General features: G+C 50.3%; 4 protein-coding genes, 1 long non-coding RNA gene and 2 pseudogenes across 37 annotated transcripts; 5 read left to right on the top strand and 2 right to left on the bottom strand.

Moving 5' to 3' along the window:
- The first annotated feature begins 44496 nt into the window (after positions 1-44496).
- LOC100273548 (uncharacterized) lies at positions 44497-74103 on the top strand. Of its 2 annotated transcripts, none has more exons than XM_008683230.3 (22): positions 44497-44882; positions 44970-45176; positions 46231-46320; positions 46421-46498; positions 46592-46686; positions 46791-46866; positions 46956-47042; positions 47254-47335; positions 47953-48047; positions 48136-48171; positions 49155-49223; positions 71461-71529; positions 71863-71916; positions 72092-72166; positions 72351-72443; positions 72535-72638; positions 72733-72781; positions 72853-72939; positions 73030-73135; positions 73261-73348; positions 73442-73535; positions 73621-74090. In XM_008683230.3, exons 1-22 carry the CDS (start codon positions 44739-44741, stop codon positions 73702-73704), a joined length of 1962 nt encoding a protein of 653 aa, XP_008681452.1. In that variant the 5' UTR covers positions 44497-44738; the 3' UTR covers positions 73705-74090. The 2 variants fall into 2 exon arrangements, with proteins under 2 accessions (XP_008681452.1, NP_001141438.1); NM_001147966.1 differs by having other exon boundaries at positions 44612-44882; positions 46598-46686; positions 73621-74103.
- LOC100277472 (uncharacterized) lies at positions 73731-77543 on the top strand. 2 transcript variants are annotated; one of them, XM_035967925.1, is made up of 7 exons: positions 73731-74091; positions 74171-74648; positions 75810-75863; positions 75982-76062; positions 76762-76831; positions 76932-77020; positions 77122-77543. In XM_035967925.1, the coding sequence occupies exons 2-7, from the start codon at positions 74484-74486 to the stop codon at positions 77254-77256; spliced, it is 594 nt and encodes a 197-aa protein (XP_035823818.1). In that variant the 5' UTR covers positions 73731-74091; positions 74171-74483; the 3' UTR covers positions 77257-77543. The 2 variants fall into 2 exon arrangements, with proteins under 2 accessions (XP_035823818.1, NP_001144493.2); NM_001151021.2 differs by lacking the exon at positions 73731-74091 and having other exon boundaries at positions 74274-74648; positions 77122-77509.
- Positions 77544-79467: 1924 nt separating this feature from the next.
- LOC100275160 (Myb family transcription factor PHL6) lies at positions 79468-82202 on the top strand. Of its 3 annotated transcripts, none has more exons than XM_020553194.3 (8): positions 79468-79632; positions 79710-80578; positions 80728-80938; positions 81041-81117; positions 81219-81258; positions 81383-81452; positions 81556-81625; positions 81768-82190. In XM_020553194.3, the coding sequence occupies exons 2-8, from the start codon at positions 79955-79957 to the stop codon at positions 81981-81983; spliced, it is 1308 nt and encodes a 435-aa protein (XP_020408783.1). In that variant the 5' UTR covers positions 79468-79632; positions 79710-79954; the 3' UTR covers positions 81984-82190. The 3 variants fall into 3 exon arrangements, with proteins under 3 accessions (XP_020408783.1, XP_008681602.1, NP_001142789.2); XM_008683380.4 differs by having other exon boundaries at positions 79474-79632; positions 79923-80578; positions 81547-81625; positions 81768-82202; NM_001149317.2 differs by having other exon boundaries at positions 79479-79632; positions 81547-81625; positions 81768-82202.
- Positions 82199-101682, bottom strand: LOC100285751 (vacuolar cation/proton exchanger 2). The gene is made up of 13 exons (NM_001367255.1): positions 101648-101682; positions 101508-101586; positions 84659-84877; positions 84504-84571; positions 84384-84412; positions 84069-84265; positions 83721-83930; positions 83482-83634; positions 83254-83370; positions 83107-83160; positions 82876-82992; positions 82689-82785; positions 82199-82556 (listed from the first exon to the last, which is right to left on the bottom strand). The coding sequence occupies exons 2-13, from the start codon at positions 101568-101570 to the stop codon at positions 82549-82551; spliced, it is 1332 nt and encodes a 443-aa protein (NP_001354184.1). The 5' UTR covers positions 101571-101586; positions 101648-101682; the 3' UTR covers positions 82199-82548.
- A 632-nt stretch (positions 101683-102314) lies between these two features.
- On the bottom strand, positions 102315-103942 carry LOC100500709 (o-methyltransferase pseudogene; annotated as a pseudogene). The gene is made up of 4 exons (NR_159810.1): positions 103868-103942; positions 103205-103640; positions 102823-103095; positions 102315-102691 (listed from the first exon to the last, which is right to left on the bottom strand). The product of NR_159810.1 is annotated as an o-methyltransferase pseudogene (transcript).
- Positions 103943-127458: 23516 nt separating this feature from the next.
- On the top strand, positions 127459-128349 carry LOC109939719 (uncharacterized GPI-anchored protein At3g06035-like; annotated as a pseudogene).
- A 1297-nt stretch (positions 128350-129646) lies between these two features.
- LOC109939934 (uncharacterized) lies at positions 129647-140046 on the top strand. Of its 28 annotated transcripts, none has more exons than XR_004849482.1 (8): positions 129648-130077; positions 130248-130309; positions 130526-131120; positions 131200-131251; positions 131334-133446; positions 133642-133773; positions 136360-138535; positions 139083-140046. It is a non-coding gene; the product is annotated as an uncharacterized lncRNA (long non-coding RNA). The 28 variants fall into 28 exon arrangements; XR_004849478.1 differs by having other exon boundaries at positions 131190-131251; XR_004849480.1 differs by having other exon boundaries at positions 131190-131251; positions 131319-133446.
- Positions 140047-142271: the final 2225 nt, after the last annotated feature.

The following is a 142271-nucleotide window of genomic DNA, read 5'->3' as shown; positions in this document are numbered from 1 at the left end:
GCCCTTAACAAAGTTAGACAATTTCTTAGGGGCATTAAGCTTGACATTGCTTTCCTGTTGGAAACCAATGCCATCCTTAATGCCAGGGTGTCTCCCACCATAGAGCATGCTTCTAGCAAATTTAATTTTTTTTCATTTTTTAATTTCATGCTCATTAATTTTTGTAGTTAATTGAGCTATATGGTCATTTTGTTGTTTAATTAAAGCAAGGTGATCATGAATAGCTTCTACATTAACATCTCTACATCTAGTACAAATAGTAACATGATCAACAATAGATGTAGAGGGTTTGCAAACATTTAATTCATCTATCTTAGCATGTAATATGGCATTTTCATTTCTAAGATAGGAAATAGAATCATTGCAAACATTTAAATCTTTAGCCTTGGAAATTAAACTATCATTTTCAGTTCTAAGGCTAGAAAGTAATTCATTCAATTTATCAATCTTAGCATTCAAACTAGCATTTTCATTTCTAAGATTGGTAATTGAATCATGGCAAATGCTAAGCTCCTTAATCAAGTTTTCATTTTTCTCTATTTCCTGAGCATAAGCATTTTTTACTTTAACATGCTTTTTGTTTTCTTTAATAAGGAATTCCTCTTGGCTATCCAATAGTTCATCCTTCTCATGAATGACACCTATCAATTCATTTAATTTTTCTTTTTGTTGCATGTTAAGGTTGGCAAAAAGTGTAAGCAAGTCATCTTCATCTTCACTAGACCTACCCTCATCACTAGATGTAGTATATTTGAGGATGGTTCTAGATTGTACCTTCTTCTTTTTGCCATCCTTTGCCATGAAACATTTGTGGCTAACATTGGGGAAGAGATGTCCCTTGTTGACGGCGATGTTGGCGGCATCCTCGTCGGAAGAGGAGTCGATGGAGCTCTCATCGGAGTTCCATTCCCGACACACGTGGGCATCGCCGCCCTTTTTCTTGTAGTACCTCTTCTTCTCCTTCTTCTTTCCCCTCTTGTCATCGCCCCTGTCACTATCACTAGACATAGGACATTTAGTAATGAAATGATCGGGCTTACCACATTTGTAGCACACCCTTTTGGAGCGGGGTTTGTAATCCTCCCCCCTCCTTTGCTTGAGGATTTGACAGAAGCTCTTGATGATGAGCGTCATCTCCTCGTTGTCGATCTTGGAGGCGTCGATGGGGAGCCTACTTGATGTAGACTCTTCCTTCTTTTCTTCTGTCGCTTTAAATGCGACGGGTTGCACCTCGGGTGTGGAGGTGCCACCTTGCTCCAAGCCAACGATGTGTTTGGAGCCTTTGATCATTAGTTCAAAGCTCACAAACTTTCCTATCACTTCCTCGGAAGACAATTTATATCTAGGATCCCCATGTATTAATTGAACTTGAGTAGGATTGTGAAAAACAAGAGATCTTAGAATAACCTTGACCATCTCATGGTCATCCCATTTAGTGCTCCCGAGGTTGCGCACTTGATTGACCAAGGTCTTGAGCCGGTTGTACATTGCTTGTGGCTCCTCTCCTTGGTTGAGGACGAATCGACCGAGCTCCCCCTCGATCGCCTCCCGCTTGGTGATCTTGGTCACCTCATCTCCTTCGTGCGCGGTCTTTAGGACATCCCAAATCTCCTTGGCACTTTTTAGCCCTTGCACCTTATTATACTCCTCTCGACACAAGGAGGTGAGGAGTATAGTAGTTGCTTGGGAGTCAAAGTGTCGTATTTGGGCGGCCTCGTCCGAATCATAATCTTCGTCCCCCACATTTGGTATCTGCGCTCCAAACTCAACAATGTCCCATATACTTGCGTGGAGTGAGGTTAGGTGATGCCTCATTTTGTCACTCCACATAGAATAATCTTCACCATCAAAACATGGTGGCTTGCCTAATGGAACGGAAAGTAATGGAGTGCGCTTAGAAATACGGGAATAACGAAGTGGCATCTTACTATACTTCTTGCGCTCATGGCGCTTAGAAGTGACGGACACCACGTAGGAGCCGGATGTGGAGGGCCACGAATAATCGGTCTTGTAGTAGACCACTTTCTTCTTCTTCTTGTCACCACTCCGATGTGACTTGATGCGGGGAGGGGAATCCTCCTTGCCTTTAGCGCCGGACTCCCTTGATGGAGCCTTCCCGTGGCTTGTGGCCTTCTCGCCGATTTCCATCTCCCTCTTGGCGGATCCTCCCGACATCACTTCGAGTGGTTAGACTCTAAATGAAGTACTGGGCTCTGATACCAATTGAAAGTTGTCTAGAGGGGAGGTGAATAGGCAGAATCTAAAAATTATAAACTTAAGCACACACTACAAGCCGGGGTTGGCGTTAGAATTAAATTCGAGTCCAAAAGAGAGGGAAAACAAATCAACCAAGAAGTAAAGCAGATGAACACGACGATTTGTTTTACCGAGGTTCGGTTCTAAAGAACCTAGTCCCCGTTGAGGTGGTCACAAAGACTGGGTCTCTTTCAACCCTTTCCCTCTCTCAAACGGTCACCTAGACCGAGTGAGCTTTCTCCTTAATCAAATGGGTCACTTAGACCCCGCAAGGACCACCACACACTTGGTATCTCTTGCTTTGATTATAAGTCACTTTGAACAAGAATGAGGAAGGAAGAAAGCGATCCAAGCAACAAGAGCGCAAAGAACACGAACAAACTCTCTCTCAAGTCACTAGGTGAGTGAAATGTATTTGGGACTTGGAGAGGCTTTGATTCTATTGAAAATGTGTCTTGGGGTGAATGCACTAGCTCTTGTATTGAATGTGAAGTGCTGGAAACTTGGATGCTTGGAGTGGTGATGGTTGGGGGGTATTTATAGCCCTCAACCACCACATAGTCGTTGGAGATGGCTGCTGTCGATGGACGCACCAGACAGTCCGGTGCGCCACCGGACACTGTTTGGTGCGCCAGCCACGTCACCCAACCGTTAAGGTTCGGGAGCTTCAGACCGTTGGAGGCTTTGTCTTCTAGTGGCACCGGACAGTCTGGTGCCACACCGGACAGGTATTGTTCACTGTCTGATGCGCCTCTAACGACTGCTCTGACTTATGCGTGCACTGTTCGTGCACTGTAGCTTTGCGTCCACGCTTTTGCAGTCGACCGTTGCGCTGGATAGCCATTACTCCGCTGGTGCACCGGACAGTCCGGTGGCACACCGGACAGTCCGGTGAATTATAGCGGAGCGCGCCCTGGGAAACCCGAGAATGGAGAGTTGGATGTTGTACGGTCCTGGTGCACCGGACACTGTCCGGTGTGCCAGACCAGGGCACACTCGGTTTCATTCTCCTTTGAATTTGATCCCTAACTTCAATGTTTTATTGGTTTGTGTTGAACCTTTATGCACCTGTAGAACATGTATTCTAGAGCAAACTAGTTAGTCCAATATTTGTGTTGGGCATTCAACCACCAAAATTATTTATAGGAAAAGGTTAAACCCTATTTCCCTTTCAGGGATCTTCGCTTTTCTCGTAGGAGGAGAACATTCTTTTCCCCTCTGTTATGTGGTTTGTGCATTCGCTATCAATTATCCAACTTGAACCCCCGGATGCATAAACCTGCAAAATAATTTAGACCTTGTTCTTAGGTACCCAAATAGTCTTTGGTCCTTTCACGTTAGAAACAAGCACCTTGGGTACCCAAACACAAGTCTTTGAACTCTTGTGTTTGCCCCCAACATATTTGGCAACTACTTTGCCTTATTTGTTAGTAAGCACATATGATGCATCAAAAGTTTTAAATGAAACATTATGCTCATTTGGTGCAACATGAGTTTTCTTTTTAGGCATTTTAACATGTGTAGAATTCCTAGAGCTAGAAGCCTCATTTTTATACATAAATTCATGGTGGGAAACATTATGAGGTTTTCTAGCATGAATTCTTCTAATCTTATGTTCGGGATAATTTGCAGGATATAAAATGTAACCCTCATTATCCTGAACCATGGGAGCTTTGCCCTTTACAAAGTTAGACAATCTTTTAGGGGCATTAAGCTTGACATTGCTTCCCTGTTAGAAACCAATACCATCATCAATGCTAGGGCGTCTCCCATTATAGAGCATGCTTCTAGCAAATTTAAACTTTTCATTTTCAATTTCATGGTCATTGATTTTAGCAGTTAATTTGGCTATATGATCATTTTGTTGTTTAATCATGGCGAGGTGATCATTTATAGCATCAATATTAACATCTCTACATCTAGTACAAATAGTAACATGTTCGACAATAGATGTAGATGGTTTGCAAGTTTTAAATTCCTCGATCTTAGCATGTAATATGGCATTCTCATTCTTAAGACAAGAAATAGAATCATTGCAAACATTCAATTCTTTAATCTTAGAAATCAAACTATCATTTTCAGTTCTAAGACTAGAAATTGTATCATTGCAAATTTTCAATTCATCAATCTTAACATTTAGACTAGCATTTTCATTTCTAAGACTAATAGTTGAATCATGGCAAATACTAAGCTCCTTAGTCAAGTTTTCACATTTTTCTATCTCCTGAGCATAAGCATTTTTTACTTTAACATATTTTTTGTTTTCTTTAATAAGAAATTCCTCTTGGCTATCCAAAAGTTCATCCTTCTCATGAATATCCCATATTAATTCATTTAATTTTTCCTTTTGTTCCATGTTCAGGTTGGCAAAAAGAGTAAGTAAATCATCTTCATCATCGCTAGAACTACCCTCATCACTATATGTTGTATATTTGGGGGTGGTTCTAGATTTTACCTTCTTCTTTTTGCCGTCTTTTGCCATGAAACACATGTGGCCGACGTTGGGGACGAGGAGGCCCTTGTTGACGGCGATGTTGGCGGCACCCTCGTCGGAGGAGGAGTCGGTGGAGCTCTCGTCGGAGTCCCATTCCCGATATACGTGGGCATCGCCACCCTTTCTCTTGTGGTACCTCTTCTTTTCCTTCTTCTTCCCCTTCTTGTCGTCATCCCTGTCACTTTCACTAGACATAGGACATTTAGCAATAAAATGACCGGGCTTACCACATTTGTAGCACACCCTTTTGGAGCGAGGATTGTAGTCCTTGCCCCTCCTATGCTTGAGGATTTGGTGGAAGCTTTTGATGATGAGCGTCATTTCCTCGTTGTCAAGCTTGGAGGCGTCGATGAGAAGCCTACTTGATGTAGACTCCTCTTTCTTCTCTTCTGTCGCTTTGAATGCGACGGGTTGCACCTCGGGTGTGGAGGTGGCGCCTTGCTGCAAGTTGACGATGTGTTTGGAGTCTTTGATCATTAGCTCAAAGCTCACAAACTTGCCTATCACTTTCTCGGGAGACATTAATTTGTATATAGAATGCCCACGAATTAATTGTACTTGAGTAGGATTGCAAAAAACAAGGGATCTTAGAATAACCTTGACCATTTCATGGTCACCCCATTTGGTGCTCTCGAGGTTGCGCATTTGGTTGACCATTGTTTTGAGCCGGTTGTACATGGCTTGCGGCTCCTCTCCTTTGTTGAGGACGAATCGACCGAGCTCCCCCTCGATCGTCTCACGCTTGGTAATCTTGGTCACCTCGTCCCCTTCGTGCGCGGTCTTGAGCACGTCCCAAATTTCTTTGGCGCTCTTTAACCCTTGCACCTTGTTATACTACTCTCGACACAAGGAGACGAGGAGTATAGTTGTGGCTTGGGAGTTAAAGTGCCTAATTTGGGCGACCTCGTCCAAGTCGTAGCCTTCGTCCCCCCACATTAGGTACCTGTGCTCCAAATTCAACAATATCCCAAATGCTTGCGTGAGTGAGGTTAGATGATGCCATTTTATCACTCCACATACAATAATCCTCACCATCAAAATATGGTGATTTGCCTAAGGGAACGAAAAGTAGAGGAGCGCGCTTAGGAATACGGGGATAGCAAAGGGGCATCTTACTATACTTCTTGCGCTCATGGCGCTTAGAAATAGTGGACGACGAGTCGGAGCCGAATGTGGAGGGCGACGATGAGTCGGTCTCGTAGTAGACCACTTTCTTCATCTTCTTCTTCTTGTCGCCTCTCCGATAGGACTTGATGGAGGAAGAGGATTCCTCCTTATGCTTGTGGTCGGACTCCCTTGAGAGGGTTCTCCCCAAGCTTGCGGGTTTGTCGCCGGTCACGATCTCCCTCTTGGCGTGATCTCCTGACATCACTTCGAGTTGTTAGACTCTAATGAAGCACTGGCTCTGATACCAAATGGAAGTCACCTAGAGGGGGTGAATAAGCGTAATATGAAATTTATAACTTAAAACACAAACTACAAGTCAGGGTTAGCGTTAGAACTTAAATCAAGTCCGGGAGAGAGGGGAAAACAAATTAACCAAGAAATAAAGCGAGTGAACACGATGATTTGTTTTTACCGAGGTTCGGTTCTAAAAAACCTAGTCCCCGTTGAGGTGGTCACAAAGACTGGGTCTCTTTCAACCCTTTCCCTCTCTCAAACAGTCACGTAGACCGAGTGAGCTTTCTCCTTAATCAAACGGGTCACTTAGACCCCGCAAGGACCACTTGAAAGGGAAATGTGCCCTTGGGCCATTTCTAAGTATTTTGGTGATTTAGTGTCCAACACAAGTGCCTAAGTGTAAAATGGTGGACAAAGTACAAATCAAGTATAAAGGTATGTTCTCAGACTTAGTACATTGTTTTAGAGACTAATGTATTGTGTCTAAGTGCTGGAAACAGGAAAAATCAAGTTGAAATTAAAGATGGCTTTGTTCAGCCAAAGTCAGCTCTGTCTGGGTGCACCGGACTGTCCGGTGGTGCACCGGACAGTGTCCGGTGCGTCAGGCTGGCTCAGGCGAACTTGCTGCTCTCGGGAAGAGATTAACGGCGTACGGCTATAATTCACCGGACTGTCCAGTGTGCACCGGACTGTCCGGTGAGCCAACAGTCGGCCGGGCCAACGGTCGGCCACGCGATCCGCGCGAGACACGTGGCTGAGCCAACGGTCGGGAGGGGGCACCGGACTGACCGGTGTGCACCAGACAGTGTCCGGTGCGCCAATGGCTCCAAAGCGCCAACGGTCGGCTTCGCCAAAGAAGGAAAGAAATCCGCACCGGACAGTGTCCGGTGGTGCACCGGACTGTCCGGTGCGCCAGGCGACAGAAGGCAAGAATTGCCTTCCTGGAATGCTCTCAACGGCTCCTAGCTGCCTTGGGGCTATAAAAGGGACCCCTAGGCGCATGGAGGAACACACCAAGCATTCTCTAAGCATTCCTAAGCACCAAGACTTCGATTCCGCGCATTTGATTCTTTGTGATAGCAAATAGAGCTCCATTTGAGTTGTGAACTCGCTGAGTTGTGTTGTGAGCTCTTGTTGCAACTTGTGTGCGTGTTGGTACTCTGATTTCGTGTCTTGTGTGCGTTGCTCATCCCTCCCTTACTCCGTGCTTCTTTGTGAACTTCAAAGTGTAAGGGCGAGAGGCTCCAAGTTGTGGAGATTCCTCGCAAACGGGATATAGTAAAGCAAAGCAAAACACCGTGGTATTCAAGTGGGTCTTTGGACCGCTTGAGAGGGGTTGATTGCAACCCTCGTCCGTTGGGACGCCACAACGTGGAGTAGGCAAGTGTTGAACTTGGTCGAACCACGGGATAAACCACTGTGTCTATCTGTGATTGATCTTCTTGTGGTTATCGTGTCTTGCAAAGACTCTTCTCTAGCCACTTGGCTTTATTGTGCTAACTCCTAACTAAGTTTTGTGGCATTAAAGTTTAAGTTTTACAGGATCACCTATTCACCCCCCTCTAGGTGCTCTCAATTGGTATCAGAGCCATTCTCTTCAAGAAAGGGACTAACCGCCCGAAGAGATGGATCCTAGGGGCAAGGGGATGGTGGTCAATGATAAGGAGAAGGAGTCCTTCGTCAATGATCCAAAAGATGACAAGCCTACTGACTCAGGCTCAAGCCACAAAAGAAAAGACGGGAAGAAGAAGAAAACAAGGCGCATCAAGCAGATCATCTACTACGACGACAGCGACGAGTCCTCTTCTTCCCAAAAGGACGACGACAACTACGAGAAAAAAGAAAACGGTCAATTCAAACTTTTCTTTTGATTATTCTCGTATTCCGCAAAGTACAAATGCTCATTTACTCTCCATTCCACTTGGTAAACCTCCTCAGTTTGATGGAGAGGACTACGGATTTTGGAGTCACAAAATGCGTAGTCACTTGTTCTCTCTTCATCCAAGCATATGGGAGATAGTAGAGAGTGGAATGCAATTTGATAGTAGTGATAGTCCCATGTTTATCAATGAGCAAATTCACAAAAATGCACAAGCTACTACTGTTCTTCTAGCATCTTTGTGCAGGGATGAATACCATAAGGTGAGCGGCCTGGATAACGCCAAGAAGATTTGGGACACCCTCAAGATCTCACATGAGGGGAATGACGTCACCATGCTCACCAAGATGGAGTTGGTGGAGGGCGAACTCGGGAGATTCGCGATGATTAGGGGCGAGGAGCCAACCCAAACATACAACCGGCTCAAGACCCTCGTCAACAAAATAAGGAGCTATGGAAGCACGCGATGGACGGACCACGACGTCGTCCGCCTAATGTTAAGGTCTTTTACTGTCCTTGATCCGCATCTTATGAACAATATTCGTGAAAAACCTAGGTACACCAAGATGACACCCAGGGAGATACTTGGAAAATTCGTGAGCGGGCGAATGATGATCAAGGAGGCTAGATATGTTGATGATGCTTTGAATGGTCCAATCCACGAGCCTCAAACCGTTGCTCTCAAAGCAACGAGGAGCAAGGAGGCGCTACCTAGCAAGGTGGCACAAGTTGAGGCGGTTGGACTCAATGAGGAAGAGATGGCCCTCATCATTAAGCGTTTCAAGACGGCGCTAAGGGGTCGCAAGGAGCATCCAAACAAGACCAAGACGAAGGGGAAGCACTCATGCTTCAAATGTGGTAAGATTGGTCATTTTATCGCTAACTATCCCGATAATGATAGTGACCAGGAACAAAGGAGCAAGAGGGAAAAGAAGAAGGCTTACAAGAAGACTAAGGGCGAGGCACACCTTGGAAAGGAGTGGGACTCGGATTGTTCATCGTCCGACTCGGACAACGAAGGACTCGCCGCCACCGCCTTCAACAAAGCGTCCCTCTTCCCAAATGAGCATCACACCTGCCTCATGGCAAAGGAGAAGAAGGTAAACTCTAGAAAATCCAATTATGCTTCTTCTAGTGAGGATGAGTCTAGTGATGATGATGAAATACACTATGCTAGTTTATTCAAGGGACTAGATAGAACTAAGATTGATAAAATAAATGAATTGATTGATGCTTTGAATGATAAAAATAGATTGTTAGAAAAGCAAGAGGATCTCTTATATGATGAGCATGATAAGTTTGTAGAGGCACAAAAATCCCTTGAGTTAGAAATTAAAAGGAATGAGATGCTTTCTTGTGAATTATCTACATGTCATGACTCTATTTCTAGCTTAAAAAGCATAAATGATGATTTGGTTGCTAAGTTAGAAATAGCCAATAAATCAACATCTTGTGTAGAACATGTTGCAATTTGCAATAGGTGTAAAGATTTTAATGTTGATGCTTGTAGTGAACACCTAGTTTGCATCTCTAAATTAAATGATGAAGTGGCTAGTCTTAATGCCCAACTTAAGACTAGCAAGAGTGATTTTGATAAACTAAAATTTGCTAGGGATGCCTACACGGTTGGTAGACACCCCTCAATTAAGGATGGGCTTGGCTTCAAGAGGGAAGCCAAGAACTTGACAAGCCATAAGGCTCCCATCTCCATCAAGGAGAAAGGGAAGGCCCCTATGGCAAATAGTGTGCAAAAGAACCATGCTTTCTTATACCATGATAGGAGATATTCTAGGAATGTTCATCATGATAGAAGTTGCAATGATATTGTTTCACATGCTTATGATTCAACTGCAATGTTTGCTTCAAGTTCTTCTATGATGTATGATAGAAGTGTGGCTAAGAAAAATCATGTGCCTAGAAGAATTACTCATGTGCCTAGGAAAAACAAATAGTGAACCTTCTACAATTTATCATGCGTTAAATGCTTCCTTTGCTATTTGTAGAAAGGATAAGAAGGTAGTTGCTAGAAAATTAGGGGCAAAATGCAAGGGAGATAAAACTTGCATTTGGGTCCCTAAAGCTATTTGTACTAACCTTGTAGGACCCAACATGAGTTGGGTACTGTCGGGGACCATAATTAGGGGTACCCTCAAGGCTCCTAATTCTCAGCTGGTAACCCCCATCAACATAAAGCTGCAAAGGCCTGATGGGTGCGATTAAGTTAGGGATCAGTCCATTCGACGGACTCGATCACGCCTCTGAAAGGGAAATGTGCCTTTGGGCCATTTCTAAGTATTTTGGTGATTGAGTGCAAACACAAGTGCTTAAATGTGAAAATATGCCCAAGGATGATCAAAGTGCAAATCACAAGTTAAAGTATGTTTCTAAGCCTTAGTACATTGGTTTTGTGTACTAATATATTTGTCTAAGTGTTAGAAACAGATAGAAGAAGAGAAGAGAAGACTTGGCTGTGTACAGCCAAGGGGCTGCTTCGGTCTGGGGCACCGGACTGTCCGGTGGTGCACCGGACAGTGTCCGGTGGTGCACCGGACAGTGTCCGGTGCGCCAGGCTGCCTCGGCCGAAGAGGCCGCTCTCGGGTTTTTCTCCGGCGACTTCGGCTAAAATTCACCGGACTGTCCGGTGTGCACCGGACTGTCCGGTGAGCCAACGGTCGGCCGGGCCAACGGTCGGCCGCGCGATCGGCGCGCGACACGTGGCCGAGCCAACGGTCGGAAGGAAGCACCGGACTGTCCGGTGTGCACCGGACTGTCCGGTGCGCCAGATCTGCAACGGTCGGCAACGGTCGGCTTCGCCATTTAAGGAAACAAATCGGGCACCGGACAGTGTCCGGTGTGCACCGGACTGTCCGGTGCGCCACGAGACAGAAGGCAAAGATGGCTTTCCAGATTTGTTCCCAACGGCTCCTAGCTGCCTTGGGGCTATAAAAGGGACCCCTAGGCGCATGGAGGAGTACACCAAGCATTCCTTGAGCACTCTTGATCACTCACACATCAATCTCGCGCACTTGTTCGACATTCTAGTGATTTGAGCTCCGTTCTAGTGTGCTAGTCTTTTGAGCTCAAGTCTGGGTCTTGTGTGTGCGTATTCGCTGTGATCTTTGTGTCGTGTGTGAGTTGCTAATCCCTCCCTTGCTCTGTGATTCTCTGTGAACATCTTTTGTAAGGGCGAGAGGCTCCAAGTTGTGGAGATTCCTCGCAAACGGGATTGAGAAAAGAAAAGCAAGAACACCGTGGTATTCAAGTTGATCATTGGATCACTTGAGAGGAGTTGAGTGCAACTCTCGTCCGTTGGGACGCCACAACGTGGAGTAGGCAAGTTTTGTACTTGGCCGAACCACGGGATAACCACTGTGTCATCTCTGTGATTGGATTCTTGTGGTTATTGTGTTTTGACTCCTCTCTAGCCACTTGGCATAAACTGTGCTAACACCTAATCAAGTTTTGTGGCTATAAGTTAAGTTTTTACAGGATCACCTATTCACCCCCCCCCCTCTAGGTGCTCTCAATTGGTATCAGAGCCGTTCTCTTCAAGAAAGGGACTAACTGCCCGAAGAGATGGATCCTAAGGGGAAGGGAATTGTGATCAACGACAAGGAGAAGGAGTCCTTCGTCAACGAGCCAAGGGATGACAAGTCCAATGACTCGGGCTCGGGCCACAAGCGAAGAGATGGGAAGAAGAAGAAGACAAGACGCATCAAGGAGATCGTCTACTACGACAGCGATGAGTCCTCTTCTTCCCAAAAGGACGACGACTACGACAAACAAAGGAAACCGGTTAATTCTAACTTTTCTTTTGACTACTCTCGTATTCCGCATAGTTCAAATTCACATTTGCTTTCCATTCCACTCGGCAAGCCCCCACACTTTGATGGGGAGGACTACGGATTTTGGAGCCACAAAATGCGTAGTCACCTATTCTCTCTCCATCCTAGCATATGGGAGATTGTAGATAGTGGAATGCACTTTAATAGTTCGGATAGTCCTATATTCATTAATGAGCAAATCCATAAGAATGCACAAGCTACTACTGTTCTTCTAGCCTCATTGTGCAGGGATGAATATAATAAAGTGAGTGGCTTGGATAACGCCAAGCAAATCTGGGATACCCTCAAGATCTCTCATGAGGGAAATGACGCTACCTTGCTCACCAAAATGGAGTTGGTGGAGGGCGAGCTTGGACGGTTCGCGATGATAAGGGGCGAGGAGCCAACTCAAACATACAACCGGCTCAAGACCCTTGTCAACAAAATAAGGAGCTACGGAAGCACGCGATGGACGGACCACGACGTCGTCCGACTAATGCTCAGGTCCTTTACCGTTCTTGATCCTCATTTGGTGAATAATATTCGTGAGAATCCCAGGTACACCAAAATGTCGCCCGAAGAAGTACTAGGAAAATTCGTCAGCGGGCGAATGATGATCAAGGAGGCAAGGTATGTGGACGACGCCTTGAATGGACCGATCAACGAGCCGCAACCTTTTGCTCTCAAAGCCACAGGGAACAAGGAGGCGCTACCCAGCAAGGTGGCGCAAATTGAGGCGGCCGGTTTTAATGAAGAAGAAATGGCCCTCATTATCAAGAGATTCAAGACGGTGCTAAAGGGTCGCAATGGACAGCCGAGCAAGACTAAGACCAAGGGGAAGCGATCATGCTTCAAATGCGGTAAGGTTGGTCATTTTATTGCTAACTGTCCTGATAATGATAGTGACCAGGAAAAGGGGAACAAGAGGGAAAAGAAGAAGCATTACAAGAAGGCAAAGGGCGAGGCGCATCTAGGCAAGGAGTGGGACTCGGATTGCTCCTCGTCCGACTCCGACAATGAAGGACTCGCCGCCACCGCCTTCAACAAATCAACCCTCTTCCCCAACGAGCGTCACACATGCCTTATGGCAAGAGAGAAGAAGGTATGTACTCGCAACTCTACCTATGCTTCTTCAAGTGAGGACGAATCTAGTGATGAGGATGAAGTAGATTATTCATGTTTGTTCAAGGGCTTAGATAGATCTAAGATAGACAAAATTAATGAATTAATTGATGCCTTGAATGAAAAGAATATACTTTTAGAAAAGCAAGAGGATTTGTTGTATGAAGAGCATGATAAATTTGTTGAGGCACAAAAATCCTATGCTTTAGAAGTTAAGAGAAATGAAATGCTTTCTTTTGAACTATCTACTTGTCATGAAACCATTTCTACTTTGAAAGGTGTCAACAATGATTTAAATGCTAAATTAGAAGTAGCAAACAAATCCAATTCTTGTGTAGAACATGTTGAAATTTGTACTAGGTGTAAAGACTTTGACATTAATGCTTGTAGTGAACACCTAGTTTCAATTTCCAAGCTTAATGATGAACTGGCTAGTCTTAATGCTCAACTTAAGACTAGCAAGAATGATTTCGATAAGCTAAAATTTGCAAGGGATGCCTACACAATTGGTAGACACCCCTCAATTAAGGATGGACTTGGCTTCAAGAGAGAAGCTAAGAACTTAACAAGCCATAAGGCTCCCATTCCCGCCAAGGAGAAAGGGAAGGCCCCTATGGCTACTAGTGCTAAAAGGAACCATGCATTTTTGTATCATGATAGAAGACAAACTAGAAATGTAAGTCATGATGCTTATGATTCATATGTTTATGATTCTCATGCCATGTTTGCTCCTAGTTCCTCTTATGTGTATGATAGAAATGTTACTAGGAGAAATGTTGTTCCTAAAAGAAATGCTATTCATCATGTGCCTAGAAGGAATGTTATTCATGCTCCTAGGAAAATAGCAAATGAACCTTCTACAATTTATTGTGCTTTGAATGCTTCATTTGCAATTTGTAGAAAGGATAGAAAAGTAATTGCTAGGAAGTTAGGGGCAAAATGCAAAGGTGATAAAACTTGCATTTGGGTCCCTAAGGAAATTGTGACTAACCTTGTAGGACCCAACAAGAGTTGGGTACCTAAGTCCCAAGCCTAAATTTGCCTTGCAGGTTTATGCATCCGGGGGTTCAAGCTGGATTATCGACAGCGGATGCACAAACCATATGACGGGGGAAAAGAAGATGTTCACCTCCTACGTCAAAAATAAGGATTCCCAAGATTCAATTGTATTCGGTGATGGGAATCAAGGCAAGGTAAAAGGGTTAGGTAAAATTGCGATTTCTAATGAGCATTCTATCTCTAATGTATTTTTAGTAGAGAGTCTTGGATATAATTTGCTATCTGTTAGTCAATTATGTCATATGGGGTATAACTGTCTATTTACAAACGTAGATGTGTCTGTCTTTAGAAGGAGTGATGGTTCACTAGCTTTTAAGGGTGTATTAGACGGCAAACTTTATTTAGTTGATTTTGCAAAAGAAGAGGCCGGTCTAGATGCATGCTTAATAGCTAAGACTAGCATGGGCTGGCTGTGGCATCGCCGCTTAGCACATGTGGGGATGAAGAACCTTCACAAGCTTCTAAAGGGAAAACACGTGATAGGTTTGACTAACGTTCAATTCGAAAAAGATAGACCTTGTGCAGCTTGTCAAGCAGGGAAACAGGTGGGAGGAGCACATCACAGCAAGAATGTGATGACCACTTCAAGACCCCTGGAGCTGCTGCATATGGACCTCTTCGGACCCGTCGCCTATCTAAGCATAGGGGGAAGTAAGTATGGTTTAGTTATTGTTGATGATTTTTCCCGCTTCACTTGGGTGTTCTTTTTGCAGGATAAGTCTGAAACCCAAGGGACCCTCAAGCGCTTCCTCAGGAGAGCTCAAAATGAGTTTGAGCTCAAAGTGAAAAAGATAAGGAGCGACAACGGGTCCGAGTTCAAGAACCTTCAAGTGGAGGAGTTCCTTGAAGAGGAAGGGATCAAGCACGAGTTCTCCGCTCCCTACACACCACAGCAAAATGGTGTGGTAGAGAGGAAGAACAGGACGCTCATTGACATGGCGAGGACGATGCTAGGAGAGTTCAAGACCCCCGAGTGCTTTTGGACGGAAGCCGTGAACACTGCTTGCCACGCCATCAACAGGGTCTACCTTCATCGCCTCCTCAAGAAGACGTCGTATGAGCTTCTAACCGGTAACAAACCCAATGTATCTTACTTTCGTGTATTTGGGAGCAAGTGCTACATTCTAGTGAAGAAAGGTAGAAATTCTAAGTTTGCTCCCAAAGCTGTAGAAGGGTTTTTGTTAGGTTATGACTCAAATACAAAGGCGTATAGAGTCTTCAACAAATCATCGGGTTTGGTTGAAGTCTCTAGCGACGTTGTATTTGATGAGACTAATGGCTCTCCAAGAGAGCAAGTTGTTGATTGTGATGATGTAGATGAAGAAGATGTTCCAACGGCCGCTATACGGACCATGGCGATTGGAGAAGTACGGCCACATGAACAAGATGAACGAGATCAACCTTCTTCCTCAACTATGGTGCATCCCCCAACCAAAGATGACGAACAGGTACCTCAAGTGGAGGCGCTTGATCAAGGGGGAGCACAAGATAACGTAATGGAGGAAGAAGCGCAACCGGCACCTCCAACCCAAGTTCGAGCGATGATTCAAAGGGATCATCCCGTCGACCAAATTCTGGGTGACATTAGCAAGGGAGTAACTACTCGATCTCGATTAGTTAATTTTTGTGAGCATTACTCCTTTGTCTCTTCTATTGAGCCTTTCAGGGTAGAAGAGGCCTTGCTAGATCCAGACTGGGTGTTGGCCATGCAAGAGGAGTTAAACAACTTCAAGCGCAATGAAGTTTGGACACTGGTGCCTCGTCCGAAGCAAAATGTTGTGGGAACCAAGTGGGTGTTCCGCAACAAACAGGACGAGCACGGGGTGGTGACGAGGAACAAGGCTCGACTTGTGGCAAAAGGTTATGCCCAAGTCGCAGGTTTGGATTTCGAGGAGACCTTTGCTCCTGTGGCTAGGCTAGAGTCAATTCGAATCTTGCTAGCATATGCCGCTCACCATTCTTTCAGGTTGTTCCAAATGGATGTGAAGAGCGCGTTCCTTAATGGGCCAATAAAGGAGGAGGTGTACGTGGAGCAACCCCCTGGCTTTGAGGATGAAAGGTACCCTGACCATGTGTGTAAGCTCTCTAAGGCGCTCTATGGACTTAAGCAAGCCCCAAGAGCATGGTATGAATGCCTTAGAGACTTTTTACTTGCTAATGCTTTCAAGGTTCGGAAAGCCGATCCAACTCTCTTTACAAAGACATGTGATGGTGATTTGTTTGTGTGCCAAATTTATGTCGATGACATAATATTTGGTTCTACTAACCAAAAGTCTTGTGAAGAGTTTAGCAGGGTGATGACGCAGAAATTCGAGATGTCGATGATGGGCGAGTTGAACTACTTCCTTGGGTTCCAAGTGAAGCAACTCAAGGAAGGCACCTTCATCTCCCAAACGAAGTACACGCAAGATCTGCTAAAGCGGTTTGGGATGAAGGACGCCAAGCCCGCAAAGACGCCAATGGGGACCGACGGACACACCGACCTCAACAAAGGAGGTAAGTCCGTTGATCAAAAAGCATACCGGTCAATGATAGGTTCTTTGCTTTACTTATGTGCTAGTAGACCGGATATTATGCTTAGCGTGTGCATGTGTGCTAGATTTCAATCCGATCCTAAGGAGTGTCACTTAGTGGCGGTGAAGCGAATTCTTAGATATTTGGTTGCTACGCCTTGCTTCGGGCTCTGGTATCCAAAAGGGTCTACCTTTGACTTAGTTGGATACTCAGACTCCGACTATGCTGGATGTAAGGTCGATAGGAAGAGTACATCGGGGACGTGCCAATTCCTAGGAAGGTCCCTGGTGTCATGGAACTCTAAGAAACAAACATCCGTTGCCCTATCCACCGCTGAGGCCGAGTACGTTGCCGCAGGTCAGTGTTGCGCGCAACTACTTTGGATGAGGCAAACTCTCCGGGACTTTGGCTACAATCTGAGCAAAGTCCCACTCCTATGTGACAATGAGAGTGCTATCCGCATGGCGGAGAATCCTGTTGAGCACAGCCGCACAAAGCACATAGACATCCGGCATCACTTTTTGAGAGACCACCAGCAAAAGGGAGATATCGAAGTGTTTCATGTTAGCACCGAGAACCAGCTAGCCGATATCTTCACTAAGCCTCTAGATGAGAAGACCTTTTGCAGGTTGCGTAGTGAGCTAAATGTCTTAGATTCGCGGAACCTGGATTGAATTGTAGCATACATGTAGTTATGCTTTTGATCATGTTCCTTTTTTGCATTATGTTGCTTATTATGGTGCTCAAGTTGTACAAACACTCCCTGGACCTCACAAGTCCGTTGCAAAGTGATGCACATGTTTAGGGGGAGATGTGTTACAACTTGACCCTTTGAGACTAACCTTGTGCTTGAGTTTGATAATTTAGTCTCGAAGGAGGATTGAAAGGGAAAAGGTGGACTTGGACCATGAAAGACTTCCACTGCACTCCGATGAGAGGGTAACTAATTCCAAGTTCATCTCATGAAATCTTATTGCCATTTGCTCTTAATTGAAGACTTTGGTGAGGCAATGAGGTTAAAAGGCCAAGATTGATCCCGTTTTGGTGCTTGATGCCAAAGGGGGAGAAAATAAAGGCCAAAGCGATAAATGGATCAGCTACCACTTGAGAGATTTTGAAAATAGTAGAATAGAGTTTTTGTTGTGTCAAAAGCTTTTATTGTCTCTCTTGTCAAAAGTTGGCTTCTAGTGGGGAGAAGTATTGATTATGGGAAATAGGGGGAGTTTTTGAAATCTTTGATCAATCTCTTTTGGAATGACTCTCTTTATACTTCAACATGTGTGTTTGACTTAGAGATAGAGATTTGAGTTTGATTTGCAAAAACAAACCAAGTGGTGGCAAAGGATGATCCATATATGCCAAAATTGAATAAAACCAATTTGAGTTTTTATTTAAAGTGATTTTGCACTTGTTCTAGTTGCTTTATATTGTGTTGGCATAAATCACCAAAAAGGGGGAGATTGAAAGGGAAATGTGCCTTTGGGCCATTTCTAAGTATTTTGGTGATTGAGTGCAAACACAAGTGCTTAAATGTGAAAATATGCCCAAGGATGATCAAAGTGCAAATCACAAGTTAAAGTATGTTTCTAAGCCTTAGTACATTGGTTTTGTGTACTAATATATTTGTCTAAGTGTTAGAAACAGATAGAAGAAGAGAAGAGAAGACTTGGCTGTGTACAGCCAAGGGGCTGCTTCGGTCTGGGGCACCGGACTGTCCGGTGGTGCACCGGACAGTGTCCGGTGGTGCACCGGACAGTGTCCGGTGCGCCAGGCTGCCTCGGCCGAAGAGGCCGCTCTCGGGTTTTTCTCCGGCGACTTCGGCTAAAATTCACCAGACTGTCCGGTGTGCACCGGACTGTCCGGTGAGCCAACGGTCGGCCGGGCCAACGGTCGGCCGCGCGATCGGCGCGCGACACGTGGCCGAGCCAACGGTCGGAAGGAAGCACCGGACTGTCCGGTGTGCACCGGACTGTCCGGTGCGCCAGATCTGCAACGGTCGGCTTCGCCATTTAAGGAAACAAATCGGGCACCGGACAGTGTCCGGTGTGCACCGGACTATCCGGTGCGCCACGAGACAGAAGGCAAAGATGGCTTTCCAGATTTGTTCCCAACGGCTCCTAGCTGCCTTGGGGCTATAAAATGGACCCCTAGGCGCATGGAGGAGTACACCAAGCATTCCTTGAGCACTCTTGATCACTCACACATCAATCTCGCGCACTTGTTCGACATTCTAGTGATTTGAGCTCCGTTCTAGTGTGCTAGTCTTTTGAGCTCAAGTCTGGGTCTTGTGTGTGCGTATTCGCTGTGATCTTTGTGTCGTGTGTGAGTTGCTAATCCCTCCCTTGCTCTGTGATTCTCTGTGAACATCTTTTGTAAGGGCGAGAGGCTCCAAGTTGTGGAGATTCCTCGCAAACGGGATTGAGAAAAGAAAAGCAAGAACACCGTGGTATTCAAGTTGATCATTGGATCACTTGAGAGGAGTTGAGTGCAACTCTCGTCCGTTGGGACGCCACAACGTGGAGTAGGCAAGTTTTGTACTTGGCCGAACCACGGGATAACCACTGTGTCATCTCTGTGATTGGATTCTTGTGGTTATTGTGTTTTGACTCCTCTCTAGCCACTTGGCATAAACTGTGCTAACACCTAATCAAGTTTTGTGGCTACAAGTTAAGTTTTTACAGGATCACCTATTCACCCCCCCCCCCCCCTCTAGGTGCTCTCAGCCTCGCCCGAGCCTAGCCTCGGACAAGGGCAGCCGACCCCGGAGGATTTCCGTCTCGCCCGAGGCCCCCCTCCAGTGGCGAACATATTTCCGGCTCGCCCGAGGCCCTGCCTTCGCTAAGAAGCAACCCTGACTAAATCGCCGCACCGACCGACCAAATCGCAGGAGCATTTAATGCAAAGGTGGCCTGAGACCTTTATACTGACGCGCGCCCCCCAGTCGGCAGAGCCGAAGTGACCACCGTCACTTCGCCGCTCCACTGACCGGCCTGACAGAAGGACAGCGCCGCCTGCGCCACTCCAACTGCGGTGCCACTTGACAGAGTGAGACTGACAGGCAGTCAGGCCCTGCCAAAGGCACCATAGGAAGCTCCGCTTCGCCCGACCCAGGGCTCGGACTCGGGCTAAGTCCCGGAAGACGGCGAACTCCGCTCCGCCCGACCCAGGGCTCGGACTCGGGCTAAGTCCCGGAAGACGGCGAACTCCGCTCCGCTCGACCCAGGGCTCGGACTCGGGCTCAGCCCCAGAAGACGACGAACTCCGCTCCGCCCGACCCAGGGCTCGGACTTGGGCTCAGCCCTAGAAGATGACGAACTCCGCCTCGCCCGACCTAGGGGCTCGGACTCGACCTCGACCACGGAAGACAGACTCGACCTCGGCTTCGGAGGAGCTTCCACATCGCCCAACCTAGGGCGCAGACCAGCCACATCAACAGGAGGCGCCATCATCACCCTACCCCGAGCTGACTCGGGCCGCAGGGAACAAGACCGGCGTCCCATCTGGCTCGCTCCGCCAGATAGGCAATGATGGCGCCCCGCATACTCTGTGACGACGGCGGCTCTCAGCCCCCTTACGGAAGCAAGAGGACGTCGGCAAGGACTCAACCGCTCCGACAGCTGTCCCTCCGCCAGGCTCCATCGCTCCTCCGACGGCCACGACATCACACCAGCTGGGTGCCAAAATCTCTCCGGCTGCCACAACGGCATGTACTTAGGGCGCTAGCTCTCCTCCGCTAGACACGTAGCACTCTGCTACACCCCCCATTGTACACCTGGATCCTCTCCTTACGCCTATAAAAGGAAGGACCAGGGCCCTCTTAGAGAGGGTTGGCCGCGCGGGGACGAGGACGAGACAGACGCTCGCTTGAAGCCGCTCGCTCCCTCTCCCGCGTGGACGCTTGTAACCCCCTACTGCAAGCGCACCCGACCTGGGCGCGGGACGAACACGAAGGCCGCGGGATTCCCACCTCTCTCACGCCGGTCTCCGGCCGCCTCGCTTTCCCCCCTTCACGCTCGCCCTCGCGCTCGACCCATCTGGGCTGGGGCACGCGGCGACATTCACTCGTCGGCTCAGGGACCCCCCGGTCTCGAAACGCCGGCAGTTGGCGCGCTAGGTAGGGGCCTACTGCGTGTTGACGAACAGCTTCCCGTCAAGCTCCAGATGGGCAGTCTCCAGCAACCTCTCCAACCCGGGACGGTGCTCCGTTTCGGGAGTCTTGAGTTCATGTCCCTCGACGGCAGCTACGACATGATACTCCTTCCACCGCCGCGCGACAACGACAATGGTGGCCGACAGCCTGCCCGCTGGCGGCGGAATCGACGACGTCTTCCCCGCGTGGTGGAAGAACAACCTTCGAGCTCATCCCGCCCTCTTCCCCGCCGACGGAGGGGAAGGCGGGGCAACCAAGGCCAAGCAGGAGGCAGCGTCTCGTCGGCTGTCGAGCGAGTCGATAGTGCCGGCACCCCAACGGGGGGCGCACCGGGTATCGACTTTGCGCTTGAGACGAAGACGAGCGTCGTCTCCCCGTGACACGCCAATCCCGAGCAAGCGGACGATGCCAGCACGCTCGCAAAAAGCTTGCTGGACGTCACCCTCGTACCTGAGACGACGGTGCAGTCAGTCCCCGACGTGACTTTATCGCCGCTCGTCGACCAAGAGGTACCGACCGATTCCCATCCCACGTCATTTGGATTCAGCCTCAACCCGCCTAGCGACCCCGCTTTGGCGGGCGCTCTCGTAGAGGCGAGTCCAAACCCACTGGGGTTTCGTATGCGGTCACCTTGGGACCGGCTGACGGACGTCTCGACCTACGGGCCCTCTGGGTCCGAGGAAGATGACGAGCCCAGCTTCTGTTGGGATTTCTCTGGACTTGGCAACCCCAGTGCCATGCGGGACTTCATGACCGCATGTGACTACTGCCTCTCCGACTGTTCCGACGGTAGCCGTAGCCTCGGCGACGAGGACTGCGGCCCAAGTCGCGAATGCTTCCACGTCAATCTAGGGGGTCCCTCCGAAGGCAACCATCTCGGCATGCCGGAGGACGGTGATCTCCCTAGGCCGGTGCCTCGCGTTGACATCCCACGGGAGCTAGCTGTGGTCCCCGTGCAGGCGGGGGGCCATGACCCACAGCTCGAGCAAATCCGCGGGGTGCAGGCCAGGCTCGACGAGGGAGCAGGAGCGCTTGAGCCGATCCGCCGGGACGTCGGGCAGGCATGGGCGGGCCAACCCCCGGCCGGAGAAATACGTCATCTACCCCAGGGCTTCCAGCACCGCATCGCCGACGACGTCAGGGTCAAGCCGCCACCCGCATCTAGTGGGGTCGGCCAGAACCTGGCAGCATCTGCCATGCTTCTCCGCACGATGCCGGAGCCGTCAACCACCGAGGGGCGGCGAATCCAGGGAGAGCTCAAGAATCTCCTGGAAGGCGCCGCGGTCCGACGGGCCGAGAGCTCTGCCTCCCGAAGGCAGGGGTACCCCTCGGAACCTCATGCCGCGACTTCCCGATTCATGCGGGAAGCCTCGGTCTACACCGGGCGCACGCGCAACACCGCGCTTGCGGCCCTGGGTCGCCTCGGCAACGAGCACCATCACCGTGACCGTCGGGCCCACCTCGACGAGAGGGGCGCCGAGGCTACCACCCCAGGCGCGGGGGACGCTATGACAGCAGGGAGGATCGGAGTCCCTCGCCCGAACCACCCGGTCCGCAGGCCTTCAGTCGGGCCATCCGACGGGCGCCGTTCCCGACCCGGTTCCAACCCCCGACTACTATCACAAAGTACTCGGGGGAAACGAGACCGGAACTGTGGCTCGCGGACTACCGTCTGGCCTGCCAACTGGGTGGAACGGACGATGACAACCTCATCATCCGCAACCTCCCCCTGTTCCTCTCCGACATCGCTCGCGCCTGGTTGGAGCACCTGCCTCCGGGGCAGATCTCCAACTGGGATGACCTAGTCCAAGCTTTCGCCGGCAATTTCCAGGGCACGTACGTGCGCCCCGGGAACTCCTGGGACCTCCGAAGCTGCCGACAGCAGCCGGGAGAGTCTCTCCGGGACTACATCCGGCGATTCTCGAAGCAGCGCACCGAGCTGCCCAACATCACCGACTCGGATGTAATCGGCGCGTTCCTCGCTGGCACCACCTGCCGCGACCTGGTGAGCAAGCTGGGTCGCAAGACCCCCACCAGGGCGAGCGAGCTGATGGACATCGCTACCAAGTTCGCCTTCGGCCAGGAGGCGGTCGAGGCTATCTTCCGAAAGGACAAGCAGCCCTAGGGTCGCCCATCGGAGGATGCCCCTGAGGCGTCAACTCAGCGCGGCGCCAAGAAGAAGGGCAAGAAGAAGTCGCAAGCGAAACGCGACGCCGCAGACACGGACCTTGTCGCCGCCGCCGAGTACAAGAACCCTCGGAAGCCCCCCGGAGGTGCCAACCTCTTCAACAAGATGCTCAAGGAGCTGTGCCCCTATCACCAGGGGCCCGTCAAGCACACCCTTGAGGAGTGCGTCATGTTTCGGCGCCACTTCCACATGGCCGGGCCACCCGCGGAGGGTGGCAGGGCCCGCAACGACGACAAGAAGGAAGATCACCAGGCAGGAGAGTTCCCCGAGGTCCGCGACTGCTTCATGATCTACGGTGGGCAAGCGGCGAATGCCTCGGCTCGGCACCGCAAGCAAGAGCGCCGGGAGGTCTGCTCGTTGAAGGTGGCGGCGCCAGTCTACCTAGACTGGTCCGATAAGCCCATCACCTTCGACCAAGGCGACCACCCCGACCATGTGTCGAGCCCGGGGAAATACCCGCTCGTCGTCGACCCCGTCATCGGCGACGTCAGGCTCACCAAGGTCCTCATGGACGGAGGCAGCAGCCTCAACATCATCTACGCCGAGACCCTCGGGCTCCTGCGTGTCGATCTGTCCTCCATCCGAGCAGGCGCTGCGCCCTTCCACGGGATCATTCCCGGGAAGCGCGTCCAGCCCCTCGGACAACTCGACCTTCCCGTCTGCTTTGGAGCACCCTCCAACTTCCGAAGGGAGACCCTGACGTTCGAGGTGGTCGGGTTCCAAGGAACCTACCACGCGGTGCTGGGAAGACCGTGCTACGCGAAGTTCATGGCCGTCCCCAACTACACCTACCTGAAGCTCAAGATGTCGGGCCCCAACGGGGTCATCACCATTGGCCCCACGTACAAACACGCGTTCGAATGCGACGTGGAGTGCGTGGAGTACGCTGAGGCCCTCGCCGAGTCCGAGGCCCTCATCGCCGACCTAGAGAGCCTCTCGAAGGAGGTGCCAGACGTGAAGCGTCATGCCGGCAACTTTGAGCCAGCGGAGACGGTTAAGTCCGTCCCCCTCGGCCCCAGCGGCAACGCCTCCAAGCAGATCCAGATCGGCTCCGGGCTCGATCCCAAATAGGAAGCAGTGCTCGTCGACTTTCACCGCGCGAACGCCGACGTCTTCGCATGGAGTCCCTCGGACATGCCCGGCATACCGAGGGATGTCGCCGAGCACTCGCTGGACATCCGAGCCGGAGCCCGACCCGTCAAGCAGCCTCTGCGCCGATTCGACGAGGAGAAGCGCAGAGCCATAGGCGAGGAGATCCACAAGCTAATGGCGGCAGGGTTCATCAAAGAGGTATTCCATCCCGAATGGCTTGCCAACCCTGTGCTTGTGAGAAAGAAAGGGGGGAAATGGCGGATGTGTGTAGACTACACTGGTCTCAACAAAGCATGTCCGAAGGTTCCCTACCCTCTGCCTCGCATCGATCAAATCGTGGATTCCACTGCTGGGTGCGAAACCCTGTCTTTCCTCAATGCCTACTCAGGGTATCATCAAATCAGGATGAAAGAGTCCGACCAGCTCGCGACTTCTTTCATCACACCCTTCGGCATGTACTGCTATGTCACCATGTCGTTCGGCTTGAGGAATGCAGGCGCGACGTACCAGCGGTGCATGAACCATGTGTTCGGCAAACACATTGGCCGCACGGTCGAGGCCTACGTCGACGACATCGTAGTCAAGACGAGGAAAGCCTCTGGCCTCCTTTCCGACCTTGAAGTGACATTCCGATGTCTCAAGGCGAAAGGCGTCAAGCTCAATCCCGAGAAGTGTGTCTTCGGGGTGCCCCGAGGCATGCTCTTGGGGTTCATCGTCTCCGAGCGGGGCATCGAAGCCAACCCGGAGAAGATCGCAGCCATCACCAGCATGGGGCCCATCAAGGACTTGAAAGGCGTACAGAGGGTCATGGGATGTCTCGCGGCTCTGAGCCGCTTCATCTCACGCCTCGGCGAAAGAGGTCTACCTCTGTACCGCCTCTTGAGGAAGGCCAAGTGCTTCACTTGGACCCCTGAGGCTGAGGGAGCCCTCGGGAACCTGAAGGCGCTCCTCACAAAGGCGCCTATCTTGGTGCCCCCAGCTGCCGGAGAAGCCCTCTTGGTCTACGTCGCCGCGACCACTCAGGTGGTTAGCGCCGCGATTGTGGTCGAGAGGCAAGAAGAGGGGCATGCATTGCCCGTTCAGAGGTCAGTTTACTTCGTCAGCGAGGTACTGTCCGAAACCAAGATCCGCTACCCACAAGTTCAGAAGCTGCTGTATGCGGTGATCCTGACACGGCGGAAGTTGCGACACTACTTCGAGTCTCATCCGGTAACTGTGGTGTCATCCTTCCCCCTGGGGGAAATCATCCAGTGTCGGGAGGCCTCGGGTAGGATTGCAAAGTGGGCGGTGGAAATCATGGGCGAGGCGATCTCGTTTGCTCCTCGGAAGGCCATCAAGTCCCAGGTCTTGGCGGACTTCGTGGCCGAATGGGTCGACACCCAGCTACCGACGGCTCCGATCCAACCGGAGCTCTGGACCATGTTTTTCGATGGGTCGTTGATGAAGACGGGAGCCGGCGCAGGCCTACTCTTCATCTCGCCCCTCGGGAAGCACATACGCTATGTGCTACGCCTCCATTTCCCGGCGTCCAACAATGTGGCTGAGTACGAAGCTCTGGTCAACGGATTGTGGATCGCCATCGAGCTAGGGGTCCGACGCCTCGACGCTCGCGGTGACTCGCAGCTCGTCATCGACCAAGTCATGAAGAACTCCCACTGTCGCGACCCGAAGATGGAGGCCTACTGTGATGAGGTTCGGCGCTTGGAAGACAAGTTCTACGGGCTCGAGCTCAACCACATCGCTCGGCGCTACAACGAGACTGCGGACGAGCTGGCTAAAATAGCCTCGGGGCGAACAACGGTTCCCCCGGACGTCTTCTCCCGGGATCTGCATCAACCCTCTGTCAAGATCGACGACATGCCCGAGCCTGAGTCACCCTCGGCCCAGCCTGAGGTACCCTCGGCCCAGCCCGAGGCACCCTCGGCACAGCCCGAGGCACCCTCGGTTCAGCCCGAGGTACCCTCGGCCCCCGAGGGCGAGACGCTGCACGTCAAGGGGGAGCGAAGCGGGGTCACGCCTGATCAAAACTGGCAGACCCCGTACCTGCAATATCTCCACCGAGGAGAGCTACCCCTCGACCGAGCCGAGGTTCGGCGGGTGGCGCGGCGGGCCAAGTCGTTCGTCTTGATGGGCGATGAGAAGGAGCTCTACCACCGCAGCCCCTCTGGCATCCTCCAGCGGTGCATCTCCATCGCCGAAGGTCAGGAACTCCTGCGAGAGATACACTCGGGGGCTTGCGGCCATCACGCAGCGCCTCGAGCCCTTGTCGGGAATGCTTTCCAACAAGGCTTCTACCGGCCCACCGCGGTGGCCGACGCTACCAGAATTGTCCGCACCTGCGAAGGGTGTCAATTCTACGCAAGGCAGACCCACCTGCCCGCTCAGGCTCTACAGACGATACCCATCACCTGGCCTTTTGCTGTGTGGGGTCTGGATCTCGTTGGCCCTTTGCAGAAGGCACCCGGGGGCTACACGCACCTGCTGGTCGCCATCGACAAATTCTCCAAGTGGATCGAGGTCCGACCCCTGAACAACATCAGGTCCGAGCAGGCGGTGGCATTCTTCACCAACATCATCCATCGTTTCGGGGTCCTGAACTCCATCATCACCGACAACGGCACCCAGTTCACCGGCAGAAAGTTCCTGGACTTCTGCGAGGATCACCACATCCGGGTGGACTGGGCTGCCGTGGCTCATCCCATGACGAATGGGCAGGTAGAGCGTGCCAACGGCATGATTCTACAAGGGCTCAAGCCTCGGATCTACAATGACCTCAACAAGTTCGGCAAGCGATGGATGAAGGAACTCCCCTCGGTGGTCTAGAGCCTGAAGACAACGCCGAGCAGAGCCACGGGCTTCACGCCGTTCTTCCTAGTCTACGGGGCCGAGGCCGTCTTGCCCACAGACCTGGAATACGGCTCCCCGAGGACGAGGGCCTACAGCGACCAAAGCAACCAAGCTAGCCGAGAAGACTCGCTGGACCAGCTGGAGGAGGCTCGGGACAAGGCCTTACTACACTCGGCGCGGCACCAGCAGTCCCTGCGACGCTACCACGCCCGAGGGGTCCGGCCCCGAGACCTCCAGGTGGGCGACCTGGTGCTTTGGCTGCGACAAGACGCCCGAGGGCGGCACAAGCTCACGCCCCCCCTGGGAGGGGCCATTCGTCATCACCAAAGTTCTGAAGCCTGGAACGTACAAGCTGGCCAACAGTCAAGGCGAGGTCTACGGTAATGCTTGGAACATCCAACAGCTACGTCGCTTCTACCCTTAAGATGTTTTCAAGTTGTTCATATACCTCGCACCCACGCAAAATTTAGTCATCAAGGAAGGGTCGGCCTCGCCTCGGCAAAGCCCGACCCTCCCTCGGGGGCTAAAAGGGGGGGAACCCCCTCTGCGTCGAAATTTTCCTCGAAGAAAGATCTTTTCTGTCAGAATGTCTTTCGTGCTTTTTGACTACTTCGAAAGTGGATCCTGAAAACGATGGAGTACACGTAAGCAGCCAAGGCTGACCGAGCCGAGGGACTCCTACGCCTCTGGGATACAGATACCTCACTCATCACCTTCTGCGATAAGTAACTCACGTTCGGATAAGTGATTCCGCGGACCGAACAAGTCTTCACGTTCGGAAGCTCTTCTGCCGAAGCGATCCTTCGAGCCTTCTCGACTGCGTCGGTGACAGAGCCCCATGGACGGGTAAGAGTGCGCGTAAGCGGCAAGGCCGACCGAGCCGAGGGACTCCTACGCCTCCGGGATACGGATACCTCACTCATCACCTTCCGCGAGAAGCAACTCTCGCTCGCACAAACATCTCTGTTACCGACAAAAAAGTCCAGATACTCGAAACAAGAGGAAAAGAGACGCAGCTTTACAACACAGCGAGGGTGTGTTTTGCCCTCGGCGGCCGCAGGAAACACACGCTACAAGACAATCCGATCCTGCAGGCTCAGGTCTTGACGCTGGAAGGGAGCAGCAGCACCCTCGGCATCGACGACACCTTCGGCGAGATCTGACCTAGCCTCGGACGGCGACGCGGTCCGAGGATCTCCACTCTGAAGGACGACGTCATCGCCACGCTCGGGCAATTGCTGCCAGGGTTTTCTCCGGGAATCCGGCCCGAGCAGGCGGCTCGGCCGGTCACCCCGGGGCCTCGGCCAGCCGTCCTCCAAGGACGTCAGCCCGACCCAAGGCCTCGGCTGGTCAACTCCGGCGTTGGTCCCGCTAACGGACGACCCGGCTAGGCTCCGGCCAACCAGGTTTTCTTTTCGAGCCAACTCTGCCTCTGTTCATGCTGACACCGCTACCCCTGGCCTCGGCTCGTCGAAGATCGGCCGAGGGGTTCCTTTAACTAAGCTAGAGAAGCCTCGGACAACAAGGCCGACCGAGCTGAGGGACTCCTACGCCTCCGGGATACGGATACCTCACTCGTCACCTTTACACGGGGTGACTCACGCTTGGTGAAGCGGTTCAGACAACCAACAGGCGAGTCTTAGTGCTCGAAAATGAGGAAAAAACACGGCTTCGCGCCAAAATTACATACATGTTCAGGCCTCGATAGCCACAATGAACAAACACACTGGCATTCAAAGTGCCATTACAAACGGAACTCCGGTTCCACCTCCGCAGGTACGAACAACCCCAATCGATGGGGGGGCCTGCGGAGCAACAGAAGACCGACGAATGGCGCGTCGTCGCCCGCTCCAGCAGCGGCGACGACGACGACTTCTGCTCTGGGGGGCCGAACAGTGGCAGCGATGACCTCAGGGCAGATGCTGCTGCCAGGAGGCCCCCGCCCATGCCCAAACTCGTGAGGCAAGGACGGGCAAAAGGCCGTAGAGTTGGAGGTCGGTCCGTGGGCGGCCCTGGCTATCTCGTCGGCGGAAGAACCTCTTCCAGCTGCTGTGGCAGACGCCGGCGCCGGGAGCGGCTCCGAAGCCACTCGCGTCCGAGAGCCAGGCACGCGGCAGCTGCCGGTGCCACGGACAACAACCGCCCTTCCCCCCGATCACTGAGGGAAGGAGCGGGCCGCCGCCCACGTAGGGGCCGGCCCCAACTTGGCACACTCCCCTCCCCAGCACTGGTGATGAAAATCCTTGAGGCTGAGGGAGGGGCAGAGGCCGCAGCCCGGCTCGCTTACCCCCACCATCAAGCTGGAGGTCACCGTCTTGGGTGACCGCCGGCGGAGGGGTGCAGCCGGACTGCATGATGAAAATCCTTGAAGCCGAACGATGGCTGAAAGGTATCAACTCCCACGGAGTTGCGTTCCTCCAACGATGAGGCGAAAAGACGGCGGGTATCCCCCATCTGGGGGCTTGGAAGGTGGAAAGATACAATGCATAAGGGAGCACGGAGACATGGTCGCCTTCTAAGGGGGTCACCCTCCTTTTAAAGCCGACTCCCCTTACTTGCGTCCCCAGCCGTCGCGGGCTGAGTCTTCTCCAACACGCTCCAAGGTCCTCCTCCTACGGTGCGGGGGCTGGGTCCCACACGTCATGCAAGCCGGCTCAGAGCAGAAGAAGCCAAACCGCCGTGCGCGGTGCGTACAACCGCCCAGTGGTTACAAGCGACCCTCCACTTTTGCCCAGACCAGCGGGCGAAAGGGCGGGCAGCCATGCAGGCGGCATGCAACCGCGCCAAGTGGGCGCACTTCTCCGACTCCCAACACGCCCGGCATGGGGGCCCAGGCCCACATGTCATGCAACCAGCGTGCCGAATGCTTCGTGCATGCAACTGCACTGCCACTTGCGCCACCACCGCGCCTACTCGACTGCGGAACCAATACCGCGACTCGAGGCGACCCAGCGCGCGACCCAGTAGCGCCAGCCTGGCGTGACGGTCAATGCAGCCAAAAATGGGCCGGCAGTAATGACGGTGGCAGGCGGGCAGGAGCAGCGGTCACGTCGTCAGCCAAGCTCACGTCCCATCCGGGGGCAGCGAGAGAACCCTCTCTCACGGCGTGAAGACAACGCGCCCGTGTTCCGTTCCTCGAACGGCTCGCGCACGCGCAACGGCCGCCCCGCCAACCACTCGCCCCGTCGCATTAACTCCGCGGCGGGACAGGCGGCGCCTCTGGCAGGAGAAGCGGGTGACGCTTCGCCTTCGCCGTAATGACCGCGTCAGTAAAGGTACGCCGCGTCGTTCGATTTTGTATCCTTTTCCTTTTTTCCTCTTTCTCTCTCTTGCAACAGGGATCGGGAAAGGGGATACCCCGAAAAGGATCCTTCCCCGTGAAGGAACCAGGCTCTGAGCTTCCCTATTGATCAGAGGTTCGAAGGCTGGCCCCTCGGAAGGGTTCGACAGCCGCCTCAGATCACGTGGGCCCTACACCCACTACTGGTCAGAGGTTCGAAGGCCGGCCCCCGGAAGGGTTCAACGACCGCCTCGGGCTACTCGGGCTCCGCGCCCACTACTGATCAGGGGTTCGAAGGCTGGCCCCCGAAGGGTTCACAGCCGCCTCAGACACAGAGCGAGGGATGACCATGGGTATGTTCGATACATAACCAAGGCTCGGGCTGCGCTCCCGAGGTACCCTAGGACATTTCCGAGACCAGCGGGAACGATCTTGTAACGGAATCCCATCAGAGGGAGGCATCGAGCCCTCGGACCCCGTCGCCAGGGGACCGGGTCCGGCAGATCACCCGTAGGTACTTTTGGGCGTGCCTCTGGGCCCCTAGCCGACCCCTAACGAACGGGGCACGGACGTCCACTCGGATTACCCGCTTGCAGCTCATCGGAGACACCATGTGAAGCGTCCCCAATCCTCTGGGACTCAAATGTGATACAATTACTAGTCCCAGGAGGCTAGTAAACACATTTATACATCAGATGATACCAAATCTGCTTAAACGAGACAAACCTACAAAGGTGGCAAACAACTTTAAGAGTTGGTCCACAACTCGGGACATATCATCAGAGTGGGGTTGAAGCAGCCCGATATACGCAGCGAAGCAATTCAGCGGTCCAACAGCCACAGGCAAGGTTGGGAACAGTCGTAACTCTTACCCGATCTCCTTTTTCTGAAAAAAACAACAAATAAGCAAGGGTGAGTACAAACGTACTCAGCAGCCCACCTTCACCCGCGGAATGGGGAAATCAGATATAATGCACGGAATATGTGGAGCTCAGGATATTTGCAGAAACAACAATATTTTATGCAGAGTTGTTTTGAAAAACATTTTGTATTTTTGCAAAGCGCATCCTCTCCAAAAGGAGCAGGAAGTTTTTCAATATTATAACAAAATCCCCTGGACTAAACCATCCAGGTATCTCAGCAGTTTCCCACTGGTTTTCCTTTTCAAAAACAGCTACTGGACTTCCCGTCCACCATAGCTCACGGCTCAACCGCCGAACCTTTTTAGAAACCATTTTTCTCAAAAGCATCTCTTTTTTTTGGAAAACAAAACATTAATTGTCATACCATACCAGACTCGTCCATTCCTGTGGACACAGACTATTCGAATAGGTTTAAACTCTGCGCAGAGGTGTACACTTTACCCACTAGTCCGGCTCTGCAATCTCATGATCAATGAGATCCGAATCCGACTCTCTTTCTTTCCCCGCACGTCCTAACCTTAACGGTTATCCGGAAGGAGTCAGGCCACCACCATGTCCAAACCGGACAAAACTTTCCCCCTCCTTATCCTCCCGGTGCTCCCCAGCCTTCATAACCCTGGGGTCGGACCGCACGAGTTCAGATTGAGTGACTGCCCACACAGTCTCGAGTGGTTGTACTATTAAAGAGTACAGGTAGTGAAGATGACAAACCGGTCCTTATACGAGGGGACAATCCTTCTGCTCACGCCTAAACCAGCTGAGCCAACACCTTAGGCCCTCCCCTAAACCAGGGAGTCCCTGATTATCCCACTCACAAGGTGATAAGGGTGGAAACCCTTCATCATACACATTTTGAAAAGCATTTTCTTTTGAAAACTCACACCCTTTTCTCAAATCATTTGTAACAAATATATTAAGGATTGATTGCGGCAAGCGGCTTGGGTGGCCATAATAACTTGTCTCAAAATCATATCATGCATAAAATAACAGGCTGAGGGTTGTGGTTGAAAGACATAGGTAATTTATGCATCAAAGGGATCCAGTGAGCTTGTCGTGCTTATTCGGTGAAGAGGGAAGGGGAGCTCGCGGAACTGGCTTCTAGCTCCACTGCCTGGCGTAGACTTGCAGATCTGGCCTCCACGAGACGACACGAACGCTCCGATAACTATGCAACATGAACAAGCAAACATACAAACAAGCAAGTATACCAACAAATATTTAGTATAGTGGTCAAAATAGTGATATATGGATGGGTAGAGTCTTGAGTAGAATCTGTGTCATGTGGTGTTGTGATATTACTGGTGGTGGAGCGGAGGTGCTTACCAGGAGGGTGGACTGGAGGCGAAGCGACACTATGCGTGTAGCCGGCAGAGCAGAGTAACTGAGTGGGTGGGGTGTTTGCCTTGGCTAAGGGTGTTGAGTGTGTGTGGAGAGGGAGAGGGTAGCTGGGTGTATTTATAACTGGATGTATGTGGTGTAGCACAGTGAAGTTCACTGTTGGTGAGAATAGTGACGAATGAATCGTCTGACTTAGTATGAACAGGAGAGTTATAGGCAGAATATGGGACAAGAGTATTTTGGGAGTTTTCTGGAATATGGACCATGCTTAAGGGATGACATGGTTGGATAGGGAATAGTTTGATAAGAATTTAGAAACAAGAATTATTGGAATCTGAGTTTGGAAGCCTGGTTCGAAGGAATCTTAAAGTTAAGCGTGCTCAACTTGGAGAAACCTAGGATGGGTGACCAGATGGAAAGTTCCCTACTGGAAGGAAAAATCACAGTCACCGGAGTTCGTATGACTGGAATATGGGTCTGGCTGGTCTTAGGTGGACTGGACAGCATGATGTATGAGTAGTTGAAATTTGGGGTGATCGGCTAATCGATGAATAGTAACGATGAATAGTGACGACAAAAAAAGTTACTAGATATCATCGATGAGTAGTAACGATGATGAATAGTAACACTGAATAGTAACGATGGTGGATAGTGTTGGTGAATAGTAACGATGAATAGTAACGGTGAATAGTCGTATGAACGCACGATGAACGATGAATAGGAACTATGAACGAACGATGAACGATGAATAGGAACTATGAACGAACGGACGAACGATCGAATGATCGGACGAACGAACGATCGAAATTTCGGCAGCATAACGGCAGGATAAAGATTATCTGGAGAACGATGAATAGGGACCATGAACGAACGATGAACGATGAATAGGAACTATGAACGAACGATGAACGATCGAATGATCGAACGAACGAACGATCGGAATTTCGGCAGCATAACGGCAGGACAAAGATTATTTGGATGAACGAACGGACGAACGATCGAGTGATCGGACGAACGAACGATCGGAATTTCGGCAGCATAACGGCAGGACAAAGATTATCTGGAAGAACGATGAATAGGGACTATGAACGAACGATGAACGATGAATAGGAACTATGAATGAACGATGAACGATCGAACGAACGAACGATCGGAATTTCGGCAGCATAACGGTAGGAAAAAGATTATTTGGGCGAACGAACGGACGAACGATCGAACGATCGGACGAACGGACGAACGAACCATGAACGATCGGACGAACGATCGAACGATCGGACGAACGAACGAACAAACTAAGAACAGGGGACGAACGATCGAACGATCCTTGTGCTAGTGTGTGCTTGTGTGGAACATGGAGTGGGTGTGTGTGGGGGGGGAGAGAGTTGCCATGAAATGGCTTGGGGTGGGAAGAGAGGAGGCCCTTGCCCCTCTATTTATAGCCATGGCGGGGGGATTAGGGGGAGGGATGAGAGGATTAGTGGGAGGATGAGAGGATTAGTGGGAGATTAGCATGTATTTGTCTTGTATAAGTGAGATTAGCTTGTAGAGCTCACCGTATGACACTTGAGGCATACGTATACGTATGAGCATGAGAAAAGTTATGAAAAAAATATTTGTAGGGACTTGAAAAATGATTATGAAGGTATTTCTTAGGAAGAAAATACTTGGAGATATATCGGTGGAATATCTGGGCAATATTTCTGGAAAGAACTTGAAGGGGATCACTAGGAAATATCTGGGCAGTATTTCTGAAAAGAAATTGAGGGTGATCACTGGGGAAATATTTGTAGAATATTTTGAGGAGGATTTTGGAGAGAATATAGACCACTATAATTTATTTGTTGATATCAACTTGCAAACAAACATTTTGAAACGAAATTTGAAATTCATTTTGAATTTAGAGGGAGTTTGAGAAAATTTCAGGATTTGAATTTTTGGGATGCTACAAATCTACCCCACTTAAAAGGAATCTCGTCCTCGAGATTTGGCTTAGAAGGGTTATGGGTATAGCTTTACTTCAGCTACATATCTTCACTTTGCAGACTCTTCGAGGAGATAGAGCTGCAACAAAATTTGGCCTTTGAGGGGCATCCGGTTGCTGATTGTAAACGCTGGTTCTGGCTACTCAAGATCATCTTCAGGCTTCTAGGTTTCGCTTGGCAGCTAGCTTATTGAGGAAGCATCGATGCCAACACGCAAACCTTTCTCTTGCGAACTTCCACATGGATTCCTTCCTTGATTGGTCTTCTGGTGCTTCATCAACAAAACTTGGGTGACCACTTCTCATCCAGAAACTTATAAGCTTCGATGATCTGGTCCTCCACAAGCTTGCTACATGCCTTCTTCTTTTTCTCCAGAGCAGGAACCTTACTGGAATACTACCCCACTTAAAAGAATGAGGGTAGAACTCTTGAATCTTGGGGATTTGAACTCCTTGAAGTACCACATAACAAGGGTGTTACGGGTCCTTCTGCTGCTGTTGCTGCTTGAGCTGGCTGCGGAGGGATGACTGGCACAGGGTTGATTCTGGGAGAACCTTCTTCTTATCTTCTCTTCACTATCTTCTTTTCTCTTCTCACTTTTCACTTTTCACTGCCTCTTTCTTTCTCTTTGCTCTTCCCACTGGAGGAGTCTATCGATGAGTATTACCATCATACAGAGGAGGAAACCAAAGATTATGAACCATGTGCAACAGTCTTCAACCCAAGAATCACCAAGCATTGTGATCTTAGGGGCGAGGGAGTGGAAAATGGAGTTGCTTGTGATTTGGCAGAGGGGATTTATCTGGAGTGTGCTTTGAGCGAGTTGGGAGTTGAGGGAGCTAGTGGGGGGTTATAGGCGAGCGGGGGTGTTCGGTTGCGGAGTAGTGGTGATGGAGTAGGTGCTACGTGGCAACAGGTGCGACAGAGGGGAAGGAGGGCCTGGTGTTGCCGGCGATGATGGCGGCGGCGGGTGCGAGGGGCGGTGGTAGTGCGCATGGAGGCGGGCACGCGTGCGAGGGGCACGGGTGAGTGGTGGGGTCAATGACCCTGATGTTTGTGGTCTCTGGTTCCAAGAATCTTTGCCTCTCTGTATGGTAATAACTCCTTCTGTCCTCTTTTCCTGTTTACTTTGACTCAGGGACAGTGCTATGATTCTCACGGTCGGTCCTTTTGACTGAGCGGCTGGACTGGTTTCTTCTGTAGCTTGTTCCAGGCTTCAAGGGTAAGCTTCCCGGTATCTTCTTGGGTAAGGCACTTTTCTCTTCAGATGGGTTAAGATGAGAATGGAAGCATAAGGTAAGGATTAGCTCTAATTTGTGATCTATGTTTTTAGAGAAAACCTTTTTAAGAAAAATGAAAAGAAAACACACAAGCTCAGCAATGATAAGCACAAACAAATCAAATGTTTTGAATAAGGGAAGAATAGAGTTTTTCCAAAGCACGAACTACTCAGATTCGGGGGCTAAGCATAACTACTATTGCTCAGCTCCTGCATTGAGAACTATGCTAACCAGGACTTATGAGCACTAACGTTAAAGCATCACATATGCACTCAAAAGAGGAGAAAACATCAAGCGAAATTCATTTTGAAATGCCCTAGGGGGCCACACAATTAGAGTTTTTCAAAACACGAGTCTACACGATTACCTCTCATACATGCAGGGTTCTAGCCAAAGTGAAGAAAAACTTCACTACCCAATGCATGCAGAGGACTGGGCATACTAACTCAGATCTGGCAGCTTCTCTTCTGGCAAGGCTGACACACAACTTCAATCTGAGATATCTCCTGGATGGGTCAATAGGGAGCTGATGTTGATGACTTCTTCTGGCGGCAACTGAGATGGCAAGACGGGGTCGAACTCTTCTTCAAGCTGGACTGGCTCTTGTAGCTCCTCAGAGGGCGGCGGTGCTGGTGGGGTGCTTGCAGCTTCTTCCTTGACTTCAAGGGATGGTGCTGGAATCTTCTTCATGGTGAGGGGCTCAAACAACTCTGGCGGGGGATCTTGGGAGGACTCGGGGTGCTCTTTCTTATCCATAGCCTGAGGGAAGACTGGAATTCCTTCCAAGACTATGGCTCCTTCTGGGAGTTCCCAAGCCTTCGTCTCTCCTCTGATAGAGACCGGGTGACCTTCAAGAATCTGGGGGTCTTCAGCTTTGATGGGTTGAATAGGGTTGGATGGAGCGGGCTCTTGGATCCGCAGGGCTCTACGTTGGTTATGGGTTACCAAGTAGGCCTCCATCAACTTCTGGACGTGCTCATCCTTGGCTTGCTTCAGGGCTTCAACAACAATGGCTTCACGACTTTCCAATGCAGCTACACGGGCTTGAGCTGTGGTGAGATCCACATGGAGTTGACGGTTGAGCTTCTCTGCATCTTCTGCTCAGTCAATCATCTGACGGTGGTGCCGAGCCAAGAAATCATACTGTGCATCAAGGGTGAGCAGGTATGCAGTGAGGTACACGACTGTGGGGTCATCCTCAAGCAGCTGCTGCCCTTCCAATGCACGCATCCTGGCCATCCAAGCGGGACGGTCTCTCTGAAAGGGCGGAAAGAATCTGAGCGGAGTGTCGGCCACTTCTTCTTCGTAGATCTGACACAGGGCCCTCAATGCCTTGCGAGCGACGACTTGGCAGGTGTCTTTGAATCTGTGCCCAGCAGCAGTGACACTCCATTCCACATGGTGTGGACTGGATCCAATGTATACAGTCACGACACACTTCTCTGTGCCATGCTCGACGAACTCACGACCATCATACTCTGGCTGGCTTCTGATTCCGAGGCGGACTGTGCATGCTCTCAGCAACTTGGGGAAACCATCTTCATTCTGGCAGAAGCTGGTTTGGCACTGAACCTCCATCTGACTTCTGAGAGAAGGAAAGGGGGAAAACATTTTTGAAATGAAGGGATGAGAGCAAGAATTTTTTTAAGAAAATAGTTTTGACTCAAAAACTTTTGATCAGGCTAAGGGTTACGTCCTGCGGCCAACCTAACAGCTCTGATACCACCTGAAGCGTCCCCAATCCTCTGGGACTCAAATGTGATACAATTACTAGTCCCAGGAGGCTAGTAAACACATTTATACATCAGATGATACCAAATCTGCTTAAACGAGACAAACCTACAAAGGTGGCGAACAACTTTAAGAGTTGGTCCACAACTCGGGACATATCATCAGAGTGGGGCTGAAGCAGCCCGATATACGCAGCGAAGCAATTCAGCGGTCCAACAGCCACAGGCAAGGTTGGGAACAGTCGTAACTCTTACCCGATCTCCTTTTTCTAAAAAAACAACAAATAAGCAAGGGTGAGTACAAACGTACTCAGCAGCCCACCTTCACCCGCGGAATGGGGAAATCAGATATAATGCACGGAATATGTGGAGCTCAGGATATTTGCAGAAACAACAATATTTTATGCAGAGTTGTTTTGAAAAACATTTTGTATTTTTGCAAAGCGCATCCTCTCCAAAAGGACCAGGAAGTTTTTCAATATTATAACAAAATCCCCTGGACTATGAACGAACGATGAACGATGAATAGGAACGATGAATAGGGACTATGAACGAACGATGAACGATGAATAGGAACTATGAACGAACGATGAACGATCGAACGAACGAACGATCGGAATTTCGGCAGCATAACGGTAGGAAAAAGATTATTTGGGCGAACGAACGGACGAACGATCGAACGATCGGACGAACGGACGAACGAACCATGAATGATCGGACGAACGATCGAACGATCGGACGAACGAACGAACAAACTAAGAACAGGGGACGAACGATCGAACGATCCTTGTGCTAGTGTGTGCTTGTGTGGAACATGGAGTGGGTGTGTGTGGGGGGGGAAGAGAGTTGCCATGAAATGGCTTGGGGTGGGAAGAGAGGAGGCCCTTGCCCCTCTATTTATAGCCATGGTGGAGGGATTAGGGGGAGGGATGAGAGGATTAGTGGGAGGATGAGAGGATTAGTGGGAGATTAGCATGTATTTGTCTTGTATAAGTGAGATTAGCTTGTAGAGCTCACCGTATGACACTTGAGGCATACGTATACGTATGAGCATGAGAAAAGTTATGAAGAAAATATTTGTAGGGACTTGAAAAATGATTATGAAGGTATTTCTTAGGAAGAAAATACTTGGAGATATATCGGTGGAATATCTGGGCAATATTTCTGGAAAGAACTTGAAGGGGATCACTAGGAAATATCTGGGCAGTATTTCTGAAAAGAAATTGAGGGTGATCACTGGGGAAATATTTGTAGAATATTTTGAGGAGGATTTTGGAGAGAATATAGACCACTATAATTTATTTGTTGATATCAACTTGCAAACAAACATTTTGAAACGAAATTTGAAATTCATTTTGAATTTAGAGGGAGTTTGAGAAAATTTCAGGATTTGAATTTTTGGGATGCTACACCATGTTCGGTGCCCATCGAGGGCAACATGGCACTTTCCCCCCTCCTCCTTGCGGAAAGGCGACGCAGGGGCGTATGTAAAAAAGCCGAGTCTGTCCCTGATTGCCCTCTCGCCCTGTGCAGAGGCTCGGGGGCTGCTCTCGCAAACCCGGCTCCGGCCGAACCGTTGACAGCGTCAACATACCAGCCCGAGAACTTGGGACTCGACCGTACACCCGGGCTACGGCCAGCTCGCATGAGGGAACGACCAGACCAGCCGAAGCATTACGCGAGGCATTAAGACCTCGAAGGAGTGAAACCACTCCTCCGAGGCCTCGGGGGCTACACCAGGCGGGTGCGCTCGCGCGCACCCACCGGAACAAAACGCAACCGAGAAAGGCTGGTCCCCTTGCAAAAAAGTGCGACGAAAGCCTCCAAGCGAGTGCTAACACTCCCTTCGAGGCTCGGGGGCTACTGTCGGGGACCATAATTAGGGGTACCCTCAAGGCTCCTAATTCTCAGCTGGTAACCCCCAACAGCATAAAGCTGCAAAGGCCTGATGGGTGCGATTAAGTCAGGGATCAGTCCATTCGACGGACTCGATCACGCCTCGCCCGAGCCTAGCCTCGGACAAGGGCAGCCGACCCCGGAGGATTTCCGTCTCGCCCGAGGCCCCCCTCCAGCGGCGAACATATTTCCGGCTCGCCCGAGGCCCTGCCTTCGCCAAGAAGCAACCCTCACTAAATCGCCGCACCGACCGACCAAATCGCAGGAGCATTTAATGCAAAGGTGGCCTGAGACCTTTATACTGACGCGCCCCCCCCCATCCGGCAGAGCTGAAGTGACCGCCGTCACTTCGCCGCTCCACTGACCGGTCTGACAGAAGGACAGCGCCGCCTGCGCCACTCCGACTGCGGTGCTACTTGACAGAGTGAGACTGATAGGCAGTCAGGCCCTGCCGAAGGCACCATAGGAAGCTCCGCTTCGCCCGACCCAGGGCTCGGACTCGGGCTAAGTCCCGGAAGACGGCGAACTCCGCTCCGCCCAACCCAGGGCTCGGACTCGGGCTAAGTCCCGGAAGACGGCGAACTCCGCTCCGCCCGACCCAGGGCTCGGACTCGGGCTCAGCCCCAGAAGACGACGAACTCCGCTCCGCCCGACCCAGGGCTCAGACTTGGGCTCAGCCCTAGAAGACGACGAACTCCGCCTCGCCCGACCAAGGGGCTCGGACTCGACCTCGACCACGGAAGACAGACTCGACCTCGGCTTCGGAGGAGCTTCCACATCGCCCAACCTAGGGCGCAGACCAGCCACGTCAACAGGAGGCGCCATCATCACCCTACCCCGAGCTGACTCGGGCCGCAGGGAACAAGACCGGCGTCCCATCTGGCTCGCTCCGCCAGATAGGCAATGATGGCGCCCCGCATACTCTGTGACGACGGCGGCTCTCAGCCCCCTTACGGAAGCAAGAGGACGTCGGCAAGGACTCAACCGCTCCGACAGCTGTCCCTCCGCCAGGCTCCATCGCTCCTCCGACGGCCACGACATCACACCAGCTGGGTGCCAAAATCTCTCCGGCTGCCACAACGGCATGTACTTAGGGCGCTAGCTCTCCTCCGCTAGACACGTAGCACTCTGCTACACCCCCCCATTGTATACCTGGATCCTCTCCTTACGCCTATAAAAGGAAGGACCAGAGCCCTCTTAGAGAGGGTTGGCCGCACGAGGACGAGGACGAGACAGGCGCTCGCTTGAAGCCGCTCGCTCCCTCTCCCGCGTGGACGCTTGTAACCCCCTACTGCAAGCGCACCCGACCTGGGCGCGGGACGAACACGAAGGCCGCTAGATTCCCACCTCTCTCACGCCGGTCTCCGGCCGCCTCGCTTTCCCCCTTCGCGCTCGCCCTCGCGCTCGACCCATCTGGGCTGGGGCACGCGGCGACATTCACTCGTCGGCTCAGGGACCCCCCGGTCTCGAAACGCCGACAGGTACCTAAGACCCAAGCCTAAATCGCCTTGCAGGTTTATGCATCTGGGGGCTCAAGCTGGATTATCGACAGCGGATGCACAAACCACACGACGGGGGAAAAGAGGATGTTCTCTTCCTACGTCAAGAACAAGGATCCCCAAGATTCAATTATATTCGGTGATGGGAACCAAGGCAAGGTAAAAGGGTTAGGAAAAATTGCTATTTCTTCCGAGCACTCTATTTCTAATGTGTTCTTAGTTGAATCGCTTGGATATAACTTGTTGTCTGTGAGTCAACTTTGCAACATGGGATATAACTGTTTATTCACAAATGTAGATGTGTCTGCCTTTAGAAGAAGTGATAGTTCATTAGCTTTTAAGGGTGTACTAGATGACAAACTTTATTTAGTTGATTTTGCAAAAGAGAAGGCGGTCTAGATGCATGCTTAATTGCTAAGACTAGCATGGGCTGGCTGTGGCATCGCCGTTTAGCACATGTGGGGATGAAGAACCTTCACAAGCTTCTAAAGGGAGAACACGTGATAGGTCTAACAAATGTTACTTTCGAAAAAGATAGACCTTGTGCAGCTTGTCAAGCAGGGAAACAGGTGGGAAGCTCTCATCATGCCAAAAATATGATGACAACATCAAGACCCATGGAGTTACTTCATATGGACCTCTTCGGACCCGTTGCCTATCTGAGCATAGGAGGAAGTAAGTATGGTCTTGTTATAGTTGATGATTTTTCCCGCTTCACTTGGGTATTCTTCTTGCAGGATAAATCTGAAACCCAAGGGACCCTCAAGCGCTTCCTAAGGAGAGCTCAAAACGAGTTTGAGCTCAAGGTGAAGAAGATAAGAAGCGACAATGGGTCCGAGTTCAAGAACCTTCAAGTGGAGGAGTATCTTGAGGAGGAAGGAATCAAGCACGAGTTCTCCGCTCCCTACACACCACAGCAAAATGGTGTGGTAGAGAGGAAGAACAAGACGCTTATAGACATGGCGAGGACGATGCTTGGAGAGTTCAAACCCCCGAGCGCTTTTGGTCGGAAGTCGTGAACACGGCTTGCCACACCATCAACCGGGTCTACCTTCATCGCCTCCTCAAGAAGACTTCGTATGAGCTACTAACCGGTAACAAACCTAATGTTTCGTATTTCCGAGTGTTTGGTATTCAAGTGGGTCTTTGGACCGCTTGAGAGGGGTTGATTGCAACCCTCGTCCGTTGGGACGCCACAACGTGGAGTAGGCAAGTGTTGAACTTGGCCGAACCACGGGATAAACCACTGTGTCTATCTGTGATTGATCTTCTTGTGGTTATCGTGTCTTGCAAAGACTCTTCTCTAGCCACCTGGCTTTATTGTGCTAACTCCTAACTAAGTTTTGTGGCATTAAAGTTTAAGTTTTACAGGATCACCTATTCACCCCCCTCTAGGTGCTCTCACCACCACACACTTGGTGTCTCTCGCTTTGATTACAAATCTCTCGGGAACAAGAATGAGGAAGGAAGAAAGTGATCCAAGCAACAAGAGCACAAAGAACACGAACAAACACTTTATCAAGTCACTAGGTGGTTGGAATGTATTTGGGACTTGGAGATGCTTTGATCTTTTGATTTGTGTCTAGGAGTGAATGCACTAGCTCTTGTATTGAATGAGAACTTCAGAAAACTTGGATGCTTGGAGTTGTAGTGGTTGGGGGGTATTTATAGCCCTCAACCACCAACAAGCCGTTAGGGAAGGCTAATGTCGATGGGCACATCGGACAGTCCGGTACACGCCACGTCACCCAACCGTTAGGGTTCTGACTCAGTCGACTGTTAGAGGCATTGTCCTCGTGCGGCACCGGACAGTCCGGTGCCACACCGGACATGTCCTGTTTCACTGTCCGGTGCGCCTCTGACTCTGTTGCGCACTGTTCTTCACTGTAGCGCTGTTAGGGCGCCGTTGCAGTCGACCATTGTGCTGGATAGCCGTTGCTCCGCTGGTGCACCGGACAGTCCGGTGAATTATAGCGGAGGGCGCTTGGAGAAACCGGAGAGTGGCTGGTTTGAGTTGTACGGTCCTGGCACACCGGACACAGTCTGGTGGCACACCGGACAGTCCGGTGCGCCGTCCCTCAGCACACTCTGGTTTCTTTTTCTCCTTTGTATTTGATCCCTAACTTGAATATTTATTGGTTTGAGTTGAACATTTTTGCACCTGTAGAACATGTATTCTAGAGCAAACTAATTAGTCCACATATTTATGTTGGGCATTCATCCACCAAAATTAATTGTGGGAAAAGGTTACCCCTATTTCCCTTTCACCAGATCCATCCAGAAGAAAGCCATAAGACCAGAGGGCAGGGGAGAGGGGAAAAGGAGATCACCTCAACGGTATCGGCACCCACTGACCACATGGGAGACGAGGGGCACGACGGGGTGGACGGGGAGGGAATGGTGTCCGACCATCGCCGACGAAAGCCCGGCGCGGAGCTAACTTCAGACCTTCGAGGAAACACAGAACCTTACTATTTGATGTCCCCTATTCTGCTTCCGATATAGTTGCTCGAACACCCGTTCTTAGCGCGGCGCGACGTGGAGGCGTCTAGGCGCGCGCTGCTCCGGAAACTTCTGGAATAATGAATGGTAATACTACCAAGAGTCGACATGCACGATCTATCGTCACTATGCAATTCATGACTTTATCCTCTATCCACAAATCACTCAATTTAGGATTGAAAATTAAGGTTGAGGCTCATGAGTCGACTCGAGTTCGGAATAGCTCGACTCGGGTGGAGCGACCCACGAGCCACTCTGAGCTAGATTTTGGGTTCGCTGGTGTAGTGAGCCGAGCTAACTCGTTTTAGCTCGTGAGATGTATCAAAATAATCAATATGCAGAATAATGATTCATATTGGATAATTTTATAGACATTGTCTTGTTTCTTAGCCTTTGACGAAGGTTATATTGCATTTATAATCTAAATTATTCGTAATGTATAATCCACATATATATATTATTAGTTTACTATGTAATACAATAATATTTATCTATAATTCATGATTTGTGAGACAACTTTAAGCCAAGCCGAGGCTTATTCTTTAGCTCGTTGAGTGAGCGTGGCGAGACGAGCCACATGTCCACACCGATCCGAGTGAGCCAATATTGGCTCGTTCCAAGTCCTACCCGACTATACAATTTGCACAAAATCAACTCAAACAACATCTTGGATTTATATGTAACACTTTATATGTCATTCCTCTCACTCTCAAATTTTAGTTTGTGCAAATACTCTTTTTGTTTTTAGTTATAAGTTATTATTGGTTTTGTATGTATGTAAATTTTGTTAGAGCATCTCTAACAATGCCTTAAATTAGTGTTCTATTTTAAATTGTATGGTTCAACTAAAAAAACTCCAATAATGCCATAATTTATAATTTATTATAAAAAATATAGATAGACAACAAAGTGATCCAAATATATTGTACAATGCAATTTATTTTTAAAACACATGATTTAAGACTTAATTGTCGAAGCTCAATTTGTTCTTAGTGTCTGAAACACTTTAAATGATATAGTATTTTAATTCTTGTGTGCTCTTACACAGCTACATCTAAATATCGTTGTATTTAGACATATATAACAAACGTATTTAAAGAAGATAGAACGATTTATTTAGATCTAGATAAGTATTAAATGTATACTGTATATAATTATATTACTTTTTGCAATGGAGTTTCGCGGAGTTGGACATCAAGACCTCTACCCATATATACAGGGTCCCACATGTCAGTAAGCCATCCAGTAGCAAAAGCGCTAGAGAGAAGAGAGAGAGACTCCAAGCCAAGACCAAGAGTAATCAGAAGCAGCTGCCAAATGGCCAAATCCCGAAAGCCCCTGTCCCCAGCCCGCCTCTCAAACCCCTAATCCCTAGCCACACCACGCCCTCTTCCCTCCTTCCCCGTTGGCTTCGGCGGCGGGCGGCCATCAGCAACCAGCATCGTACGGAGGAGAAGCGCTGTTTACACCCGTCTGGCAGGGATGCCGCTGGGGCAGCGTTCGGGGGACAAGAGCGACTCCCGCTACTGCGGGGTGGAGGTTCTCGACTTCCCCGCCGGGGAGGGCCTCCCTGCCGTCCTCAATCACTCCCTCGCCTCCGCCTTCGACTTCATCCTCGCCCCTCTGGTGGGCACACTAGCACTTTTTCCGCCGTATGCCTTCTTCAACGCCCCTGCCCCCTTCTGAGATGCTCTGCTCTGCTGCGTGCCGCAGGTTGATCCCAACTACCGGCCGGCGCCCGGCGCCGTTCTGCCAGTGTCAGCGTCGGACCTCGTCCTCGGCCCGTCCCAGTGGAGCAACCACGTCGTCGGGAAGATCAGCGAGTGGATTGATTTGGACGCGGAGGACGAGCGGCTCCGGCTGGACTCCGAGCTCACGCTGAAGCAGGAGATCGCTTGGGCATCTCACGTTTCGCTGCAGGTCCAGTTGTCTCATTCCACCGTTCATGATGCATTCACCCGTTAGTTTGTAACGAACCACTGACTGTTTCAAAATCGAAGACTTGGGCAATACATTGCCTTCAGGACTTGAAAAACCATTGTAGAAGGATACAATTTTCTAAGAGTAAAATGCATCAACAGTGCTCGAACTTGCATACTGTGTTACTTAGTGTTACTTAGGTCCCTGAACTCTCAAAATCAGAAAAACGGGTGATGGAACTTGGCAGCCATAAAAAATCGTTGAAAATCAGGTTCGCTCAAACCGGATGCTGATGTGGCGTGCAACATTGGAGTCACTTGGGTCAAAAACGGGTGATGGAACTTGGCAGCCATAAAAAATCGTTGAAAAACAGGTTCGCTCAAACCGGATGCTGATGTGGCGTGCAACATTGGAGTCACTTGGGTCCCTGAAATTTCATTAGTGTGCTCCAACTTGGTATGTCACGTACTTACGTCGGCATCCGGTTTGAGCAAACCCGGTTTTGCACGGGTTGACCAAGTTATAGGACCCATTTTTCTTGTTTTCTGAGTTCGGGGACTCAAGTGATATAGCGTGTCAAGTTTGACCGCTACTGTATTTTACTCATTTTCTAACTCTACCGAGAGCCAGTAACTGTTGGTTGCTGGTCTGTTCACATTTGAAATCCCCTTCACAATCTTAAACAGTGTTTAACTTCCAAGAGCATTCGATTAACAATTGTATTCCGTTACGAGTAAAAACATCTCACAGTGGATATTCCCACTGGCGTCAGTTCCTCCCAGTGAGCCTGGGATTTCTAGTTCCAGATAACCTGTGGGCTGCCCTGGAATTTGAAATCCCTATTGGCATAGCATATTATTTCTTCGCCGGTTATTTTTTGTGTGAATCATCTCAGGTTTTCACCATCTCTCAAGCTCTAGAAACAAGGGCAATTCCATTCCAATACAAAATCTTAGGATTTTGATGGTAGCTCAAAACTTTGTTAGCTTGACTGTCTCATGCAGCGTTTTCCTTTTCGAAGAAACAAAATGAATTTTGGTGCACGTCCATGCAGGCATGTGTTATTCCTGCCCCCAGGAGATCTTTTTGCGGCAATTATGCCAGAGTTGTGAATCAAATTTTGCAAGGCCTGACCAATATGAATGTATTGCTCTCCATCTCCCAGTTCTCATTCTTTCAGTTTTATCCATGTTCCAGATATGCTTATATCTGAATTTTATTTTTTCATCTGCTTCTTTCTCAAGTTGTGGCTTAGGTTGCCTCTGGAGAAGTCCGAGCCTATGGATGGTGATCTTGATAAAATAAAGAACAACAACCACACGGTAATTTTTTTTTGATAATTGAGTGTGCCTGGAACATGGTGTAAAAGTATTTCAGGATTATATATAATGCACGCGTTTATGTGTTTTCTTTAGCTACAGAGTGAAATAGCAGACTCATGGGAATTATGGAATTCATTCAGATTGCTATGTGACCATAGTAGCCAACTATGCGTGGCACTTGATATTTCGTAAGTGTCATACCTGCCCATACCAGTACTTTTGCAACTATTTAATTATTCTTAATCTATAATGCAATAGCTTTGGTATTCAAAAAGATGCATTCTTTTACCAGGGGCACACTGCCATCAATGAACTCATTAGGGCGCTGGTTTGGGGAGCCTGTAAGGGCTGCTATTCTGCAAACCAATGTAATCACAGTTTTTTATCTAACAAATTCATGTTGATGTGCTGTCAGGCAATGGAAACTCAGGTCACCGCTTGTCTTTTTACATCGCAGGCTTTTCTTACAAATGCAAGAGGATATCCTTGTTTATCAAAGCGGCATCAGAGGCTGCTAACTGGACTTTTTAATCATTCTGTTCAGGTTTGTTATTTTTTTGCTTTTATGATTACACTTAGTGCACTATTCTATTTTCATTCTCGTGAGTCTCGAGTCAATGATCCAATGTTATATGCTTCTAGTTTCCAACTTGCCTTCTCTCTCTCTCATATAATTATATATATGGCATTTTTTTGTTTTAATTGAGGTAACTGTGTCGGATATCGTCCTTGAGTTATTTTTTTGTTCTATTTAGGCGATAATCTCTGGGAGATCGAATCACAATGTTTTTCCAGCATCTGAAGGAGTGCTCTCAGGCGATGAGGGCAACGCTGAAGGTTAGTGCTTTAATCACACACGATTGTTCATAAACAGAGTGATTCATATTGCAACAAACAAATATAGCCCCCCACCCCTAGATTTTTTTGTTTGGATTGCCCCTTATTTTGGCTTGGGAAGTTTGTGCTCGATTATTTACAATAAGACACCATCCGTCAATGTAAGGCGTATTCTGGGATGAAAGTCTTTGAAAGCTAATTTGACATTGGTTATCACCCCTAAAGTCTTAAAATTATTTTGAATACGAATCTATACCTTTTCTACATTGAACACACATATAGTTTAACTAACTGTTAGTCAAAGTTTCTAAAGTTCGACTTTTTAAAACAAAATATGCCTTACGTTGATGGATGGAGGTAGTTCAGTGGCTACGTTACAGTTCAATAATTTTAATACCCCCGTCAACTCCAGGAAGAAATACAAGAGTTCTTAACTTCAAATGTTTATATCTCTAAGCTCCAGTTCTTCATGAAGCAACATGATCATTTCTATGATTATACTGCCCTATGTATTAGCTAATCGCCTGATTCTAGTTCTCACTGTAAATTTACTTTCATTTCGTAGCATGACTCAGTACTTGCCTATATTGTTAATTAGCATTGAACTGTTCTTTTAGATTCCTATGTTCGACATGCATTAGCTCCGTACCTGGAGTACATTGCATACCTGTATCAGAAGATGGATCCGCTTCCTGAGCAGGAACGCTTTGAGGTATTCATTCTAGCAGACACGCTGTAGCCCAAGATTTAACTGCTTGACTGGGATATTCATTGACTTCTTGTCATATTACTTGATTCAGATTAATTACAGGGATTTTTTGCAGTCTCCTCTCCAGGTAATTATGTTGTATTTGGCAGTAGTTCTGTAGTGCCTAAAACTAATTCTTTCTTGGGTCATGGGTTGGGTTACTTATACTGCCCCCAAAACCATTATCTGGGTTCAAGGGTTTCATTATTGACGAGTTCACTGAAATTTCACCAAAGCCAGCTGTTTTAGTTACAAATGTAAAATCGTGTGTTTGGTCATTAAGGTTGATTTTTATGCATTCATAATATAAAAAACTCGACCTGTGGGGGGTAAGACAACCACCGGGCATTATATTAAGAAGAAGACCTTCTCACGTAGGTACGTAGGTCGAGTAAACCCCTGAACCCCTGTCTCACCCATACACAACGACACCGTAGCCCATGTGAGAACACGACCGTGACCGGGCCTTAGACCTGTGCTTTGGCGTGAGAAAGACGAGGGATTTTTTTTTATCCACAGCCTAAAATTCGCTCCCACGAGGAGTCGAACCCGGGACTTGAGGAGTGCTACTCAGACTATCTAACCAACTCGGTTAGAGGCCCTTTCACATGCATTGATGCATCCATAATTTAATAAGTCTGAAGCCTAGCATCTCGTGTGTCTAGAGGATGTTCAGGTTAAACTTATGTCCAGCCAGCCTTTTCAAACTTTATTTTAGCTGGTTGTCAGGCTTCACTACTTCAAGGAAGATAACTGAAATTGTAACTGCTTGCGGTTTGAACCCATGATCTCATCCTTGTACTACTACAGCCTTACAAATAGGTTAAATGCATTCGTAGTCTAAGGCAGATGATGCTCACTTTATCCTACTTTGAGGTTTAACAATTCAAATTTCTTCAAACAATCTTTCTGGTAAGGAATTTCCCCTAGTTCACAAGGTTATTCACTTATTCTGCTGACAACCTGACATCCCTATGTTTGTTTTCCTTCTAAAACAGTACAGAAATACTTCGCCCTCCATTACTCTTCATCATCATATATTAATGGGCCATGACTTTCCTTTTGGTGCAGCCTCTAATGGATAATTTGGAAGCTCAGACTTACGAGACTTTTGAGAAGGATGTTGTGAAGTATACTCAGGTTCCTGCTATATGATGTGAATATGCCCCTGGTTTTATATATTATAGTTTATGAAGTAGCTACTATCTTGTTCACATTTTTTAAATAACATAAATGCAAAATAAAAAATTTGAATAAAACTTCTTATCTGTTTCTATTATGGTTGCTGATCGGTGAGGGATTGGAGAGGGGGATCGATGGTTGGGAGTTGCTGGTGGAGGCGGCTCGGTACTGCTCACGAGCGAACAGTACCCGCCAATGAACAGTAGATGCGACAGGGAGGTTTCCCGAGGGTTTAGGGTAATGCTCACGAGAGTTTTCACGAGGGGACAGTACCCCGTCAATGAACAGTAGATACGCCAATGAACAGTACCCTGCGTGGGTTAGAGGGCGACGACTAAGGTTAGGGGGCGCCAGGGAGGCCAGCCGGGGGCCTCTTGTCACACCCGGTTTTAGAAGGCAAACCGAATGCGAACCATGTACGTGCCAGGATCAGTTATTCACGTACACAGCAGTTACATAACATGGACATCATCACACAGTGCTCAAAATAGTATTAAAAGGGGAAATAATAGTCGATTACATCATACGTCTGAGACGTCCATATAGTCCTTACAATAAATCAAAGTGCGAAAAAGAAACGTAGATAAACGCGGCCTTCACAGGCAGCCGACTGGGGGTTGCCGCTAATCCACGCCTAGAACTCGTCGTAATCTTGGAACTCCTGAAGGTCTCCTTCCACAGCTTCATCTTCTCCTGAGCAGTGGTTGCAATGCTAACAACCTGGGGATGGGGGGGTTGGTGTGTAGAGCAAGGGTGAGTACACATCAACATACTCAGCAAGTATCCTGTTTGGCTGTAGTGGACTAGCTTTATGTGGGGGATAAGTCAAGCAGTTGCTTTTAGTTGGTCAGATTATTATTTACTAATAGAAAGCCAGGGTTTAGCATTAACCCAAGTTATTAGCCCGATGTACCCTTTCCAAACGGAAAGAATACCACTTACCAGCACCATAGTCATAACCAAAACCATCGATCTCATAGCCACCTGTACCATAATGCCTCTGATCAAGTACCACTAATTACTGGAGCTCCCTTGGCCGCTCATAACTGTGAGCACGGCTGATATATCAGTTTTATAACACTCTGCAGAGGTTGTGCACTTTACCCATAAGCCGTGATTCCCTCTTGCCTCGGGCCGATCAAACCCTTAAACACTACCAAGGTGAATATGCAGGGTTTCACTACGTAGCCTTTACAAAGATTCCCCGAGGCTGTAGCCGCCCGTTAGGTTTCCTAAATGCACCGCACTCCTCCCCAAGGGGCGAACCAAACTTGGCAGAGTGAGCCGCATACACCGAGCCCCATTAACGGCACGACGGCTAAGCGAACTACACCCCGGTTCCTCTAATTATTCAACTAAGGCCATCCCATTCCACCCTCATGGTTGCACTGTTTTCCCGGGCGGTCATCCAACGAACAGGTCCTTACGGAGAGGCACTCGAGAAACCGCTCGAGCCCCCTTGAAGGCCACAAGTACCACATCATAATAAGAAGAGGGAAAACAGCGTATCATAGATAATCTCATCATGTTCATTGATTAGAGTTTGAGCAATAGCATAGAGCTAAACAATAATAATCCAACCCAAATAGGTAAACAAGGACATGGATAACAAAAGCTAGTCAATCCTTAAGTATAAATGTGTAGTGCAGGAGGTGAATTAAAGAATGAATAGGACAGAGATAGGTCAAGGGACACTTGCCTCCACCAACCGACTGCTGCTCAGGGGTTTCTCCTGCGAGTTCCTCGGGCTCTTCGACCGGATCGTTCTCTATGCGATTGCAAGCATACATACATCCATCCATTCAAATTAGGGAACAAACAGTACACCATACAAGAGAACAAATGAAGTAAATATGCATAGAATATCACATACGATAATGAACTTACCATGGTTAGAAAGAAATGAGAAAAGGTCTCGCGAGAGTTAAAGCTTATGCCCGAGGCGCACTATGGGTTGATGAATAACTAGACGTCACGTGTTCTAATTCCAATTGGTCTTAACAAAAGAATTAGCTACATGCACTAATGTAAACGTGACCACTTTTAGTAGATTAACATTAAATGAGTTAGGCAATTAGCTATACAAATTAACTAACGTAACCAATTTCCAAATTGAGACTCCTATCTTATTAATATAAACACGTGATTAGCGCGCATAGGACACAGGGGGGGGGGGTAGACGGGGCGTCTGGGGGTAGACGGGGCACGACGGGTCGTGCCAAGGCACGCGCACTACGCGAGCACGCGCGCGAGACCGCATGCACATGCCACGAACTAGTCGTGCGCACGTCGGGGCCGAGCGCTAGCCGAGCTCAAAGCCGCGCGCTAAAGGCACGCTGGGCCGAGCTCGAGGCCACGCCGGGGCCGTCACGACGCGAGCAAGGCACGGCGGGGCGAGCGGGCAAGCGCGCCGGGGCAAGCGAGCACGGGCGAGCGAGGACGCGGCCGGGCGAGGACACGGCTGGGCGAGGCCGGGCGCGGGTGGCCGAGCCGGGGCGCGACGGGAGCGGCCGAGCTCGCCGGGGCGGGGCCGAGCGGACGCGGGGCTCGCCAGAGGCGAGGCGGCCGAGGGCGGGGCGGCCGGGGGCGGCCGGACGCGAGGGGCCGAGCGGGGCTCGCGCGGGGGCGGCCGAGCCGGGGCAGCCGGGGCGCGGCGAGGGGCGGGCTCGCCGGAGCGAGGCGCGCCGGGGCCGGGGGTGGCCGAGGCGGGGCGGCCGAGCGGCGGCGAGGGGCGGGCGGCCAAGCGGGCGGCCGGGCGCGAGGGGCCGAGGGCGGTCGAGCCGGGGGCGGCCGGGCCGGGGACAGCCGGGGGCGGCGCGGGGAGGGCGGCCGGGCGCGGGGCCGGCCGGGTGCGGGCGAGGCCGGGGCGGCCGGGGTCGGGGCCGAGGCCGAGCTCGCCGGGGCCGAGGCGGGCGCACCCATGGCGCGGGGGCGGGGGACGCCGACGGGAGGGAAGGAGGAGGGAGGGGAGGAGAGGAGGGAGGGGGAGGGAGAAACCTCACCGGAGAGGGAGGCCGGCGCGGCGGCGACGCCGGGGAGGGGCGGCGGCAGCGCGGGGGCGGGACGGGGCGACGACGGCTAGGGTTAGGGTGAGGGAGAGAGAGAGAGAGGGGATGACGAGCGGGGCCCGCGGGGAGGGGATTTTTGGGAAAAAGAAAAGGGGAGGGGGCGGTTGGGCCGGCTGGGCCCAAAGGGGGTGGGGGGGGGGGGGCGCGGCTGGGCCGCCAGGCGGCCCACGGCGGGAAGGGAAGGGGGGGGGGGGGCTGGGCCGAAAATGGGGAAGGAGGGGGGAGAGAAGGAAAAGGTTTTCTTTTTCTAAAATCTATTTTCCTCTAGATGAATGCATTCACATTTTTAAACAATCAAAAGGTATGCATGGTTCGGCATGGTGCATCACACAGAATAAAATATTTTAGGGTTTTGCTTTACATGGGACCTCAAGCCGAATCCCGCTATACTTTGGAAAAGATCAAGGTTTAGCGAGGTGAAAAGAGAAAAGGAAAGGGTAACGCCTGAATTTGGTGAGGGAAAAGAAGAAAAAAATTCTACCCCCAAATTCAGGGCGTTACACCTCTGCCCACGACCGAGCAAGAGGGGGGTTTCTCCCTTCTAATTCTTGCCTACTTTATTTCTCATCCATTGGTTACATAAATAGGTCGGTTGACCGCCACTATCTAGATCCTTATCTACTTAAAACTCTCCTAAAAACTCTCAACAAACTACTAACTGACAACCTTTCTAGATAATCTCAACTAATCTCCTAGATAGGATGGCTGAGGGTGCTACAGTTCCGCCGGTACTGTACTGTTCCGTGCTGTAGTACCCCGCGCTATAGTACCCATGGTACTATTCATGGGTGAGGGAGAAGGGGGTGGTGGTTGTGTTGTCCCCACGCTATAGTACCCACGGGTACCGTTCATGGGTTAGGGCTGCATGAGCGGGGAGGGAGAGGGGGGGTGGCAGCTGCGTTGTCGCCGGCGGAGGCGAGGAGGCTGTGCACGGCGCAGGGCGTGCGTGGCTGATCTAGAGAGAGAACTTGCGGCTAGGGTTAGGAGACGTTGGGGAGGCCAGCCGCAGGGCTTTGCCCACGACCGGCAAGAGAGAAGGGATTTCCTTCTAATCTCGTGCTTACCTTCAATTGATACAATCCCTCTCCTTATATAGAGAGGGTTCCTTGACCCCTAAGCACTAGATCTAATCTTATCTCTAATTCAAATCTTATCCCAAACTAGTCTATCTTTATCTAAACAACCTGAGGGGCGTGCTACAATGCCAACTTCTAATCTCTTGGGCCCTGACACTACACCCCTTTTGGACAAGCAGGTCGTCCTCGAGCTACAACCTAATGACGACTCATCTAGACACAAACCTAATCACCTAAAAATAAGCCTTTTACATCTCGACTTATTTTATTATTCCGAATCTAAATGTGATTGCGACTCTTTATTTTTTGACCCCTTAAGATAAGGCAGACACCCTCCGCTGTGATATCCTGGCCCTGGTGGATGGTGATATTCAGGTCCAAGGCTTAATAGAATTAATAGAGTACTCATACCAATAAGGTGCATCTTCTTTTTCGGAAGCTCCTCTCCAATGAACCTCCAAGTTAAGCACGCTTAGCTTGGAGCAATTTAGGGATGGGTGACCGACTAGGAAGTCTTCTCGCGTGCGCATGAGTAAGGACAAAGTGTGCTCAAAAGACTCGTGTTGGTTTGTGGGGATGGTCTATGATCCTAGAGGGCCGCTAGGAGTAAGTACTGTCGGTTCGGGAGTGGACGTGGTGTTACATACGCGCATTGGGCTTGCATGTGTGCAGCCAGCCACCTGTATCCCATGGACGCCATATGGACGAAAGGGGAGCACATGGATGGCCACCTGGAGTAGGTCACAACAATGACCAGCGGAGGCGCCCTCGTGGCGGCTGGTAGCGGAATATGGTGGCGCTTTGCAGTGCACCCTTGCCGATGACGAGGGGAGCGCCTTTCCTACCGCATCTACCGTAGAGTTGAAGTTCGTCGCCCGCGGGACACGCACCATGCTCGCACTTGGAGACAGCAGGCTGACACGGTTGCTGATGGCCGTTCGACAGGGCGAGGTCGCGCTCCTGTGTGCCGAGGTCAACCGCCACCAAGATTGCCTCGAGCATCTGCCGGCGCACCCACTGCAGCCGCCGACGCACTAGGAGGCCACACGCTGTAGCCTGCAGCCGCACAACCGCCAACGTCTGGTGCTGTGTGGCCAACGACAGCTGCCATTCACGTTGCTCCACTGCCTTGATTTGCAGCAACCCCTGCTCAACCACCAGGAGCGAGGCTTGCATCTTTGCGAGGTTAGCCCTTATGTTGGCCCACAAGTCCACTGTCATGTGCGGGCGCACATATAGGCGTCGCCGTGACGCATGCCGCGCTGCAGAGCGCGCTGAACGCGCACAGGAGGAGGCCACAACCAGTGGATAGATTTAGAAATAAAGATAAGGCTAGAGAATAAGATTGAGATGAGAGAATTGTGGAGAGTTAGTTGGCAGCAGATAAGTCCAAGAAAATAGGAGTTAGTTGAGAGTTTATAGAAGAAGTTGGTTACCCATAGGGCTATTTATAAGCCACATGGCAGCAGGGAATAAAGGAAGCAAGATTATTATTTCCTAATCTCTCTCTCTCTCTCTAAACAAGCCGACGGCTGAGGGGAAAAACCTCACCGGCGACGACGGACCGTGGCTACGAACTCCGTAGTCAGGGGCCAGCTACCCTAGGTCGGGAGGTCCTTGACAACCTGGTATCGCGATCCAGTCGTTCCTCGACTTCTTCCACCCAGCCGCAATCCCAGCCAAGCCCACCAACCTCGCCGCCTTACGCCGACACCACCTCTACCATGGCCGAGCCAACCACCTCTGATTTGGCCTAGATAATCGAGACCCTGACATCGACGGTCGCCGCCCTCCAATCCTCTGTCGTCGAGCTCCAGAAGGGAAAGACCTCCTCGTCAGGCGGCCATGGGACCAATGATGGGCAGCACCACAATGATCGACCGCCGCGCTTTCAAAAGATGGATTTCTCCCGCTATGATGGGAAATCTGATCCACTGATTTTCACCAGCCGGTGCGAATCGTATTTCCATCAGCAGCACATCATGGAGGAGGAGAATGTATGGATGGCCTCCTACAACCTTGAGGAGGGCGCACAGATGTGGTACCTTATGGTCCAGGCGAACGAGGGCATGCCATCCTGGCGCCGCTTCACGGAGCTGCTGCACCTTCGGTACGAGCCGCCCCTGCGTTCCGCGCCGTTGGCCGAACTAGCGGAGTGCAGGCGCATCGGTACGGTTGCCAAGTACCAGGACCGGTTCTAGGCCCTGCTTCCTCGCGCGGGACCACTCCAGGAGGCGCAGCGGGTACAACTCTTCGTCGGCGGACTCCAGCCGCCACTCAGCATCGACGTCAGGATCCAGAATCCTCAGACGCTGGCCGCCGCCATGAGTCTGGCGCGCCAATTCGAGTTGCGCGAGCAATTCGTCGCCCCGGCCGCGCGCGCTCCTGGGCGTCCTCTACTGCCGGCCCCTGCCGCCCGGCTGGCCCTACCCGCGCCGCCAGGAGCCAAACCGGCCGCGCCGGGGACCATTACCGTCGAAGGCCGCACCATCAAGCGCCTCTTGCAGGCAGAACAAGAAGAGCGCCGCGGCCTTGGCCTCTGCTACAATTGTGACGACAAATTCACAAGGGGCCACAATTGCATCTGTAAGCGACTGTTCTTACTGGAGGGCCTTGAGGAGGAGGAAGATGAGGCTGTCGAGGATGCCGGGACTGAGGAGACCCCGGTATTCTCCCTCCAAGCTCTTGCGGGCGTGGTGGCGCTCACTGACACGATGCAGCTGCAGGTCACGCTGGGGGCCACCTCCCTCGTCGCCATGCTGGATTCGGGCAGCACCCACAACTTCATATCGGAAGCCGCGGCTGCACGCACGGGCCTGCCCCTCGAACACCGGCCACGCCTCACGGCCATGGTCGCGAATGGGGAGCGCGTCACGTGTGTGGGCGTCATCCGCAGCGCACCACTGGACATCGGCGGCCACTGCTTCCCTGCTGACCTATACGTCATGCCTTTGGCGGGCTACGACGTGGTCCTGGGCACCCGATGGCTGGCAGCGCTGGGACCGATCATGTGGGATTTCAGCAACCACACGATCTCCTTCACCTTCCAGGGCAGGGGGTTCTGCTGGCAGGGGCTCGCGGCCTGCCGACCGGCTGCTGTCAGCACAACCACCGCCACCAGTACGCTCCTCGACGAGCTCTTGGCGGACTTCAACGACGTTTTCAGTGAGCCTTGCGGCCTACCTCCCCCACGCAGTTGGGACCACAACATCACCCTGGTGCCGGGGGTGCCGCCAGTGGCAGTACGCCCGTATCGCTACCCCGCCCTGCACAAGGACGAACTGGAGCGTCAGTGCACAGCTATGCTGGACCAGGGGCTCATTCGGCGCAGCAGCTCTGCGTTTTCGTCCCCGGTGCTCTTGGTTAAGAAACCGGACGGCTCGTGGCGGTTCTGCGTCGACTACCGCGCGCTGAACGCCATACCATCAAGGATGCGTTCCCCATCCCGGTCGTCGACGAGCTGCTGGACGTAGGACTGGGCATTCAGGTAATATGGGTAATTCGGTTCGGGTTATTCGGGTTCTACAAAATTCGGGTTCTGTAAAATAGGAACCGAAGCCGAACCCATAATTCCAGGAATCGAACCCTAATAGACCGAAAAATTCGGTTCGGTCTATTCGGTTCCTATAGAACCCGAATAACACAATCAGGTGCTGGGAGCGGACGCCGGAGTTGGAGCTTGGAAAGCTGGAGCAGTAGCAGTACGCCGCCCACGCAGGACGCTGGGAGCTTGGCTCGTGATGTAAATTGTAGCAGTACGCCGCCCATGCAGGACGCCGGGACACTGTGAAAGCTGGAGCTGCTGCTGCCTGCTGGACAGAAAGCTCCATGGCGCGGACAGAAAGGGACTCGGCCGCGCCCACGCAGTAGCAGTACGCCCGCTCGCTCACGCAGGAGCAGTATGCCGCCCACGCAGTAGCAGTCCGCCATGGAGCTTGCCCAGCCGCGCCCACGCAGGACGCCGGGAGCAGTGGACGGCGGGGCGGCGACCGAGCAGTGGAGTCCAGGCGGACGGCGGGGCGGCGGGCTGCGGCAGGCGGCGGCCGAGCAGTGCAGAAGCTCTAGGGTTGGGCGGTTGGGCGCCTGCGGACCGGAGGGAGGAAGGAAAGACTGGGCCGTGGCTGGCTAAGTGGGCCAAGTAGCTATTGGGCTGGCTGGTGAGCAATCTGTGTTCGGTTTTTTTGGTTTATTCGGGTTACATGATACAAAAACCGAACCCTAACCCGATAACCGAATAGATACGATATGTGGATCGAACCCGAAAACCGAAACCCGAAAAACCGACCAATTCGGTCTATTCGGGTTCGGGTTCGGTTCTCGGGTTTAAATGCCCAGCCCTAGCTGGACGAGCTCCATGGCGCCAGCTTCTTCACCAAGCTCGACCTCCGATCTGGATACCACCAAGTCCGCATGAGGCCGGCCGACATCGACAAGACAGCATTCCGGACGCATGACACCTTCGAATTTTTGGTCATGCCTTTCGGACTCTGCAACGCGTCGGCCACCTTCCAAGCTCTCATGAACGACGTGCTGCGCGCTTACCTCCGTCGGTTTGTGCTTGTATTCTTTGACGACATTCTGATCTACAGCTCATCCTGGGCGGACCACTTGCGCCACCTCCGCGTCGTCCTCTCGGTGCTCCGACAGCACCGTCTCTTTGTTAAGCGTTCCAAGTGCGCTTTTGGCGTGGACACCGTCGCCTACCTCGGCCACACCATCTCGGCGTCGGGCGTGGCCATGGATCCGACCAAGGTGCAGGCCATCCGTGATTGGCCGCAACCGCGCTCGGCCAGGGCGGCGCGTGGATTCCTCGGGCTCGCAGGCTACTATAGGAAATTCGTCCACAACTATGGCATCATCGCAGCCCCCCTCACCGCTCTCCTGAAAAAGGAGGGGTTCCGATGGAACGACGACGCAGCGGCGGCCTTCAGTACTCTCAAGGAGGCCGTGACATCCGCACCCGTACTGTCGCTCCCTGACTTCACCAAGCAGTTCGTCGTAGGGTGCGACGCTTCGACGTACGGCTTCGGCGCGGTGCTCGTCTAGGAGGGCCACCCCATCGCTTTCTTCAGTCGGTCGGTGGCTCCACGTCACTGCTCCCTCGCAGCTTATGAGCGGGAGCTCATCGGCCTGGTCTAGGCCGTTCGCCACTGGCGGCCATACCTTTGGGGGCGGCGTTTCACCGTCAAGACGGACCACTATAGTCTCAAGTACTTGCTCGACCAGCGCCTCGCCACGATTTCGCAGCACCATTGGGTCGGCAAGTTGCTGGGGTTCGACTTCTCCGTCGAGTACCGGTCAGGCTCCACGAACACGGTGGCCGACGCCCTCTCGGCGTTTCACCGTCAAGACGGACCACTATAGTCTCAAGTACTTGCTCGACCAGCGCCTCGCCACGATTCCGCAGCACCATTGGGTCGGCAAGTTGCTGGGGTTCGACTTCTCCGTCGAGTACCGGTCAGGCTCCACGAACACGGTGGCCGACGCCCTCTCCCGCCGTGACACTGAGGAGGGCGCCGTGTTGGCCATTTCTACGCCGCGCTTAACTTCATCGGCCGCCTGCGTCACGCCCAGGCTACCGATCTGGCACTGGTGGCCATCCACGACGAGGTGCGCCGAGGCACCCGCACCGCGCCCTGGTCGGTCGTCGACGACATGGTCGCCTACGAGAGGCGCCTATACATTCCCCCCGCCTCTCCACTACTGCAAGAAATTTTGGAGGCCGTCCACGGCGACGGGAATGAGGGCGTCCACCGTACACTGCACCGGCTCCGCCGTGATTTCCATTTCCCCAACATGCGACGCTTGGTGCAGGAATTTGTGCGGGCGTGCTCCACTTTTCAGCGGTACAAGTCCGAGCATCTCCATCCAGCAGGGTTGCTCTTGCCTCTACCCGTGCCCTCGGCGGTCTGGGCCGACATCGCGCTGGACTTTGTGGAGGCGCTACCCCGCGTGAATGGGAAGACGGTGATCCTGTCCGTGGTTGACCGCTTCAGCAAGTACTGCCACTTCATTCCACTCGCGCACCCGTACACGGCAGAGACAGTGGCACAGGCATTCTTCACCGACATTGTGCGCCTCCACGACGTTCCGCAGTCCATCGTCTCCGACCGCGACCCCGTGTTCACCTCGACGTTCTGGCAGGAGCTCATGAGGCTTATGGGTACTAAGCTTCACATGACATCCGCTTTTCATCCCCAGTCGGACGGCCAGACGGAAGCCACCAACCGAGTCATAGTGATGTACCTGCACTGCTTCACTGGAGATCGCCCCCGCCAATGGCTGCGCTGGTTGCCGTGGGCTGAGTACACCTACAACACCGCGTACCAGACTTCGCTTCGGGACACACCGTTTCGGGTGGTGTATGGCCGAGAGCCACCTTCCATCCGCTCTTATGAGCCGGAGGAGACGAGGGTGGTAGCCGTCGCCCGGGACATGGAGGCTCGGGAGACCTTCCTGGAGGAGGTCCGGTACCGCCTAGAGCAGGCCCAGGCGACCCAGAAGCTTTACTACGATCGGCACCACCGTCAAGTCTCCTACCAGCCGGGGGATTGGGCCCTCCTTCGTCTTCGGCAGCGGGCAGCTTCTTCAATGCCTAGGACCACCGCGGGCAAGCTCAAGCCTCGCTTTGTGGGGCCCTACCGCGTCGTTGAGCTCATCAACGACGTCGCCGTTCGCCTGGCCTTGCCGCCAGGGGCGCGCCTCCATGATGTGTTCCACGTGGGTGTCCTCAAGAAGTTTGTCGGCGTTCCACCAGCGTCCCCGCCTGCCTTACCAATCATCCACAACGACGCCGTGGTCCCTGAACCGCTGCAGGTTACTCAGGCACGCTTGGCGCGAGGCGTGCGTCAAGTTCTCGTCCACTGGAGGGGCGAACCGGTCGAGTCTGCTTCCTGGGGAGACCTCGACGAATTCCGCAGCAAGTACCCAGACTTTCAGCTCGAGGACGAGCTGGGTCTCGAGGGGGGGAGAGATGTCATGTGCGGGCGCACATATAGGCGCCACCGTGACGCACGCCGCGCTGCAGAGCGCGCTAAACGCGCACAGGAGGAGGCCACAACCAGTGGATAGATTTAGAAATAAAGATAAGGCTAGAGAATAAGATTGAGATGAGAGAATTGTGGAGAGTTAGTTGGTAGCAGATAAGTCCAAGAAAATAGGAGTTAGTTGAGAGTTTATAGGAGAAATTGGTTAGCCATAGGTCTATTTATAAGCCACATGGCAGCAGGGAATAAAGGAAGCAAGATTATTATTTCCTAATCTCTCTCTCTCTCTCTAAACAAGCCGACGGCTGAGGGAAAAAATCTCACCGGCGACGACGGACCGTGGCTACGAACTCCGTAGTCAGGGGCCAGCTACCCTAGGTCGGGAGGTCCTTGACATCCACCATCGATGGAGAATGGTGATGGCTGATCCGTGGCTTCCCCTAGTGGCGTCGCCCATGGAGATGGTGATGGCTGCATCGACGACAGTGCCGTGGGCGCAGTGACTGCCCATGTGGATGTCGACAGTGTTGGGGCCGACGGTGTGACAAAATTGGCAGCAGAAGCCATGCGGTGTAGATCGAAACCCAAGCTCTCCGATACCAGATTGTTATGGTTGCTGATCGAAACCCAAGCTCTCCGATACTAGATTGTTAGAGGGCGACAACTAGGGTTAGGGGGCGCTAGGGCGGCCGAGCCGGGGCAGCCGGGGCGCGGCGAGGGGCGGGCTCGCCGGAGCGAGGCGCGCCGGGGCCGGGGGTGGGCGGGGCGGCCGAGCGGCGGCGAGGGGCGGGCGGCCAAGCGGGCGGCCGGGCGCGAGGGGCCGAGGGCGGTCGAGCCGGGGGCGGCCGGGCCGGGGATAGCCGGGGGCGGCGCGAAGAGGGCGGCCGGGCGCGGGGCCGGCCGGGTGCGGGCGAGGCCGGGGCGGCCGGGGTCGGGGCCGAGGCCGAGCTCGCCGGGGCCGAGGCGGGCGCGCCCATGGCGCGGGGGCGGGGGACGCCGACGGGAGGGAAGGAGGAGGGAGGGGAGGAGAGGAGGGAGGGGGGAGGGAGAAACCTCACCGGAGAGGGAGGCCGGCGCGGCGGCGACGCCGGGGAGGGGCGGCGGCAGCGCGGGGGCAGGACGGGGCGACGACGGCTAGGGTTAGGGTGAGGGAGAGAGAGAGAGAGGGGATGACGAGCGGGGCCCGCGGGGAGGGGATTTTTGGAAAAAAGAAAAGGGGAGGGGGCGGTTGGGCCGGCTGGGCCCAAAGGGGGTGGGGGGGGGGGGCGCGGCTGGGCCGCCAGGCGGCCCACGGCGGGAAGGGAAGGGGGGGGGGCTGGGCCGAAAATGGGGAAGGAGGGGGGAGAGAAGGAAAAGGTTTTCTTTTTCTAAAATCTATTTTCCTCTAGATGAATGCATTCACATTTTTAAACAATCAAAAGGTATGCATGGTTCGGCATGGTGCATCACACAGAATAAAATATTTTAGGGTTTTGCTTTACATGGGACCTCAAGCCGAATCCCGCTATACTTTGGAAAAGATCAAGGTTTAGCGAGGTGAAAAGAGAAAAGGAAAGGGTAACGCCTGAATTTGGTGAGGGAAAAGAAGAAAAAAATTCTACCCCCAAATTCAGGGCGTTACACCTCTGCCCACGACCGAGCAAGAGGGGGGTTTCTCCCTTCTAATTCTTGCTTACTTTATTTCTCATCCATTGGTTACATAAATAGGTCGGTTGACCGCCACTATCTAGATCCTTATCTACTTAAAACTCTCCTAAAAACTCTCAACAAACTACTAACTGACAACCTTTCTAGATAATCTCAACTAATCTCCTAGATAGGATGGCTGAGGGTGCTACAGTTCCGCCGGTACTGTACTGTTCCGTGCTGTAGTACCCCGCGCTATAGTACCCATGGTACTATTCATGGGTGAGGGAGAAGGGGGTGGTGGTTGTGTTGTCCCCACGCTATAGTACCCACGGGTACCGTTCATGGGTTAGGGCTGCATGAGCGGGGAGGGAGAGGGGGGGTGGCAGCTGCGTTGTCGCCGGCGGAGGCGAGGAGGCTGTGCACGGCGCAGGGCGTGCGTGGCTGATCTAGAGAGAGAACTTGCGGCTAGGGTTAGGACACGTTGGGGAGGCCAGCCGCAGGGCTTTGCCCACGACCGGCAAGAGAGAAGGGATTTCCTTCTAATCTCGTGCTTACCTTCAATTGATACAATCCCTCTCCTTATATAGAGAGGGTTCCTTGACCCCTAAGCACTAGATCTAATCTTATCTCTAATTCAAATCTTATCCCAAACTAGTCTATCTTTATCTAAACAACCTGAGGGGCGTGCTACAATGCCAACTTCTAATCTCTTGGGCCCTGACACTACACCCCTTTTGGACAAGCAGGTCGTCCTCGAGCTACAACCTAATGACGACTCATCTAGACACAAACCTAATCACCTAAAAATAAGCCTTTTACATCTCGACTTATTTTATTATTCCGAATCTAAATGTGATTGCGACTCTTTATTTTTTGACCCCTTAAGATAAGGCAGACACCCTCCGCTGTGATATCCTGGCCCTGGTGGATGGTGATATTCAGGTCCAAGGCTTAATAGAATTAATAGAGTACTCATACCAATAAGGTGCATCTTCTTTTTCGGAAGCTCCTCTCCAATGAACCTCCAAGTTAAGCACGCTTAGCTTGGAGCAATTTAGGGATGGGTGACCGACTAGGAAGTCTTCTCGCGTGCGCATGAGTAAGGACAAAGTGTGCTCAAAAGACTCGTGTTGGTTTGTGGGGATGGTCTATGATCCTAGAGGGCCGCTAGGAGTAAGTACTGTCGGTTCGGGAGTGGACGTGGTGTTACATACGCGCATTGGGCTTGCATGTGTGCAGCCAGCCACCTGTATCCCATGGACGCCATATGGACGAAAGGGGAGCACATGGATGGCCACCTGGAGTAGGTCACAACAATGACCAGCGGAGGCGCCCTCGTGGCGGCTGGTAGCGGAATATGGTGGCGCTTTGCAGTGCACCCTTGCCGATGACGAGGGGAGCACCTTTCCTACCGCATCTACCGTAGAGTTGAAGTTCGTCGCCCGCGGGACACGCACCATGCTCGCACTTGGAGACAGCAGGCTGACACGGTTGCTGATGGCCGTCCGACAGGGCGAGGTCGCGCTCCTGTGTGCCGAGGTCAACCGCCACCAAGATTGCCTCGAGCATCTGCCGGCGCACCCACTGCAGCCGCCGACGCACTAGGAGGCCACACGCTGTAGCCTGCAGCCGCACAACCGCCAACGTCTGGTGCTGTGTGGCCAACGACAGCTGCCATTCACGTTGCTCCACTGCCTTGATTTGCAGCAACCCCTGCTCAACCACCAGGAGCGAGGCTTGCATCTTTGCGAGGTTAGCCCTTATGTTGGCCCACAAGTCCACTGTCATGTGCGGGCGCACATATAGGCGTCGCCGTGACGCATGCCGCGCTGCAGAGCGCGCTGAACGCGCACAGGAGGAGGCCACAACCAGTGGATAGATTTAGAAATAAAGATAAGGCTAGAGAATAAGATTGAGATGAGAGAATTGTGGAGAGTTAGTTGGCAGCAGATAAGTCCAAGAAAATAGGAGTTAGTTGAGAGTTTATAGAAGAAGTTGGTTACCCATAGGGCTATTTATAAGCCACATGGCAGCAGGGAATAAAGGAAGCAAGATTATTATTTCCTAATCTCTCTCTCTCTCTAAACAAGCCGACGGCTGAGGGGAAAAACCTCACCGGCGACGACGGACCGTGGCTACGAACTCCGTAGTCAGGGGCCAGCTACCCTAGGTCGGGAGGTCCTTGACAACCTGGTATCGCGATCCAGTCGTTCCTCGACTTCTTCCACCCAGCCGCAATCCCAGCCAAGCCCACCAACCTCGCCGCCTTACGCCGACACCACCTCTACCATGGCCGAGCCAACCACCTCTGATTTGGCCTAGATAATCGAGACCCTGACATCGACGGTCGCCGCCCTACAATCCTCTGTCGTCGAGCTCCAGAAGGGAAAGACCTCCTCGTCAGGCGGCCATGGGACCAATGATGGGCAGCACCACAATGATCGACCGCCGCGCTTTCAAAAGATGGATTTCTCCCGCTATGATGGGAAATCTGATCCACTGATTTTCACCAGCCGGTGCGAACCGTATTTCCATCAGCAGCACATCATGGAGGAGGAGAATGTATGGATGGCCTCCTACAACCTTGAGGAGGGCGCACAGATGTGGTACCTTATGGTCCAGGCGAACGAGGGCATGCCATCCTGGCGCCGCTTCACGGAGCTGCTGCACCTTCGGTACGAGCCGCCCCTGCGTTCCGCGCCGTTGGCCGAACTAGCGGAGTGCAGGCGCATCGGTACGGTTGCCAAGTACCAGGACCGGTTCTAGGCCCTGCTTCCTCGCGCGGGACCACTCCAGGAGGCGCAACGGGTACAACTCTTCGTCGGCGGACTCCAGCCGCCACTCAGCATCGACGTCAGGATCCAGAATCCTCAGACGCTGGCCGCCGCCATGAGTCTGGCGCGCCAATTCGAGTTGCGCGAGCAATTCGTCGCCCCGGCCGCGCGCGCTCCTGGGCGTCCTCTACTGCCGGCCCCTGCCGCCCGGCTGGCCCTACCCGCGCCGCCAGGAGCCAAACCGGCCGCGCCGGGGACCATTACCGTCGAAGGCCGCACCATCAAGCGCCTCTTGCAGGCAGAACAAGAAGAGCGCCTTGGCCTTGGCCTCTGCTACAATTGTGACGACAAATTCACAAGGGGCCACAATTGCATCTGTAAGCGACTGTTCTTACTGGAGGGCCTTGAGGAGGAGGAAGATGAGGCTGTCGAGGATGCCGGGACTGAGGAGACCCCGGTATTCTCCCTCCAAGCTCTTGCGGGCGTGGTGGCGCTCACTGACACGATGCAGCTGCAGGTCACGCTGGGGGCCACCTCCCTCGTCGCCATGCTGGATTCGGGCAGCACCCACAACTTCATATCGGAAGCCGCGGCTGCACGCACGGGCCTGCCCCTCGAACACCGGCCACGCCTCACGGCCATGGTCGCGAATGGGGAGCGCGTCACGTGTGTGGGCGTCATCCGCAGCGCACCACTGGACATCGGCGGCCACTGCTTCCCTGCTGACCTATACGTCATGCCTTTGGCGGGCTACGACGTGGTCCTGGGCACCCGATGGCTGGCAGCGCTGGGACCGATCATGTGGGATTTCAGCAACCACACGATCTCCTTCACCTTCCAGGGCAGGGGGTTCTGCTGGCAGGGGCTCGCGGCCTGCCGACCGGCTGCTGTCAGCACAACCACCGCCACCAGTACGCTCCTCGACGAGCTCTTGGCGGACTTCAACGACGTTTTCAGTGAGCCTTGCGGCCTACCTCCCCCACGCAGTTGGGACCACAACATCACCCTGGTGCCGGGGGTGCCGCCAGTGGCAGTACGCCCGTATCGCTACCCCGCCCTGCACAAGGACGAACTGGAGCGTCAGTGCACAGCTATGCTGGACCAGGGGCTCATTCGGCGCAACAGCTCTGCGTTTTCGTCCCCGGTGCTCTTGGTTAAGAAACCGGACGGCTCGTGGCGGTTCTGCGTCGACTACCGCGCGCTGAACGCCATACCATCAAGGATGCGTTCCCCATCCCGGTCGTCGACGAGCTGCTGGACGTAGGACTGGGCATTCAGGTAATATGGGTAATTCGGTTCGGGTTATTCGGGTTCTACAAAATTCGGGTTCTGTAAAATAGGAACCGAAGCCGAACCCATAATTCCAGGAATCGAACCCTAATAGACCGAAAAATTCGGTTCGGTCTATTCGGTTCCTATAGAACCCGAATAACACAATCAGGTGCTGGGAGCGGACGCCGGAGTTGGAGCTTGGAAAGCTGGAGCAGTAGCAGTACGCCGCCCACGCAGGACGCTGGGAGCTTGGCTCGTGATGTAAATTGTAGCAGTACGCCGCCCATGCAGGACGCCGGGACACTGTGAAAGCTGGAGCTGCTGCTGCCTGCTGGACAGAAAGCTCCATGGCGCGGACAGAAAGGGACTCGGCCGCGCCCACGCAGTAGCAGTACGCCCGCTCGCTCACGCAGGAGCAGTATGCCGCCCACGCAGTAGCAGTCCGCCATGGAGCTTGCCCAGCCGCGCCCACGCAGGACGCCGGGAGCAGTGGACGGCGGGGCGGCGACCGAGCAGTGGAGTCCAGGCGGACGGCGGGGCGGCGGGCTGCGGCAGGCGGCGGCCGAGCAGTGCAGAAGCTCTAGGGTTGGGCGGTTGGGCGCCTGCGGACCGGAGGGAGGAAGGAAAGACTGGGCCGTGGCTGGCTAAGTGGGCCAAGTAGCTATTGGGCTGGCTGGTGAGCAATCTGTGTTCGGTTTTTTTTGGTTTATTCGGGTTACATGATACAAAAACCGAACCCTAACCCGATAACCGAATAGATACGATATGTGGATCGAACCCGAAAACCGAAACCCGAAAAACCGACCAATTCGGTCTATTCGGGTTCGGGTTCGGTTCTCGGGTTTAAATGCCCAGCCCTAGCTGGACGAGCTCCATGGCGCCAGCTTCTTCACCAAGCTCGACCTCCGATCTGGATACCACCAAGTCCGCATGAGGCCGGCCGACATCGACAAGACAGCATTCCGGACGCATGACACCTTCGAATTTTTGGTCATGCCTTTCGGACTCTGCAACGCGTCGGCCACCTTCCAAGCTCTCATGAACGACGTGCTGCGCGCTTACCTCCGTCGGTTTGTGCTTGTATTCTTTGACGACATTCTGATCTACAGCTCATCCTGGGCGGACCACTTGCGCCACCTCCGCGTCGTCCTCTCGGTGCTCCGACAGCACCGTCTCTTTGTTAAGCGTTCCAAGTGCGCTTTTGGCGTGGACACCGTCGCCTACCTCGGCCACACCATCTCGGCGTCGGGCGTGGCCATGGATCCGACCAAGGTGCAGGCCATCCGTGATTGGCCGCAACCGCGCTCGGCCAGGGCGGCGCGTGGATTCCTCGGGCTCGCAGGCTACTATAGGAAATTCGTCCACAACTATGGCATCATCGCAGCCCCCCTCACCGCTCTCCTGAAAAAGGAGGGGTTCCGATGGAACGACGACGCAGCGGCGGCCTTCAGTACTCTCAAGGAGGCCGTGACATCCGCACCCGTACTGTCGCTCCCTGACTTCACCAAGCAGTTCGTCGTAGGGTGCGACGCTTCGACGTACGGCTTCGGCGCGGTGCTCGTCTAGGAGGGCCACCCCATCGCTTTCTTCAGTCGGTCGGTGGCTCCACGTCACTGCTCCCTCGCAGCTTATGAGCGGGAGCTCATCGGCCTGGTCTAGGCCGTTCGCCACTGGCGGCCATACCTTTGGGGGCGGCGTTTCACCGTCAAGACGGACCACTATAGTCTCAAGTACTTGCTCGACCAGCGCCTCGCCACGATTTCGCAGCACCATTGGGTCGGCAAGTTGCTGGGGTTCGACTTCTCCGTCGAGTACCGGTCAGGCTCCACGAACACGATGGCCGACGCCCTCTCGGCGTTTCACCGTCAAGACGGACCACTATAGTCTCAAGTACTTGCTCGACCAGCGCCTCGCCACGATTCCGCAGCACCATTGGGTCGGCAAGTTGCTGGGGTTCGACTTCTCCGTCGAGTACCGGTCAGGCTCCACGAACACGGTGGCCGACGCCCTCTCCCGCCGTGACACTGAGGAGGGCGCCGTGTTGGCCATTTCTACGCCGCGCTTAACTTCATCGGCCGCCTGCGTCACGCCCAGGCTACCGATCTGGCACTGGTGGCCATCCACGACGAGGTGCGCCGAGGCACCCGCACCGCGCCCTGGTCGGTCGTCGACGACATGGTCGCCTACGAGAGGCGCCTATACATTCCCCCCGCCTCTCCACTACTGCAAGAAATTTTGGAGGCCGTCCACGGCGACGGGAATGAGGGCGTCCACCGTACACTGCACCGGCTCCGCCGTGATTTCCATTTCCCCAACATGCGACGCTTGGTGCAGGAATTTGTGCGGGCGTGCTCCACTTTTCAGCGGTACAAGTCCGAGCATCTCCATCCAGCAGGGTTGCTCTTGCCTCTACCCGTGCCCTCGGCGGTCTGGGCCGACATCGCGCTGGACTTTGTGGAGGCGCTACCCCGCGTGAATGGGAAGACGGTGATCCTGTCCGTGGTTGACCGCTTCAGCAAGTACTGCCACTTCATTCCACTCGCGCACCCGTACACGGCAGAGACGGTGGCACAGGCATTCTTCACCGACATTGTGCGCCTCCACGACGTTCCGCAGTCCATCGTCTCCGACCGCGACCCCGTGTTCACCTCGATGTTCTGGCAGGAGCTCATGAGGCTTATGGGTACTAAGCTTCACATGACATCCGCTTTTCATCCCCAGTCGGACGGCCAGACGGAAGCCACCAACCGAGTCATAGTGATGTACCTGCACTGCTTCACTGGAGATCGCCCCCGCCAATGGCTGCGCTGGTTGCCGTGGGCTGAGTACACCTACAACACCGCGTACCAGACTTCGCTTCGGGACACACCGTTTCGGGTGGTGTATGGCCGAGAGCCACCTTCCATCCGCTCTTATGAGCCGGGGGAGACGAGGGTGGTAGCCGTCGCCCGGGACATGGAGGCTCGGGAGACCTTCCTGGAGGAGGTCCGGTACCGCCTAGAGCAGGCCCAGGCGACCCAGAAGCTTTACTACGATCGGCACCACCGTCAAGTCTCCTACCAGCCGGGGGATTGGGCCCTCCTTCGTCTTCGGCAGCGGGCAGCTTCTTCAATGCCTAGGACCACCGCGGGCAAGCTCAAGCCTCGCTTTGTGGGGCCCTACCGCGTCGTTGAGCTCATCAACGACGTCGCCGTTCGCCTGGCCTTGCCGCCAGGGGCGCGCCTCCATGATGTGTTCCACGTGGGTGTCCTCAAGAAGTTTGTCGGCGTTCCACCAGCGTCCCCGCCTGCCTTACCAATCATCCACAACGACGCCGTGGTCCCTGAACCGCTGCAGGTTACTCAGGCACGCTTGGCGCGAGGCGTGCGTCAAGTTCTCGTCCACTGGAGGGGCGAACCGGTCGAGTCTGCTTCCTGGGGAGACCTCGACGAATTCCGCAGCAAGTACCCAGACTTTCAGCTCGAGGACGAGCTGGGTCTCGAGGGGGGGAGAGATGTCATGTGCGGGCGCACATATAGGCGCCACCGTGACGCACGCCGCGCTGCAGAGCGCGCTAAACACGCACAGGAGAGGCCACAACCAGTGGATAGATTTAGAAATAAAGATAAGGCTAGAGAATAAGATTGAGATGAGAGAATTGTGGAGAGTTAGTTGGCAGCAGATAAGTCCAAGAAAATAGGAGTTAGTTGAGAGTTTATAGGAGAAATTGGTTAGCCATAGGTCTATTTATAAGCCACATGGCAGCAGGGAATAAAGGAAGCAAGATTATTATTTCCTAATCTCTCTCTCTCTCTAAACAAGCCGACGGCTGAGGGGAAAAATCTCACCGGCGACGACGGACCGTGGCTACGAACTCCGTAGTCAGGGGCCAGCTACCCTAGGTCGGGAGGTCCTTGACATCCACCATCGATGGAGAATGGTGATGGCTGATCCGTGTCTTCCCCTAGTGGCGTCGCCCATGGAGATGGTGATGGCTGCATCGACGACAGTGCCGTGGGCGCAGTGACTGCCCATGTGGATGTCGACAGTGTTGGGGCCGACGGTGTGACAAAATTGGCAGCAGAAGCCATGCGGTGTAGATCGAAACCCAAGCTCTCCGATACCAGATTGTTATGGTTGCTGATCGAAACCCAAGCTCTCCGATACTAGATTGTTAGAGGGCGACAACTAGGGTTAGGGGGCGCTAGGGAGGCCTGCCGGGGGCCTCCGCTCACAGTCGAGCAAGAGGAGGATTTCTCCCTTCTAACTCTTGACTACTTTATTTCTCATCCATTGATTACATAAATAGGCCGGCCTGCTGGCTGGCCGCCCCTATCTAGCTAGAGATCCTTATCTCCTTAAAACTCTCCTAAAAACTCTCAACAAACTACTAACTGATAACCTTCCTAGATAATCTCAACTAATCTCTTAGATAATCTCAACTAATCTTCTTATACTTTGACCTACGCTCCTTGCTGCCCCCCATTGGGCCCTGATAGGTTCTGACAATTTCCACCACGATTTCAAGCATCACTAATGATTTCAAGTCGGCTATTAGAGCGCGACTAGCTGGACGACTCGACTAGATTTGCTGGTCGTCCTGGTCGTCCGACTAATCGCTGATTAGGGCGATTAATCGTCCGACTAATGATACTTGATCGTCCGGCTAGGGTTTAGTTATTGGGCCTTTTTTGGCCCATTTATAGTAGGGTTCTTTAGAGTACCCTCTCCTCTCCTGTTCTAACCTAGCCGCCATACTCTCCAGGTGTTCTTTCACGCCGCCTCCTGCCGCCGCCTGGTTCCTCGCGCCGCCGTCGCCTCCTCACTGGTCGGTTGCCGGCCAGACCTCGACGCTGGCTACCCCTCCTCTGCCCTGAGCTGCCCCTCCTCTGCTCGTTTCCCTCTGCCGCCGCCCGCCTGTTGCCCCTCTTCCTCTGCCTGCTCCAGTTCCATAGCTCTAGTCCAGAACTCCAGGTCACCGGCGGGCGGCTGCTGCTCTAGATCACCGGCATCTCCAACACCAGTGACGAGGTAGCTCATCATCTCAAGGTTCCCCCTTCTCCTCCGCTGCCGGTTGCCCCTCCTCCCTCCTCTGTCGGTGCCAGTGCCGAACTAATGGCTGCTGCTGCTCTAATCCTAAGTGGTCGACTAATCGCCCTGGTCGTCGCCTAATCGCGACTGGTCGGTCCCAGGGTTCGACCAGGCGACTTGAAATCCTTGAGCATCACATTATATGTCTGTTCTTGAAATATTAGTTTACTTGAGCGAGCTGATGAACCTGGTTTGGCAAAAGAAAACAAATATTATAAGACCAGAATCTTATCCTTTCTTTTCCCTGTGACTTCATGTCTGCTCATTATTAAGTCCAACACCGGTGTTTGTTGATTATTTGTATTACATCATGTGGGCAGTATCGAAGAGCAGTTGCTAAGGCCTTGGTTGATAGGGTTGCAGATGATGCAGTCTCCACAACTAGGACGGTAAAGCCTTGAACTTTGATGTGTTTTTCCTCCTAAATTTGGTGCATGTAAACCATACTTCCAGTAAAAATTTAGGACAGCGAAAAGTTTAGGAGATGATGTAATGGTGTGGCTTTAAATAACATTAGGGGCTTTATTTTCTGCTGAGATAGAATAAATTCAAATGTTGTTTTTCCTGTATGTTTCTGGATCATGACCAGTTGAATGACTTTTTTCCCCGCCTTTCAATTTCCTGCATCCTGTAAATAAATCTACTTGTCTCATTGGGTTCATTCCATGCTTCTGTTTCTTTTCCTTGAGTCTAATTATCTATTCACTATTGAACAAATAAAGGTTCTGATGGTTGTGGGAGCAGGCCGAGGGCCTCTAGTACGAGCATCATTGCAGGTTAGCATCACTTCTCTTGAAGCTTATGAGCTTCAAAGAAAAAAAAAGGATATTGATTAATTAGCTGTCATAAGGATACAAGAGCAACACCCTCTTCGATAAACATAGTACAACTGTAACACAAGCGATTTTTTATTTCTCTCTCCAATTGAGCTAAATGATTTTGACATTGCAGGCTGCTGAAGAAACTGGTCGCAAGTTAAAAGTATATGCTGTTGAAAAAAATCCTAACGCTGTTATTACTCTTCATGTAAGTTATTGAGTAGCTGTTCTGTCTCTTATTTTATTCAGTCATGTCCATTAGGCTGGTACTAAACTAATAAAGTTCAACAATGCAATAATTGCTGATACAATCATTTTACTTGTATTGCTATCTACTGTTGCCTTGTATAACTGTTGAATTTTGATTTAATAAATTTTGGGTGCTGAAACAGAGTTTGATCAAATTGGAGGGTTGGGAAAGCCTGGTTACTGTAATTTCTAGTGACATGCGGTGTTGGGATGCCCCTGAAAAGGCAGATATTTTGGTACGGTGATATTTCTTTTTTTTGGAAATGGTCATGTTAAACCTTTCCAACCCGTTGATGTTAAAAACTCTTACATACCTACATGATTCAGGTAAGTGAATTGCTTGGGTCCTTTGGGGACAATGAACTATCTCCGGAGTGTCTGGATGGTGCTCAACGATTCTTGAAGCCTGATGGGATTTCCATTCCTTCATCGTACTGGACCTTTTCTTATACATATATTTTCTCAATTCCTGATGCCAAAAACATTTTAAATATCATTTGATTGTCTGCTTATGTTTCTTTGCAGATACACCAGCTTCATCCAACCAATAACAGCGTCAAAATTGCACGACGACGTAAGTGTCTACAAATCGCAGTTACAGCTCATGACATTTCTATAGAAACCTGAGTGCCTTAATTTCCGCAGATCAAAGCACACAAAGATATTGCACATTTTGAAACGGCATATGTTGTGAAACTACACCGCATAGCGACACTTGCACCTCCACAACAGGTGAGAGATCTGATATGCTGTGTGTGCTTCATCGGTTCTGATCAAATATATTTATGCCATGAAATTTGGTTATCACCTTTACTTGTGTAGGTTTTTACTTTCACCCATCCAAATTTCTCACCAAATGCCAGCAACCAAAGGTACACCAAGTTGCAATTTGAAATGCTGCCAGACATGGGTTCATGCCTTGTGCACGGTATGCAACCATACCCATTGTTTGGATTTTGTTATTCATATAAACTAGTACCATAGATAGATACAGAAGTTGGCCCTCACTAACGCTGGTACCCCCCCACCCCACCCCACCCATCATTTTGGCAGGATTTGCTGGCTATTTTGACTCTGTTCTTTATAAGGATGTTCATCTTGGAATCGAGCCAAACACCGCTACACCAAACATGTTCAGCTGGTACTGATATTTTGTTTACGAAAGCTGACAATACAATCTCTCAAATCTTGCCATCAGTCAATAGCTGTTATCTTCATGACGGAAAACTGTCAGGTTCCCGATCTTCTTCCCATTGAGAAAGCCCATCTACGTGCCCGAAGGGTCTCCTATAGAAGTGCACTTCTGGCGGTGCTGTGCCCCCACGAAGGTAAGCATATGTGATGACCTGTCCATTCCGGGACACTAGAATTTCTACCATATCATCCTCATCTTCCCCGTTGCTGCTGCTGCAGGTGTGGTACGAGTGGGCTGTGACTACGCCGACCCCGTCGCCGATCCACAACAGCAATGGCCGGTCCTATTGGGTTGGTCTATAATAAGGCATCAAGATCATCTTTGTGTTGTAACAGAGAGGAAAAATAACAGAGATGATATGGTTTAGTTCTATCTGAGTTGAGCAGTGTGCTTAGTGCTACTGGTTTCTGCCTGGAGAGCTGATCAAAGGATATATGTAGCGTGTTGTTATCTGATCTGAAAGGGAGTGCTTGACCCCCAACGTTGTTCTACTCGATTTTGCTAGCGTTTCAGTAGGATTTTTCTAGAATTGCAAACGTTATGCTTTCGTCAGATTCTGAAGCGTCTGCATCCTTTCCTTTTTCATCTATGTACTGTGGCTCTTGTGTGTGACTGGAAATTCGTTACCAGTTTGCTATGCTGGAACATGGAAAAGAAAAAAAAGAGATAATTATAATTGTTTCATTCAGGTAGCATTTTTTATCTTAGGGTTGGAAAAGAAACATTTTTGAAGTCTCACGATCGTTTTCGTTTTCCACGTGACTGAAGGACGCCCGTCTCCACGTAGCCTGGAAGGTTCACGAGGTTCATTGAGCCGTTGAGCGTGTAACTGCCGTGAAGGTTCCCGAAGCATCTGGAACACGTGGGCACGCCGCACGCCACTGGGCGTGTGCGCTGACCCTGACGGCACCAAAAGGAGAAAGAGGAAGCGAGCCCCCAGGAAAGCGGTCAGAATTGGAGTGCAAGCGACGCGTCGAGCCCCATCCCGTTCCCGCGCCTCGCCGAGAGATCTGCGCCGTCGTCGGCACCAATCCGTACACCCGTCAGTCCGTCCGTCGTCGGCGCCGGCGAACGAGTAGAGATGGAGGAGACGGCGGCAGCGGCACCGGCTGAGAAGGCGTCGTCGTACAGGTACTGGGTGCGGGAAGCCACCGGCGACGCCGCGCCGCTCCCCGTCCCGCGCAAGCTCGACCCCGCCGCCAATGGGAACGGGAACCCGCCGCCCCTCGGGTCCGTCTGGAATCAGGTGAGCCACGCTCCTCATCTCGTCTCATCCCATCATCTCCACCTTTCCGTCTATCCCTGTTGGATTGGAGAAGGAACCGTGTAAGTAGTTGACTAGTGGCATTGTAACAAGCTTGACGACTAAAAGGGTCACGAATTTGTGACGCCCCTTGTGTCCTCAGTGTTCGTCCGTGCGTGGAGTCTGATTGGGGAGCTGACGAATGCTAGATCTGGTCTGTATTTCAACTTCCTTTGCGATTATTATTAGTACGGCTAGCGGCAACCAAATATGATACCTTGGCACAAATGCAACTGTACAGTTTAGAGTCACCATTTGTTCGCAATTACCCCCATTTAATGCCTCATCAGCGAAAAAGCATTCCAATCGATGGAGCTTATTTTCCATGAATTTGTTGCTTGGTTGGCCGATTGCCGCAGGACTTATTGTTTCTTATTATGTTCCTGTGTTAATGTCCCGCTCCATCCTCTTCTTGTGGAACCCTGGGTGCATTCACCCTTGCTTTTGCAAGAAATGTTTCTTATCTTGGTTCAATGAGTGTTCCTGCTGCTTATTAAGATTCGATTCAGTCCACAAACAATCAGGCTGACTGCGTGCAGGCTGGGGAATATTATTATTTTTTATTCAAGACTAGATTCCCAAGCAAAAGTGTATAACCCTGACTACCCTGGAACTGGAAGCGAGAGATAGAAAAAGGACGATAGATAGGTGTATGAGTAGGGGAAATGCATGTGAAGGGTGTATATGTTTGCAACTCTGAACTAATGGGTAAAGTGTCTGATATGTTTAAACTAGTTGGTACGAGCTTTTTTATTCTAAATGATTTAACGCCACATGAATTCATTTTACCCCTACATTGGTTTATTTATGTTCGCGATGAGTGGTCTTATGACATTGCTCCTATCTTGTAATATGAATATATGATAAGTTAAGCTGTTGCTTCTCTGAAGTTGATAGGAAGAAATGACAGGAACAGCTTCGTATCGCCGGAGCCGTGACTAAATGTCTATGCTTAATTTTGCTCAAAACGCTGATCCATATGACCATATCATTTATTATGAATCTTGCAGCTTTGGACAGAATGAATCTTCCTGTACATGTCTTCAAATTTATGGATATTCTTCCTACTCTAAAATCTCCTGATGCTTTGTTGGCTCGTTGCAGGCTGGAACTTGGGAGGAAAAGAACCTCAACTCATGGGCTAATAGTAGGATAAAGGTGAATATTTTATTAACCAGTTGTTGGCAACAAATACTTGGCTTATGACACTCCTAGTACAATGGTGTTTCTGTTTGTAAAAAATTCTCTGACATTTGCTGGCTACTTTGTGCTACAGGATTTGCTGGGCTCTCTAGGTTCATTGAAGTTCCCTACAGGGAATGCATCCGTTGATGAAGTGTCCAAGTGCTCAGGCGATGTAAGTATATTTTTAACAAAACCATTCGATCCTATTATTCCATCATCAATTTGTGCTTGAAAGAAACAGTCTGATTATTCGTTTTGCTTCCTTGCCATTGTACACATGATGCGATTGATTTCTCTTGACATCAGCCTTATGTAATATGAAACTGTTTGTCTAACTCTAACCTGACAGCTGAATGACACGTACTACAGCATAACACAGTAGTCTCTAGATTGATCTATGTTTTGGGAACCTGTGCTGGATTTAAGTGTATAAATAAATATAATAATGATATTAGGCAGCAGGCAGTGTAAAACCAGTGAAGAATTCACATGCACTTCGCTTAGCTCGGTGTCCATTCCTCCACCTGGGCTACTCAAGAAGTTGTGCCCAGTGAAGAAAACTTGATTGCACCTGCCTCCTTGTTTGCTGCAACCTAGAAGTATATTGGTAAGGTTCTGTCAATAGTTGTGAGCATCGTCTGAAAAAGAACAATGCGACTAAACAAATGAACAAAATGTTTTGAACTGAAAATTCTTCAAGGCATGTTCGCACATAACAGCCGAGTAACTACAGTATTTGTGACACACTACCGTGGATGGAATCTGCTTGGGTGCCTTGCCTTGTGCAAGCCATTTGTTTCTTTGAAGTGTCTCTGTGGTTCTGTACTGTGACAATTTAACTTCTGAATATAAACCATTGGTTCCTTTGCAGGCCTTTCAGGTCACTGTCCGCAACAAGAAGAGAGTAGGATATAACTACGAACTAAGCTTGAGATTTAAAGGTAGACATCACCACACATCATGTCACTCACTCAAACACCGTCTCCTTAAAGCCCTTTTTATTGCTATTACTGCAGCGTAACTAACGGTAGCGCTTACCAGGTGAATGGTTAGTTAAAGAAGAAAACAAGAAGATCAAAGGACACTTAGACATTCCCGAGTTCTCGTTCGGTGAGATCGATGACCTGGAGGTAAAGCTGCCACACTATCATGTACCACCACTGTTTCCAACATAATGCTGGATGGCATAACATCCATGGCGAATTTTGTCATGTGCCACCACTGGTTTCAGGTGCAAGTAAGGTTCAGTGACGACAAGGGCCTCGCATCCGACGACAAGGCACGGATCTGCAAGGATCTCAAGTCCTTTATGGCCCCGATTCAGGAGAAAATGCGCGTGTTCGAAGAAGAGCTCAAGGGTAGATAGCGAGCATTAGCGAGAATCGGCAGTGCTAGGTGGGCGCTGCCGTGCCCGTGCTGGAATGATGAGTAAAACATGTTGACGTCTTGTGGTGTCTCCACGTTCTAAAGTCGTCTTCGGATGACTGGGACTGTCTGTGTACTGATGCTATGCACTTCCGGAGATGAGTATGTACGGTTACGAACTGCCTAAACCGTCTCTTCGTCCTAATCATTTTCGGGATATGATGGTAGTAGAGAGATTTAGGGCTTGTTTGGTTCCTAATTTGTTTTTATCTAAGGTTAGTTCTTTAATTTGGTCGACTAACCTTAGACAAGTTATGAATAGTGGTAATGAATCACGATCTAAATGCTTCTTCATAATGAGTTAGGAACTTTAATTAATTTTAGTTTGACTAAGGTTCAAATTTGATTCGATTCTTCCATTTTATAATAATATAAAATTAGAGCCCATTACCTCACCTCTAGACAGTTAGTTAGTCGAGAACTAAACACCTCACCTCTAAGCCTAGTACAGTTAGTCGAGAACTAAACATGCCCTTGATATATTTAAACGTGAATGCTATGGATATAGGTCGAATCTTGATCTAGAATTCTGGATAAATCTGGCATACCTTGGGTCTGTCCTGACCTCTTCTCATCTCATGGTTCACCTCGGCCACAAACCTTGCAATCACCACTTCTCTCACCGTCAAGCAGTCTCCGTCAAAGCCAATCAAACCATCATTTCACCCCCTCCATATATTTTTTTTCTTCTCACAGCTTTTCACCCTTGCACCACAGAGTGACAGAGATATCACAATGCTATATTCGCATAAACCAATCTTCCAAATCCTAGCAATTTTTCCACATCGATTCAAGGCAGCTCTTCCGTGACATTTTTGGACTATGCTATGGCCTAACTAGGAATGATAATAGATCACGATACACATGTTTCTTCACAATAAATTAGGACACTTAATAAATTTTAGTTAAAAAATAATAGAAATAGAGTCTGATCCTAATTTATTTGATTCTTAAATTTTATAGCATAAAACCTAAAGTCCGTTACCCCAACTCACCATCCTACTTTTTTTCTTCTTCTCTGTTGAGTGGGCAAACATGATTGGGGTAGGAACGAGTCACCTGATTATGCAGCAAGTGAGCATGTTCACTTGGCTGGGGATCTCATGAGGGGCAGACACCTGTTTCTTCAGATTTTGATTTTGACGTGGGTGCATAAGTATACTGGTGACAGTTTTCAAAGGAAGTGCTTACTTGTTTAGTGGAGAGTTTGTACAGGCAAAGCAATTTCGGTTAGTTGCCTTAAAAAAAGAAAAGTGTTCTGTTGAGCACTATTTGTGGCACTGGACACGGTCGGACGGTCTGACTCTGAGGACCGGACGGTCCACGAATAGATCAGATCAGACGAATAAACTCCTATCTCCTTGCGTGTTTATTTCTCTAATCTCGCGGGAGCTATTGGAGAACACATAGGAACGGGTCTAGACCTTCCCATTGTATATTTGAATGAGTACGGCCGATTGAATAACCAACAATCGAATCAACAATCAATTTATTCTCAGTTCTTTATCTTTTGCCCTAGGAACAGACAGTAACATAGATTTCTCTCTCTAATCTTTACCTCTCTTCGGCATGATCCAGGACATTAACACAATTCTCTTCAATTTAATCTTCACCTCTCTTCAATTTAATACTCAGTTCTCCTTCTGACAGGGTCTCTTCTTGAGCGAGATCCAGATACTGTTGGCGAATTCCGTCGTCTTTTGCGCACGCGCAGACTGTTCGGTTCGTCGAGCAAAAACCTTATGCTCTGTGCCAAGTTACGGACCGTCCAGTCCTAAGCCGTAGACCGTCCGTGCTGCGGTAAAGAACACCGCCGTTGATGGCCGCCGATACTCATCGTGATTGACGCTACGCCAACGCATACCTAGTGGCTGCTTGTACGTACATGCACGCGCGCGTACGCTGATCCCTGGCCCTGAGCTAAGCAACGTGTGCCTATGCATACTACGTGTGTTCCCAAAACTAGAAGCAAGCGGGGACGAAATGCTTAGCAGCATAAGCAAATGAAAGCAGCCGCAGTTTATTACTAGCAGAGAGGCAGACGACGTCAACCAGCGGTGCAGGTGCGCTTTGCAGGCTACCACCACGCCAATCATTTGCCACAAGCCCACAAGAGTAGACTAGTTATTATAAAAGCCAGAGAGAGAGAGACGGGAACGGATAGGAATAGGAGCGGGGGAGTCCGAGGATAGGCAACTCATTGCTTCTGAATCTCTCTCCTCGTCGCGACGAGATCCTCTGCATCTCTACTTCCCCGGGGAAGTAGCTGCTAGCGTGTGGGTCTGACCTCTCCTCATCCCGAGTTCTTCATTTTCAGGTAAGTGGTTTGGATCTTACCGCAGCATCATTTTTTTCTTTCCTTCCATGAATGGTTGTTTGGTTTCTCCTCCTCAGAGTTAGCTGCAGTCCCAGACTCTCGTTCTCGTTCCTGGTCTTCTTCTTCCTCCACCATTTGTGCTTGTGCTGTTTCAGTGGTCTGCTTGGGAACCGAACCACCATGAACCTTGCGTGGGCTCTGCATTCCTTTCCTTCCGATTCCTGCTGCCTCTGTGTCTCCTCCAATCCATGTGACGTGAAGCAGCTATGATATATATATATTTTTTCCAGAGTCTTGACTCTTCAGGCCCAGAGGCTCCGCAATGAACTTTTTGGAATCTATTGCGGTGAATGGACACAGAGACCGACAGCATGGAGGCGTCATGAGCAGACAGAGCATGGTCGCCGTGGAGCAGCTCACCGGCCCTGCCAGTGCCAGACCCGCTCACACGTGCGCTGCTCAGCCTCATGCTCACCAGCTGCTCAGTGCTCGATACGATCACCGTGGCGCGTGCGCGTCTCAAGTTGAATTACCGGACCGGATCTCGCCATCCAACGCTTCCACGTTCTGCACGAGCATGTACTCGTCGTCGTCGTCGTCGTCGGCGGCGGCGGATTCCTCCAAGTCGTGCCGGCGGGCAGGCGCTCTGCCGTTCCTGCCCCATCCTCCTAAACGTGAGCAGCAGCAGCAGCAGCAGTCATCCAGCTCTCCATCACTGCTCGTCTGTACTGACCTCGGCAACGGTGGTCAAGACGAGGCTGAAGCTGAACATCCGGCTGAGCTCAAGGACTTCCTGAACCTCTCTGGAGAAGCTTCATGGAGAGGCGGTTTCCATGGAGAGAGCAGCGGCGTCGCTTTCAGATTCGGAGAGCAGGTGGAGTTTCAGTTCTTGTCTGAACAGCTCGGGATCGCCATCACCGACCACGACGAGAGCCCTCGACTAGATGTGAGCCCTATAGTTCCATTCCATGAGCTGCCGCCATGTTAAACACTCCCAAAGGCCTCCCTTTTTTTTTCACTTTGTTATGACGAGTAAATTGTGCTGTGAGCCCGTGAAACTAACCCGCCCCTCCCCTGCAACCTGTTCTTGGTCAGGACATATACGACAGGCCGCCGCAAACCTCTTCTTGTCCGGTACTGTCTTGCTCCGACCAAGAAGAAGGTCTCCAGAGGGCAGGGTCTCCTGTTAAAGCTCAGCCGAGTTCATCTCGAGCTGCATCATGTAATAACAAGCCAAGACTGAGGTGGACTCTGGAGCTCCATGAGCTTTTCGTGAAGGCTGTCAACAAGCTTGGAGGGCCAGAAAGTAGGGTGATCCTTCTTTGTACTCCGATTTAAATAGATCCACACAGTTTTGGTGTCCAAGCAAACTGTTAATGTATGGGTGGTACAAAACCAAATCTTGCAGAGGCAACTCCTAAGGGCGTGTTGAGGCTTATGAAGGTAGAAGGCTTGACCATCTATCATGTGAAGAGCCATTTGCAGGTATTTTGGGTGGAGTTTCTTCACTTTCCTCCTGTATAGTATAAAACAGCCATCGTTTCTGAATTCTGATGGACTGTCGTCCATTTTGTCCTGGAATGCAGAAGTATCGTTTTGCCAAGTATCTTCCGGAGACAAAAGAAGGTACATTTTCAGAAGCTTAAAGTTGCAATTCATGCCTATCTTTAATTAAGTGCTGGCCATCGCTTTGTGTTGGAAATTCGCCCTGATGAACTTGCTTGTTGGTTCTTTTGCATGCTCGATGAAGACATGAAGTCCTCTTCAGAAGACAAGATATCCAAATCAGAGATGCCTGGAAGCAACGCTGGCAGAAAGAAGTAAGCATCCCACCCCTACCCCTAGTACAAACATCTCTTTTTTGTGTGAATGAACAAACTCAGAACAATTTAAATCCACATCTCTTTTTTTAAGGATTCTCAGAAGCTTACAAGTAGCAGAAGCTCTTCGGATGCAAATGGAGGTTCAGAAACAACTTCATGAACAATTAGAGGTAAACACCTAGCTCAGTGATTTTTTAGTAAAAAAAAACGGTGGATGAATTTGATCTGACACTGTATAATCATCTTTAAAGTCTGTATAAATTTCGGATTTGCATGGCTAGCAATGGCGCTAAGTTTATTCTCCGTCGTCAGGTGCAAAGGCAGCTACAAGTGCGCATAGAAGAACATGCAAAGTATCTGCACAAGATATTAGAACAGCAGAAGGCAAGGAATTCCTTATCAGCTACGACAAGTTCAATAGAAACAGAGCTTTCTGAATCTACAAAGGAAGAGAAACCTGAGACACAAGCGGATACTTCTTCAGCTCAGTTGCCAAATAAAAAGAACTCAGATACTGACATGGAATGACTCATAACCAAAGAACTCATTATGTATGAACAACTGAACATGTTGACTCGCCAAGCACTTTCCTTCTCTAACCTTGTAGAATACAAACACTTCTGCCTAGATGCTTCTCTCTTGTATCATCATCCCTAGTGCTTGAAAGAGTTCTAGCTAGCCATTGTATATGATTTATTTTCAGATGAAAATGCTACAAAAAAAGGAGGAGGACCAGCCATTCATCTATTCCATGTGTCACTAAATTTATTTCTGCCTGTAAATGACGACAGCTGTTCACAGAAGAAAGAATGACTTTCTGATTTCTACAGTTTCTGCGTGTATCGTAAGAACAAAACTGTTGCCTACACAAACTGGGGATCTATGTAGAACTTCCTGTGTAATTTTCTGCATACCTACAGCAGTGGGTGTGCTTGAATGGCCCCTTCAGGTGAGGAATGCTGAATAGGCCAGCCACTTCTGTTTTCTTCTTCAGTGAATCGCAGGAGCTCCTCTTGCCCTCTTCGAAGAGGTTTCTTTGGAGAACTAGAAGTATAGTCCCATCCCATCATTGAAGGTGCTAGTTTCGAAGAGGCTAAACACCTGCAGCACAGAATTCCCGATGGACATGATACAAATTCAAATTGTGCTGATGTGACTTTTAATTACAGATTTAAGAGGAAAAAAATATATAGTCGTTGCAGAAACAACAGTTTTGATAGAAGAGAAACCTACCATCGATATTTGGATCAGCATACACATAAAAACTGGCAGCCACTATCAGGTAGCAGAGAATCAGCATCAGCCCTTTGAAACAGTTCGAGGTCCCATCCTGTAACGTGAACAAGAAAAACTTAAGCAAACAAATCTTGCAAGAGTGGAGGAGCACTGTTCCTCAGCTGTGTTTATTTCACTCCAGTACCTGCAGCAGAAGTGCTACAACCAGCACGGTTATCAAGAGGCTGGCGGTTTCAAACAGATGGAAGTTCAAGTCCATTGGCTGGCCCATCATCCATCCTGCCACTACACTGAACGGTATCTAAGGAAAAAAAAATCAAGATGATTAGGTAGGCCCTTCAATGACAGGTGAAGAACAGATCAATCTACTTGTAGATGATTCAGATGAATGCGCACGGTTGAAGAACGAACTCACCACAAACATGGATATCTGCGTCGAAGACCCGATGGCGACTCCAAGCGAAAGGTCCTGTGAAAGACAAGCCAGAGAGCCCAGAGTCTCAGAAAATCACAGTAAAGAAAGGGTCATTAAAGATGGCAACAACGCCAAGCTGCTGCTTGCCAGTTTGTCTTTCATCGCAAACATAACAGCGCTGGCATGTTCTGCAGCATTCCCTACGATCGGGAGCAAGACAGTGCTGATGAACGCGACCGGTATCTTCCAAGCCTTGGCAGCCCCCTGCAGAACAGCTCGCAGAGTGTCAGCTCCACACGAAGTGTCTGCTAAAAACTGCGACGAACAAAAAGTGCCCAAAAAAAGAACCATCCGTCGCATCACTGAGATGTAAACCTCGATTGCACCGACTAGAAAGTCAGAGAACACTGAGATCCAGGCAGTGAAGATCGCGAGCCAGGCAATGGCCTCCCACTTGGTGATCTCAGGGAACGCGTACTCGCAGTCGTCGTCCGCCTGGTCACCACCACCACCACCTCCTCCTCCTCCCTGGCGGCAGGAACGCAGACAAGCGCCTCAGAAATCTGCAAAGGGGATCAACGATGAATCCAAGAGGACGAACCCGGCCTGCTTGCCTCGGTAGATTCGTCTCGGCGGCGACTGTTGGACAGCTCGAAGAAGACGAACGCGGCGTAGGCGAAGAGCATGACGCAGCTGCTGAACCTCGACAGCGCCAGCGCCGACTCGCCCAGGTTGGCCTCGGTGTGCGTGTAGTACAGCATGGCGGGGGAGACCAGCCCCATCACGGCCATCAGGAGCAGCCCGGAGTTGAGCACCGCGTCTTCCTGCCAACGCCGCACCACCACCAACAACGACGACGACGACGACGGGTCAGTGTCTATCTACAGCAGCCAAGCAAGCGTGTAGACCTGCGAGCTGGGAAGTGGGGGAACGACGACGGGCACGCGCGGGAGCGGGAGCACCTTTCTGAACACCTGCTCGGTCCTGCCGCAGGTGAGCCCGCCGCCGAAGAACGCGCAGCCGAGGACCAGCAGCGTGTTGGACAGGATCGAGCCGAGCAGCGACTGCTGCACCACCCGCAGCTTCCCGCTCCGCAGCGCGTGGATGGAGATGACCAGCTCCGTGGCGTTGCCGAACGTGGCGTTCAGCAGGCCCCCAGCTGCGATTGCGGAGGAGAAGTGGTCACGGTGGTGAAGCAGAGTAAGTTTGCTAAGCGCGATGCGATGCGATGCGGTTCAGTTCGGTATTCTTCAGGAGATGAGGACACTGGACCAGACCTGTTCGGCCAGTGTAGAGCCCTAGCTGCCTGCATAATCAAGAAGTAAACAGTCAAGCTCGACAAAGAAGACGAGTAGATGGCAGGTACGAGGGGAAATCATGAGAAAGAGATTGTTTACTCGGTAGCGAAACCCAGGCGCTCGGCCAGAGGAATGATGCCCAGCAGGCTCAGAGGAAACACCCAGGCCTTGAGAGAGTTGAGACGAGCAGAGCAACAGAAATCAGTACAAGAGACCATGTATAATGCACAAGAAGAGCTGTGTGCGAAACTGACCTTGTTCTGGCTGAGACAGTCCACCAGGACCGCCAAGAACCCACACGGTATAAGCAAATTGAGCTTGGATTTGAGCAGCACGGCCTTCAGGCTCCCGAACACGCCCGACGACGAATCTGCAGAGCTTGGATTCCTCCGGAAACTCGCTCCATTGTCGCGGGACAAGGGCTCCGGCGGTGCGGCAAGGTCGTTGTCCTCGAACCCGTCTGCTCCGTCAGCCTGTTCTATAGGGAAAACCAGCGGAGATAAATTCAATTAGAGCTAGTTTGGGAAGTACATTTTCCGAGATTCCTATTTTCTCAGAGAAAAATGAACTAATTTTCCTTTGAAAAATGAAAACGGGGTTCCCAAACTAGCCTAAACTAGCCCTGAATAACTGTGGAGATACACCAATCAAGCAAAAGGAAAATGGGCTCGTGCAAATGGAACTCCATCAGTCCATGATGAATGCGCTGGTCGGCACCGGTACGGCTAACTGTATGCGGTTAGGACTCACTTGAGCAATGAGATATTAGTCCTTCTAATCCTCTCTAGTATCTTTGCTTCTAAACAAGTTCTTGATCAGCAGATTTATGTGTTCCTTTGTGATCGACAGCTCAGCCGATCCTTAGGGTTAGCCGCTCCAATTTTTTCACTGGGGTCAGCTGTACCTGTACGCATCTTCCTAGGTCGGCTGCCTTAGTCAGCAGAGGGTCTTCTGTAAAAGCTAGACCAACTCCAATAAATATAGCTCGTGGCTACTGTCTTCCTAGAGAAGCCTGTCTAGAACGCACTAGCTCATTTGCAAAACCAGAGAATATCTCTAGGCTTTGAGAGAGATGGGAGATTTGAAAGGCACCAATCCATAAATTTAATAGAATGATTTAGGGATGTGAAGTCTCCTCTGATTTGTTGGCTCCCACCTCTTGTACTCTTTATCTTGATAGTGGAGTTTTGTTCGCTGCCGCCCATTGGTTTTCTCTTCACAAGGAATTTCCCACTTAGTGTATGGTCATATTGGAATGAGAGACATATATGTGTTCTTTTATATGTTGATTGAGTTGATGTTACAGTGAGTTGGTTGCTGTACGTATAGCGTTGTTGTATTGTTGGACACAGTGGCGGACGCAGGACATAAATTCATGTGAGACCAAATAAAATTACAAAACAATTAGACAAGACTGTAAATCAGATGTAATATTACATATAGAAACTAGTGACCGTACGCTAAAAGCTAGAATTTGAATGTACACATTTCTTGCTTCATCTTGAACATTTTTATCATACTCATCAATTTATCTTTTTAATATTGGATTTAAAAGTCATATATATGGTTTATCTCTCCTCTATTCATTTTAATACTTTATACAACAAATTTAGCAAAACTAAAATATGTACAATATATTTGAGATGCATTTGAGAGTGACAAATACGTATGTACATAAATGTCGGGGACCATAATTAGGGGTACCCTCAAGACTCCTAATTCTCAGCTGGTAACCCCATCAACACAAAGCTGTAAAGGCATGATGAGTGCGATTAAGCCAAGGATCGGTCCATTCAAGGGACGCGATCCCGCCTCGCCCGAGCCCAGCCTCGGGCAAGGGCAGCCGACCCCGGAGGATCTACGTCTCGCCCGTGGACCCCCTCCAGCAACGGACACACCTTCGGCTCGCCCGAGGCCCAGTCTTCACAAAGAAGCAACCTTGGCCAAATCGCCACGCCAACCGACCAAATCGCAGGGGCATTTAATGCAAAGGTGGCCTGACACCTTTATCCTGACGCGCGTCCTCCAGTTGACAGAGCCGAAGTGACCGTAGTCACTTCGCCGCTCCACTGACCAGCCTGACAAGAGGACAGCGCCGCCTGCGCCGCTCCGACTGCTGTGCCACACGACAGAGTGAGGCTGACAGCAGCCAAGCCCGACCCTAGGCGCCATAGGAAACTCCGCTTCGCCCGACCCCAGGGCTCGGACTCGGGCTCAGCCCCGGAAGACGACGAACTCCGCTTCGCCCGACCCCAGGGCTCGGACTCGGGCTCAGCCCCGGAAGACGACGAACTCCGCTTCGCCCGACCCCAGGGCTCGGACTCGGGCTCAGCCCCGGAAGACGACGAACTCCGCTTCGCCCGACCCCAGGGCTCGGACTCGGGCTCAGCCCCGGAAGACGACGAACTCCGCTTCGCCCGACCCTAGGGCTCGGACTCAGCCCTAGCCTCAGCCGACGGTCTCCGCCTCGCCCGACCCAGGGGTTCGGACTCGACCTCGGCCTCGGAAAACAGACTCGACCTCGACCTCGGAGGAGCCTCCACCTCGCTCAACCTAGGGCTCGGACCGACCACGTCACAGGAGGCGCCATCATTACCCTACCCCAAGCTGACTCAGGCTACGGGGAACAAGACCGGCGTTCCATCTGGCTCGCTCCGCCAAACAAGTAATGATGGCGCCCCGCACGCTCTATGACGACGGCGGCTCTCAGCCCCCTTACGGAAGCAAGAGGACGTCAGCAAGGACCCGACAGCCCTGACAACTGTCCTTCCGCCATGTTCCAACGCTCGTCCGACGGCCACGACACCACACGAACCGGGTGCCAAAACCTCTTCGGCTGCCATGATGGCATGTACTTAGGGCGCTAGCTCTCCTCCGCTAGACACGTTAGCACACTGCTACACCCCCCATTGTACACCTGGATCCTTTCCTTACGCCTATAAAAGGAAGGTCCAGGGCCCTCTTACAGAGGGTTGGCCGCGCGGGGAAGGACGGGACGGCGCTCGCGTGAGGCCGCTCGCTCCCTCCCGCATGGACGCTTGTAACCCCCTACTCCAAGCGCACCCGACCTGGGCGCGGGACAAACACGAAGGCCGCGGGATTTCACCTCTCACGCCTGTCTCCCTCCGGCTTCTTCCCCCCTTCACGCTCCGTTTCGCGCCGACCCATCTGGGCTGGGGCACGCGGCGACAATTTACTCGTCGGTCCAGGGACCCCCCGGGTTCGAAACGCCGACAGTTGGCGCGCCAGGTAGGGGCCTGCTGTGTGTTGACGAACAGCTTCCCGTCAAGCTCTAGATGGGCAGTCTTCAGCAACCTTTCCAGCCCGGGACGGTACTCCGTTTCGGGAGTCTTGAGTTCATGTCCCTCGACGGCAGCTACGACATGATACTCCTTCCCCCGTCGTGCGACAGCGACAATGGCGGCCAACAACCCGCCCGCCGGCGACGGAATCAACGACGTCTTCCCCACGAGGTGGAGGAACAATATTCGGGCTTGTCTCGTCCCCTCCCCCACCGACGGAGGAGGAGGCGGGGCAACCAAGGCCAAGCAGGAGGCGGCACCTCGTCGGCTGTCGAGCGAGTCGACGGCGCCAGCGCCCCAACAGGGGGGACGTCGGGCATCGACCTCGCGTCTGAGACGAAGACGAGTGCCGTCTCCCCGCAACATGCCAATCCCAAGCAAATGGACGACGCCAGCACGCTCGCGAAGGACTTGCTGGGCGTCACCCTCGTACCTGAGACGATGGTGCAGTCAGCCCCTGACGTGACTTCGTCACCGCCCGTCGACCAAGGGGTACCAACCGATTCCCATCTCATGCCTTTTGGATTCAGCCTCGACCCACCAAGTGACTTCGCTTCGGTGGACACTTTCATAGAGGCGAGTCCAAACCCTCTGGAGTATCGTATGCAGTCACCCTGGGACCGGCTGACGGCCGTCTCGACCTACGGGCCCTCGGGGTCCGAGGAAGATGACGAGCCCGACTTCTGTTGGGATTTCTCTGGGCTTGGTAACCCCAACGCCATGCGAGACTTCATGACCGCATGCGACTATTGCCTTTCCGACTGTTCCGACGGTAGCCGCAGCCTCGGCGACGAGGACTGCGGCCCAAGTCGTGAATGTTTCCACGTCGATCTAGGGGGTCCCAACGAAGGCAACCATCTTGGTATGCCAGAGAACGGTGATCTCCCTAGGCCTGTGCCTCGCGTTGACATCCTTCGGGAGATAGCTGTGGTCCCCGTCCCGGCGGGGGGTCATGACCCACAGCTCGAGCAAATCCGCGAGATGTAGGCCAGGCTCGACGAGGGGGCAGGAACACTTGAGCTGATCCGCCGGGACATCGGGTAGGAATGGGCGGGCCAACCTCCGGCCGGAGAAGTGCGTCATCTACCCCAGGGTATCCAGCACCGCATCGCCGACGATGTCAGGGTAAGGCCGCCCCCGACTTCCAGTGGAGTCGGCCAGAACCTGGCTGCAGCGGCAATACTTCTCCGCGCGATGCCAGAGCCATCAACCACCGAGGGGCGGCGAATTCAGGGAGAGCTCAAGAATCTCCTGGAGGATGCCGCGGTCCGACGGGCCGAAAGCTCCGCCTCCCGAAGGCAGGGGTACCCCTCGGAACATCGCGCCGCGACTTCCCGATTCATGCGGGAAGCCTCGGTCCACACCGGGCGCACGCGCAACACAGCGCCTGCGGCCCCGGGTCGCCTCGGCAACGAGCACCATCACCGCAACCGTCAGGCCCACCTCGACGAGAGGGTGCGCCGAGGCTACCACCCCAGGCGTGGGGAACGTTACGACAGCGGGGAGGATCGGAGTCCCTCGCCCGAACCACCCGGTCCGCAGGCTTTCAGCCGCGCCATACGTCAGGCGCTGTTCCCAACCCGGTTCCGAACCCCGACTACTATCACAAAGTACTCGGGGGAGACGAGACCGGAACTGTGGCTCGCGGACTATCGGCTGGCCTGCCAACTGGGTGGAACGGACGATGACAACCTCATCATCCACAACCTCCCCCTGTTCCTCTCCGATACTGCTCGGGCCTTGCTGGAGCACCTGCCTCCGGGGCAGATCTCCAACTGGGATGACCTGGTCCAAGCCTTCGCCGACAATTTCCAGGGCACGTACGTGCGCCCTGGAAACTCCTGGGATCTCCGAAGCTGCCGACAGCAGCCGGGAGAGTCTCTCCGGGACTACATCCGGTGATTCTCGAAGCAGCGCACCGAGCTGCCCAACATCACCGATTCAGATGTCATCGGCGCGTTCCTCGCCGGCACCGCCTGCCGCGACCTGGTGAGCAAGCTAGGTCGCAAGACCCCCACCAGGGCGAGCGAGCTGATGGACATCACCACCAAGTTCGCCTCTGGCCAGGAGGCGGTTGAGGCCATCTTCGGAAAGGACAAGCAGCCCCAGAGCCTCCCACCGGAAGATGTCCCCGAGGCGTCAACTCAGCGTGACGCTAAGAAGAAAGGCAAGAAGAAGTCGCAAGCGAAACGCGCCGCCGCCGACACGGACCTTGTCGCCGCCGCCGAGTACAAGAACCCTCGGAAACCTCCCGGAGGTGCCAACCTCTTCGACAAGATGCTCAAGGAGCCGTGCCCCTATCATCAGGGGCCCGTCAAGCACACCCTTGAGGAGTGCGCCATGCTTCGGCGCCACTTTCACAAGGCCGGGCCACCCGCGGAGGGTGGCAGGGCTCGCGACGACGATAAGAAGGAAGATCACCAGGCATGAGAGTTCCCCGAGGTCCGCGACTGCTTCATGATCTACGGTGGGCAAGTGGCGAACGCCTCGGCTCGGCACCGCAAGCAAGAGCGTCGGGAGGTCTGCTCGGTAAAGGTGGCGGCGCCAGTCTACCTAGACTGGTCCGACAAGCCCATCACCTTCGACCAAGCTGACCACCCCGACCGCGTGCCGAGCCCGAGGAAATACCCGCTCGTTGTCGACCCCGTCATCGGCAACGTCAAGCTCACCAAGGTCCTCATGGACGGAGGCAGCGGCCTCAACATCATCTACGCCGAGACCCTCGGGCTCCTGCGGATCGATCTGTCCTCAGTCCGGGCAGGCGCTGCGCCTTTCCACGGGATAATCCCCGGGAAACGCGTCCAGCCCCTCGGACAACTCGATCTACCTGTCTGCTTTGGGACGCCCTCCAACTTCCGAAGGGAGACCCTCACGTTCGAGGTGGTCGGGTTCCGAGGAACCTACCACGCAGTGCTGGGGAGACCATGCTACGCCAAGTTCATGGCCGTCCCCAACTACACCTACCTCAAGCTCAAGATGCCGAGCCTAAACGGGGTCATCACCGTCGGCCCCACGTACCGACACACGTACGAATGCGATGTGGAGTGCGTGGAGTACGCCGAGGCCCTCGCCGAATCCGAGGCCCTCATCGCCGGCCTGGAGAGCCTCTCTAAGGAGGCGCCAGACGTGAAGCGCCACGCCGGCAACTTCGAGCCAACGGAGACGGTTAATCCGTCCCTCTCGACCCCAGCAACGACGCCTCCAAGCAAATCCGGATCGGCTCCGAGCTCGATCCCAAATAGGAAGCAGTGCTCGTCGACTTTCTCCACGCGAACGCCGACGTTTTCGCGTGGAGTCCCTCGGACATGCTCGGCATACCGAGGGATGTCGCCGAGCACTCGCTGGATATCTGAGCTGGAGCCCGACCCGTGAAGCAGCCTCTGCGCCGATTCGACGAAGAAAAGCGCAGAGTCATAGGCGAGGAGATCCACAAGCTAATGGCAGCAGGGTTCATCAAAAAGGTATTCCATCCCGAATGGCTTGCCAACCCTGTGCTTGTGAGAAAGAAAGGAGGGAAATGGCGGATGTGCGTAGACTACACTGGTCTGAACAAAGCATGTCCGAAAGTTCCCTACCCTCTGCCTCGCATCGATCAAATCGTGGATTCCACTGCTGGGTGCGAAACCATGTCTTTCCTCGATGCCTACTCAGGGTATCACCAAATTAGGATGAAAGAGTCCGACCAGCTCGCGACTTCTTTCATCACACCTTTCGGCATGTACTGCTATGTTACCATGCCGTTCGGTTTGAGGAATGCGGGTGCGACATACCAAATGTGCATGAACCACATGTTCGGCGAACACATTGGCCGAACGGTCGAGGCCTACGTCGATGACATCGTAGTCAAGACGAGGAAAGCCTCCGACCTCCTTTCTGACCTTGAAGCGACATTTTGATGTCTCAAGGCGAAAGGCATGAAGCTCAATCCCGAGAAGTGTGTCTTCGGGGTTCCCCGAGGCATGCTCCTGGGGTTCATCGTCTCCGAACGGGGCATCGAGGCCAACCCGGAGAAGATCGCGGCCATTACCAGCATGGGGCCCATCAAGGACTTGAAAGGCGTACAGAGAGTCACGGGATGCCTTGCGGCTCTGAGCCGCTTCATCTCGCGCCTCGGCGAAAGAGGCCTGCCTCTGTACCGCCTCTTAAGGAAGGCCGAGTGCTTCACTTGGACCCCTAAGGCTGAGGAAGCCATCGAGAACCTGAAGGCGCTCCTCACGAACGCACCCATCTTGGTGCCCCCCGCTGCCGGAGAAGCCCTCTTGATCTACATCGCCGTGACCACTCAGGTGGTTAGCGTCGCGATCGTAGTTGAGAGACAAAAAGAGGGGCATGCATTGCCCGTCCAGAGGCCAGTCTACTTCATCAGCGAGGTACTGTCCGAGACCAAGATCCGCTACCCACAAATTCAGAAGCTGCTGTACGCGGTGATCCTGACACGGTGGAAGTTGCGACACTACTTCGAGTCTCATCCGGTAACTGTGGTGTCATCCTTCCCCCTGGGGGAGATCATCCAGTGCCGAGAGGCCTCGGGTAGAATTGCAAAGTGGGCGGTGGAAATCATGGGCGAGACGATCTCGTTCGCCCCTCGGAAGGCCATCAAGTCCCAGGTCTTGGCGGACTTTGTGGCTGAATGGGTCGACACCCAGCTCCCAACAGCTCCGATCCAACCGGAACTCTGGACCATGTTTTTCGACGGGTCGCTGATGAAGACAGGAGCAGGCGCAGGCCTGCTCTTCATCTCACCCCTCGGAAGCACCTACGCTACGTGCTACGCTTCCATTTCCCGGCATCCAACAATGTGGCCGAGTACGAGGCTCTGGTCAACGGGTTGCGCATCGCCATCGAGCTAGGGGTCCGACGCCTCGACGCTCGCGGTGACTCGCAGCTCGTCATCGACCAAGTCATGAAGAACTCCCACTGCCGCGACCCGAAGATGGAAGCCTACTGCGATGAGGTTCGGCGCCTGGAAGACAAGTTCTATGGGCACGAGCTCAACCACATCGCCCGACGCCATAACGAGACTGCGGACGAGCTGGCTAAAATAGCCTCGGGGTGAACAACGGTTCCCCCGGACGTCTTCTCCCGAGACCTGCATCAACCCTCCGTCAAGACCAACGACACGCCCGAGCCCGAGAAGGCCTCGGCTCAGCCCGAGGCACCCTCAGCTCAGTCCGAGGCACCCTCGGCTCGGCCCGAGGCACCCTCGACTCGGCCCGAGGTACCCTCGGCCCCCGAGGGTGAGGCACTGCGCATCGAGGAGGAGCGGAGCGGGGTCACGCCTAATCGAAACTGGCAGACCCCGTACCTGCAATATCTCCACCGAGGAGAGCTACCCCTCGACCGAGATGAAGCTCGGCGGTTGGCGCGGCGCGCCAAGTCGTTCGTCTTGCTGGGAGACGGGAAGGAGCTCTACCACCGTAGCCCCTCGGGCATCCTCCAGCGATGCATTTCCATCGCCGAAGGCCAGGAGCTCCTACAGGAGATACACTCGGAGGCTTGCGGCCATCACGCAGCACCCCGAGCCCTTGTTGGGAACGCCTTCCGACAAGGTTTCTACTGGCCGACGGCGGTGGCCGACGCCACTAGAATTGTCCGCACCTGCGAAGGGTGTCAGTTCTACGCAAGGCAGACCCACCTGCCTACTCAGGCCCTGCAGACCATACCCATCACCTGGCCGTTTGCTGTGTGGGGTCTGGACCTAGTCGGCCCCTTGCAGAAGGCACCCGGGGGCTACACGCACCTGTTGGTCGCCATCGACAAATTCTCCAAGTGGATCGAGGTCCGACCCCTAAACAACATCAGGTCCGAACAGGCGGTGGCATTCTTCACCAACATCATCCATCGCTTTGGGGTCCCGAACTCCATCATCACCGACAACGGCACCCAGTTCACCGGCAGAAAGTTCCTGGACTTCTGCGAGGATCACCACATCCGGGTGGACTGGGCCGCCGTGGCTCACCCCATGACGAATGGGCAGGTAGAGCGTGCCAACGGTATGATTCTGCAAGGACTCAAGCCTCGGATCTACAACGACCTCAACAAGTTCGGCAAGTGATGGATGAAGGAACTCCCCTCGGTGGTCTGGAGTCTGAGGACAACGCCGAGCCGAGCCACGGGCTTCACACCGTTCTTTCTAGTCTATGGGGCCGATGCCATCTTGCCCACAGACTTAGAATACGGTTCCCCGAGGACGAGGGCCTACGCCGACCAAAGCAATCAAGCTAATCGAGAAGACTCACTGGACCAGCTGGAAGAGGCTCGGGACATGGCCTTACTACACTCGGCGCGGTACCAGCAGTCCCTGCGACGCTACCACGCCCGAGGGGTTCGGTCCCGAGACCTCCAGGTGGGCGACCTGGTGCTTCGGCTGCGACAAGACGCCCGAGGGCGGCACAAGCTCACGCCTCCCTAGGAAGGACCGTTCGTCATCGCCAAAGTTCTGAAGCCCGGGACGTACAAGCTGGCCAACAGTCAAGGCGAGGTCTACAGCAACGCTTGGAACATCCAACAACTACGTCGCTTCTACCCTTAAGATGCTTTCAAGTCGTTCATACGCCTCGTTCACACACAAAGTCTAGTCATCAAGGAAGGGTCAACCTTGCCTCGGCAAAGCCCGACCCTCCCTCGGGGGCTAAAAGGGGGGAACCCCCTCTGCGTCAAAATTTTCCTCGGAAAAAGATCTTTTCTGCCAGAATGTCTTTCATGCTTTTCGACTACTTCGAAAGTGGATCCTGAAAACGACGGAGTACACGTAAGCAGCCAAGGCTGACCGAGCCGAGGGACTCCTACGCCTCCGGGATACGGATACCTCACTCATCACCTTCTGCGATAAGTAACTCACGCTCGGATAAGTGATTCCGCGGACCGAACAAGTCTTCACGCTCGAACGCTCCTCTGCCGAAACGATTTTTCGGGCCTTCTCGACTGCGTCGGTGACAAAACCCTATGGACGAGTAAGAGTGCACGTAAGCGGCAAGGCCGACCGAGCCGAGGGATTCCTACGCCTCCGGGATACGGATACCTCACTCATCACCTTCCGTGAAAAGTAACTCTCGCTCGCACAAACAATTCTGTTACCGACAAATAAGTCTAGATACTCGAAACAAGGGGAAAAGAAACGCAGCTTTACAACACGACGATGGTGTGTTTGGGCCTCGGCGGCCGCAGAAAACATACACACACTACAAGATAATCCGATCCTGCAGGCTCGGATCTTGGCAGTTGAAGGGAGCAGCAGCACCCTCGGCGTCAACTCCACCTTCGGCGAGGGCCGACCTAGCCTCGGACGGCGACGCGGTCGGAGGATCTCCACTCTGAAGGACAACATCAGCACCACGCCCGGGCCATCGCTGCCAGGGCCTTCTCCAGGAATCCGGCTCGAGCAGATGGCTTGGGCCGGTCACTCTGAAGCCTCAGCCAGCTGTCCCCCGAGGACATCGGCTCGGTTTGTGGCCTCGGCAACTCAGCTCCGGCGTCGGTCCCGCTAGTGGACGACCCGGCCAGGCTCCGGCCGACCAAATCTTCTTTTCGAGCCAACTCTGCCTCTGTCCGTGCTCACACCGCTACCTCCGGCTTCAGCTCATCGAAGAGCAGCCAAGGGTTTCCTTTAACTAAGCAAGAGAAGCCTCGAACAGCAAGGCCGACCGAGCCGAGGGACTCCTACGCCTCCGGGATACAGATACCTCACTCGTCACCTTTGCACGAGGCGACTCACACTTGGTGAAGCGGTTCAGATAGCCGATAGGCGAGTCTTAGTGCTCGAAATGAGGAAAAAACACGGCTCCGTGCCGAAAATAAATACATGTTCAGGCCCCGACAGCCACAATGAACAAAACACCGGCATTCAAGGTGCCATCACAAACGGAACTCTGGTTTCGTCCCCGCGGGTATGAACAACCTCCACGCCGGGAAGCCTGCGGGGCGACAAGCTCTGGGCGACTCACCAGCGACCTCTGCAGCAGCAGCTATGGTCCCAGGACGGACGCGGCCACCGGAAGGCTCTCGTTCGCGTTCCCGCTCAAGGGACGCGAACCAGATATTAAAGCCAAAGAGCCGGAGGCCGGTCCGTAGGCGGCGCTGACGGCCTCGACGGTGGGGAAGCTGCCCCCGGCTGCCACCACGTCAGCACGGACGGCGGCGTCCGCCTCTCCACCAATGCCGCACCGGCGAACGCGTGCCGCTCCAAAGCGCACCGGCAGGTCCTCGCTCCCGTCCTCACCATGAAAGCGAGGAGGAGGACATAATGTTGCATCCTAGCTGGGCAGCAACAGTTCGCCTTCCCCGGCATGGCTGGAGGATGCCTCCTCCGCAGAGCTGGAGGATGGTTTCCACCACCAGAAGCTAGAAGAGGAGGTGGCCAGCCGACTCGTGCGGGAGGTAGAGCCCCGGCTCACCTCGCTCTCCGCCCCAGCAAGGATGATGAACATCCTTGAAGCTAAGGGCGGGACCAAGATCGCAGCCCGACTTGCTTCTCCCCATCCAGGAGCTGGTGGTCACCGTCTTGGGTGACCACCGGCGAAGGGATGCGACCAGGCTGTCTGATGAAAATCCTTGAAGCCGAACGATGGATGAAAGGTACCAACTTCCACGAAGTTGCGTTCCTCCAACGACAAGGCGGAAGGATTGCGGGTGTTCCCCATCCGGGGGCTCGGAAGGTGGAAAGACACGATGCATAAGGGAGCGCGAAGACATGGTCGCCTTTCAAGGGGGTCATCCTCCTTTTAAAGGTGACCCTCCCTACTTGCGTCCCCAGCCGTCGCGGGCTGAGTCTTCTCCAACGCGCTCCAAGGTCCTCCCCCTACGGCAAGCTAGCCTAGGGCAGAAGAAGCCAAACCGCCACACGCGGTGCATGCAACTGCCCAGCGGTTACGAGCATTCCTCCACTTTCGCCCAGACCAGCGGGTGAAAGGGCGGACAACCATGCAGTCGGCATGCAACCGCGCCAAGTGGGCGCACCCCTTCGACTCCAACGCGTCCAGCATGGAGGCCCAGGCCCACACGTCATGCAACCGGCGTGCCAGTTGCTACGTGCGAGCAGCCGCGTCGCCCCTTGCGCCACTACCGCGCCTCCTCGACTGCGGAACCAGTACCGCGACTCGAGGCAACCCTGTGTATGACCCAACAGTGCCAGCCAGGCGCATCGATCATGGGCCAGTCAGCCGCGGGAGAAGGCGCGACGGTCGATGCGACCAAAAATGGGTCGGTAGTAAAGGCGGTGGCAGGCGGGCAGAAGCAGCGGTCACGTCGTCAGCCAAGCTCACGTCACCTCGTGGGACAGCGAGAGAACCCTCTCTCACGGCGTGAAGACGACGCGCCCGTGTTCCGTTCCTCGAACGGCCCGCGCACGCGCAACGGCTACCCCGCGAACCACTCGCCCTGTCGCATTAACTCCGCGGCGGGACAGGTGGCGCCCTTGGCAGGAGAAGCGAGCGACGCTTCACCTTCGCCATGATGACCGCGCCAAAAAGGTGTGCCACGTCATCTCAATTTCGTATTCTTTCCCTTTTCCTCTTTCTCTCTCTTACAGCAGGGACCGGGAAAGGGGGATACCCCGAAAGGGATCCTTCTCCATGAAGGAAACGGGCCCCGAGCCCCCCTACTGATCAGAGGTTCGAAGGCTGGCCCCTCGGAGGGGTTCAACAGCCGCCTCAGAGCGCTCGGGCTCCGCACCCACTACTGGTCAGAGGTTCGAGGGCCGGCCCCTCGGAAGGGTTCAACGGCCGCCTCAGGCCACTCGGGCTCCGTGCCCACTACTGATCAGGGGTTCGTAGGCTGGCCCACGAAGGGTTCACAGCCGCCTCAGACGCAGAGCGAGGGATGACCCTGGGTACGTTCGATACATAACCAAGGCTCGGGCTACGCTCCCGAGGTACCCTAGGACATTTCCGAGACCAGCAAGAACGATCTTGTAACGGAATCCCATCAGAGGGAGGCATCGAGCCCTCGGACCCCGTCAAAAGGGGACCGGGTCCGGCAGATCACCCACAGGTACTTTTGGAGCGTGCCTCTGGGCCTCTAGCCGACCCCTAACAAATGGGACACGGGCGTCCACTCGGATTACCCGTCAGCAGCTCACTGGAGACACCATGTTCGGCGCCCTCCAAGGGCAACATGGCGCTTTTCCCCCCTCCTCCTTGCGGAAAGGCGACACAGGGGCGTATGTAAAAAAGTCGAGTCTGTCCTTGACCGTCCTCTCGCCCTGTGCGGAGGCTCGGGGGATGCTCTCGCAAACCCGGCTCCGGCCAAACCGTTGACAGCGTCAACATACCAGCCCGAGAACTTGGGACCCGACCGTGCACCCGGGCTACGGCCAGCTCGCATGAGGGAACGACCAGACCGACCAAAACATTGCGAAATGCATTAAGACCTCGAAGGAGTCAAACCACTCCTCCGAGGCCTCGGGGGCTACACCCGGCGGGTGCGCTCGCGCGCACCCACCGGAGCAAAACGCAACCGAGAAAGGCTGGTCCCCTTGCAAAAAAGTGCGACAAAAGCCTCCAAGCGAGTATTAACACTCCCTTCGAGGCTCGGGGGCTACTATCGGGGACCATAATTAGGGGTACCCTCAAGACTCCTAATTCTCAGCTGGTAACCCCCATCAGCACAAAGCTGCAAAGGCCTGATGGGTGCGATTAAGCCAAGGATCGGTCCATTCAAGGGACGCGATCCCGCCTCGCTCGAGCCCAGCCTCGGCAAGGGCAGCCGACCCCGGAGGATCTACGTCTCGCCCGAGGACCCCCTCCAGCAACGGACACACCTTCGGCTCGCCCGAGGCCCAGTCTTCACCAAGAAGCAACCTTGGCCAAATCGCCACGCCAACCGACCAAATCGCAGGGGCATTTAATGCAAAGGTGGCCTGACACCTTTATCCTGACGCGCGTCCTCCAGTTGACAGAGCCGAAGTGACCGTAGTCACTTCGCCGCTCCACTGACCAGCCTGACAAGAGGACAGCGCCGCTTGCGCCGCTCCGACTGCTGTGCCACACGATAGAGTGAGGCTGACAACAGCCAAGACCGGCCCCAGGCGCCATAGGAAACTCCGCTTCGCCCGACCCCAGGGCTCGGACTCGGGCTCAGCCCCGGAAGACGACAAACTCCGCTTCGCCCGACCCCAGGGCTCGGACTCGGGCTCAGCCCCGGAAGACGACGAACTCCGCTTCGCCCGACCCCAGGGCTCAGACTCGGGCTCAGCCCCGGAAGACGACGAACTCCGCTTCGCCCGACCCCAGGGCTCGGACTCGGGCTCAGCCCCGGAAGACGACGAACTCCGCTTCGCCCGACCCTAGGGCTCGGACTCGGGCTCAGCCCCGGAAGACGACGAACTCCGCTTCGCCCGACCCCAGGGCTCGGACTCAGCCCTGGCCTCAGCCGACGGTCTCCGCCTCGCCCGACCCAGGGGCTCGGACTCGACCTCGGCCTCAGAAGACAGACTCGACCTCGACCTCGGAGGAGCCTCCACCTCGCCCAACCTAGGGCTCGGACCGACCACGTCACAGGAGGCGCCATCATTACCCTACCCCAAGCTGACTCAGGCTACGGGGAACAAGACCGGCGTCCCATCTGGCTCGCTCCGCCAAACAAGTAATGATGGCGCCCCGCACGCTCTATGACGACGGCGGCTCTCAGCCCCCTTACGGAAGCAAGAGGACGTCAGCAAGGACCCGACAGCCCCGACAACTGTCCTTCCGCCAGGCTCCAGCGCTCCTCCGACGGCCACGACACCACACGAACCGGGTGCCAAAACCTCTCCGGCTGCCACGATGACATGTACTTAGGGCGCTAGCTCTCCTCCGCTAGACACGTTAGCACACTGCTACACCCCCATTGTACACCTGGATCCTTTCCTTACGCCTATAAATGGAAGGTCCAGGGCCCTCTTACAGAGGGTTGGCCGCGCGGGGAAGGACGGGACGACGCTCGCGTGAGGCCGCTCGCTCCCTCCCGCGTGGACGCTTGTAACCCCCTACTGCAAGCGCACCCGACCTGGGCACGGGACAAACACGAAGGCCGCGAGATTTCACCTCTCACGCCTGTCTCCCTCCGGCTTCTCCCTCCCTTCGCGCTCCGTCTCACGCCGACCCATCTGGGCTGGGGCACGCGGCGACAATTTACTCGTCGGTCCAGGGACCCCCGGGTTCGAAACGCCGACAATAAAATAAAAGTAAAATGTGTCTAATATAGGTATTTACTCATAGAGAACGAAATTCAGAGGACGCTGCAGAAGAGAGATTAGATATACAAGAGGAAATATTTTATAGAAGACCATAAATGATGAATATAGAGAATGGATATAAAGAACATTGCTGGAGATAGTATTAGCAGACTGTGAAGTTGGACTGTGGATTAGAACGATGGAAGTGGCCTGTTCACTATAGTTTGGCCCCATATACTTGCTATTTTTACAGTATATTTAACGTATATATAAGGAGACAAAAAATTGAGGTGGGGCCATGGCCCACTTTGCCCCACTATTGGATCCGCCTCTGGTTGGACAGTTTGTGATTGTTTGATCTAAAGCTTAAGTGCTTCTTTTGGTTCATGCACATAAGATGATCGGTGTATTGCTATTGACAGCTTAGCTTGCTGATGTTTTGGGGCCGCTTCGGCTGCGCGTCCGACCCTTGAACCTATTCATATGCGTATCAGTAACAGGAAATATGGCACCTAAATTCATGGGTTGGTTGTAATTCCTTTGGAAAACTTAGGTAGAATTTCACGTGGGTCGGTTGTTGATAAGGCCATAATATCACATAGCCCACATCTCTAGCAAGATGACTTAAAAATAGTCTCCTAAAAACTAAAATACTACATCATTTAAAGTGTTTAGGACACTAAAAAGAAATATGCTCCAACAATTAGGCTATCCCCACACCCCAACAGCTCCCCTATCCCATTTTCTACTTCAAACTTTACTCTGCAAACAGTGTTATCTACAGTACAGATTTCCTATTTTACACGGTCCACTGAAGACAAACTTAGGGCTCTAGATTATGTATTTTAGGAAGTAAATTGCATTATTAGCAAAAGAAAATACTGAGAATGATTTAGAAAACAAGGATAGTGCACTAGTCTGAGGTATAGATGGCCAAAAAGCACGAGGCCCGTGAGCCCGGCACGAAGCCCGCTTTTTGGGCCCGGTCCGAGCCCGGCACGGTAGAATAAGCGGGCGGGCTTGGACAGGAAACTAGGCACGGCGGGCTAGCCCGGCACGGCCCGTTTACCTCTAAGCCCGTTAAGCCCGTTTTTTTACACTAAAACGTGCTTTTCGGCCCGTTTAGCCCGCTTTTCGGCCCGTTTTTTCGTGCTAAACGGACCGGCCCGGCCCGTTTAGGCCCGCTGCGGGCCGGGCTTGGACAGAAACTTAAGCCCGCTGGCTCAGCAGGCCCGGCCCGGTTTTGGCCGGGCTTCACCGGGCCCGGGCCGGGCCGGGCCGGCCCGGCCCGTTTGGCCATCTCTAGTCTGAGGTATAATATATTTTGGTCACTTTATGGTGTGTCATACATCTTTTTGATAAAAATTTATAACGTATGGTATTGTTAGAGTTGTTTTTAATGAGTTGAGTCCAATATTTCAATTATGTCAGTAATGGGCAAAGAAAAAAAACAATCATTATTCAGACCCGTGATGCCCTGTAATATTCAGGTTCAGAAGAAAAAAAAAGAAGATGTATGACTGATGATGCAACATTTGAAATGTTCTAATCGCTTATCTATCAGGCATGCGGAGATGAGGCCAACACGATCGATGATGACATGATCGCGGTCAAAGAAAGTTTGCGCAGAGAGATACACGTCATCGGAACCTGCTGATGCGAGTTCTGGCGCCCGAGCAAGAGCCTCTGGGCGTCGGCACTGTCCGTCGCCATCTCCTGATCCAAAAGGCTGAAATCCAATCAGAACGAGGCCTTAGTCTGAATACCATGGTGAAAAACAGGATGGTTACCTCTTCCAAAATGCAGATCTAGGACTTAATCGAATGAATGGGAGGCCGAGAGATCGCGTCCGTAACTAGAGGTCGGGGACGCCTGTGGTCGACAGAGAGATGGTGGTTTTAACGGTCCCCGCGTGATCCCGCGCCCGGTGCAGTGCAGTGCAACTGCTGCTGCGCCTTTACAAAGCGGCCCTTCGACCCTGTGCATGGCAGCATGGCCGTAGGGGGGGGTGGGGGATTGTTTTTGTTCTGATTTCAGCTTGTTTTGGTGTCAAATTTTAGTTTGATAATAACAATGTTCGTCATCATGTTCCTAATAAATAGTGCTAATATAATCCTAGTGACCCATAGCTGAAACTACGTACCCTTTATTAATTGTCAATGCGCCACAGATAATCTTCTCTACCTAATAGCGTTGGGTACCTAGGCCATCACAGTAGTATATATAAAATAAACATAACCACGTAATCCATGTATAATAATTGTATACCAGTATACGTATACTGCAGTACACATACTACTATGCATGCCAACTGGTTTTAGTACGACCGTACCGTATAATGCATGCACACATATACTCAATTATTGTACGTCGTCCCATGAAATACACATGATAACACATATGAGTATTAGGCTATTAACTACCGTACGAAATACAATACACATATACGTATATATATCACTCTTTCTTCAAGCACATGGCGATGGTGGTGAACTTGGTCTTCTCCTTCCCAAGGTGCTCAGCGACGAGGCGCCTGAACTCGGCGAAGCACGCGTCGAGCACGGCTTCTCCAAAATGGCGGACAACCAGAGCCTTCAGCACGGATCTGATGAGCTTAGCGACATTCACGCTACTGCGAGCGCTGTCCTCGACGACGACGCGACGTCGTTGTCACCCTCTGAGTCGTCGAACGGGTCCCAGTTCATCTCGAACTGCTTGATCAGATCCATGCTGAACTGCAGGCCGCTACGCGTCACCAGCTCCTCCACTTCTCCCACCGACGGCCCGTACACCGGTAGGTTGAAAGACTCTAGCTTTTCCTTCTCCACAAGGCCCTGGTGTTAATAGTTACGACCAGAAGAAATCCGCTTAATTAGCTTCACGATGCTTTTAATTTCCTCCACAGATTAATTAGTGAAAAAATTACAAGAAAAATTTACATGCATATGCAACTAATATAACTAACCTTCAAAACAAGAGACTGCAACGCTGTTGCGACCAGTGCGAAGAGCTGGTTGAGGTCGCCACTGTACACATCCTCGTTCTTCCTGCCGAGAAATATAAGGACCATCCGTCCTCCATGCACGAGTTCTTCATGGCGCAGCTTGAGGAAGAGGGAGAAGTCCTTCTGGAACTGCTCCTGGAACAGTTTCGCCACAGAAGGTGTCGTGGTCCTTGCGATGTAGATGTTGTCCTCGTTCAGGCAAGGCTTTCTCCACGCCTCTAGTCCCTCAGGTTCCTACGTGTATATATAGATATAAATATATCGTTTCAGAACATCATTATGGTAAATTAAAGATACTTTCATATATATATATAGCTAGTTTAATATAGTCGGCTAGTCCTACCTGGGAGCGCCATTGGAGGCAGTAGGAGGAGTGGAACAGATGCACACTCTGACGAGGAAACAGCCTGTTGTAATAGGACTCCGGTAGCCCCATGACATAGTAGGGAGGATGAGGAGCCCTTTCACAACCTGCTGCCCTTCTGAACTCCTCCTCGACTGACCGAAACAGGTGGTTGAAGTCGTTGCCGGGGAGGTCGTTCAGGACGAACTGAAGCTCCACGTGATGGTCGTCATCGTCTCCGCCGCCGCTCGGCGGCTTGCACCGTTCAGCAGCAGCCGCAGCAGCGATGCTGCTCAGGACGCTAGAGATGAAGAGCAGCGTGTTCGGCCCTGCAGAGCATCCGAGGTCGGCGACGACCATGGTTCTGGGGAGGAGCTGCGTACACCTGCTTGACGGCAGTCTCGACCATTGGCCTGGTCTCGCGGACAGCTACTTGCTGATAGGATAGATCCACCACCAGTGCATGTGCATGCAAGAAGGAATAATAATCAAATGATCGATCAGTAAGGGTGGTGCAGTCTCCAGTCTTTCCATGGCAATATTCTAAGGAGATCGAGAAGAATGAAACCAACTTCTTTGATGTGTATTCGCGGTACGTAACTAAGCTAGGATAAAGTCAATATGAGAAATTTGCAAGAAATTAAAAAGGGGATAGAATATCACCTGGCGCCTACAATTCTTGGAGTAGCTCCATTCTCCTTCCCCTTCGGCCATATGGAAATCACGTCTTATATCCATATATCCCTATGATAGAGGAGCTTGGGATTATATGTATCAAAATGAATTACTTGTCCCGGCTCAATGCCATCTCGCTGTGAGCCAGCAGCAGGTACATTTTATAGTGCTCGGCCCTCGGCTGCTCGCTCTAGGTAGCTAGGGGGCCATTACATGATGAGACCATGTCTCGTCAAATGATCTTATCCGGAAAAAAACATTATATATATATAGTTTATATATTATAAGTGCTGGGCTACCAATAGGTAGAGTAAGCCCAAGCCAGACGTGCTATCTGGTTGAGCCGAACCAGGTCTGGTCATCTATAAAAACATCCCAGACCTCTAGGGATTAGGGTTTTGGGCCCGACGGCGATTGCGACCGCGTGAGGTGCGAGCGGTGGAGAGTGACGGCCGAACGTCGATGACGACGACTTCCTGCGGCGCGAGACGCGAGTGATGAGCGGCATCGTGAGGCGCGAGCGGCGGTCCAAGGCAACGCCAGCGAGCGGCGCCCCTAGACGATGTCAGCGAGTGGCGGCACGAGACACGAGCGCCACGGCGGCACGAGACACGAGCGCCACGGCGGTCGGACGTCGACGATGACTTCCAGCGGCGCGAGACACAAGTGATGAGCAGTGTCGTGAGGCATGAGCGGCGGTCCCAGGCGATGTCGGCAAGCGGCGGCCCCAGGGGATGTCGGCGAGTGGCGGCATGAGACGCGAGCGCTGCGGCGACCGTGACTGCCCTAGACGAGAGAGGCGGTGGCCGTGTCTGCCGGAGGCGCGAGCGGTTGCAGCGACCGCGACCTCCCGAGGCGCGATCTGTGGCGGTGGGGACGACCTTCCGAGGCGCGAGCGATGATGGTTGCGGTGACCGTCCGTTGGCATGCGAAGACAACGATATTCTCCGATGCGGCTCCCATATTTTTTGAATTTACCATAAAAATAAGATCGTGAATATAACACATCAAAGTTATCAACCTCTCTCATATGACTCGGTATTTAAGCACATAACTGATGGGTTTTATGCTAAAAAATAAGGTTTTTACGCTTGAATCTGGAGATGTGTCTACCAATGTACCATGTGGCAGTTTTTTATGTAGCATTCCGTGTTGCATAAATACCAATACCGTGTAGCATATTAATACCAATATATATATATATATATATATATATATATATATATATATATATATATATATATCATAAAGTGGTCGTAACGAGCCTACCTGTATGGGTATTAGAGTGATGATATATTTATGGAGAAAATGCAGCATCTAAAATAAGATTTTATTATTTCTATACATGTCATGTAATTTCCTTTCATCACACATTCATGTTATCCTAAATTTATGCGGATGCAATTGGAAACAAATTTTTACGTACTGTACCGAATTGCATAAATATCTACACCGTGTAGCATAATTAGTATAAACAAATATCATAAACTGGTTTTAACGAGCCTAGTTGTATGGTTGTTGGAGTGATCCTATATTTATGCAGACATCCAATTTTTGCGCGCATGCAATAGAAACTAAAATGTCATCCAAAATTTGCGTACATGCAATGAAAACTCACAGCATAATTATCGGATCTACCATAAAAATAGGATCTGCATGCATGCAGTTGCGCATGTGCACGTGATCTAGTGGTTAGGCATGATTTTTATGCTATCTCTCTTAACTATTTATGTTATTTATGTAGATTATTTACGCTATTTGCGCAAAAAAAACCAGCAACACAATTTATGGCTTGCGTCCCATCTATGGGTGACAATGAGCTCTAAATTTTACACTACAAGATTTAAGGATGAGATTGGATTAGGATCGGACCCTGTTTTTATTCATTTTTAACTAAAATTTATTTACGGTCCTACTATTTTGTGAAGGAGTATTTGGATCATGATCTATTACCACCCTTAGTCCCACGTGGGAGGTCGGTTGTTGGACCACGAGTTTAACTGACGCACGTGGGGAGGTTGACCTGGTGCATGGACAGGGGGCGCACCTGACAGCCTGAAGTGGGGTGTAGGTGGGCGCGTTGGTGCGGTCTAGCCAGGTCGGGGGTAGACGTGTAGTCGGCCAGGATTTCCTCTAACATTTAGAAGCCCGAGCTCCCAATATATATATATATATATATATATTCCAATTAATAGAAACATATATATATATATATATATATGTATATATAAGGTAATATATGTCAGGAAAAAATAGGACAAATATATATATCAATGATGGTTAGATAATGGCATACCCTATCCTCCTCCCATCGTCCAAGATAAGCATATTTCAGGAAAAGGGGGAAAACCAAAAATAGATATATTTTCCCATCAAAACACAGTGACTGGGCCTGGCTGCATTATGTGAGCCGACTTGACGCGCTAGTCCTTCGGAGGTGACCGCGGCCTAGTTGGTTAGTGGAGGGGGAAAAAGAAACTCGACGTCCGCTAGGGGCTAGGCAAAGTGAGGTGAGGAACCCTCGTTACATATGGTCTACACTTTTTGATTCTATAGTTATCCACGTCCCTTGCCTCCGCTGGCCGAAGCTGGACTCTATACCAATCTACTTTAATACATATGGACTGAGCGGGTTTAAGGTATAAATTAAACTAATTTACACTATAATCCACTTCAACCCATATGTATTGAGTTGAATATTAAAGGGTATTTGGATGCACTAGAACTAATATATATTTGGCTAAAAATTATTAGAGGATTTAGCTACCTAACAAATAATTACCTAATTATCAACTAATTTACCAAAAAATAGCTAATAGCTGAATTATTAGCTAGCGTGTTTGGATGTCTCAACTAATTTTAGCCACTAACTATTAGCTTTATATAGTACATTCAAACACCCTCTTAAAATATCCAAACACATTCTAACGTGTCTCGTTCACATTCATTCAAAAGAAAATTAAGCAACCTCATTATATTTTTCTTTCAACACCGTCGACACATCAAGCCCGACTTCGCCATAGCTTTCTCTATGACATCACCAAGTTTTGATGATGTTGCACACCCTCCATGCAGTGGATGCAGTCTGTCCAAACATACATGCTGCACGTGATTATTTGATTTCCAATATAAAGACCTCTTTTGCATGTTTGGTTCATCTGTTCTGTATATACTGAGATGGAAAACCATAAACTTTATTAATATTATTGAAGACTCTGAGGGTATTGTCGGTGTTTCGAAACCCGGGGGTCCCTAGACCGACGAGTAAATTGTCGCCGCGTGCCCCAGCCCAGATGGGTCGGCGCGAGACGGAGCGCGAAGGGGGAGGCAGCCGGAGGGAGATGGGCGTGAGAGGTGGAATCCCGCGGCCTTCGTGTTTGTCCCGCGCCTAGGTCGGGTGTGTTTGCAGTAGGGGGTTACAAACGTCCACGCGGGAGGGAGCGAGCGGCCTCACGCGAGCGCCGTCCCGTCCTTCCCCGCACGGCCAACCCTCTGTAAGAGGGCCCTGGTCGAGAGGATCCAGGTGTATAATGGGGGGTGTAGCAGCGTGCTAACGTGTCTAGCGGAGGAGAGCTAGCGCCCTAAGTACATGCCATCGTGGCAGCCGGAGAGGTTTTGGCACCCGGTTCGTGTGGTGTCGTGGCCGTCGGAGGAGCGCTGGAGCCTGGCGGAAGGACAGCTGTCGGGGCTGTCGAGTCCTTGCTAACGTCCTCTTGCTTCCGTAAGGGGGCTGAGAGCCGCCGTCGTCATAGGGCGTGCGGGGCGCCATCATTACTTGTCTGGCGGAGCGAGCCAGACGGGATGCCGGTCTTGTTCCCCGTAGCCTGAGTCAGCTTGGGGTAGGGTAATGATGGCGCCTCCTGTTGACGTGGTCGGTCCATGCCCTGGGTTGGGCGATGTGGAGGCTCCTCCGAGGTCGAGGTCGAGTCTGTCTTCCGAGGCCGAGGTCGAGTCCGAGCCCCCGGGTCGGGCGAGGCGGAGACCGTCGGCTGAGGCCAAGGCTGAGTCCGAGCCCTGGGGTCGGGCGGAGCGGAGTTCGTCGTTCTTCGGTGCTGAGCCCGAGTCCGAGCCCTGGGGTCGGGCGGAGCGGAGTTCGCCGTCTTCCGGGGCTGAGCCCGAGTCCGAGCCCTGGGGTCGGGCGGAGCGGAGTTCGCTGTCTTGCGGGGCTGAGCCCGAGTCCGAGCCCTGGGGTCGGGCGGAGCGGAGTTCGCCGTCTTCCGGGGCTGAGCCCGAGTCCGAGCCATGGGGTCGGGCGAAGCGGAGTTTCCCATGGTGCCTAGGGCCGGGCTTGGCCGCTGTCAGCCTCACTCTGTCGAGTGACACATCAGTCAGAGCGGCGCAGGCGGCGCTGTCCTTTTGTCAGACCGGTCAGTGGAGCGGCGAAGTGACTGCGGTCACTTCGGCTCTGTCGACTGGAGGGCGTGCGTCAGGATAAAGGTGTCAGGCCACCTTCGCATTAAATGCCCCTGCGATTTGGTCGGTTGGCGTGGCGATTTGGCCAAGGTTGCTTCTTGGTGAAGACTGGGCTTCGGGCGAGCCGAGGGTGTGTCCATTGCTGGAGGGGGGCCTCGGGCGAGACGTAGATCCTCTGGGGTCGGCTGCCCTTGCCCGAGGCTGGGCTCGGGCGAGGCGTGATCGCGTCCCTCGAATGGACCGATCCTTGACTTAGTCGCACCCATCAGGCCTTTGCAGCTTTGTGCTAATGGAGGTTACCAGCTGAGATTTAGGAGCCTTGAGGGTACCTCTAATTATGGTCCCCGACAGGTATGCTTGCACAATAAAACTATAAGATTCGTTGAGTTGTATTAGAAACTATAATATACAATATATTACTAAATTGTATTAGAAACAATAATATAAAATAAAATGTGTGTGCATAGTTGCATAACTATCGATCCATACTTTATGCAAGAACATGCAATGGTGGAACTTGCAGCGCTACATGATTAGATTTCATATAGACCACGAAGGTCAAAATTGTTCCTTGGTGTCTAACAAATTACAAGACAATGAAAACTATTATTTAAATTCATCCTCAAACTCTAAGTACATCACAATCTCTACTATTCCTTAAGAGGCTATCATAGGCATCCACAGTGGTGGGTGGTGCACGGTTCTGCCGCGCGTCCACGCCCACTACCGGAATTTGGCTCTTTGCCAAGTGCCATATTCTTTGCCGAGTGTTTTATTTCGGGCACTCGGCAAAGAGCTCTTTGCCGAGTGCCACGCAAAAAACTCTCGGTAAAAGAAAACACTCGGCGAAGAAGCTCTTTGCCGAGTGTTTTATTTTTGACACTCGGCAAAGAGTTTCTTTGCCGAGTGTCTTTTTTTGACACTCGGCAAAGAGCTCTTTGCCGAGTGTTTTTTCTCCAACACTAGGCAAAGATAATTTAAAAATCACATTTTAAAGTAGTAAATTAATTCAAATGAAAAAGTTTTCAACTATAAATTTGTATAACCCATCATGATGTACAATTTATATATTCAACATTTCTTCATATGACAAAATAAAAATAAATTTGTTCATAAAACCTATATCTCTCTCGTAGTTTATGAAACTACGAGAGAGACGTATAGAATTTGTGCATATTGTTAGAACCATCATCTGAGATAAACAAATGACCAAACAACCAAAATAAACTTTGTAGATCTTGAGAAGTTATAGAAGTTTATAGTTGACAACTTTTTCATTTGAAGTCATATTGTCAACGAAAACTACGTCTGAATTTAAAAAATTTAAAATTTGAATTTTGAAAACGACTTCGAAAGAAAAAACCACCAACATGAAAGTTGTAGGTATTGAAGAGTTATGAAACTTTGTAGTTGACAATGTTTTAGTTTGAAACCATCTTGTTATGCAAAACTGTTGGGGACCTTCGGCATCCGAAGGTCCTCAAAAACAGGATTTAACAGTATTTCTGGAGTATAATGTGTGAACAGGTATCTTCGGATTCAAGTCAGCATCACAGTAGACCAGAGTAATACGAAGGTTGATACAGAGCCGAAGGTGTGAGCAGGAAAGCTTCGGCGCGGTAGCAAAAAGTGAAACCGACCTATAGATGAAAAGGCTATTTAAACCTCGACAGATTACTATAGAATTATTATCAAGTGTAAAGGGCATGAATGTAATTTTGTATGGGTTGTGTCCCGTGCCTATAAATAAGAGAACAATACCCCCGTACTGTTCACGCTGACTTGGCATTCGCTTTTTGCGTCACGCTTGTATTGTCATCTCCTTCCAGTTGGAGGTACATTTGTAACTCAAAGATATTTATGTCTATGTCTGATAGTAATATATAATTATTTATGTTACCTTTTATATTCTTTACATTTTATCCTTCGTCACTGTATAATAAATTTATGAAGGTACGCTCTTCATTACCTTCGTCCGAGAATCATTATACCCTAAGGGAAATAATGCTTCGAAGGACGAAGGACTTTAGCAATTAACATTTTCTATGTTGCCTTGTTCTTAACTCCTAGCATTTGAGAACAAGTCCCCAACATTGGCGCCCACCTCCGGTGAACTCACTTCCACACTCTGAGTTTTTTGAACACCTTCGGCGATCATAAACCTTCGTTATGGCGCCGAAGAAGGCTTCAGCGACTGGGGCTGCAGCTCTGCAACCACTGGACCACAATCAGGAGACAGTCTCCCTGCGGGAGGCCCGAAGCCAGAAAAGGAAGGCTGTCAGCCCGACACCACCAGAGGACGAGATAGATCAAGAAATCAGAGATATGGAGATGCTTCATCAACAAGTACAGAGGAAGAAAGAAAAGATGGCCAGGCTAGCTGAACTGCAGAGGCAGATAGACGAAGCCTCTGAAGAAGTTCGTCATCTTGCCCAGGATGAGCAGCACCGAAGGCCTCAACACCAAGATCTTCATCAGGAGGGTTTTCCCAATGAAGATGACTGGTATGACAATTTCCATCATGGGAATTTTGTTTTTGATGATGCTTCTCCTCTGTCCGCTGAGCTGCAGGCTACACCTTGGCCTCCGTCCTACAAGCCGCCCAGCTTCCCGTATTCGATGGCCACTCAGACCCGAAGCAGTTTTTGATGAGCTACGAAGCAACAGTATCTTCGTATGGTGGCAATGCTTCAGTCATGGCCAAATCTTTCGTTATGGCTGTCAGGAGTGTTGCTCAAACCTGGTATTCCTCCCTTCGACCAGGAACGATCACTTCATGGCAGAAGCTGAAGGACTTGTTGTTAACTAGCTTTCAAGGATTTCAGACGAAGCCGGTCACTGCTCAGGCTCTGTTCCAGTGCACCCAGGATCACGAAGAATACCTTCAGGCGTATGTCCGAAGGTTCTTGCGTTTGAGGGCACAGGCACCAACGGTGCCCAATGAAATTGTCATTGAGGCCATGATCAAGGGGCTTCGGCCAGGACCGTTAGCTCAGTACTTCGCTAGGAAGCCTCCTCAAACTTTGGAGAAGCTGCTCCAGAAGATGGACGAGTACATTCGGGCCGATAATGATTTTCGCCAAAGAAGGGAGGAGGCTTTCAGGTTTTCTGAAATGACCAGGGGCTTCGGAGGGAGGTTCTACCCGAGGCACGTGAGATCAATTCATAACTCTACACAAAATGATGATAGAGGAAGCCAACAGCAAAGGCCACAATGTTCCTCACAGGCTTCGGGGCAACAGCAAAGCTCTTTCCGACCACCAGCTCCAAGAGGCAGAGGCGCCAGGGGCTTTGGAGGAAGATTTGGCGATCAACCGAGAAGAATCTTTTGCTTATTCTGCGGTGAGAACAAAGGCCATACTACCAGGATGTGCCATGTTACTATTCAGAAGCAAAAGGAAATAGCTGAAGCCGCAGCACAACAAGCTCAGCCGAAGCAGGTCATGCATACAGCTTCGTATCATTCGCCCTACATCCCAGAATATGTGGGCAATCATCCTGCAGTTTCTGTTGCTTCGGCGAGTCAGCCTCAAGCTTCCTGGCAACAACCTCCGCCTCCACCTCCGTTGCAACAAGGCCAGCAGCCAGAAGGGAGCCAGTATGCTCCACACCAGAGGGACTTCAGAGAGCAGTCCGAAGCTCGTACAGTCAATAGCACTGTGCCAGAGTCAAAGCACATCTATTGACAAATATCCTACCTTAATAGCAATCTTTTTCATTCAGTTTTATTTTCTGTAATAAAGGACATTGTTTAGGTTTCATGTAATTAGTTTCGTTGATTCCTACAAGGAAAATATGTTTTCTTCACAGGCTTAAATTGATTGAAGTTCAAAGACTTGTGATAATAAAGAGGACCTTCGAACTATCGAAAATTCTTCGAAGCAACAAAAAGTCGTTCTAAGGAACGCAGAGTAAGTTTGCCGAAGTCACAAAAAAGTCGTTCCAAAGGGAGCGCAGTGTAAGTTTTCTGCTCCAAAGTCGTTCCAAAGGGAATGCAGAGCATACAGCGAAAAGTCAACGCTGATACCGCCTAAGTAAAAGGCGAAGCGCGAAAAGTCAACGCGAATACCGCTGAAAGTAAAAGGCGAAGAAGCTCCTAAGGGAGGCTTACAGCGAAAAATAAACGCTGATTCCGCTGAAGTAAAAAGCGAAGAAGCTCCTGAGGGAGGCTTATAAAAGATTGTGTTTTATTGCAGGGATGCGTATGTATCTTCGGAATAAACGTCATCTCACATAACACAACATCATCGCATCATTTCGCATAGCATAAGCATCATACATCATTTTGCATATGGCACAAGAGGTGGACACATTATTAATCTACAGAAGAACGCTTTGAAAAAAGGGAGAAATCATAGTCACAAAAAGATACATCATTGATCTTCGGAAGTGTAGCTTCGGAAAATATCTTCACGAAGCCTGGATATTATTCATCAGAACATTGGATATTGTTGTGACAAAGAAAAATTCTTCTTCACGAAGCATGAAAAGAAGGGAAGGTGTTTTTTCGTCAAAGACTCAAAAGCGGTACGTGTAAAGTTTCATGCATCGTAAAGAATTGACTAACAAAAATAGGTATATTACATTTGGGGTTACAAAATGTTACAGTATATTACATTTCAGAAGTTTTTTACAAAAATACTTAATCTTCTCTCAAAACGACTTCTGCAGCCTCGTTCAGGAGCCGATTGACGACTTCGTCCATAATATCTTCAGCCATCTTTTTAATTTCGTCGTCTCCTTTCGGCTGAGGGCCCGAAGACGCTTTAGCAGGATCTGAAGTAAGACAGGATACGACTACATTGCTATTACAAATCGCAAACAAATCTTAAAGCCTAAGATTACAACACAATAAAAACTATTAGTTAATACCTAATCGACCTTCGGCCTCTGCGCTCTTTTCAGCAGCCTCAGCTACTTCTCTAGCATCGTGAATGCCCTTTTCACTTCTTCGAATAATTTCTCCGGCCATTTCTCGGCCACCATTATCCCAGATATCGGTAAAAAATTTTCCACCAATTATACTAGCTTCGGCCGAAGGATCTCTTGCATCTTCAAAGGACAAAGCAGCTTCGAATTGTGCTAAAATTTTTACATGTTCGCAGCCCTTCTTCTCTAAGATGGTGGCAATTCCTCTGGCACCAGAGAAGGCACATATATCTCCACGGCTATTTAAAATTTCTTCGAAGGCCTCAGCTTCGTGGTCGATCCATTCGATGGGACCTTCGGGATTGCCTCTCGTAAAGTTTTCTTCGCTTGAGAAGGCGCCGACCCTGGCGAAGCTAGCTTTTAACTTCTTAACACACTCTATCGATTTGTTATAGCATCTCTTTCTGGACGAACGAAGCTCTTCCACAGTTATTTCTAGGTGATCTGCCCATTGGTCGCTGAGTTCTCGCTTTGTTTCTTCAAGTATGCGTTCTTACTTGGCTCTGGCCAGTTGTCTCCGAAGATCTTCAATTTCGCGCTTCTGAGCTTCAGCTTGACCTTTAAAAGCAGCTTCGTCTTCCTTTATTTTATTTATCAATGAGTGTAATATTTTATCTTTTTCGAGACCTTCGTTCCTCAGTTCAATAACTTCGGAACGAAGGTTGCTCAGGGCTATAGAACACCCTTCGTCTTCAGCATCTTTCTGTGCCCTGAGGGCATTGCTAAGTATCAGGCCCTGCAAAGAGAAATATGTGTGCGTCAATAGGTTTAAACAAACGAAAAATTTTGGACTCAACAAAAAATACAAGGATTTCATTTGTCGCACCTTTAAGCTATTGTAAGCCAGGCTGTCGGCCAGATCGTTCTTCGACAGCACCGAGAGCCCGTCTTCTAAAGTTGGGAATCCGAAGCTCTTGCTCATCTCCCGACAGACAGAAATCTCCTTGCTGTCGGGGAGACAATACAAGAAGTCTTCTTCTCCACTGCCATTGAATATTAATGCCCCCTTTGGATATTTCAGTTTTTGGGCGTAGTGCTGGGCCTCTTGCTCTTCTTTTTCTGATAGTTTTTTCCCCGAAGCATGACGAACAATATAATCATGAACTTTGAGGGATGCTTCGGGGGCAATAACACCGGTTTCTTCAACAAAAGTTGGCTTTGTTATTTTTTCTGCCTCACTTTCCAAGGATTTTATCTTTGCGGGCTCTGAGGGCCCAGCTTCGGCTTCAGTCTCTTGCTCTGGAGCTTTAGAACCAGAAATTTCAGTTGTTGTTTCAGGAATGACAGCAGCCTTCTTCGGAGGTGTGCTTGAAGATTTGATCGTTTCCAGTACATCTAGCACATTAGCCATTCTCTTTCTTTTCGGAGTCACTGCTGGCACTTTTTGATTTTTTACTGTCTCAATGTTTGCTGCAGGACTCAAAACTTCTGATGTTTTGGATCCCTCAGTTGCTTCTTTTACCTCTTCCATTTTTTCTGTGGACGGCGCTTCGGCCTTCTCTTTCGTTTCTGATAACAAAATCTTTGATTGTTCCAATTCTATCTTTGTTGGCACTTCGACCGTTTCTGCGACTTCTGGCAGCAAGGTTGGCTCGGTTGGTTTTTCAGCTTCGGTGGCCGAAGAAGTTTCTCCGGTAAACTCAGGCACCGAAGCTGGTTCAATATAGCGCGGCCGATGTGTGAGGACCTTTATCTTTTTTCTTTTCGGTTCTGGCTCGCTAGGAGCAATTGCAGCTTCTTCTTTTGCAGAGGTTGTGTTTTTTCTCTTCTGCCTTCGAATGGGATAGCAATAGTCAGGGTAGACAAACCCGATTGCATCAAATACCCGATTCAGCCTCTTCTTTTTTCGGCCTCCGAAGGCTGCTGACATTGCAGTGTCTTCGGCCTTCGAATAAGCCCCAAGCAGTTCATCACTTAAATTTTCAATGCTTTTTAGCCAGTCATCATCTGGCTCAACGAATTTATCTCCAAATTTAAAAGTGTACTTCAACCTGATAAGTCCACCTTCGTCGGCCTCTTTTACGGTTTCTTGTGGCATTTCCCATTTCTCTGCGAGCGGCCATACCCTGAAGGCAATATGCTCTTGTACTAAGTCTCTCGTTCCAATGAAAGAGCAGACTGCGCCGAAGGCCCTCTGGCATTCTTCGGCAGCTTCATTCATTTCAACCTTCGGCCTCCGAAGGTCGAAGCTTTGCCAAATAGGGCGCATAATTATACCTTTAATATCTTCTCGTATTGTCAGATCATTTTTCACATAAAACCATTCTGTCATCCAGTCGCCGGGCCATCTCTTCCGAAAGGTTGGCACGGGGCAGCTTGACCCGGACCGAGAAACGAAACTGTAGCAGCCAAAATTATTGTGATACTGTTCCTTACCCCAAGGTTTTGTCTCGTATGATAATTCGTGTATATTACAGAAGCTTTTTGCATCAGGCTTCAGACCTTGGCTTCTCACGGCCCACACGAAGATATTCAGCTTTATAATTGCCTCGGGGGTAAGTTGATGGAGATAGATTTCGAATATTTTCAGCACCTCCACAACGAAGCTGCTCAAGGGAAATCGCAGTCCAGCTTTCAAAAAGCTTCGGTACACTACGACTTCATTCTCTTCGGGATGTGGGCAAGTTTTTTCCCCTTCGTCCGCCCTCACAATGGACAAATCCCGGAAATACCTTCCTCTCATATTGACAAGATGATTTTCTTTGATAGTTGATTTACCATAAACTGAATGGCTTGGTCGCCAGGGACGATCTTCGGAGTCTTCACCACCACTGTCCACATCATAGCTGTCACTGTCACCAGTATCCTCAGACAAACCTTCCAGAATCTCCTTGGTGATTTTTTCTGTGTTGGTCTTTGACATCGCTATAAGAAACCCCAAATTTTTCTCTTCGTCGAGGCTCAGCTTCGTCTCAGCAGCAGTCTTCTTATCTTCGGACATCTTCGAAGATGCTAAAAAACTATTTTCAAAGCCGAAGCTTCAAAACTAAAAGCTTAGCAAATCTTAGTGCACAAGAGCTAAAAATTGAGTGAGTGGGAGCAGTCGGCCAGATAGCGTATCAAATGAGTTTGCGGTATGGCCGTATTTATACGCCAAGTGCGTTGAAAATTGAAAGACCCCGCTTGTCAGTGAATGTTGCTATTCTAGCAAAGGGAAGGTGTTTTTTCGGACCTTCGGCGTAAAGCCTTCGTCCATGTCGCAATCTAAATTTATTATTTTAAACAAATTAATATTGCGAGGGGCTACTGTTGGGGACCTTCGGCATCCGAAGGTCCTCAAAAACAGGATTTAACAGTATTTCTGGAGTATAATGTGTGAACAGGTATCTTCGGATTCAAGTCAGCATCACAGTAGACCAGAGTAATACGAAGGTTGATACAGAGCCGAAGGTGTGAGCAGGAAAGCTTCGGCGCGGTAGCAAAAAGTGAAACCGACCTATAGATGAAAAGGCTATTTAAACCTCGACAGATTACTATAGAATTATTATCAAGTGTAAAGGGCATGAATGTAATTTTGTATGGGTTGTGTCCCGTGCCTATAAATAAGAGAACAGTACCCCCGTACTGTTCACGCTGACTTGACATTCGCTTTTTGCGTCACGCTTGTATTGTCATCTCCTTCCAGTTGGAGGTACATTTGTAACTCAAAGATATTTATGTCTATGTCTGATAGTAATATATAATTATTTATGTTACCTTTTATATTCTTTACATTTTATCCTTCGTCACTGTATAATAAATTTATGAAGGTACGCTCTTCATTACCTTCATCCGAGAATCATTATACCCTAAGGGAAATAATGCTTCGAAGGACGAAGGACTTTAGCAATTAACATTTTCTATGTTGCCTTGTTCTTAACTCCTAGCATTTGAGAACAAGTCCCCAACAAAAACTATGTTTGAATTTTGAAATTTGAATTTTTCAAACTGTCTCGGATGGAAAAACCACCAAAATAAAAGTTGTAGGTCTTGAAATGTAATGAAACTTTGTAGTTGACAATTTTTTGATTTGAAATCATCTTATCATTGAAAATTTCGTGTGAAGTTTTCAAATTTAAAATTCAAATTTCGTAAACGGTCTCGGATGTAGAAACTATTAAAATAAAACTTGTAGATCTCAAAAAGTTATGCAACTTTATAGTTGGTCACATTTTTAAATAAGCTCATTTAGTGCCTTAAATAATCAAATTACTCTCGATTTGTTATAGTACATCACTACCGGAATCCGAGGCTTTGCCGAGTGTTGGCCTCTTTGCCGAGTGCCTTTTGTCGGGCACTCGGCAAAGAAGGCTTTGCTGAGTGCCACACTCGGTAAAGTTAGGCACTCGGCAAAGCGTGCTTTACCGAGTGCTGAACACTCGGCACAGGACGACACTCGGCAAAGACAACGTTGCCGAGTGTCAAACACTCGGCAAAGGGGGCTCTCGGCAAACGGCCGTCAGCGGCCGTCCCAAAGCTGACGGCCGTCAGTCTTTGCCGAGTGCCAGCCGTTGGCTCTCGGCAAAGAGGTTCTGTACCGAGTGCCACATAGTAGGCACTCGGCAAAGCATACTTTGCCGAGTGTCATCTCTGGACACTCGGCAAAGTATATTTTTATTTTTTTTATTTTGTCTCTCAAAATTTTTTGTGGTATGTTCCTACACTATGTAGGCCTACATGTATCATTTGTGGACAATTTTAACAGAGTTTTCAATCGTTAGTAGATTTAGTTCGTTTATTTGAATTTCTTCGGAAAATTTAGATTTGAACTGTAGGTCACTCGAAACTTGGAAAACCGTGCATGCAAAAATGATATTCATGTTACTTAGCATAAGTTACGACCGATTCCAGGAGCGGACCGGAAACTTCGAGCAACATGCTCACTAAACATGGCCGTGAACTTGTCATACACATGTTTAAAAATTGTATAAAACACAAACAAAGTCAGAAAATCCTGAAACTTGTCCACGTGTCATGATATCATATGTACAGGCTGCGATAAAAATTTTAGAATGTTTGGAGAAAGTTGTGGGACACTATGTGTAGAAACCTAGGAGAACTACACATGAAATCATAGAGTTTCAATGTAGTTCTCCTAGGTTTCTACACATAGTGTCCCACAACTTTCTCCAAACATTCTAAAATTTTTATCGCAGCCTGTACATATGATATCATGACACGTGGACAAGTTTCAGGATTTTCTGACTTTGTTTGTGTTTTATACAATTTTTAAACATGTGTATGGCAAGTTCACGGCCATGTTTAGTGAGCATGTTGCTCGAAGTTTCCGGTCCGCTCCTGGAATCGGTCGTAACTTATGCTAAGTAACATGAATATCATTTTTGCATGCACGGTTTTCCAAGTTTCGAGTGACCTACAGTTCAAATCTAAATTTTCCGAAGAAATTCAAATAAACGAACTAAGTCTACTAACGATTGAAAACTCTGTTCAAATTGTCCACAAATGATACATGTAGGTCTACATAGTGTAGGAACACACCACAAAAAGTTTGGTTGCCAAAAATAAAAAAAATAAAAAAAATAAAAAATACTTTGCCGAGTGCTGTCCAGTTAGCACTCGACAAAGACAACTTTGCCGAGTGCATGTCCTTGGGCACTCGGCAAAGTCTGTACAACACATCTTTGCCGAGTGCTCTACAGCTAGCACTCGGCAAAGGCGACTTTGCCGAGTGCCCGAGATCCAGCACTCAGCAAAGTTTATTTTTTAATTTTTAAAAAATCTTTGCCGAGTGCCGGATCGCGGGCACTCGGCAAAGAACGTTTTAATAGCGTTACGGCGCCCTCACTCACTGTCTCTCTCTCTCACTCTCACTATCTCTCTGCCGCCACCCGCCGTCGCCCGCCGTCGCGCCGCTCGAGCCGCCCGCCGTCGAGCCGCCACCCGCCGTCGCGCCGCCACCCGCCGTCGAGCCGCCCGCCGTCGAGCCGCCCGCCGTCGCGCCCGCGGCGAGCACCGCTGCCCGCTGTCGCGCCCGCGGCGAGCACCGCCGCCCGCCGTCGCGCCGCCACCCGCCGTCGCGCCCGCGGCGAGCACCGCCGGCCGCTCGCGCTCGCCGCGCCCACCGCGCCCACCGCCGTCGTCGCGCGCCCGTGGCGACCACCGCCGCCGTCGTCGCGCCGCCGGCCTCCCAGCTGGTATATTCCCCTTTGTTTCTTGTTTTATTTTATTTTCTGTTTTTATTTCTTTTGTATTTCAATTTATAAATTCGAATTCAATTCAAATTTCACATACTAATGCTTAATTCATGAGAGAAAGGAGAAACAAAACAATTCACTCATATCAACATTTGAAAATATTTATGTTTATTAACTTCTAATTTTAGAGTATGTTTTAACTTCTAGTTTTGAGATCCAAATCTAATTATGACAACTCACAATATAGAGATGTGACTTGCATTCATCGTGTCGTTTGTATATGTGCGTGTCAGCCATCGTGCTGTTAGATCTATTTGCAGGTTTTGGAAACCTCCCCGTACAGGGGAAGTGCTGCCAATTTTTTTGACATGCTTGTTTATTTTTTACAGAGAAGATACTTGTCTTCCTAGCCACTGCGGGTCTGCCTGCACCGCGTCGCGTCGCCACTGCACCGACCCGCCACAGCCCCGCTAGCCTGATTCCACCGTCACCCTAGGTATAACCTCTACATCCGCATCATGGTCGTAGATCACGTAACCCAGTTAGGCGTCTCCCGTTCGAAAGAGATACGATGTAGATATGCAGATCTTTGCATATCTACAAATGTATCAGTTTCGAATTGTCCACGTTTTTTGGACAGCCTGCGGTTGCGTAGATGGTGTTAGTTTCCATGCTCTACTCCGGTCCGAGATAGAGTTTCGGCGTCACCTCCCTGTTGTTCTCCGGACAGTACACTCTCCCTGTCAGGACGTGTATCCGGAGAACAGCGGGTAGGTGCTGCCGAAATTCTATCTCGGATCGGAGTAGAGCATGGAAACTAACTCCATTTACGCAACCGCGGGTGGGATTAGGACCTATCATCACCTATTAGAAGGTAGGAACGTAGTGTACATGCATTACATGTCTATATTAAACTATACTCGGTTATATATGTTAGAGGATGGAGGACCGTGAGTGGATGTACACGGGCCGCGTTCGACGTAATGATGTCACCCCAGAATGGATTAGGAAGACCGATGCTTTCGTGGAACGGGCATATGGCGAAGCTGCTAAAGGAGCTAGCCTAGTCCCTTGTCCGTGCAGCAAATGTGACAACCGGAAAAGAAAACCAAAGAAGGCCATGGTAGAACATATTTGGAAGAATGGATTTACGCCAAACTATACTCGATGGATCTTCCATGGTGAAGCGCATCGCACGAGAGAGGAGGTGGTGAGACAACGCGTCGAGGATTACGATGTTGATGCCGGGGTAGCGGACATGTTGAACGACTATCACGAGGCACAGTTCGCCGAAGGATGTACGGAGGACGAGCCAGAGGCGACCGCAAAGGCATTCTACGACATGTTTGACGCGGCACAGAAACCCCTTCACGGCAAGACAAAGGTTTCCCAACTGGATGCCATTGGGCGTATAATGGCGTTCAAGTCGCAGTATAGCATGAGTCGAGACGCCTTCGATGGTTTGTTGACAGTTATTGGCAGCCTGCTTCCGGAGGATCACGTTCTCCCAAAGAGCATGTACGAGGCACAGAAACTCCTTCGTGCACTCAAGATGACGTATGAGCAGATACATGTTTGTCCGAAGGGCTGCGTCCTATTTAGGAAAGAACACACTGAGGCAAAGTACTGTCCGAAGTGTAAATCGTCTAGGTTCATGGAGGTAGACTCTGGTGATGGACAGAAGAGGCAACTCGACATCCCCGTGACAATCCTACGCCACCTTCCGTTCATACCGAGGATCCAGCGTCTATACATGACAGAGGAATCCGCGAAACAGATGACATGGCACAAAAAAGGCAAACGATACAATCCTGACAAGATGGTTCACGCATCCGATGGTGAAGCATGGACCCACTTTGATGTCATTCACCATGAGAAAGCTAAAGAGGCTCGTAATGTTCGTGTTGCGCTGGCCACAGATGGGTTCAATCCCTATGGAATGACCGCTGCCCCATACACATGTTGGCATGTGTTCGTTATCCCCATCAATCTCCCCCCCGGCGTATGCTTTCAAAGACAGAACATATTCGTGTCGTTAATAATTCCTGGACACCCGGGGAATAAAATGGGCGTGTACATGGAGCCTTTGATTGATGAATTGGTCCGTGCTTGGGAGGAAGGGGTATGGACGTACGACCGAGCTACGAAGACAAACTTCAAAATGCATGTTTGGTACCAGTACTCCATGCATGACTTTCCGGCATACGGGCTATTTTGCGCCTGGTGTGTTCACGGTAAGTTCCCATGCCCAGTTTGCAAGGAAGCTCTTAGGTTCATTTGGTTGAAGAAGGGTGGCAAATATTCGTCATTCGATAAACATCGACAATTTCTCCCTCCTGACCATGCATTCCGACTAGACATCAAGAACTTTACGAAAGGTGTCGTGGTGACAGACCGCCCACCTGCAATGATGACTGGTGCCGAAGTTCGCGAAGAGATAGATGGTCTCGTGGCCAACCCAGAAGGTGGTTTTGTGGGATATGGTGAGCAACATATGTGGACACATAAGTCGGGATTGACTCGGCTCCCCTATTATGATGACCTGCTCCTTCCACACAACATTGACGTGATGCACACTGAAAAGAATGTCGCTGAGGCACTTTGGGCAACAATTATGGAGATTCCTGATAAGTCAAAGGATAACGTAAAGGCAAGAGTGGATCTGGCAGAGTTATGTGATAGACCAAACCAAGAGATGAAGCCGCCTAGTGGTGGTAAGACATGGAGAAGGCCTAAGGCCGATTTCGTCCTGAGCAGGGCCCAGAGGAAGGAAGTACTAGAGTGGATCAAGATGTTAATGTTCCCTGATGGGTATGCAGCTAACCTTAGTAGGGGGGGTGAACTTATCTACTCTGCGAGTCTTAGGGATGAAGAGTCATGACTTCCACATATGGATTGAACGAATTCTTCCGGCGATGGTTCGAGGCTATGTCCCTGAGCATGTTTGGCTAGCGCTTGCAGAGTTGAGCTATTTCTTCCGCCAGCTTTGTGCAAAAGAGTTAGCTCGGACCATGATTGCAGACTTGGAAAGGATGGCACCCGTGTTACTATGTAAGCTGGAGAAGATCTTTCCACCCGGCTTCTTCAATCCGATGCAGCATTTGATTATTCATCTCCCGTATGAGGCACGAATGGGGGGGGCCCGTGCAGGGACGTTGGTGCTATCCAATCGAGAGATGTCTAAAGACTATCCGAAAGAAATGTAGAAATAAATGCAAAATCGAGGCTTCCATTGCAGAGGCATACATACTGGAGGAGGTGTCAAACTTCACAACAACTTACTATGGTGACAAACTGCCGAGCGTGCATAATCCACCCCCTCGTTACAATGATGGCGACAATGAATCGAACCTCAGCATTTTTCGAGGGCAACTCGGAAGCGCAAGTGGTTCGACCACCAAGACCCTGAGACATGAAGAGTGGCGCCATATCATGCTATATGTATTGACCAACCTTGAAGAGGTGACGCCATACATGGAGCAATTTCTTCATGAATTCTGGCGTCGATCAAGGGACCCAACTCCACAGGAATATGATACCCTTCTTCGAAAGGGTGCGGGAAATGGATTGCCCGATTTCATTTCCTGGTTTAAACGTAAGGTACGTGCTTAGTTTGTCATTTGAAGTTGCTCTTACGTGCGAATAATATAACAATCTAGCGTGTTTGAACTTGCAGGGCCAAAGAGAGCCGTCTATGAGTGCCGAGTTGAGACAAGTAGCCAATGGCTTTGCCTATAGGGTCAGGAAATTTTCTGGGTATGACGTCAATGGATACCGTTTTCGCACAACAAGCTACGACCAAAGCCGGCCCAATCGAAAAACCACGTGTTCTGGAGTCTATACGCCCGGGCTTGACGAGGTCGAGTATTATGGAAGAATTGAAGATATATATGAACTCAATTTTTATGGTTCCAAACCTCTTACTCCAGTGATATTCAAATGTCATTGGTTTGACCCTGAAGTTACGAGACGAACACATTCTAATCTTGGGCTAGTCGAAATTCGACAGGATTCCACCTTACCAGGAGACGATGTCTATATTGTGGCCCAACAGGCCACACAAGTGTATTATCTTCCATATGCGTGCCAAACGAAACAACATCTTAAGGGTTGGGATGTTGTGTATAAGGTATCACCACACGCTAAATTACCTGTTCCAAACGATGAAGATTATAACTTAGACCCGGACACATATGACAGAGAGTTCTTCCAAGAAGATGGGCTCAAAGGGCAATTTGAGATAGATTTAACCGAAGCGATCGGAATGGAAGTAGATATTGAAATGGTTGTTGATGACGAGGATGATGAGGTGCAAAATGAGAATGACTTAGAAATACTTGAAGGCAATGCCAATGACGAAATTACGCCTTCAGATGATGTCGACTATGAAATGGTTGATAGTGATGATGACACTTATGATCCGGCTAACCCGGACACATATGAAGATTATTTTTAATCGATGTAATGCTATATTTCATTTATTTTGCATATGTTTCTAAATACATATTTTTTATCTGTGCTAAATTGTTTACTCTTAATTGCAGGTTGTTGGACAAAGATGGTGGGCGGTGGGACGAGGACGAGGAGGGGGAGGGGGAGGGGGAGGAGGAGCACCCGTAGGACGGAGGAGCAGGCGCAGCAGGACGACGCCGTACAGCAGCAGGTGGAGCAGCAAGCCGCTGTCGATGCGGCACAGCAGGACGACGACGATGCGGCGCAGCTGGACGATGACGACGACGACGCCGCTCAGCAGGACGTCTCAGGTTCTGTCTCCTCAGGTTCGAGGAGTATCTACCTGCGAGGTCCCGCGAGCCTCCCTAAGCGACCCATACTTCGTGACAGACGTCCGCTGATACGACCCGATGGAGAGAGGTAGGTAACTTTAGATATTGTTGCTGCTTTTTCATATTATATGTTCAAATTAATAATAGAAACTAATACTTCATCTTAATCACTTGGATAGGTCTTGGATGGTTTTGGAGACTGCAGGGGGTCACGGCCGCAACCCCAATGGCATCCTCGGCCTTCTATGCCGGGAACACTTCCCTGGACTTGTCGAGTACGCCGGAGTGACGAGCCCAGCATACACCTTCGACCACTACGCCGTCGCCCCCGATGCAGTAGATCGGGACGGCAGACAATTCAACAACAAGGCGGAGCGGGTGAAGCAAGAGCTGTGGGTAAGTCTTCCTCGCACTATATTGTTTAATAAGTCGCATTTGTTGCATATTCTTGAAATAATGTATGGATACATCGTCTTTGTATGTAGGATTTCTTCAGGTGCGATGCTGGATACGAGGCCAGGGCGGATGTGGTGTCTACGACATGCTGTAAGAAGCTCGTCGTGGACATGCACTACGAGGCGCGCATCCAGGCCATCGTCACTTACCACGGCTCCGTCCTTGGAGAGAAGGTGAACAAGAAGGACGCCCGAACCATGTCGTTGACTCTGGACCAGTACTTGCAGGTAAATACAAAACTTTATTATTGGTACTAAATATGCTTATTTTTTTCTTCTGATATGCTGTGTACTTATATTTTTTAGATGATTCCTCATTGGTGCGCCGCGCATCCTGAGTGCTGGGAGCAGATGGTGCAGAGGTGGTGCTCGGCTGAGTGGGATGAGGCGCACAACGCTAGCCGGGAACGGCGTTTGCTGATGCAAGGTCCCTCCCACCATCAAGGCAGCCGCAGCCTGGGCAAATACGCGGAAGCATGGGTACGCGCTCTTTTTTATTTAGGTATGTAACTTTCGATTAGACATGATTTCTAACCATCTCGTTGGTTTTCTCGCAGTCGGCGGCACATGGTGGCGCGCCTTGCTCCACGTTCTCGGCATATGCCATGGCCCACAAGGGAAGGCGACGTCCGACGTCACCTACAACCCGGATGACGGGCCCGAGGCGTACACCAACCCCGCCATCCACAGCCGACTCAGTGAGTACACCGCCATGGCCAAGGAGGTCCATGGGCCAGATTACGATCCGAGGACCGAGGACATCGACGGAGATGTCCTCATAAGGGTCGGAGGAGGCAAGAGGCATGGGCGGTACTGGATTGCCGACGGGGCAATCGACTCGTCCTCCACTCCCACTCTCTCTCAGGTGCGAGCAAGGAGCACGAGCGCGAGCCCAGCAATACGACCTCGGCAGGACACCTCACAACATCGTATCCAGCAACTCCAGGTTATTCCTTATCTATTCATCGTTCATTGATTTTTATATATCTTCTCTTTGCATTATCGTAACATTAGGGCGAAATATTACAGACTCAGCTAGATGATGAGAGGAGGCAACGTGAGGAGCTGGAGAAGAGGATGGCGGAGATGTTCGCGTACATGCAGAGCCTTGGCGCCGCATAGGGTTATGCTCCACCACCTCCGTTGTTCCCTACAGCTGACCCTACAGAGTTCACTACTCCTGTGAGTATCAAAATTTTAGTACTGCATGATATATATTCATATGTTCTCACACATACAATCTCTTCTCTGTGCAGGGTCAATCGGCGGCGTCGAACAACCCTCATGCTTCGTCCAGCCCTTCGCCGAACCAGTCCAGATGCCCACCTCGTTGATGATTTGTTTTGTGATGATCCAGACTTACCTTTATGAGTGTTGGTGATGTTAGTTACACTTTATCTTGTGAGATACTTGGTGATGTTAGTGATGATGCAGACTTGTATCTGTTTTGTGATGATCCTGACTTTAGTGAGACTTGTGATATGTTTTGTGAGACTTTAGTGAGACTTTGTGATATATATGGTGTTGATGATAAATGTGTTCATTCTGTGATGTGCTTTATATATAATGTGATGTGAATGATATATATTTTTTTGTTTGTTTGGATGGAACAACAAAAGCAAATAAAAAAGGGACATCCTGGTCACTTTGCCGAGTGTAACACTCGGCAAAGGGTCGCTTTGCCGAGTGCTATGACCATGGCACTCGGCAAAGAAGGAAACCTGAGAACCGGTAAAGCCATCTTTGCCGAGTGCTGACAGTGGCACTCGGCAAAGAAGGAAACCTGGAAACCGGCAAAGACATCTTTGCCGAGTGCTTTTGCCAAGGCACTCGGCAAAGATACTGGCAAAGGGGCCCACTGGAGGGTTCTTTGCCGAGTGCCAGTCCACCAGACACTCGGCAAAGAAACCTCCTTTGCCGAGTGCCTACTAGAGCTCTCGGCACAGGGACTGGCTGTGGGGTCCACTGGACCAGTCTTTGCCGAGTGTTGCCGTAGGCACTCGGCAAAGGATCCGTCACCGTCACTTGACGCCGTGACGGTGACTTTTCTTTGCCGAGTGCCAAATGGCACTCGACAAAGTCTTTGCCGAGTGCCCGATAAAAAGTACTCGGCAAAGATGCTGTTGCCGATGTACAGTTCGCCGAGCGTTCTTTGCCGAGTGTTACACTCGGCAAAGCCTTTGCCGAGTGTAAAATAGCTTTTGCCGTGTGTTTAGAACACACGGCAAAGGAGCTGATTCCGGTAGTGCATGGGGAATGAAAACGTAATATAAACATAATTGGTGTAGTAGTGTAGTGGTATAGGAGGGTATACGCGAGAGAGAGGTGCGAGTTCGAATCTCACCATTTACAAAATATATAAGTTTGATTCAAAATAATAGTGAAAAATGATAGGGCAACGGGTAAGGTAATTTAGGGTAGGGTTTGGAGAGTTGTTCCTAGAATTTAAAAAATATTTTACTGTTTTTTTAAATTTTTTCGATTATTAATTTACCGAGTGTTTTTCTTTGCCGAAAGCACTCGGTAAAGAACCCTTTGCCGATGAAATATTTGCCGAGCGTTTTTTACCGAATGTTACACTCGACAAAGCCTTTGCCGAGTGTAAAATAGTCTTTACCGAGTGTCTTAGACACTCGACAAAGAACGCGATTCCGGTAGTGGCCCTTCCGCCTCGCCCCGAAATCTACGAAGAGGATGGATTCCGGGATCTCCCTCCTCTGCGCCCTCGTCCGCCTCCTCTCTCCTGCACGACGGTAAGCTTCTTCATCTCCCTTCTTTTGACTCGTCACACTAGGCTGGCAGCTGGCTGGGTTCCCGCGTAACTGGTGGGCCGCACTGCGTTCTCGCCTTCTGGTGATCTGGCAATGTGCACCAGCTACGTACGAATCGGGTGGACGTGGTCTCGTGGCTTGGACTGTTGCCAGGAATTGTTTTAGCAGCCGCACGAGCTCAGGCTCTTCTGTCTGCTGCTAACCACAAGTATGATTGATATCCAATGCTCAGAGTCAGCTCGGGTGTTTGCTGCAAGATCTGCACCCAGAGCAGAGGTGTCGTTGAGAATAGGAACACAATGTATTTTTATACAGGCTTCGCTTGAACCTAAAATCTCTCGCACATATTCCATTCTAAGTGCTCTATCGCTCGTAATTCTCATGCCTTCTGACTACGAAATCTAGCGCTGTTCTGGCAGGAAATTGACCGAACTCCTACCCTTTTCAGGCAATGACGCGCAGCTCCTCAAGGGCATCAACAGCTACAGGTCCTCGCTCAAGGTCCCAGCGCTGTCCGAGAACAAGAACGCGGCATGCCTGACGGAGCAGCTCGCGAGGCAGTTCAAGGGGCAAGAGTGCACCAACACGACGGGCGCCAACACCGTCATCGGCACGGAGCAGCAGTTCCCGGACTACCCCAGGTACCTGGACCGCTGCCACCTCAACGCGTCGGTGACCGAGGACGGCCAGGTGATGCCGGCGTGCGTGCTGGGCCTCGTCTCCGCCGTCGTCCTTGCCATCTACACCAAGTCGTAGTACAATCGGTTCCTCAACGACAGCCAGTTCTCCGGCGCCGGGATCGCGAGCGAGGGCGACTGGGTCGTGGTCGTGCTCAGCACCAGCACGGGATCCGGCGACTACTCGCCCGCTCCGTCGGGCTCCAACTGGGCGGTCTCGGCGGCTCGGTCGTTCGGCTTCGGCCAGCTGGTCCTTTTGTTGGTGGGATTTGTAGTTTTGCTGGTGAAGTGACTGTTTAGTACGCATGCACAACGTCTTCGTGGCTTATGTTGTCACGTTCAGGGCAAGCGAGCGGGCGGGCTTTGAATTCTGCTCTGACCTCCCAGACCAGTGTGCTGCTCTGCTTGCTCCTGTCCCGCGCAGACCGCCCTCAGGATTTTATTCCGCCCTCCGTCTCCGAGCTCGCTTGGATCGAGATGGGCGTCTGCGTGTCCAAGCCTCCAAGGTCGCCTGCTGCTGTTGCTGCTGCCGCGAGCCGCACAACGGGGTTACTAACGACAGGACTGATGCTGGTGCGTGATGCCTTCCGCCTTCCATGCCTGCTTTGCTGTTTAACTATTTTGGCGGCTGCTTTTCTGTTCTCCGAGATGTTTTTTTTTGCTTCTCTTCTGGGTGTTTGGGTTCGCGTATGGCAGCTTCCATCCAGTTCGATGCGTGATATCTACAGCTGCGTTTCCGCACTGCCGCTGAGCCTTTTTTTCTGGAACCATTTCTGATTTCGGCGCTCTTTGATAGCTAAATGATCATGGATGGAAATGCGCGGATTAACTTCTTCGATGCCATTTGTTCGTGTTCGGGTTCACGTATGCTTGCCACATCTGCATTCAGATGGTTGCTAGATTGAGTAGAGTGCCATCCAGTTCGGTTGGTGATATTTGCAGTTGCGTGTGTAGACAACTTCTGTGGGGGTTTTACTGCATTTGTTTCTGATTTTGGGGCTCTTTGATGCCTACTGATTAGGCTGCAAATAGTTTTTGTTAGGCATGTGGATTAGCTTTTCCATGGGATTCGGAGTATTTTGACGGCAACACTCGTTTTTCCCCCATCCATAGTGACGGATGACGAGGAGGCATACGACCTGCCTGCGTTCCAGGAGTTTACCTTCGAGCAGTTGCGGCTAGCTACATCAGGGTTTGCGGTGGAGAACATCGTGTCTGAGCAGGGTGAGAAGGCTCCCAATTACTTCTAGTTAAAAGCCACTGGGAATTGGAGCTCCCTCCGCGCTTCGCGCTCGCACGCTATCCGCCCACCGACGCTTGGCCCGCGCTACTGGTGTTTCTCGCACGTCGCACTGACAACACAGTACACCACTGTCCACTGCTTTAGTTTTTTCTCCCCGCTGCACGTTAACATTCTCTCTCTTGTACCCTCGAAAGCTCGAAAGATCCCGCGGCGCAGCAGCCACCCTTCTCTCCTCTCCGCTCCCAATCTTTGTCGTCGCCTCCCTCGAAGTCGCCGCTACCTTCATTCCACCATGGCGCTTCACGCCCCGGTCCTCGTGATGAGTAAGCGGCCCCTATCCGGCCCCCTCTGGGGTGCGCGCCGTCATTTTATCGCCGGTGAACCGTCGCCCGTACCAGTCGTGACACCCTCGTCGGCATTCCCGTCAACGCCGCCGCCGCCGGCGACGGTGGCGGCAGAGATCGCGTAGCCTCCACCCGCGCTCGCGTCACCGTCGGACTTGCTGGCACTGCCACTGTCACTACCTGCGTTGCTCAGGCTAAAAAAGTAGCGGTTCGTGGTTGGCTGGTTTGCCGCCATAGGATAGCAGAGTAGCAGATGCGGGTTGAGGGCTTGCGGCGCCGCTGGTTTATGCGGGTTGGCCGCATAGCGCCGCTAAAATGATGTGGATCATGATGCAGGTTCTGGTAGACTTGCAGCGCCCGCTGTCCCAGCGGGCTCGCGGCTCAACCCGGCCACTTGCATCCCTACCCGTGATGTATCGATCACGAGTTGATATTTTCTCACTTCTAGGTTCTTGTCTTTTTATTGTGCTGTCGGAATCTGCTTGATCCCGCCTTTAAAACCCGCAATGTGCTTTGTTTCGGTTTTTAGGGCTCAATCCTGTCTGATCCGTTCTCCTCGCTTTGTGTTTCTATGAAATTTGTCTGAACCTGTTTCGGTTTGCCGTTTGGTCTGAGCAGAGGACTCGCTGAAGCGGGAGTCTGGCGCGAAGGTTCACAAAGCCAACATCCAGGCGGCCAAGGTACAGATTCTCAAGCTTTGTCCCGTTCGCTACGCTCGTTGGCTTTAGTGATTCCTTAGCTGGTTCGATTAGTTCAGATGTGGGACACTACATTTTGTTGTCGAACCATTGGTCTGCTCATGTTGTGCAAATTGTTTTTGATGAAGGCTATAGTTAGCCGTTTGACAGTACTACTTCACTGTTCAATAATATTCCATGTTAATATTTTCTCCACAGGCTGTTGCTGACATCATTCGCACTACATTGGGTCCCAGATCCATGCTGAAAATGCTTCTGGACGCTGGACGCTGGTGGCCTTTTATTTAATAAATTTGTAAATTATATCCAACCAGTTCATCAGATCGTGGCCTTTTATTTAGATCTAAGAACACCAACACACTTAGGCATTTAGTTGGATATAATTCCTATGTTGTACCCAAGAAAGCAGCACTTACCGATGAACTATATCTTATCAGTCGTGTAAACAGAATGAAATATAACAAAATTGTTTTTATTATCTGCACATTCCCATTATATTTTGTAGCATATAACCACAAGGTCACAACCAGTTTGTATGAATTAATTGGCGTATGAATCCGAGATGAGTGTTTCGTATGATTTTTTTTACAGTCTATGTACACAAGCATTTCATGAAGAAATTATTTACTTGACTCGATAAGTTCCAAGTTCCTGCTTTTGACATTTATTTTCTTGGTCATCAACATGCGAAGCTTTACATGTCTTCATGTCAGTGGTCGTCAAATTTTCTCCAGTACTGCCTTGAGTAGCTGCAGTGGTGACCACACAAGTGAACGAGATGCAAAGAAGGCAGGTAAGCTACTGCAAATTTATACAATAATTTATTGTCAAGAAACGAACGCTAGATTACTGTGCCGGATAGATCTTAGCAGGTAAACAGTAGGAGAACTGATGTAAATGAGAAGACAAAGTTCTTCACGTGAGGTAAAATGTTGTCCAGTTTTTTTTCTTAAAATGAAATATCTATGTCTTTGCTGATTTATTTGTCCAGTTTTTTGTTCTTCAGGTGAGAAGACAAAGTTCTTCAGATAAACAGTAGGAGTATAACCAGGGAGTGTGGATTTTCTGAATATAAATGGAAAAGAGGGGATATGGTACTTTAGAATTTGGTTTTCGGTGAAACTATAAATTCCATTGGCATGCTTGATTTAATGTTCACTTAAATTGTCTAGATCCTTATCCACTTGTCCTCATGGAAGCCTCTCAACCCTCAAATGTTTGTCTTTGCTGATTTATTTGTTTAGGCAACCCTCATTTAGCTGCACCTTTTCCTATTAAGGAAAAAAGAAGCTTTGCGTTCAATTTCTCCTAGAATCTTTCTGTGATACCAGCTGATTTTTTTATTCTCTTATTTGGAACGTTATGACAACAAGAAGCCACTAGAAAGAATAAAGGAACAGAATGCAGTGACACCACCGCTCCATCATGTAGGTGTTATTACAAATGTTAGTACTAACCTTTTATGTTTATATTTGATCAAACCTAAAATGGCTGACTCATTAAAGAATGAGAAATGACAAACTTTTGTGTTAGAGGGAGTAGATAATGGTCATCTGTGCAAGCTAATCTGCAGTAGTAGTCACCAGCCGATGATCATGTGTTTCTCTGAATTCTGAAACCTAATCCTGCTTCAAAATGGCATATATAATTCCTGGTCCTCTCGAAAAGGCAATACAACCTGAGCTTGTGATCTTGTTTTAGGAGTAGATAATGGTATATAATTCAAGATGTTAAGTATATATAAACAGGAATCGTATATGAACCCAGTTTCTCTGCATTCTGAAACCTAATCCTGAGATGATGTGATTGTGATCCACTGACTGGAGGATCCATGCAAATCTCAGTGTCACCTTCTCCAGCAGGCAACAACTGACTGTTTGTTGGTGTGCAGTGTTCTTCAAACTATTCAGCAACTAAACTGTTCAAACATGTTACTGAAGATTGGCAGCTGAAACACATGATCACCGGCTGAACATGGTAGGCGTGAAAAATAAGATCACCGACTGAACAGTTTATGATCACCAGCTGAAACACAAGATCTGGGAGGCGTGGAACATGGTAGCTGAACTCTTCAAACATGTTAGACAATAGCAGGCAACAACAGTGAAACACAATCACCGACTGAAAAGTTGTCCGGCACCTGGACTGAGCAAATTTGGTTGCCTGGTGGAGGGAGGTCTAACGGCAGACGCTGCTATTCAATTATTTTTTTACTTTACTTTGTATCCTCCTTACAGATGTTGGATGAAAGCAAACCTTCATTTTTTTTGTTTAGCAGGCCTACTAAAACAAGCTTAGTGAACCTGGGTGAACAACATGCACTGATTCAAAATTTTATTTGCATTCATTGCATTTAGCTTGCCTTGATGACCCTGTCATTCTAATCACAGTCTTGGGCATTTTATTTGTGTCGGAATCCAAACTTACAAATTTTTAACACAAATTTTTTGAAGGTGTATGGTCTGGATATAAACCCAAGAGTTGTTCTGGTAGGGCGCCCGAACGGGCGCCTCCTGTTCTAGTGTGGTATAAAGGGGAATCTCGATGCCCAACGCCGCATCGCCGTCAAGCGCTTCAACCGCTCTGCCTGGCCCGACCCGCGCTAGTTCCTGGTATTCCATCCACCTTCTCTTTTACCTTTTCTAATTATGTGCATCTTGTGGGTGTAATTGATAGTTGGGAACCTGGGTGTAATTGATAGTTTGCTTATAATGAAGAAGCAAGCGTATGTTGTGTTGTTTTGTATGCGATAGGCCAGTGCATGCATGGTGGAAGCATGACGACTGAAAAAAACAATTTTTACCTTTCATCCTAAGCATCACATCTTAACTATATGGCGTTATGAAAAAAGCATATCAGATTTCATCTCATGCTGTGTTTTGGCGGTAGCTTGATTATGGTATACCGTTGATGACTGGTTCTTTTTTCTTCTGATAGCCATATTACAGTTGCCATTGTGCTTTGTTGATTTATAGCTTCCATATATGCAAGGAAGAATATGTTGATCAATGTCTTGCGTGCCATTCCTACATGTTTGTGCAAGGAGGAGTGTCCTGTCGTGCTCCCACATGCACTTGTTGCAGCGTTCGTCAAGACCGATAAAGATTTCTAGGCTATGGGTAAGTATATTTGACAATATCGACGGCATGTTTCATAGAATTACTTCGTCCTTAAACATGCATATATTTCTTAGGCAGACACACATTTACGTGTGAGAGCAGAACATATGATAGCTTTGTTTATAGTTAGAGTTTTCTTTATTAACTGCCTTTTCATGTTTCAATATTTCTGAGACCTTTTCTTCACTGTTTCAGCTGACATTTGTGATAATAGATGAGTGGGTTGTGACTAGCATCTGTCGGTGATTCACATTGCATACGAGAATCTACTTAGGATCAAAGGTACTTTTTATCAGCTGATCATCGCTTTGACTCCAACTCAAATGAGTAAGTTTTTCTCCTAATGTTATATATTTCCTATTTTTAGGGTCAATGTTATATATTTATTATTAAGAATTGTTCGATGTTTATAATCTTCCTGTTTTTTACTGTCAAGCGCGTGACGCCATGTGGGACCAAACCATTTCACCATTTTTCTTTGCTTCATGATATGACTCCCACTCTCTTTGTTCTTTGCTAATTGTTTGACCCAAAAGCGACCCTGTGGTTTGGGTGAACTTGTGATGTTGTTCTTTGTTTCAGCTTTCTAAAGAATACATTTTGTCATGGTTCTTCAATTGTAAGGTTACTTTTTACCTTGTAGTTTGAGGGAGAAGCACTTCCATTTGGTTTTGAAATGTCCAGGAGATCTGAATACTACTAAAAATTAATTAGCACATCAACTTCTTTTCTGTATTTGGCAATTACCAATGAGTACAGTAGCTGACCTGTTCTCTGAAAATTGTTACTATCTTCCTTACCAACATGCTTTTGCATTATGTTTTAGAAATGCCTCCACAATGATCAATTACTGATCGTCGGTACGATGTCCACTAGCGTAAATTCATCAAGATGAGGTTTATAAATATATTGCATTTGGTATACGTGAGACTTTTGGATCTTCTGGTATCATTGTGGCTTGCATGTCAGTACTTTGTATAATAGAGATTATGCGAGTAATCTTACCAGTGATGTCGTTGTCGATCTTACGCTTGGTGTCCCTAATAACAATCTTATTAGGTCCATCAGCCTTTCCTGATGAACTGTGCTGCCTGCTGTAACATTGCTGCTCCGTTTGGGAGCATAGGTGGGTGCAAAGCTATTGGGGTAGGAGTAGGACAGTGGTTATGGCTACAGCTGAAACATCTGAAGCCAAAAGCAAACTGATTTGGGTGACTAAAATTTGGACCTGAAAGAACCTAATGAATTGTGTCATGTGGTGATTCAAGTTCAAGATGCATGCGCAACACAGACATGCAGCAGCGCAAGGGATGAAACGAGGCCTATTTGCAGATTTAGTTGGTTTGAATGTTTAGCCTGTTGGTTTGGTTTTAGGATATACTAGGGATTGATTAGTTTATTAGGAACTTCAGGAGATGTCATCAGTGCCGTATATAAACCTATGGATGGTGTAGGAAAATATTTACCTCCAATTTACCTAACACCCACTCTGTTCTTGCCTCGAGGTTGTGATGAGCTGATCATGGCCCTGCCGTCGTGCCATTGATGTCCACGGTCACACCCACCCCACAACTATGCCATCGCCATCCACCTCCCTCCAATGTCCCCCCTACATCACAAATTGTTCAGTATTTTTTATTCCATATAGACAACACAATGGTAAAATCTTCTGATTTTCAGTCATACATGGGATAGAACACAATACATATGCTGTTGCACATGAATCTATACTGCATTTTTTATTCTCCAGAAGTTAGCATAAATTAATAAATTTATGAACAAGCAGTACAAACCTTTTCTACTGATAGCCTGAATCAAAATGTTCTTCCCTTAGATGTTATAACCTGCTATAAGTAATGAAAAGTGGGAAAATACAAAATAGTGATCTTCTTTAATTAGTGACAAGTAAACACTAAATAGTTGATGTTCTTTAAGCAAAAGTATTGAAAGAGAAATGTGAAAGGTCTATTTTACTACCATGAATAATTCACTTTGCCAGCTTGATGTTCAAAATTTTAGCTCACTTTACTCCCCTAAACTTTTTGAAATTGTCCAATCTACACCCTAATTAGAATTTTCTTGTATGTCTCTCATAAGTAGAGATGTCAATGGGGACCCGATACCCGATAACCCGTGGGGAATTCCCCTATTAGGGTACGGGTATGGGACAAAAATTGTCCCCATGGGTATGGATATGAGACAAAATCTCCACCCATTGGGTAAACGGGTATGGGTTTGGGAAGCAATAATCCGAACCCGATTACCCATGGGTATTTCATACGCGTACACCTGTCCTGTTTGTATGAATGAGTTGAGGCCGAGTCGGCCATCAAACCCGGCAGACTCCATTTCTTATATTGGTCCCAAGTACTGATTTCTTTTCTGATGGATGGATGAATGGATAATGGTTCATGGATGAGTGCTTGCCGATGTGGTGATGTATGAAATCTAGATAGTTTGTGCTAGATGTTAGTACCTAGTTATTCCTTAATTGGGGATAGGGACCCATTGGGGACCCGAAACCCGAATGGGGATGGGTATGGGATGAGTTTTGTACCCATGATGGGTATGGGTATGGGGATGTGTCAAACATGATGGGGATGGGTCTGGGATGCTATAACCCGATGGGGAATTACCCATTGACATCTCTACTCATAAGATTTGAATTTTAGGTTCAAATTTTGTGGGTCATAGCTGACATAATACATTATACTGTAACTTTTTAAAAAATATATATGCTTTCTAACAATTTATTTTCAAAGGGGAGGGGGATTTCTCTGTTTCCTTCTGTATTTGTCTTATGTTTTCGTTGCTCCATTTGCTTAAGTACATCTTAAACAGTATTGGTGCATTCATCCTTCCATTTTCGTTGAAGTTCTATTTCTAACACTTGCCCAAATTATTTATCGTAAGGCCATGGAAAGGAAGCTCACTGGGTCAGAACTCTATTCGAGAAATTGAAAGCTCCAATGAAGTAATTCCTCGTCAGTCATCTTCAAAGAGATGCCATGATTCCCAGAAAGAGAACCTTGTTGAGGGCTCAGAAAATAAGGCTGATTCAGATTCAGAAGGGTCACTTGCTACTAATGATGGCGTGGCAGATAAACTGAATTATTCAGAAAATAAGGCTAATCATTAGTCACTCTTAACAATTCTTTTGCTTTTTAGATTGTGTGCTTGGGTCGTGATTCGATGGATGATGAGACAGTGGACCAAACTGAAAAGGATTCTCAAGGAGGTAATAAAGGAGCCCATTGTACAGTGGACCAAAAAAATTATAGAGGCAGAGCTGAACCGACTAATAGAGGCAGAGCTGGACAAGTCGAAGTTGTGATGGTCAAAATTATCGTTTGGTAGCTGGAACATTTTATTACAGAATGCTCTATTTATATCGATCTCAGGTAATTCTGAATTCCTAAGCAGTTCTATAATTACAGTTGTTCTTAGACCATTTTATGTAGTTGAATGGAAGCGATATCTGAATCAAGAATGTTCTAAGACCATTTTCTGTAATTGTAGCTACTCTAAGACCACTGCTATTTTGTAGTAAAGTAAACAGGCAACACTATAGTCTTGTGGCAGTTGCTGCCTGTTTGGGACTAGGAGTTGTCGGGTTATGCAAGTCATTGTATTGTGGTTTGTCCATACCATGGGTTTCTCCAAGGAATTTGTTTTCGGGGTTTGGGAGAGTATACTATGTAGGAGATCTGCGAAATTTTTGGCAACAATTGCTTTCTTAATGTCATCCTCCAGGTAAATATTGACTTTGTAATTCTACTGACATCCAGCTAGATGAATGCTAAATAAGACAGCCTTTTCTCGGCACACACTTGCCAGTTGTGATGGTTTTATTTCCTTTATAGAAAATTTGTTTGCAACCGATGGCTTGCTACCTAAAGAAAAGCCTGTAAAAATGCCTCTTCTTCTTGCTCTAAGCCCTCTCTTGGAATGTAATATTTTTACTATGGACTATTGAACTTCTTATCATTTTCGAGATCCCCACTATGAACTTCTTATGACAACTGTAGATTCATTGTCCAATGCAAGTATTGTCCTTTTACTACAGACAATTTCTGGGACCTCTTGACACTTGAGGGCTAGAAGATGTAAATTCATGAGAGCTTAGATGTAAGTACTCCTTTGGATATTTTTTCTCTGATTTCTGAATAGGTTTTTGTAACAGTGAAAATTTATTGTTGCCTATAGCGTGGAGTGTATGTGTCCTGTTTGAGCTTCGCCAGCTTGTAGAAGGCACATTTCTGTCCCTACATTTTATTTTTCACCAATGGCGAAACTTGTGTAGTCGTTTGCCACTATTTACTTGTTTGTTTTTTCAGCGAACATGCATTTTGGAGAGACCAACTTGAATGTGCGGAGCAGTCGATCACACGGTATTTTCATAATGGTATAGAATTCTGAATTCCTAAGCAATTTTGTAATTGCAGCTGTTCTAAGACCATTTTTGTAGTTGAATGGAAGCGATAACTGAATCAAGAATGTTCTATTTATATCGGTCTCACGTAATTGTGAGCAGCAATAGAGACTAAGTAGTTCTGTAATTGCATTTGTTCTAAGACCATTTTCTGTAGTTGCATGGAAGCGATAACTGAATCAAGAATGCTCTATTTATATCGATCTCAGGTAATTCTGAATTCCTAAGCAGTTCTGTAATTGCAGTTGTTCTTAGACCATTTTATGTAGTTGAATGGAAGCGATATCTGAATCAAGAATGTTCTAAGACCATTTTCTGTAATTGCAGCTATTCTAAGACCACTGCTATTTTGTAATAGATGTCAGTGCTTATTACTGGTCAATCCTCCTCAGCTGCACTCAAATCTGAAGTTCGTTCAGCTCTTTAGAAGAGAAACAAAGCTAATTTCAGAAGTCGAATACTACCTGACTAACCTCATTTCAGCAGAGATGTTTATAATAGATGTTAGTGCTCACTCGCCCTCAATGGAGGAAAGGGAGTTTCAGAAACATATGGAATCGACAAGACTAGCTACTCAAGTATCTATTGCAAGCCCAAGTAGCTCACAGGGGCTTCCCACATCTGCAAGGGCAAATCAGGAGGAAACTGATATGGCAGGTTTGCTTACTATACTATTCAATTTATTCGGATAAGTTTGTTTGACCATGAATTTGCATTCCAAAACAGTTTGTTTTTTGCCACCAAGCAAAATGTGTTCTTTTTTGCTTGAAAACAACATGATGTAGTTATTATTGCAGTCCTGTTCAGGAACCATTTTACCTATCAAATAAAATAAAATGCTAAGCTCTTACAGATTTTCCTTTAAATGGTTGTTGTGTGTCCGTACTAGTTTTGAGGCCGAATGATCATAGCATCCAAAGCGATACATTTGACAGGTTTTAGATTCCCTTTCATGGACTCAGAAACTAAAAGCTTGACTCTAGGAGAAGTCAAGCAGCTGCATGATCTGTATAAGCGAGTTGTCACAAGATACACGTTGTTGTCTAAAGCCTTAAGAAAGTTATCCATAGACGAGGATCAGCTCCTTAATTCAGTGCATGATCCATGAGGTGATGTGAAGATGATGTCTAGGCATGATGGTATTAATCATAAGCAGGCCCTTTTAGTTATCGTTTAGTTACATATCTGATTTTATTTTAAACAGGTACGGATGAGGGATATCCGTGGTCAAGTTTGATGCTTCAGGACCAATATCGTTGTGTGTCGTTGCTGGTGGTATCTGAATGGGGGTAAAGATATAGAGAGGGATTTTTTTCTTCAAATGATGATTTATCGTTGCGTGTCGATGCTGGTGTTATTTGAATGGGGGTATGCGGTCGGTGCTCGTGCGACACAGACCCACGATTCTCCTTGGACGCCGGCCGCATGTCCGTCAGTGACATGGGCTTCTCTTGGGATGAGCCCTGTGCGTCGTGGGACGGCTGAAACGTGTAACAGAGAGTCTCAAGTTCTATAGATCTTCACTTCCCCTGCTTGTTCTACATTTCACGATCCTGACTGATATTTCTTTTTATCATATTAGGGCCGAGATGTATATATACTGGTAAGCACTCATCACTTCCATTATTGTGTTTTTCTTTAGATGTTAGGGGAAAAATGAAGAGGGCAATTTCTATTCAAAGATATGTGCATTATATTGTATATGCAATTGCTATTGCTATAAATATAAATTTAACAAACTTCATTAATTCAGGCAATACAACTTTGGAGAATGCGAGTTGTGTTTCTGCCTCTGAGCCAGTGTAGCTATATCTGATTTAAACCATACTCTGTTACAGGGTTCCACAAATGTTGGAAAATCTGCATATATGTTGTTCGTTTCCATGTAATTGTTGTGCACTAACATTTATCGAATAGTTTGTACACCGTTGTAACGCACGTGCACTCACCTAGTTGTAGTATATATGACAAATAATTTGCAGTCTTCAACATCGGAAAATCCGGGTCAAAAGGCATGGGTTGTACACACATTTATTAAAGTCACCTAGAAACTTACCACGACATGCACTAATTACATGCTCCAGTAGTTTGGCATCATTTTAGGTAAATGTGCCACAAACAAAGACTCCGGCTTGTGTTTCGAAATACATAAGCAATAGTTTCTGCCATGGCCATGTCTCGTTCTATGATATTGTGTGTGGATGCTTGCTTGATCGCCTTTAAAAGGTTTTGAATAGTCAAACAAATGATCCAATAGTTTCATTGAATAAAAGTGAGTCTCCAAAAAATAGTCTGCTTGTGACTAGTTCCAAAGATGGGAGCAAAAGGCAAGTTTGAAAAGTTGTACAAAAGGACACAATGTCACCAATCCCATTATTGATTGATCATCCGCCCAAAAGAAATTTGCAATCCGACCATATTTCTTGTCAGTCTGATTACTTCTTTTTCAAGTACTCTATGTTTGTGTGTCATTGTATTCTAAGTACTTCATGCTCTCACGACCAATCTCATTATTGCAATCCATCTTAGAGAATTGCACTTTATTTACTGTTCCATTAACTCCTTCGTGGACCCATACACCTAGGTTGGGTTTATCTTTGGTTCCCATATCTGGCCAATTAGCATATTGTCAGCTTCTATAAACACGTTGTTGGGACCATAGCATGTGCGACTTATTTGGAGTAACCATATAGTGATTGTGATCAAGTACAACCTTTTGCATGGTCCAAATTCAATCTTTGCTTACACTAAACTGAACATAAGCTTCACAACCATTTTTTGTAGTGTTTTGTGGTGACTTAATTTTTCAAATCCTTCATTACTGCATTTAAAAAATTGAGATAAAGTACGATCTTGATCTTGTTGATGCTTTGAGTGGCCTCTCTTAATATTGAAGCCCTTCTTTCTGACATAGTATTGTACATCTCATAAGCTTTATCCGGCATAGTATTGTGCATAGGATGGAATGAAAACCTTCCTCACGAGTGTCCATCGAGATGAGTAACCTTTCTCTCGATGAGGGGATGATGATGGTGAGCTATCCCTTGATGGAAAATTTTCCTTTGATATCCCTAGTGTGAACGAGATCAAAGTGACATAATCTATACCACTATATAATCAGTGGCAGAGCATGACCAGGAAATAAGGCATGGCAGTGGAGTCGCTCATGTCATCTCTCCGTCAGCTTCTAGCTCGTTCCTGGCCCAAGAGCTCGTCCACGGACATGGCTACCGCAAGCATCAACGCCGCCGCCACCTCCCAACCTGCCCTCCATGACCTGCACCCTGTATTTGTCCTATGCTAATCGCCTAATCGTCCATGGACCAATAGCACACATGGGATGGCGTGGACGTGTGGTGCCATGGCGGACAACAGCATACATGTTGCCGCTCGAGACACTCTGACTAGAGTCGGAGATGCCGAAACGAACTAGGGTTGTGTTGATGTGTCGAATTCAGGTACTGCGAGTGCCACATCTCGCCATACCGAGCGTTACCCCACTGTATATAATCCACTAGTTTAAATTGTGCAAAACCCTCCCAAACAAATCACATCCACACTCAACCTCCGCTAAATCCACTATACAAATTGCACCTAGACTTAACACACCATCAAAATCAATGGTTCAGATCACTAGATAACCTACTATCCTTTTCATTTTTTTTACCAAGTTTGATTGACTCATCTTATTCATTTTTTGAATAAAATTATAATTATAAAAAATAATATAATAATTTAAAAATAATAATTATAATTTTTTGAATACAATGAGCCAGTCAAATTTGTTGTAAAAAATCTAACGAATTATAAATTAAAGCGGATGGGTACATAAAATAAGTATAACCACATATTATATATTACTTGTATATTATGCGTAGTATGCATTCTGGTTTAGTATATATGATCGATCGTATAACGAATATACATGCATATCACTACCGGAATCAATCGCTTTGCCGAGTGCCTGAAGCACTCGGCGAAGCCTTAAAAACACTCGGCAAAGGCTTTGCCGAGTGTGACACTCGACAAAGAAGGCTCGGCAAACAGTGCATCGACAAAGCCTTCTTTGCCGAGTGCTTTTTCTCGGGCACTCGGCAAACCTCTTTGCCGAGTGCCAGAGAGCACTCGGCAAAGAAAAGTGGCTGTTACGGCGCCGGGTGACGGAGACGGCGGCTTTGCCGAGTGTCCTAAGTGGCACTCGGCAAAGATGTTATCTTTGCCGAGTGTCTTCCAGGCAGCACTCGGCAAAGAATCCATCTTTGCCGAGTGCCACTTGTGACACTCGGCAAAGAGCCCGCCAGAGAGGGTCCCCATGTCAGGCTCTTTGCCGAGTGTTCTGTGCGGCACTCGGCAAAGCCGACCTCTTTGCCGAGTGCCAGCGACATAACACTCG

The sequence above is a fragment of the Zea mays genome, chromosome 5 (assembly GCF_902167145.1).
Source record: "Zea mays cultivar B73 chromosome 5, Zm-B73-REFERENCE-NAM-5.0, whole genome shotgun sequence".
NCBI classification, from domain to species: Eukaryota; Viridiplantae; Streptophyta; class Magnoliopsida; order Poales; family Poaceae; genus Zea; species Zea mays.
Note: the sequence above shows the minus strand (reverse complement) of the source record. Positions and strands in the feature narration are given on the sequence as shown.

Coding starts and splice junctions, on each gene's coding strand:
- LOC100273548 (XM_008683230.3), top strand. CDS start 44,739: ATGCCGCTGGGGCAGCGTTCGGGGGACAAGAGCGACTCCCGCTACTGC. Junction 46,499..46,591: donor TAAAGAACAACAACCACACG/GTAATTTTTTTT, acceptor TGTTTTCTTTAG/CTACAGAGTGAAATAGCAGA. Junction 46,687..46,790: donor TGCGTGGCACTTGATATTTC/GTAAGTGTCATA, acceptor TTCTTTTACCAG/GGGCACACTGCCATCAATGA.
- LOC100277472 (XM_035967925.1), top strand. CDS start 74,484: ATGGAGGAGACGGCGGCAGCGGCACCGGCTGAGAAGGCGTCGTCGTAC. Junction 76,063..76,761: donor TGTCCAAGTGCTCAGGCGAT/GTAAGTATATTT, acceptor GTTCCTTTGCAG/GCCTTTCAGGTCACTGTCCG. Junction 77,021..77,121: donor GTGAGATCGATGACCTGGAG/GTAAAGCTGCCA, acceptor CACTGGTTTCAG/GTGCAAGTAAGGTTCAGTGA.
- LOC100275160 (XM_008683380.4), top strand. CDS start 79,955: ATGAACTTTTTGGAATCTATTGCGGTGAATGGACACAGAGACCGACAG. Junction 80,939..81,040: donor CAAGCTTGGAGGGCCAGAAA/GTAGGGTGATCC, acceptor CAAATCTTGCAG/AGGCAACTCCTAAGGGCGTG. Junction 81,259..81,382: donor TCTTCCGGAGACAAAAGAAG/GTACATTTTCAG, acceptor TGCTCGATGAAG/ACATGAAGTCCTCTTCAGAA.
- LOC100285751 (NM_001367255.1), bottom strand. CDS start 101,570: ATGGCGACGGACAGTGCCGACGCCCAGAGGCTCTTGCTCGGGCGCCAG. Junction 84,413..84,503: donor CGCCTGGGTTTCGCTACCGA/GTAAACAATCTC, acceptor TTGATTATGCAG/GCAGCTAGGGCTCTACACTG. Junction 82,786..82,875: donor TTGTAGCACTTCTGCTGCAG/GTACTGGAGTGA, acceptor TTCACGTTACAG/GATGGGACCTCGAACTGTTT.